Raw genomic sequence first — 143,669 nt, 5'->3', positions numbered from 1 at the left:
TGCCTCCAATAGCTGTCACCCTCTCACCCAAACTAGATGAAGTCTTTGTTTTCCATCTTTGGGCATTACAACGGCCGTTCTACGCACGCTGCTGTGCGAGATCAGTGGCAATAATAATGATTTCCCTGCAGTTTGTTTTGCAAATGTGCAGGGGACCTGGTCTCATCACCTCCTTTGAATGCATTGTTAAATGGCAACTGCTTTTAAACATGAACAATGCAAACCAGCAAACCCAACCTGCCCACCAGATGTAAGCACAAAGACTCTCAAACATCCCTACACTAACATTTGTCAGTGCTCACACACAAATGCACATCTACACACCATATCTCACAGACTTCTGCTGTTAATCTGAACAGTTTTTTTTTTTGTGGTCACTGTACTTCTTCAGTGTTCAGCCAGATAGATGAATAAGCACGTTGTTGGGATGGTGGTGAAAGAGAGGATGGTGGTGATAAAGTGAGACTGAGAGATGAGGTGGAATATGTCATGATGAAGCAGGCACGGACACAAAAAATACGTGACATGTGCGTGTGTATGTGTGTAAGCATGCCCCGAGGGAGGCCATCACTACAGTGGGTTTTGGAGCTCAGTGCATTTATGTGGAAAGTGCTGCTGTCTCCTCTTATCAGTGTAGCTGGACTGCCTTTTCACTGGGTGTCTATTCCCTCTTTTCCCCTCTTTTTTTTACATAAATATGTATAATTATGAACACAGGAGTTTCATAAATCTAATTTTCCAACTCTCCACCCTCCTTTTTTCCACCACTTTCTGTCCTCCTGCTCTCTCTTTCTCTCTTGCTCACTGTTCCCTCCTGCTCAGGACTCTTTCTCTCTCTTTTCTCTAAGGCTATTTCTGTTTAGCCGTGAGGGCCCCCACGTCGTTTACAGAAACTCATCTCTCAAGCTTTCTTTCCAGCTGAACCCACAAACACACACACACCTACACACACACACACACCTACACACACACATACACAGGGACACCAGCTCAACCACAACACACTTGAAGACACTTGGTTAAGCAGCCATGACAAAGGGCACGCCGCACACACACACACACACACACACACACACACACACACACACACACACACACACACACAAGTACATGCAGAAGACTGAACATTCCTCCCAGTGGTCTAGTGTGGGTTGAGAACAGGGTTTTCATAAGTTATTTAAGTACTCTCCATCATGCGTGTTGTGCTGCGGCAAACACTGATATGACACGGCCCATTTCCCTCGCTCAGGCTGGAAACGTGACACAAGACACGCTTGCGGTGCGCATAGAATAGAGTAGAGTGCTGCACAATCAGACATGATCTTATGTTATGTCCCAGGACATTGTCTCTTCGTGTCTTGTCTGTTCTGTTGCTCATTTGTGGCACCGGGGTTTAAAACTTTAAGACTACTGGGTCTCAGTCATTAAGTGGCAGCTAGAGTAAAGCTAAAGGGAGAGGCTGATGATGTAAGACAGTTGATGCTACATATTGCTGCAGTCTGCTCTCTACTGGGTTCATGCAATTGTGTACATGTGAACATTTATTTGATTAATGGTCACAGCTGCAATTTAAATGTTTGCTTTGACCGGAGTTATACAGAGAGAAGGAGGCAGTGTGCTTTCACACTGCATGGTGGTGCTAAAGACATTGGATGTGGGTATTTTTGAATGACATTGTATGAGAGAGAGTTGAGGAGATGTGTAATAAAATTCTAAGAAGTATTCCAATCACAAATGGACAGAAGAGGATTCCCATTGTCTCATTTTAAATATTCCAACATGCTGCAGCCCATTGAGAGCCCCTATCAGGCAGGAAACAGACTTGGAGCAGGGAGGATGTGACATCTGGGCTGACCGCAATGTGCCTCAGGCCCATGGACCCGTGAACACTTTTGGTGAACACGTCACATAAATCAGCAGTTGCTCAGGCTCAAAACAACCACACAGTCAATACAGCACTATTAGTATTGGAGGAACAAGGTAAACCTCCCTGTTTTTGTGTTGGCACAGTTATCTAATGGAGTGAGAGATGCACTGGACTATAAAGGCAAGAATATATGGTGAGGAGATTTGCACCATTATCCTCTTCATTTGTCTGCATTATTACAGCATCTATCACTCATGTGTGACTCTAGCCTTTCTCAGCATTTGACTACTTCATCACTGGCTTCTTGCCTTAATCTTGTCACACTGAGCAAAAGCTTTTAAAGATATGCCTGTTTATTTTTGTGTGTACATATGTGTCTTGGAATTACACATGCTGATGATGTGATTGTCATGAGATAAGCTGTGAGTGTGTTTTGATTGCAGCGGCGCAGCTGGACTTGGCAGACTTGTGCGCTTGGCTGCTGGCCAGTTCAATACAATTACAATCACCCACTGCGGGAGCATGGAGCACCATTGAAGATGGGGTGTGGGTGCTGGTTGGGGCACAGAGGGGGCTAATTCACAGTATCTTGCAACCCACATTTGCTTCGGAGGAGGATCAATATCTAAGCTGTTGCTTTCGCCGCTGTGGTTAACGTTTCACATTAAGAGTCTTGCATGGAGAACGCAGCAGTCAGGTTCAGCCCACAGGCAGCCATGCTACAAGAGCACAAACACTGAACACACACATGTTAAATGAGTGACAATCTGCCCATGAGAGGGTGGTTACAGCTGCCCATCCCTGTATCTCATTTTCAGAGAACAAGCAGCAGGTGGAGGAAAGAGAGTAGTGGTGCAAATACAGAATACAGCCAAGGGATGATAGGAGCAGTGTGTGCTGGGAGGTGTGGATGGAAGGTATGGGAGGATGTTGAGAGGAGGACAAGGACTCTGAACGGAGAGACGGCAGGGGTTGGAGAGAGAGATCAGAGAGTGACAGAGGAGGCATGGAGAGGAATGCCACTGCTTGCCCCCCTCCCCACCACTCCCTCTTTTTCTTCTTTTCTTTTGTCCCCCTCAGTAGGGATGGCAGGAGGGTGGGCTAACTTCGAATGACAGCGACAAGCTTGCCACCGCTTCCATGAAGCACAGCAGATGGGTGTGTGTGTGTGTGTGTGTGTGTGTGTGTGTGTGATTAAAATGCCACTGGAGACCAGGGTATACCGAGTCTCTTGGCAGCGCCATGCTTGGCAGAGCGCCACCTCACTGCCCTCTTTTTCCAGCCCAGCAGAGTGGGCGTGTGTGTGTGTGTGTGTGTGTTTGTGTGTTGAGTGAGGGGACACAGTCTCAACAAACAAATATTAATTCACAGTGTTCCCATTGTCTGTTCCATTATATCTTTTCTTCGGGGGGTTAAGTGAGCAGGATGGCCTGTGTGGCTGTTTTTTCATCCATTTATTTGAGTGATTCAGTAATGTAATGATCACAGGATTTTTGAGAAACAGAGCTCCGTTCTGCAGTATGGCGCCAGTCCTGGCGGGCATGGAGGGAATTAGTCAGGAGACAGTGGGTTTGGCACTGAGCCACGGTTATTAGCCACTCACAGGGTGGGCACGGGGTTATGCCCCGACTCAATCACTCACTGTGTTTGCATGTGTGTGCTTACTGGTTTGTTTCTGTGTGTGCGTGTGTGTTTGTGTGTGTCTCGCGTTTGAGTCAGGATTCTCCTCTGATCACACTGACCTTATTGTGCAGTCACTTCTGGTTGATTTGTACCCTTTCCAACACATTCCTCTCTCTGAAAGGCTGAGAAACAGGCCGTTAACCTCCTCTCTCCCCCTCACTCACTGTCTCACTCTCTCGTCTTCCCTCCGGATGGGTTTGATTTAGTGACTGTGGTTTTCCATCCAGAGCCTGGGAGCCAGAAAGAGTAGACTTAGGGAGAGACCTATAGATTCACAGCCAGCGGAGCACGTCATTACTTGGCCTTAGCTCATCAGCAGATACATCAGTGGGCTGGGGCGCTAATAGATGCGAGCTGTCGCTGTTCAGGAAGTAATAAACCTCTCTTCATTTCATCCCCCTAATTATTTCCTTCTCACGGACTGCACAAGTTGCACTAAATGATGACAGCAAAAAGCATCTGAGCGTTATGTTATTAAGGCTGAACATTTGGCTGCATCACACAGAATGTATGCAAACCTCAACTCTGTGCAACGTGGACCAAAGAACCCCTCCTTTGCTCTTGGAAGAAGTTATATTTAGGCCTCGGTGAGGCCACCCGATGTGAGGTTAAGGCTCAGTGTTGAGCATTGAGGTCAGGTTACAGACACATTTGAACGGTAGCCCTGAAAGAGATGACCACTTATTGAGAGACCTCCAGACTCTGACCTTTGACCTCTGTTTCACCAGGAAACAGGTGTTTGAGCAGGATTAAGCCTGACTGCCTGCATGCTCGCGCAGCTGGCAGCAGGCTGTGTTGTGTCCGTGTTTGTGTCTGTCTCTCTTTATTGACGGCACATGAACAAAAATAAGAAAATCTTACAAAGCAATACAACACCACAACACACCGTCTCAAAAGAACCATAGAGTCGAGATCAAGTGAGGGTGTTTTATACAGAGGGAAAGGTTTGAATGATGATGATAATGTTTTATCAATTCAGTTAGCTGAACAATTGAGCAATATTTGATTCATTCCTTTCCTTTTGTTTTTTCCTTATATTCATGTTTTTCACCCTCGCTTCTCCCTCCATTTTCCATTTTATCTCTTTTTCTCTCCCTCTGTTCCTGCAACCCTGTGACTTCAATCATCCCTTCCTCCCACCCAGCCTCCCTGTCTCCACCTCCAGCCTCTCTCCCTCCTTTCTTTTTGCTCTTCGATCTCTCTCTCCTTCTCTCCTTCCCTCCCTCTCCCTCACTGTCCTCCACTGTCAGGCGACTTGGCTGAGGCTAAGTGCTTTTTGCTGTCTCACTGCAGGTGGGACTGTAATAAAGCTTGTCAGTGGGAGGCATGGGTCGCACTGTCACATGCTCTTTGCCTCCTCTCTGTTAACTCCCTCCTCCATCTCCCTCCAACCACCCCCCCCCCCCCCCACACACACACACACACACTCTCGTCCAGGGTCCTCTGCTTTTATTCTTCCTCTCTCATTTGTCTGCCTTTTCTTCCCCGTTTCGTCTTGCTCTTACCCAAAACCGTGCTCCTTGACTTGTCTCTCATGTCTGTCTGTCTCTCTCTCTCTCTCTCTCTCTGGTTTCCTTGCCAACGGCAGTTTCAGGAACACGATGAAGAAGAGCAGCAACAGGAGACACCCCTCTCAACATAATAACCACACACACACACACACACACACACACACACACACACACACACACACACACACACACACACACACACACATGCTCTCACACACACAATCCATGTAAATGACTCCAGGTGAGGTTGTATTGTTTGCCCAGCTGCTCCTGCTAACCAGCCTCTCCTGTTCCATAGTAAACCAGCAGGCAGCTTGGAAATCAGCTTCCTCTACACAAAACAGTTCTCTGTTCCTCCTTGTCTTTTTATGTTTGTGCACCATGTTATGTGCTTGTATGTTTTTGTTTTTGCTTGTTACTGCACATTACACTCAAAGGGTATCTGAAGGTTAAAGCATGTAGACTATTTGCATACTTTTTTCAAGACTCATTTAAGACCATATTCTTTTGTTAGTGTGTGTGTGTGTGTGTGGCTCCTGATAATGGTTTGTACACTGTATCTTACTTGTTTGAGCCACAGGATGGCAATACTGAGCCCCTTCTTTAAAGGAACCCTTCTGCACCTCCTACAAGCCACTGTTCATTCACATGCACACTCACACACGCACACACATGCACACACAGCCCTCTTTAGTCTGAGTTAGCCCTGGCTTGTGTAAGGTGACAGAGTGCAGTGAATAATTTAGTCCTGCCCATGTTAATGGCTGACAGCGAACATGGCCTCTCTACTCCGCTGTTGGCCCATTACTCGTACATTCTGTTTCACTCTCACTCTTTGTTCGTCTCTCTGTTGTTCGCTTTTTTCCCTATATTTTCCATTCACAGTGTTTTAGTGACAGCTTATACATGCCACTTCTTTTTAATCATGATTGTATTATCGCATTTTGAAAAAGACTGGAAAACTGAACACTTATAATTGTCTCCAACAGAAATTTTAAAAAAGGATTACAGTAGATATTTAAGGGGTTATACAAAATTATCGTTGTGTCAACACAATTTTCTGGTAAAAAAAAAAAGTTAATAACACTGTGTGATAATCACTCAACTCCTTTCTGTCCTTATCGACATTTCCTTAAACCACCTTGGTGTGCAAATATTACATTTTCAAAGCAGTGATGTATATTGACTTATCCCATCCAATAGCACATTTCTGAGCTATTTAAAATCCCCCATGTGATCAGTCACTAAATGCATAAAAAATGTCCAATTACCTGACAGAAATATTTCTTAGAAATGACTTCTTTTAGCTTCCCTGACCTTATTGTTACTCCTTCCTGGTACCAGTGATCACCCAAAGCAAAGTAATTATACAGATCTTTTTATTTTGCAAGATGAAATATGAGGATTTTGTTTTTTGTGCCAAGGGCAGCAAAAACCTTTTTTTAAAATTGGCAAAACTAGAATGCAGAAATGTTAATTCACATTCACTTTTACATCTCTGCATGTTTTTGCAGTGGTAATCAGATACCTGGTTATTCTTAATAATGTCTTAACAGTATCAATTAAGCACTCGTATGATTGATTTCTTGGTAATTGTTGGTTAGTAACTAGAGAGAATCCCCCTTTTCTCTTTTTCATCTCATCTTCTTATTCCCCACCCTTCTGTCCTTGTTCTCTACATAAACTATTGAGCAGATACACAGGAAACATGGGTGTGTTTGAGAGTCTCTGTGTGTATATGTCTGTCTAGTCCCAGTCAAGCACTATTAATGTTATGATTGCCCCACTGGGCTTCAGCTCTGTGTGTGTGCGTGACGTGGGTGAAGAATATTATGACCCTAACGCTAATGCGATCACATACACTAAACAAATTATAGCCCCCCTCCTTCTTTGCCTCTCTTGCTCTTCATTTCTCTCTCTCAATTCAACCGTGAGGCTGCATGTGGTGTACGTGGTTTTCAGCTTGTACAGCCTATGTGTGTTTTCGTAGTTCCTGCCTCACTCCTGTTTTCTCTCTGATACGATCAGTGTGAGTGTATTTGGGGCAGGAGGAGCCGTGGAGCCTGGCGCGGCAGGCTGCAGCAGCACTGAGGTCTGGCCAGGCTCAGGCAGACTCACGGGGGATTGGGAATGACGTGTCCGGGGTGAAACACCCCATAGTTGGGACTCCCCACCAGCCTCTCTGGCTCCAGCCTGGCTGATAGAGTCCAGCTGGGTGTGGAGAGTAGTTGCTCCATCTATCTCCTGGCCCCGTCTCTCCTCTCATCTCTTGAGCATCTGTCTGTCACATCAAAGCGTTCATGTCTTCATTTCTGCATACCTTTTTTTTTCACCTCTGATGCTCTCACCACTTCTTGATGGTTAAACTTGATCCATTTGCTTCCTTCAGTTCTCTGCCCCACCTCTTCCTCTCCCCTCCTCTCTCTTGCTGCTTTTTTCTTTCTCTCCACTGCATATCACACATATACTTTCCCTCCTCCTCCTCCTCCTCCTCCTCCTCCTCCTCCATCTCTCTAACTCACACAAACACATCCAGAACCCTTGAAGTGGGGTCATGATTGAGGCGTGCTGTTAATTAGCCGGCAGTGGTTGTTGTAGCAAAGCGATGGTAGGGTGTAATTAATTAGGTGGCATGTGCACAGTGGGAGAAAGAGAGGGAGAGGAGAGATGGTGTGAGAGAAAAAAATACCAGCTATCAGTCCTCCTTTTATCTTCTGAGCTCAGATGAGTTCCCCTAATGAGAAAAAATGAGATGCTCCCAACCAGGGAAGAAAGCATTTTGTCCTTTACATGTTCTCTATGCCTCTCCTCTGCTTGTCGTTCTGTCACTGCCTTGTTCTCTTTTCATCTGCCTATCACATCCGGGCTATAGCTAGTGGGGTGCCAGTGAGTTGGAGTCACCAGTCATAGATCTCCCACAGTAGAATGAACACAGCCTCTGGGACACATCCAGACACACTCATACAGTACTTACAGATATATCACACAGCAGAGATGGCATATAGCAGACAAGTCACGAAATGAACAAATAAACAGCTTGCATATTATTGCACAGTGCACTAAGTAAGTCGACACTGGTGCCCTGCAGTGTGTGAGCTGTTTATTTGTTTATTTTGTGATTTGCTCACTTTCGGCTCAGCACCTGCCCTCTTTGGTTTTGATGTGCATGCGTGCTCAAGTGCCTTCACAGACTTTAACAGATACTGTGCCTATATTGTAATAGCTGCTGCTCTGCTCTTTGTGTGCTCGTAGCGGTGGTTTTGTTTATGAGGAACACGAGGGAGAAAGAGAGCGAAAGAGATAGATGGAGAGATTTCAAAAAGGCATAGGAAATGTGGGAGGGAGGCAAGAGGTGCACAAACACTCACAGCTCTATTGATCCTCTCCTCAGTTCAACACTGACTCCTTGACCTCATTCTGAAGCACCTCTGTCTGCGTGTGTGCGTGTGTGTGTCAACAGCTGTGTCTGTATAGCTGAGTGTGTGTGTGTGTGTGTGAGCGTATGTCAAAGGCCTAACCATTCTGCGATGTATCTGTTTACAATAACCGCAGAGAATCTCAACTGGTGTCAACCTGTACCCTTTAACGGACTCATGAATATTTAGAGGCACACAGCGCCCTGCCCTCGCACCGCTCTCTTCCTGCATCCTAGTAGACACACAAATACATGCAGCACACCCCCAACAACCTCTCCAACCTCCAGCATACACATTAACATACACACACTCCTCCCTTTTTGGTGTAAGCTGATAGTTTAATGGCTGCCTGGCCTGTCCTGTCCTGTGTGACTGCAACAGTCGTAGGTGACAGGTTTATGGACAGTTTGGCAATGTCAGCGGAGACGGACAGCTATTTACAGCACAGCGTTAGACACTTCGGCCACTGGCAGTTAGCATAAATCCCCTGATGGGATCAGCCACTGGATGAAACACATTGTCGAGCACGCTCTCACGTTAAATTGTCAAATATACACGTACTGTATACAGCAGGTGATCTGTCAGTCAGCCATTTGGCCCTTTTTAACCTTGTTAATACTTCGTCCAAACTCACACAAAGACATACCTCACCCGCAAACGTCACACGCGTGCTGTATATCTGTGTCTCGGTTATTTACTGCCCCCTGCCATCACGTTAACAACAGCCGGCACTGGCTTTTCCGTCCTCTGTCTCTCCCTCCCTGTCTCCCCTTCAGCTATCATTTAGCTTTACGAGGTGTCCTGAAAGAAGCCCGAGGTGTGCACCCCTCCCTCCTCCCCCTTTATGTCTGAGATATTGATATCCTCCATAAGTCAAGCATGCCTCTCTCTGTTACTGAGGAGAAATTGATGACAGTAGGGTGTGACAGGAGGGGAGTGGAGCTGGCAGGGAGTCACAGGAGTTTGGCTGCGTATGTATCAGAGTCTGTGTTTGTGCAAGCCCCCTACAAGTGTGTGCTGCATACAAACAGACTTATTCAAGGAAAGAGAGGAGTTGAGTTGGCGAGGCGGCAGGTTAAGTGAAGGAGGAGACGGCTAAACGAGAAAAAAATGAGAGACAGATCTGGACAGACAGGGAGGAAGAGGGAGGCAGATCTGTTTCTTTCTTTATGAGCTTTCCCTCTGTGTATGATACTGTTGCTATAAACAAGAGGTCAGCTGAAGAGTGGCTGTTTATAAGGTCTATCTCTCAGAGTGAGCATATCAAAAAGCCTGTGAAATCCTGACCAGCCTGTGTGTATTTCTGTTTACTTGTGCGGTTGTGTTATCCATCAGAGCCATTAAACCATCTGTCTCACACTCTAACAGGAGAATAAGGGCTGAACTCTCTTTGCATTGTGCATCATGCTGTATGAGTTAGCCTGACTACGTCCTGACGCTACGACCTGTATCTGCCGGTGAGACGTAACAACAACATAGCGTTCTCTTACTATCACAGGAACACACCTGGTCATCGCTCATCACAGAGCTTAATACTCTGTGCTCTGTGTTTTTGTACAAACTGCATTAGCATACAGTGGGTGTAGCTACTAGAGGAGATTAGAGTAATCTCACATGAAGCGATACTAAGTCACCCTCACCATGTGCTTGGTCCAAGGTTGAGTCATGCTAGCTTGCTCAGCATACCAGAATTTTGTTTCTTCAGATGTGGCTAAATGGTGTGATTAGTAAACTTGTTTACTGTGTGGGTTTTCTTTTTTGTATATTTATCTCTCTCTCTGTGTGTGTGTGTGTGTGTGTGTGTGTGTGTGTGTGTGTGTGTGTGTGTCTGTGTGTGTGTGTGTCTGTGTGTGTGGTGTGTTTGTGCGCTCTGACTGCTGGTGTTTTTCTTTGCTATTCCACAGGGGATAAAGAAAAGGTTTGTTTGATTAATTAATGCTGTTAGACATGAATGTAAATGATCAAAGGAATACATTTGCATTTTGTGTTTAATTATTCATGAGCTGCGATTGCTCATGAATTAGGACACCTGTGAGGGCTCTCTCCTCTCAAGCTCAGACATTCACTCATACACACACACACACACACACGTGCACAAGTGCACACTGAGACACACAAGCATATCCTGGGATGTGACCTGGTGTGTTTAAGCAGACCCGCTCGTCACCCCTGTCTGTGTGCAGTGCTGTGCGCAGGGATGCAGGTCACTGCAGGTTCATGTTGGTATTATTAGGTTATGTTGGCGCTCTGGCGGGGGTTCAAACGTTCTGATTAGGTTACAGCGTAGTGCTAAAGCTCAGACTGTCACCCTGACTGTATGATTCATCTCCATGGAGACAAGAGAAAAGCTCTGATCTAATTACCCATACTGCTGCCATTTCACACTTGAGGAGAGGGCTGGGTGGTGTGGGTAAGGCGAGAGGAGCAATGAGGATAGGGCAAGGGGTGGCACATAGAGGTTGTAATAAGGGCAGTAGCAGAAGAGGGGGAAAAGAAAACAAGTGCAAAGAGAAGAGCGTGATGCTAACAATAGGATAAAAGCAGGTATTACTTGTCTTCTTTCTTCCTCATCTCTCCTCTCATCATCAGCAGCATCCAACTGCTGCACAAATGGGCCCTTGTTGCCATGGATATGAGCAATGGTTCTCCCATTCTGCTCGATGGGGCTCAGTGATAAATGGCGGGATGTGGAGGAAGTTAATAATTTATCCCGGGGAGGGAGCGACCGTTCTGGGGAGCGTTACCTAGCATAATGGGTTAAGTGCAGCGATTGCTGCGTGCCGAGCAATAGACTCTCAGGAGGTGATATATAAAAAATGAATAAAGGCTGAGTGGAGCCTGCTGGGAAGGAATTGTCAAGGGACTGCGTTGGTGTGTGTGTGTGAGGTGCGGGGGGTGGGGGGGTGGCGGCGGTGGTGGGTGTTGTGTTTTGGAAGGAAGGCTTTGTCATTTCTTGAAGTCGAAGGATTGTCGGGTAAAGAACAGTAGAGACTTAATAGAGCTTCCTCCAGGCTTTCAGTAAAGATCTCCTCCCACTCTACTTTTACTAGAAATGAAAAACAGCTCAATATGCTTTGGGCTTTGAAGTGTGACAGCAGCAGTGACAGATGAAGCTGCTGCAGAACAGAAGTGCAGGGCCTAGCTGTGTATACTGCGCTGTCATTATCAATGACTCATTGACACTTATGTATACATAAAGAAAGAAATACATACATAAACCTTTTCTGTTCCTCATTATCCGACAGTACGTGCTTATTTTTATACAGCACTTGTCATTTTCCTCTTTCCTTTGTATTCCTCTAGATGAGCCAGTGATACATTGTGGGATTTGTGCTCTATTGTGACTGTGTGACATAGAGAAAGGGTACGTGGGGTAGGCCCACACCTCCTAAAGCATTAATACAGCACCTGCTTCACATCTTCTTAGCTATTTATGAGGTGCCACACTCTTTACGCTGCCTCCCTTCCCACCCCTCCATCTTACACTCCCCTCCTTCCCGTTCCCTCCCTCTTTTAGCCCTGCTATCTCTCAGATCTCGCATTCGGAGGCTGATGGTGCGTGCCCGGGGTTATGTAGGGGTCACCGTATTGTGTTAATCCTAGAGAACATATCAGATCAGCTTGATTTCATTATTGTCCCTCTGATGCCCCATATGCAGGGGCTCAAAGCTACTTAGAATGATCCGCTCCTAGTGATGGGAGAAAAGAAGCTGTTCTGCAGTCTGTTATCTGCGGTGGAGCTGGAGTCTATTGTGTTGGACACTCTGCTGCGTTGCTGGAGTGGATTTGGAGCATAACAGCCTTGTGTTAAAACATAGCAGAGCCTTGCATCTTTTCCCCGTATCGCCTCCCACTGATTATTTGATGGGTTTTTCAGTGCTCACGTCTAGTTTGAGTAGTGGAGCTTGAGTCTATGTTCCTTAGGTGTGTGCGCATGCATTGTGCGTCGCATGTGTGCACCCGGTGGAAAATACGACTTGTGGTTTCTTTTCATTTCTTCTCCATTTTGTTTCGAGTGTCTGTGTTCTCCAGGAGCCTTTTCTCTCTGCCTCCTTGTGGCTGATAAGTGATGCAGATAGCTGTGATGGATAATATTGCCTCTCTCTCTCTCTCTCTCTCTCTCTCTCTCTCTCTCTCTCTCTCTCTCTCTCTCTCACCCCTCTCTCCACTCCCTCTAATTGTGTAGTTGTGTGTGCTTTATTCTCCCAAAATGCAATGTGTGATCTCAGTGTGGATTCTCAAAACAGAAGGCCCAGCAGTGACGACAGACATCTGAAGGAGGGAGGGAGAGAGAGGAAAAGGGAAGATAGGAAGGAAAAAAAGAGACTGTGATTATTCTCTGCAGGTGAAATAAAATAACACCACCCGGAGTTCAGTAATCACAATGTTCAAGTAAACATCAGAAAGAGAAGGAAGGAACATGTTGAATTGTAATTTTCATGGTGTTTGTTTTTTAATAATACTGTTGCCTGTAGCTTTTGCAGCGGTCCTCACTCAGAAATGACAGATGAGCATCACACAGGTAGAATACAAGTTGGACTGCACATCACAGCCACACATCAGAGCAGACATTTACAGACTTGTTAAAGCAAGAAGCTGCTGCTCTTTTTTCCCCTTTTTCTCCTACCATCCTCTAGCCAATGTCGTTATCGTTTTTTTATGAGCTCTCATTGTCGTCGCCACACAGTGGGGTTGGACAGATGCTACGACGAGCTGTGACAGGGTCAGGCACATAAAAATCACCCATATTAAGCACGCATGCACAGTCCTCCTGACAACCCCCCCACACACAGCCCAGGGTTGGTGTCAGAGCACGGCAGGCACACAACTTTTGTGTCACCCTGACTGACAGCTTCATCAAACCCCCACCCTGTTGTACACATATGTGGACACATACGTGCACACTGATACCCACACACACACACATATATACACATGTACAGACTCATGGCCCCCCCAGGTTGCCATTGTTCACAGCATCTGTTTCCCTCAGTGATTAATTGCAATTAGCGAGAGGTTTGAAGGCCTGTGGAAGAACACAGCAAGAGGAAAAACATCAAGATTAATGAGGGGAGGCATTCATCAGAGAGAGAGAGAGAGAGAGAGAAAGAGAGAGAGAGAGAGAGAGAGAGAGGAAGGACAGGGAGAGGGGGAGGGGAGGATAGAGGGGTGACACGTATGAAGGGAGGGGCTGGGAGTGCAGGAGGTGGAGAAGCGAGGGATGCTCAGATGTTAATGACGTAGGAGATGGGAAGAGCAGAGCGTGACATCAAGAAAAGAGGGAGAGCGAGAGCAGCAGATAGGGGGGGGGGGCAGTTGTCAAAGCTCAGGCCACAGAGCGACACCACGGGGGACTGATTAAATATGGAAATTATAATTGCTAATTGACCTTTATTAATCAGAGCGGGGGGGGGGGTGTATTGCATTTTTGTGTCTCTGCATACGGTGTGTGTGTGTGTGTCTGTCTGTCTGCAGTGAGATTGTGTATGTATAAGCACGCCAAGCGTGTGTGTGTGAATTACACTGTGTTTGTGTATGTGTGGTTGTTTGATCCCCTCATGCAGCTCTCTCTTGTCTCAAAGAGCTCTCTCATGTTTAAACACAGCATAATGGGAGAAGCAGCTAGAATAACACACACACACACACACACACACACACACACACACACAAACTGGGTGGTAATGAGAGTGTGAGTATATTATGGAGAGCTAAATGGGGTCACTGTGGAACCTCACTCTTTGGGCTGCCAGATGTGCAATCATGAATGCATGCATGCGCTCTCATCCACATGCATGCAAGTAAGTCCGCTCTTTTCTCTCTCTTGCACTCCCCCCCACTGCCCCAACACACACACACACTTTGATGTCTTCATGCTTATTATTACATTGTAGAAAAACCCTGACACCCTGTTTCATTGTGCATCAGACACATGTAGTCAGAATTTCTCAGCCTCACCCGGCTCCATGTGGATTTATTTCCTCTTGTTATCAATATGCACTCACATCCATAATCACACATGCACACACACACACACACACAAGCACGCATGTCAGTCTTGTTACCAGATCACACAGATTTGATTAGAGACTCCCTAAATTCGTTAAACCAATGTGATTTAGCCAGCCGTCATTAGAGCCACATGTAAACTGGTCTGTAGTGGTTTGATTTGGTTTTAGCTCGTCAAATGCATCAGATTCATCCGTCCATGAGCTCTGCAGATTTAACCACTTTTAACCAACCTCTACCTGAGATATCCATTCATCACATTTTTTTAACATCTTCTTTGCTATTCCTGCAATGGCACATTTTTAACTTTTTTTCCAGTAAACACAGTCTTCCACTGTTGGCCACTGGGAGCACTTGAAGTTCAGGAAAGTGCCTTCTTAAAACGGGCCTTGGCAGCATAAAAAAAGAGTTGTGTGTGTGCTTTTCTTGCATATTCAAGATTTTCACTGCTCTTCTGAGGATTCAGAGGAAAATGGGCAGGTCTGCTATTACTCTCTCACTCCCAACTTTGAATCTGTGTCGCCAGTTGTCTGCAGCTCTAAGGGCATCTGCTGAGGCCGAGTGTCATTTCTGATCCCCAAGAGACAGAGACGGGAGGGACTCCTCCCTTCTTAGCCCTGGCTCCTCTAATCCTGTTAGCTCAGTTCAGGATCAGACTGCCATGACTGGTCCTCCACCGCAACCACACACACACACAAACACACACCCTCAGGGGCCCTGAGCCTCAAACGGGCAATTGTTGCAGGGTCCAGAGGTGGTGGTGGAGGTCAGGGGTCAGCCATCAGAGGGGAAAAGATAGGAAACACACATGCCTGGGCACACACATGCATATATGCATTGAAAATATACTCACGGTATTGAGGGAGAGGACTCACCTCCCCATCACTCACTTTCTCTCTCACACACACACAGTCACACACAGTGTTGTTATCTGAGCATAAGGTCTGTTTTTCTCATTTCCTTTATTCATTCAATTTCTCACTGGGCAGCAAAGAAGCTAGGCTGTCCTCACATCACTGCGCGCGCACACACTCACACACAGACACACACACACACACACACACTATATACTGTACACTCAATACACAGTGGACTGGTTCAGCCCCTTTTCCTGCATTATTCCTCTTTTGTGTTGTTAGTGAGGAGCCCACCTCTCCTTAGAGAGAGGATTGAGTGTCTTTGGAGGGCAACAGAGCCTATCAGCATTGACTTTGTCTGTTGCCAATTTCCTCACCAGTAACCAATTGCTGAAACAAACACCAATGGACCATAGACCCACGTGGCATACCTCATCTGTCCAGCAGAGGGCGCTTGGCACAGTGGAGCGAAGGGGTTCCTTCCTTTTGTCATGACTGCTGACTTTCCTGCTCATCTATGCAGGAATAATGGCTGAAATCAAGCAGTGTACAATGTTAATGGCATTTGAATTAGAACACTTCTAAATTAATTAGGTAAGTAAAGTATGCAACAATCAAAATGTCACTGTTGATAAAGCTATGTTCCTGTAAGCAGTGGGGGGAATCGACAGACTGATTTGTTTGGTGTTATCAATCTGGGTTAGGCTCTGATGGCTCTAGGCTTGTTTCATCAGTGTGTGTGTGTGTTTGTGTGCATATGTGTGTAAGACTCGCTTGTATGAGTGTTTGTGTGTTGCGTGTGTGTGTTTACCGTTGGTGAGGGAGACAGTTTGATTGAGCTCTGCGCCGTAAAGCTGTCTGTTTGCCAGACGGTTTGTCTCCTAGCCAAGACTCTGCAGCAGAGAAGAATACAATGATTATCCGTCACAAGACAGCAGCGTTCTTCATCAGTCTGGCTAGCGAAAGCCCTGACTGCCCTGCACAAGCCTCAGACCACACACTGAATCAGCCTCAGGACCTTTTCAACTCTAAATATACTTTATTGGTTCTTTTGTCTGTGTCACAAAATATTCTTCTACATCTTTACTTCAAGTTTGATAAAACTATTTGACTTTCTCTGTTAGACTTTAAAGGCGTACATTGATAGCTTTTCACCTTATGACAGAGTGCTGCAAACAAGTCTCTTTTATTGTTGTTTCTAGGTGTGTGTGTGTGTGTGTGTGTGTGTGTGTGTGTGTGTGTGTGTGCGCGCGCGCGCGCCCGCATGCATGCATGCATGCATGCATGCATGCATGTGTATGTGTGTGGGGGGCATGCAATAGTGTTCAGACAGACGCGTGAGAGGAATGTCAACAACCTTTAACCCCTGGACTCATTAATGTGAGGGGTGTGGGGTGATGATGTGGCAGTGGGATAATTGGTGTGTGTGCGTGTGTGTGTGTGTGTGTGTGTACGTGTGCATTCAAAATGGTGTCAGAGCAGACATGATTTATCACATATTAGTAGGCAGAGAGGAGGAGGACAGGGCTCTCAAAAGCCTGGGGTTACAAGGTTAGGTCAAAGGTCATGAAAGGTCAGAGTGCTGAGTGAATATCAAAGAGCACCCTGGGAGCTCGATATGGCCGACTGGGGCCAGATAGGCTTCCAGCAACTGACTGGCCAGACAATGGCATAGAAACACACACAGATACACACACCTCACTTGCAGGCTGGTGTAGGTGGAGTGTTAAGAGGCTAAGGTCAGTGTGGTTGTTCAGAGGTCAGAGGTCAGGGGAAATAGCTATTAGATCAGACCGTAGATTTTCTTGGTCCCTTCACCTCTCTCACTTCCACAAACATTCGCAGTAACGCTCCAACATGGGTTACCTCTTGACAGTCTGACAGCAAATATGTTCTAAAATACGCATCTAAACCAAGCATGCTGGTACACCCAAACAGACATGTACAAGCAGAAAAAGCCCCACAAAGGCAGCTAATTTCACACTGACTCTGCTGGGGCCCTGTTTGGGCACGGCTGTGAAGCACAGACAGAGAGACAGATGGTGCAGGGCTGGCAGGAGGAGTTTCTACTGTCCTCTGTGCGTGTATGCGTGTGCTGCTGTGTATAAGTACGTGTTTGACTGATTGTTTATGTGCTTTCCTGCTTGCATGTGTGCGTGCATTCTCCTGTGCCTCCGCGCATTTTCAAACATCACTTTGTACTCCACACACCAGCAGAGTCGAGGCTTCCGGCTATGCTAGCAGTGCTAGCTGCTTTCTGCTGCCAAGCTAGGTGTCAGGAAACGTTACCCCCAGCACAACCTCTATGTCTTCATAGACATTTTTCAATCCAGTCACAGTGTTTTGTACGAGTCATTTCCTTCCTAATAGACTGCAGAGTGGAGACTGTGCATATTAAGCACGAGGAGGACCTGTTTGAAGTTGAAAGTAGCTGGCAGTGAATGAAACAAGCTCTTTGTGTTTTGCTGGAGGTATTGTTTTCCATTGCGCTGTGCAAGTTTGTCTTTCTGTGCGTGTGTGGTTGCTGTAATTGAAATGACTGGTAGCCATGCTTGTTAGTGTGCTTGGCTTGGCCGAACTTGGGTTAGGAAGGGGGTAGGGGAGAAAGGAAAGGAAAGGAAAGGAAGAAGAGTTAGGGAAGGAGCAAAGGAACTGGGGTGAGGGAAGGAGAGATGGATCTGTAATACAGTGAGAGAGGTAGCAACAAAGATGGCAATGGCTGACAAAAAGGGAGACTGACTGACTGACTGACTAACTGACTAGTAGTAAGGCTGACAGACGGCCAGACGGATAGACGGATAGATGGATAGGCTGACAGCCAGCGAGCCAGCCAGGCAGACAGGGAGCCTGTGTCATCCCACACTGGGAGAACAGGAGGATCGAGAAGGGTTCATATTCCCCAGGACAGGTGGCAGAGACATGCCACTGCTGCCACCTGGCACTCACTACCCTGTGTCCTTCTCTCCCTTGTTCTTTCTCTGAGCCACAATATTTCTATCAGCTCTTGACCTGGTCTTCCTCCAGAGCCCCTGCTGTGGCAGTATAGCAGAGCCCTGTTTTTCCCAGTTTGACTTACTTCTAAGACAGAGAATCCCCTCTTCTAAAGGCTTTACCCACCCTGTAGAGGGGCGAATAGGCCAGGCAGGCAAAAAGACAGCATGTTAGCGATTAGTGATTACCATCCACCAGCCTTCCTCTGGCTCAGAGAGGCATGCAGGTAAGCCCTCTGTCCCCACCAGTCAAGGCCAGGGCTGTGTGTGTGGGTGAGCGGGTGGTGGGGGAGGGCCACTCTGGAGGCTGGACCCTGACTCCCCCAAGTAGCAGAGGCCACCTGCTCCCATTCACCGCTCCACCAGCCCTGTCTGACCACAGCCCCGCGAGCACCACGCAGGCTAATTAAACTCAGTGTGGCACATACACTCTTACTCCCACTCACACTGAGAGACACACATACGCCAGCTCACATCAACTGTGTGAATTCAATAACACAAATAGACACACACACAAAGAATAATCCGCCCACACTCTCTGGATGGGAAGCAGAAGAAGTGAGGAAATGCAAACATTTTATAACACAAGAACAGAAACAATTGTATTACGCGCTTACACACAAACACACTGACTTCTCACTGCCAACAGACTGTCCCACTTCAGAGGAGGAGTGTTCTATTTGGCGTCCACCCACAGCTCTCCTCCTCTCTCTGATCTCACTGCAGCAGTTTCTCGTTGCCCCTCAACATACCGGGGAGGACAAAGCTGTCGCTGATGTTATGAAGACAAAGCCTTCGGCGACATCATACTTATCTCCGCCTTATCTCGAATGTGTTTGCTATTGTTACCATATCATAGCAGAACTATGCAGGAAACAAATCCCATGATAGCAGGACAACACAGACACACCCCCCTGGTAGATTCTCATGGAAGGTATCCTTTGAGATAATTTTTTATATTAACTAATTGTATAATGTACGAATGTATGAATAATTGTAAAGTTTGCAGGAACAAAGAAACTCCACACTCACCTAATATGAGCTGACAATCTATAACAGTATTTAAGGCAATTTCTGCATGTTTACATGTTATGGATCCCAAAACTGCGACTTTGAGTCATCTTTTTTGCAATTGGGAAAAAAGCAAAAAGAATGACTTCTGCAGGGAGAATGAAAATATGAAATAGTGTCTGATGGATTAAGTTTGGAAACTCACTGCGACTTAAAACCTTTTGCAGAAAGCGAATGGAGAGGGGATAAATATTTTGGGGTGATGAAGAGTGTGTGTGGGTGTTTTTGTGTGTATGTGTGTGAGAAAGGCAGAGGCAGACAGACACAGAGGGGAAAAAAAGAGGAGACAGTGGTGGTGAGCGACTTTGAGAGGTGTGACTGTTCCCTAAACTGATTTGAGGCCCAGCCCTCCCAGACCCCCACAGCTTCCAACATGCCACAGGGAGTTGTCCCATAATCCGCTGTTCCAGGTAAACAGCTTTCTTCCTCCAAAAGCCCGGACCCATCTCCTGCACACACACAATCAAAAAGCTCTCCTTTGCATATGCCTTTAAACCTCCTGCTTTCTTAAAGCTGGGCCCCTTATCTGTAATGGAACTCACTGACGCACAAATGCTGCCCTGTAATTGGTGCAAATTAGCCTGATGTTTGATGATTTGCAGCTGATGAGGTGCTTAAACAAATGACAGAGTATCAGTGTTTGTCTAGTTGTTCGCTGCCTTCTATTTTCACTCAAGTTAAGGTCGTATGTGCGATGGGGAATTACAAACATATTAGTGTAAAAAGTAATACCAGATATTACCATGGAAACACAATTTAGCCACAATGCATTTCACATGTAAGCACATCCACTCTATAATGAGGTTATGCAAGGCCATGCAAGCTGTACCCTCGCTGTGTTGCCCTTGGTTGTCTGGTGTTAACATGCACAGCTGCGTGATGGGCAAAGCTGTGCTCTTCTTAGTTCTCCTCCTTCTCTGTGTTTAACAAATTCTTTCACTGCGCAGCAGAGAAACTCCTCTGTTTATACTCCATCACAGACACTTAAACACTACTCCCTCGCCTCTGCCTTCCATTCCCTCTTTAATCCCTCTCTCCTCCCTTTTCTTTTCTTTTCTCTATCCACTCCATTTAGTCATTAGGTCGGCTCTCATCTGCATAAGCTTTCGGTTGTAGCACTCGATTGCACTGGGCTCCAGCTCATGTTTATTAAATGAGCCTTCTTGTTGTGTCAGCCCCACAGCTTGCCCTGCTCTCTGCCTTGTCCCGCTATTTTCTTGCCTTGCTCTTTCTCTCCTCACCATCTCTCCCTCTCTTCTTCCCCCTCTCTGCGGTTGGCGTGCTAGCCCGCCCTCTCCCTTCCTCCCCTCTCTCTTCTTATTCCTCTGTGGTGGTATTAAAGGCTGTTTCTGTTGGCCGTCACTCTTCATAAGTGGTGTCTTGCTCAATGTGTTCGCCCTGTTCCCTGTGCGAGTGCACCTCAATGCCCTGGTGCGCGCTCTCTCTACAGGCCCCACTCAGAATGGAAATGAAGGGAGTCTGTAATGAGTTCCACTCAGCCAGGGTCCCCGACCCCACCGCCATCAGCCAGCTTAGAGGAGAGAATCAGAGAGACGGAGAGAGGGTAGAGAGACGGGGGTCAGAGATGGAGGGAAGAGGAGGCTCAAGGGAAAACACAGGGCTTTTTTTCATTTTATACCCCCTCTTTTAGTGCTTGGTTGCCAAGCTGCTACAATGTTAAGCTGGCCTTTCTTTCAGTCTATAGGGAACAGTGTGGGACCGTCACATGGAGGCAGGAGAGGACAGGAGAATGATTTTGGGGAGGGTTTGAAAGAGGTAGGAGAGAGGTGGAGGAGAAGGGCGACGGAGGAAAGCAGAGGACAGGAGAGATGATAGGATTAAAACAGGGAACAAAGGGATAAACTGTGATTTCAACACAAACATATGGGCAGTGTGAATACATGCAGCCAGAACAATGCAACAATGATGACGACAATGTCGACAACGGCAGCTTCCATAATTAGTATCATTCCTCCTCTTATCGGCTCATTCAAAGGTGCAACATTGGTTCTGCTCCACTCTCACCAGGGACGGATGCTGCTCTGAACTTAATGGAGGATGAACCTCTGAAGAAAAGTGTAAAGTTTAATGTAACTAATTGGTTGCAAATCCAGCAGCTTAGTAGCCATGCATTTTCACACCACAGCCGCTTACCCTGAAACCAAAGGAGCCATGTTGTCCTGATTGCTGAGTCACCATGGATGTGCATGGGTAGCATGGATTTGCTAATAACATTCAGCTCTGTTCTATTGAAGCCAGCATGCACAGTACCAGTACCCTGACAGTGAGATTCAGCCATCATTCATTTTATTATTTACACCTATGCTATTCCTGCTGTGTCAAAATTATTGATTATTATTAATAAATTGTGACGTAATGTAATTTATTTAAATGCTTTTAAAACAGTTCATGGAACCACAACATTCAGAAAACCTTTTCAACCAAATTAAGCCCAGTTATGAGATAGAGTCTAGATATCTTTTCACCTCCGATCTTAATTACATGGAGGGATTCTGTGTATGTCCACTAGGTGTGTATACTGTACAATGTGTGTGACATGAGAGCTAGTTGTGTGTGTCAGATCAAAAACGTTAATATGGCAGGTAAGAATGGAAAGAAATGCAATTGCTGTAAACTATAACTGAAGAATGTTCAGGGTTTAACTCAGTTTCCGTAGATTTCTCTTAAAGACGTGAGAGTGATGTGTCTGTGTGCGTGTGTATGTGTGTGCTTCAGTGAATATACTGTGGATGATTCCTTTACAAGTTGATGAGTCATATTAGATGTTATTTACACAACGTTCTTACCCTGTACACCAAATCAGTCAGCTGGAGAAGCTGGAACCCTGTCAACACAAACTGAAATGGCCTGATAAGTGGTGTGTGTGTGCGTGCGTGCGTGCGTGCGTGCGTGCGTGCGTGCGTGTGTGTGTCGAGAGAGTGAGAGTTGCATCTGTAGGGCTGTGATAGATGAGAGACAGCTGATAAGACGACCTGGGGTTGGAGCAGCAGCAACAGTGCACTGATACGGAGTGGCTCGGTCTTTCCTATCTGTTCCTGTGTGAGCGTGTTTGTCTGTGTGTGTATTTGTTGCAGGGCTATTGTACACAAGACTGTCTGTTCGGAGGCAGATGCCTCACTGGGCGTGAAGCCCAGGAATTGTGTGTCTATGTCTCGGTGAAAGAGGGTAATGGCTGACTCTACACGGCCTCTGACCCTGCTGGGCAGCACAAGTCCTCCTCTGTTTCTCCTCACACTGATTAGAGGGTCAGAGCTGCATCACACACACACACACACACACACACACATACACACACTTATAAACCTACACACACAGTGTGCCTCTTTTGACTCTGCCGTCAGCACAATAGAGAAGGAGAAAGAGGACATTCAGTGACGCTGAGAGAGAGAGAGTGAGAGAGAGAGAGAGAGAGAGAGAGAGAGAGGTGGGGTCAAACTGAGAAGACGGGAGAGAGAGTGGAGAGATGTGAAATGAAGCACATAAAGAGACCAGCGGCACAACATGGATTTGCACAGATAAGAGAGAGAAAATGGATAGCACAGGATATAGGCTTGGAGAAGACCGATATGTTCAAACAAAGATAAAAGAGAGGAGGTGGAGAGCGATATACCTGGTTATTAGAGGCAGAGGGAGCAAAGGATAAAAAACGAGGATGGGTGGAGTTAGAGTAATAGAGAATTGGGGGGTGTGGGATATGGTGGCTTTTTTTTTCTTCCTTTGTCCTTTCTTCCCTCTTGATCTTTACATGTGAATCATTCAGCATTCATTTGTTTGTCTGTTGAAGCACTACTTTACCCTCTCTACCTCTGTGCCACCTCTCTGTCTTTATATCTCTTATTCTGCCCCTCCTTCATATCTCTCTATCTGAAATGAAAAGGAGATGGCGCACAGCGTTACCACAACCACTGGATGCCACGGCTCTGAAGGCACCACATTGTCTGAGAGCAAGGTGTCTTTGTGTGTGTGCATGTGTGTGTGTGTGTGTTTGTGTGTGAGAGAGACACAGTTTTACCCCTCAAGGCAGCTTTTCTGGCATTTGACTAAAGCTCTGGATGTCTGTGGGTCACTTTGTGTATGCATACATGTATCCCTGTTTGCAGTGTCCGTGTGCTCCCGAGTGTGTCTGTGTGCATGTGCGTGTGTGTGGCACTGACCCATGTAAAGAGACGGTGTGTGTGGGGCATACATAATGGATGCTGTGCCTGCTGCACACAGCAGTGCACAGCGCCATGAGGAATTCCCAGCTTACCAAGCCTGCCTGAGTGTGTGTGTGTGTGTGTGTGTCTTAGAGAGAGAGAGAGAGTGAGAAACCTTTGCTATTTCTTTTACTTCTCTGTAAAACTCTTTCTCTATGTATCTTTCTCTCTTTTTCTCTATTTTTCCCTCTGTATCCTTGTTGTTTTCTGTGGTATGGTTTTCACTCCAAGCTCCTCCGTCCCAGCATACACACCACCGCTCCAGTCCTGTGTAACTGTGTCTTCAGCTCTTCAAACAGGCTGCGGTATATCTCCTTCTCCTCTCCCTTTGGAGTGGAAATGACATTTGTTTCCCAAACTGTTCCAGAGAAGTGCAGCCAGAGTCTTCCACCTGTTAGACACTGATAGCATGTGCGCGCAAACACACACACACACACACACACACACACACACTTGATGCAGTGGCTCGCGCGTCATCCTGACTGTGACACACACTTCCTCTGTGTGCTGCTGCTCTCCAAACACAGAGAGATTGAGAGGGAGAGGAAGACGGGTGGACACTCAGACCAGCTAAGACAGATGAAGGTGAGCAACTGAGAAATCAGCTTTCATCAGAGCTGTTTGTTTCCTTTTTCCCCCGCGGCCACAGTGACGGAGCCTGTTGCTGCACTCTGCAAGTGGAGCAGGTTCAGAGTTCATAGGTCAGGTTGCTGTGTGGCCACACTGGAATGAAAGTCTCTCCATCGTGGGCTCTTGTAAACCCCTTTCCACAATGCACTTTAAACTGTAAATATGGTAGCATCTTTCCATTTCAGAGACATATTGGGAACAGGAGTCAGAGCTGATTCTCTAGCTAAGACACTCTGGCAGTTTGATGGCTGAGGCTCCAGCAGGGTTTATAGAAATCTTCCACCATGGCTCTAGTGGAGCCATAAGTAGCAGCATGACATCATAAAGCTGGAAATGTTTATGACAGTCCTCAGAGTAACCAAAGGCAAAAACTTTTGTCAGACAGTGGGGGTTGATGGGGTTAACTGCCAGTACATGATTTGAGTCAAATACATCCGTTTATAAGGAATAATCATTATATTATAAAGTACTCCACCCTTGCAGGAACTGAAGAAATATATGCTTCTGTTAGAAGATGACCTCACATGTGACCTGTGCACAGTACAAGTACTTTTATGGATATCAGTTTTATCTTCATCTAACAAATACATACATTATTTATTGGTGCAAGACATCTGTGCTGGAAAACAGCATTGTTGGAAAAAAATACCGCCTGCTCACTGACTCCAAACCACAAATTTATTGAACAGACACTGTTTCCCATCCACGTTGTATCTTTGTTGGGTCAGTATGTTTAAAGATAGTCACAACACATTAACTAAAGATCCAGCTTTTAAATGGCAGGTGATTAAGTTTGTGAAACCCAGAAGACAACAGGCACAACCACTCTGAGCAGGGTCACATTTTTGCATTAAAGTGCAATGACATGACTGCATCCAATTGTCAGAGTCGTCCGAAGCCGCTCACCTTTTCAGCCGTGTGTCCAATCACCGGTTCTTACGTGAGCACTGCTGATATATCTGGAACTGTAATGTCATGAGGGAGCAGACTTGACCACCTCACGTGAACAAGCTGAGCACACAATAATTTGGATTTACAAGAAGAAGTGGCTTTGAACACACAAAGTGTACACGCTCTTTGCAGGAGCAGAGTGCGGCAGTCTTTTTCCACACAGCAGAATTTATCTTGGGGTTAGAGCAGGCATAAGGGCGAGGGCCAGAGACCAGAGGTGTCAAGGTGTTTGAGCCCTGCAGGCGACAAGGGGTACAACGTACAGTGGGCAGAGGAGGAGAGGAGGACAGCTCGCTAAATATTCTCAAAAGAAAGCTAAAAACGTACCTGTTCAATTTAACCTTTAGCTAGTTTTGACCTTCCTGATCCCAGCCTCGCACTTGTGCACTGTTGCACTTTTTAAAAGGTTGTGTTTTACTTGATATTATGCATTCTGTGTAACTTTATTTTATTACTTTTATTTCTTGGGTTTTATTTTCCATCTTACAGTACACTATGATTTCTCTTTATTCTATTCTTCAGCCTAATTTTTATTTTATATTTATGATTGTTATCAAGTGGCTTCATTCTCCATCTTATTTTACATTAATTTTCTATCTATGTCTTTTTATGCTTTTATGTGAAGCACTCGGTGCATGTGATTGCTTTGTTGTAAAGTACTTTGAGCTGCATTTTGTATGAAAGATGCAAAAAGTGTTTTATTGTATTATTATTATTACAATAACAGACATAGAAGTTGAAAGAATTCATCATCCTTATTCTCCTCTTTGCCTTCTGTCAACCAAAAATGAGAAGAAAGAATGAGAAAGGTGGAGGGAGATGTAGAGGAGGGGTGGCTTAATGGTTGAGTGGGAGTGATGAGGAAGAAGAGAGGGAGGTGGGGGGTGGTCTCTATTGTAATAGCTGGGTCAGAGGAATCCCTGCCATTCAGGATTGAAAAGGCTTCAATTAAATGATTTCGTAGAACAAGCTAGCTGAAACTGTGTGTGTGTGTGTGTGTGTGTGTGTGTGTGTGTGTGAGAGAGAGAGAGAGAGAGAATGTTTTCTGCATGTGTCTGTGTCTGTGTGTGTGTCTGTGTATGTGTGTATTTTCTCACACCTAAGTATGTGTGTTGCTGATGCATTTTGGAATGTAGGTCTGACAAGTGTGTGTGTGTGTGTGTTACTTTGTGTGCACACACGCGCTCACTTTTGTGGTACTGGGGGTGACGGGGTACTCGAAGTGTCGCCATGGTGCTGTAATTAGCGAGCAGGGGTGAAAGGTCGGCCACAATTCTGCCGGCCCTGGACAGGACCTCTCTCAAGAGCTGGAGGAGGCCGAGGGTGCAGGGGGGAGGCGTGGAGAAAGGAGAAGGGAGTGTTTTACACAGCAGAGACTCACCACACAGCTAAAAGAGGCTCCTGACTGAAACAGGGAAGAATAGAAAGCCATTAAGCAGTGTTAGTTTTGTAACGGTTATCCTCCCTACTCTCCCCCTGCTGGCATATGTCGACGTGTTTTTTGTCTGCGTCTGTGTGTGTGTGTGTGTGTGTGTGTGTGTGTGTGTGTGTGTGTGTGTGTGTGTGTGTGTGTGTGTGTGTGTGTGTGTGTGCTTGCATGCGAGAAATTCAGGTTGGGCACTTTGAGTGCAGGCTATGAATTTGAATGTCCGTTTCAGTTGGTTAGCTTGTGACGCTCCTTAATCCTGAAGTAGCTCTAATCTCTGGAGAAGAAAAAGAAGAAGAAAATAGATTGTGCGGGTAAAATGAAAGCAAAAACAAGCAGTGCTGAAGTAAATGCATCCAGGAGGGGATAAACTACGAGAAAGAACAAAGGAGAGAGGAGAGATGCAAGAGGTGGAGATAATAGGAGAGCAGGAGACAGAGAATGAGAGAGGAAAGTAAGGGACAGCTGCAGTTGTGAGAGATAAAGGTTTTAAAGGGCCTGTTAAACACCCTAGTAATGTAGAAACTGTCTCTCTGCTTGTTTGAATGCCCGTCTCTCTGTTTGTTCAGCTGTCTGCCTGTCTGTTGGAGTATGTCATCATGAGTCTGTAAGAACATTGTCCGTTGCAGCCATGCTTCCACTAAACATGGCACGCCGGCCTCTCCACCGTGCCGCAGCGTATCGGTGTGGAAGTAGCGCATAAATTAGTAAAGCGACAAAACAAGTTCCCTCCATCTCATAAAACCTCCTGTAGATGTCCTGTCTGATCTAGCACTGCTAAGGAATGGTATTATGACACTTTCTGTTCTGCTCTCACACAGTAAAAGCACTCTCTTTATCAAAGTATAATGTCTCCAGAGGGAGGGGAAGACAATTGTTCTTGTCAGTCTGTCAGTTTGAGTTGAATAGAAAAGTAGGCCTATTTATAATTAGAGACTCCTTGCAGTCAATAGAATTCATCGCTTTATCCCATCCTGGTTCATGTGCAACTACACGCCTGCTCTCACACACAAGTACACACATGCAAATACTTTTGTACTTAAGGCGTCACCTAAGGAGCATACAATGCGAGGATAGTGAGGTGGTTGCAAATTCGGTATACGTCCTTGCTGAGTGATTCAGAGGTGCAGTGTCTGTATGTGTAAAAACAATGGCTATAAAAGGCCTTTGTAATGTGGAGAAGATATTAGCACTCATTGGGACAGCATGATGTGTGGGTGTCTGATGTAGAGACAGTCTGTTGTTGAAGACATGAGGCCTCTCTTTTAGTTGACATATGGTGATAACACACATGCTGTAAAATCTGCCAGTGACATGTGTGAGAGGGTATGCACGTCTCTGTATGGGGTGAGATTTGTGCCACCAGACAACTGAATTTGAATGATGCGTTTTTGTTGCATTTTAGTCGCCGGGGGACCTGGACCTGAAATTTCAAGAATTATATTTGGAAATATTAGCAATAAAACTGTTTCAACATTACTGTTGAGCTATGTGTCCTTAAAATGAAAATAATAACTCCTTAAAAAGTTTTCGGATGGATTTGATTTAAATACTTAGGACAAGCAATAATCTTTAGACATGTCTGGGCAAAGCCATCTACAGTGCCATAGGATTTAGATCTATCAATGAATTTTCACCCTGTACTGCAATTTCAATATTCTAATGAATTTCAGCCACAAGAGGACATGAGTGTACCATGTGAGTATTAATTGATTCATGTTTTTTTATTGAAAATGGTAAATATGGTGGGTATGAGAAGAGGAAACTGATATATTCTTGTGTGTTTGACATTATAACTCACCATGATGGTACATTTGCCTTTGGATTATTTTGTCCAATTCTAACTCCACCTCATTTTCTTTTCTAGTCCAACCTGAACTGCTGCATAGATAATTGCACAAATGATGGGTTGAAGTAATCCTGTCGCTTTTAGTTGTGTAGCTTTAGTTTTCGACCTGGAGCTCAGAGTTGATCTGAGGTTATTTTGGCGAGGCCTTAACTCTTCAAGTGGTTTGTTTATGGGTAGAAGTACTTTAGCATGCAGTGGTGAAAGGTCCTCACAAGTACATTAAGACAAGCATGTGTGTGGGCCTGTTATCTTCATGTGTGCACTGTGCTCTACATTGAGGGAGTGCGCCTGTTAACTGTGTGCCAACTGGCACTGAGCCCTTGGCAGTGGGCTGGCGTTCGCGTGCCCGCTCAGCTCCCACCACCTGTCTGGTCCCTGGAAGAGTCACCAGGCTCCTGCAGGGAGGGCCTCCTCGGTAGGCGGGGGGTTGCGGCGTGTGCGTTGTGTGCTGTGTGTTGTGTGTGTATAATGTGCGGGGTTGGGGGGGCAGGTGCGGCCTGGGAGGAGAGGAAGCCGGGGGGAGCAGGGAGCAAGTCGGTCCGTTGGACCTCCAGATCTCTGTCACAGGAAGGGGTTGTGTTGGGAGACAGTCAGACTGGGATAGCTGAGGCCCGAGTCTGGGCACTGCTACCTCCAAGAGCCAGTGGAAATCTGCATGTCCTTCCCTCAGTCCATCTGTCTGTCTGCCTGTCCATCTGCATCCCGAATTAGTGTCTCTGTCTTTTTGCCTGTGTGTTTGCCTTTACGAGCCCAGAGGATGCCAGGAGAAGAGATGGAGGGAGGGAGGGAGACGCACGGCTCCGCCCTCTCCGTTCTTTTCAACAAATCAGTTATTGAAATATGTAACACGTCAGTTAGCTCACCCACTGCCTAATTTCTGCTGTTGTGTTTGTAAAAGTATTACTCAAGAGATCAGGAGGAGACAGAAAGATAGCAGAGAAAGGGAGCTGTTAAAGGCTGGGCACAGCGTGTCTCATAGCTGCTGTGTCTGAGTAGTGGGTTTTCAGAAAACCCTTGTTCTACCTTTCAGCAAGGGATTGTGTGAACATACACTTGCTCAATAATTTAGCCACTGCAAAGAGTGCTTCTGATTAAATAATGAAGGAGCTTGGCACTGATGATCAAGATCTTGTGTGCGAGTGAGAGTGCGTGTGCGTAAGTGCGTTTGCAGCGCCGGTGACACGGTTTATCCATTCACATGCTCGCTTGTAGAGGGCAGCCCAGCCCATAACAACTAAAATAAGGGCCAAGCTCACACATCCTCAGGACAAGAAAAGTGCTAAAAATCATTTCTGAGTTAACCGTTTGATAATCTACAGCGACACAGCAGAGAACTCCTCTGCATCCGTACACACTCACCGGGAGCACACAGATGCAATCAGTGTGAACAATCAGGGGAGCGAGAAACACCTCATTTTCCTTAAGTGTTTATTATTCCTGGCTCCAAAATAAAATGTGATTCAATGGTAAAAAAGGCCTGTTGATAGCTCAGATTGATGCACCTCATGCAATATGCAAGCCTGCATCACACGCCGGCCTTGTGCCTCTGCTGCCACTTCTCAGCCTTGATGCCTCTGTTGTCTATCTCCTTCTGTAGCTCCTCAAAACGCAAATCTTCACAAATATCATAAAAGAAACTGTCAGAACGAGGAGAACTTTTCACAGGTTTTAGTGACCTCTGGCTTTATCTCTGTTCAGAGTGCCTTTGGCAGTCCCGGATTGTGTTCATGTTGCTCATGGTTCAGGTGCAGGGCAGGGTTTCCATGCCAGTGGGGTGAAGGGTCAGAGGCTATTAAAGCCTGTTGCTGTCTCTGGGTTGTAGATAGTAATGGATGGCTTCAGACCACATGCTCAGTGGCTTTAGAGGCTTCAGCTTGACCTTTGAACTGTATTGACGTGAAGGGTCCAGGCAAAAGACCACATGCAGTCGCCAGAGCGAGACCTCTGGCCTCAGATCAGCATGGGGCAGAGGTCAAAGGTAATGCTTATTGGATGATGGCTGTGTGGTCATGCTGATGCACTGTTTTTTTCTTGAATAATGTAATATTCATGATCAGTAAATTTGCCTTGATTTTGACGCTGGATGTTGCTCTGAATTTGCATCCAAGCCCTCTTAACGTTGAACACTGAAGCTGATCGGCTTCCTGCCCGTCATTTGCATTTCTTCATATATCGCAGCTGTATACTTAAGTAGAAAAAACAATTTACACACATCATGTATGAGAGCTGAATAGTTAATAGTGCATTAATAGAAGACGGTCTACCAGTAAGCTCTAATAAGGATAATATGGGCTTTAATAGCTAATAAGAATTGTTGGGCCATTTTCACCTACAACCCTGATCCACACAAACCTAGTGGTGCACAGTTTCCTCTGTTATAAAACAAATTCACATGATGACAAGCCTTGGACAAACCTAGTGTGTGTGTGCATGTTGATATCAGTGAGGAGAGTTTGCATGTGCGTGTGCGTAATTCAGTGAAGCTGTTTTTCCTGTAATGTAGGCTATCCTTCATATGTTATCTGAGCCTGCTAATGTCTGGGGCCGGTGGAGGCTGGAGTTTGCGATTCATGGCCTAGACCTTGGCTTTGTGAGAGCACACATCAATAACCTCCCCCCGCCCGGCTCTCCCTGCAGCACCACCAGCATCCATATGCCTCATGGATTGTTTCTGTGTGTGTGTGTGAGAGAGAGAGAGAGAGAGAGAGAGAGAGAGAGAGGGAGTACTGAGATCAAAGGTTCAAGTAAGCTCGGTGACAATGATTCAGGAAGGATAAAAGAAGTGAGAGGAGGGAGGTCGGGAATACATGACACACAGCAGTGATCTTTAACCCTGACCTGCTCTGACTCATCACCTTTACACTGATGTGACATTAATGAACACAGTCTGGATCGTCTTTCTCAAGCACACCTTGCTCTTGAATATAACAAATGGTTAAATTCAATCATGCAAAATAAAGGCAAGACAAAGCATGAATCTCTTTTTGTAAAATCTTTGATAATATTGCTTCATCTTATGACTCGGTTTAGTTTAATGGATTCCTAAAATGATTTTCCTGGCAGAGGGTGACATCAATGGCGAAAATTCAGGCTTGTTTTAAGTTGATGATGTGTGACGAGGTCTACATCAAAATAAAAGCCATGAAAAAAAAAACCTTGGCTCCAGTCAACTACCTCCCAAACACTATATCTCAACTCTTGCAGCTGTTTACATGTAAAAGCTGTAATAAATTCTCTTTGCAGTAGTGCTTCTATCTGAAGCACTTACAGGAAGTGTTGGGTTTGCATTAACAGCATGCTAACATAAGACAGTTTTCTCAAAATGATGACGTTATTGACCAAGCAAAACTAAATGTGGTCAAATATATTGATAACACAGTGGTTTGAATTATTATTCTACAAAAATAAATACATAAAAGTGCTGAATGTCAGATACATTCTGTTTGAATTTAATGTTGAAAAAACATTTTATTGCGAAGCCTGTACAGAATACCTGTTGCTCAGCGGTCTCACAGCTAATACAGCATTCTCTGTATATGTGGATGTACTGTAGTTACAAACACACGCTCAAAGAAAAACGAGACGTCCAGGCTCAGCTGGTAACGGTGGTATTCTGCAAACCGAATTTGTCATGCTGACTTGTTCATTATTCTCTGTGCCTGGTCTGACCAATCAAATGTGTGCACAACTAGAACCAAAACAAAAACACGACACCTTGTAGTTTGGGCGTGTGTGTCCATGTCCAAATGGAGTACAAATGACCAGGTACGGTGCAGAGAGAAGGCAGGAAAAATTTTAGCGTGACACCTGGTGAGAGTGTTTCAGTCTGGTACGGATAGTAAAGGAATATAACAAAGGCGGGAAGAAGATAGAGTTGGGAAGCAGAAAATAAGATGAATTACATAGAAGTGAAAATCAAGTAGCGATGAGAGACTTGGAATCCGTAGCTAATGATTGTTTAGAAAGAATTTTCTTGGTCTCTCAGCTTGGGTTCTGCGTTGCCTGTAATCTAACATTGACTACATACAGTATGATGTTCCATATTCTTGTTTGCTGTCGCTTGCATTTTCCATTTCTTTGAGGACACGCATAGCAAAATGGAACAAGAGTTTAAAGTGGGGTGATAAAAACATGACAAATTGTAGGACAGATTTGGGGATGAAAACATAAAATATGTGGCATTAGTGGTTTTGTACTGAACAAAAATACTATGATAAATGCATCGTGGAGCTGGTTGTTTGAAGCTCAGATGGTGTGTACACACCAGTATATTGGTACCACAGTGCATTCAGTGTTGACCTTGGTGTAAATTCAGTAAGAAAATATCAAAGAGTTAAGATGGAATCTTCACTTCAAGTCAAACTATGAAGAAAGTGACCTCCAGCATTCACTGAAGTTTATTAAGTGTTAATATGACTGTTTCTGTGGCTTCTTTAGATTATCCAAATTGTCCAAATTTGAAAGCCACTTTAATGGATTTTTTTTTTTTACTAATAAGTGAAAGAAAAAAATCCTCACAGAAACTACTTCATCACATGCTTCTAGCTTCTGTTAAATAAGTACCGTCTTTCACATCCAGTGGACAGAGTGAATCTCCCTCCCACATGAGTTTTCTTTCTTAACACTTGTTAAATGTTTACTGCTGTTTTAGCTCTAGTTTTGGTCTACACCAACTCCCCAAAAATCTGAAATATCTGGGTCTCTGAACAACTTAGCAAACAGTCAATATGCTTAAGCTTGAGTGCAGACTTGATAAAAACTGTTGCCAGTCAACCGTATGGAACAGCAAATCAAAACATTGAGGAGTAGTCGCTAAAAAAAACAGAGATGAGTTGATTCTGAGTATGATCTGCCGTACTAACAAACCTTTACAGGGAGCAATTTGACTCAGGGTCAATAAAGCCTTTACTCTCTAAAAGTATCTCCACATGAACTTTTCCTATGATCACTAATTGTTTGATCAGACACTAAATGTTTAAAGGATTTTATAGCTAGACGGTATTGAATTATCTTTCCATATGTCAAGACAACAACTGGATTTTACACTTTAAATTTGCAGTAGTTTAAAAAATGTCTGATATGCATTATTTTCCGAATCACAGAAAAAAGATACTAATGGTTCATCTTAAGGTAGTTTGGATATAATAGAGAGAAATGAGTCTCGGTGTCGAAATGCCCTCGTCCTGACTGACCCACACATCTTGTACTCTCTGAGTGTAAATACGTTAGGCATCATGTTTCTCGGGTGGCAGAGAGAAAGTCAGGCTGGCCTTTCAGCTCTGATATTAAGGTGACATTTCACTCAGCATAGTGTCTGGATAAGAGCCTTGCTTTTTGCTCTCCTACAGCTACAGTACATCTGTTTTCCTCCCAGCCGTTCTCTGATTCTCTCTCTCTCTCTCTCTCTCTCTCTCTCTCTCTCTCTCTCTCTCTCTCTCCTACTGCTTCTTTCTACAATTTGCTGTCATCAGCTTCAAGCTTGCTCTCCTCTCCTATGTGAATGTTATTGACTGGATGAACCCGGCAATGAGAGACACGTAACCTGGCAACTCACACTTTGTGAGCCAGCAGGGAGGTAGAAACAGAGCGCTCTATTTCCTCTTGTATTAGCCAAGTACGGCTTTCCTCAGAGACGGCGCAAACCTTGAAATGCCTTTATTTTTCCAAATGCAGTCTACTATAGATGAGTAGAGATGGAGATACCCTGACTCATCGATAGGTATGATTTAACTAATACAATGGTAGGTATCAATATCTTCCATGTGCTGCTACCAAAGAGTAGTTAGGCTAGAATTTTAGTTAATAACATTTATTTAATGGTTTCCAGATGTGCAGGAGCTTGTGAATCCACATTCATTCACTTACTCACTCATTAATTGATTTAAAGAGTTTAGGTTTGCTTGTCTGCCTCTAGTGGCTCAGAGGCAGCATTGCAGTTTCTGCAATGCTGCTGAAAAAGATTCAAGATTCAAGATTCTTTATTGTCATTGAGCATGACATATCAATGAAATTTGCATTGCAACCCCCATGTTAGAGACAAGATAATAAGAAAGAAAGGAAAGATTAGAAATAATAAAATTAAGATAACTACAATAAAATAAACCAACATGCAATAAAAATATTCGTAAATGCAATAAAAAATATGCCAGAATGAAAATATATACCACATTTCATTTGAAAACAACAAGAAAAGCACTAATCACTAATTTCATAATAATACATCACGATATAAAATTATTCTAACAATATTGTGTAAAATGTGTCTGTCTGTCTTGGTGAGACTTGGACAGGGAAATGTCTAGTTGACTATTTTATTAACTTACTCCTTAGCATCTCTGTCTTCTAGTCTTTTTTCCTGCTACTAAGCAGAAAAAAAGTCAATTTATCCTTCTGTTTCTTTCACACTCCTGCCTTTTCTTACACCATGTCCTGTTTTCTCCATGTAGTTATCCATGTGTGCAAGAGACAAAGAGAAGGAGTTGTCGCAGTTGAGCAGTACTCAACCCTCTGCCCCATTAATTAGCTCAGTAAATGCTGTTGAGATTACAGCAGAGGAAGTGAAGCATGTAAGTCAGTGAGGGATAAAGAGAGGAGCGAATGGGAGAAACACAACGGAGAGGGAGAGAGAAAGAAAACAAATCTGAGGACATATCCATGTTCACAGTAGTCTGTGTTGAACACTGACACACTCTTTTTATGTTTCTAGGACATAGTCCAGATACCTTCTGATTAGAGGCTTTGTGCTGGAGAGGGCAGTTAGAGGAAGAAACTGATGACCTGATGAGGAAGGAGAAAAGTAGGAGCTGAGCAGAGAAAACACCAACATCTTGTTTCTTTCCTGTCTCTCTCTTCTTCTCCCTACTCTCTGTATCTCTTCATATTTTCTCTTCCCCCTGCAGTTGTGCCACCTACTTATTAGATACATTAAAAATGTCAAGAAGAAATAGTGAGGCAGACACTTAGACCACATGGTGACAAAGGATTATATTTGTTCTGTAGACTAGACTTTTTCTAGAGTAAAGCAGCAGGGGAGCTGTCTGGTAAAAACTCAACACTGTGAATAGGAATATTATTTTAATATCATGATATAAGCCTAGAAATCATTGGGGATTTGTGTAACGCTGTGTTTGAGTGTTTGCAAGCGACACAGTTTTCTGAGCTTTCGAAGTTCGTTGTTCAGCAGCGAAATGAACGATGGTCAACATAATCTCACTATTAAAGACTTCCAGTCTGCACCAACAATAATCAGCAGAAAGAGTCACGTTACACCGCTGATCTCAACGTGGTCATAAATGTCATGCTGGACACGTGTGCACGTGCAACGCTGTTTAAATTTTTGTTGTTTTTTGAGCAGGGCATGTATCTGCCCTGCTCCCCCCTCTACTTTCATCCCTCTCCCCACGACCTGCCATTCTATCTAGGCAAGGTGTCTCTAATGGCCCGTGGCTCTCCTTTCCTCCACCTCTCCCCTTTCATTTTCTCATAACAAGCCCCCTGCCCTCTCTCACTGGAGCTCAGACAAGATTATCCCTCCGTTATTCCACCTTCCGCTCCGTCCCACACTTCCTGGCGGTGCTCAGGCATGACCCCGTGGCGACAGGAAATGGGCATTTGCTACGGTCATTTCTCTCTCCTGCCCTCACTCTTGCTCCATTCCTCTCTCGCACACTGTGACTCTCGCCCCCACTCCCCCCTCTAAGCGCACACACTCAGAACAGGTCACAGATCATTTCAAGCACCTTGAGTGCGGTGAGGCAATTACTCTCCCCTCTGGTCACCTCCAGCGCCCCTGCCACCGCTCACTGCTCCACTCCGAGTGGGCCTTACTCCGTTATCCCCATTCCTCACACAGTGGGAGTCATCACTCTGCGAGTGGTGTCAGACCCACGACTCACATCTCTACTGCTGCCGGTGTGCGACAGCCTATCAGCTGAGGAATCATCTTTTTGCTGCTGGTCCGCAGTGGTACTATCGGCACATCAAGGTGCCATAGTGTTAGTTATCTGTCGCAGCAGAGGAGACAGGAAGATGGAGGCCGAGACCGAGGAGCGTATTGCCTAAGTGTATGTTCATCTCCGACTGGCTCGTTGAATGAGAGGAGCCATCCGTCATCCGTCTCCACGCTCTGTTTGTTTCCCCCTCATCACAGTCCCTCTCCGCTCTGCTCCTCATCATAAGCCCAACACGAACAGGCAGTGACGTGTGTGTCTCTGAGTGTATTCGTCTGTGCGCATGCATGCGTGTGTGTGTGTGTGTGTGTGTGTGTGTCTGATTTATGGTGACTATGGTGTTAAGCAAGAGCCAGTAATAAATTCAGTGACATCACGGCAAGAGGGGAAATCGAAGTGTTGCAGCGCTTACTCATAACCTCTTCATCCTACTATTTTGTGCAGTAGTTATTATCGTGCACACACACTCACACACAAGCACACACACTATTCTGCAGGTTTAATTGAGGGTGTGATCGTTAAGAGTGCTGTAAATCCTGCTGCAGTGGTCACTACTAAAAGTGCCTGTCGTCCTATGACAGATTCAGCCTGTCTGTTGACAGGAAATCAATCATACACACATCCATACACACACGCACATATATGCGTGTACACACACAAACACACACACACAAACACACACACACCCCCCCCATACACTATATGCTCCATGCAAAGAAATATCATGTAAACCACACACTGTGGGACCATAGTGGAGATGGTATTATTTGTAGCTGTTGAAACAGCAGGGTCACACACACACACACGCACACACATATAAACACAAACACACACACAGACAGATTAGGTCTGAGAATAAAACTAGGTCTTGCCAGTGCAGTCAGCGAGATTGATGAAGCTAATTTTGCAGTAACAATGTCCTAAAACAGAAGAGTCTCTGTTTCATCATGCTCTCCCTCTCCAAAAAATCTTTGGAAAACTCTGCTCATCATCTGTATCTAATAGGAGATGTGCCTGCGAGGAGACACAAGCTGTTTCCATCCAACTGTCAAGCAGGATTTACACACACTTTGGAGATGCTGCCAAGAAAAGTAAAATAGATGCATTTCCATCTTGTGGGTTGAAGTGTTAATCAGCTCTTGGAAGAGAATATCGTAAGAACTGATTAATATTGGATAAGTTGTTATTTTTACTAATGTTAGGTGATATGAACACATTTCATTAATAAAGAGCACGTAAGAAGGTTGACTATAGTACTGAAGCAATTGTATGAGCCATTTAAATCATTTATCAAGCAAATATACCAAACATGTCATTAAATCTGTGTAAATTTGTGGATCTTCTACTTTTTCTCTCGTTATAACTATTGTTATCTTTTTTTACTATCCATCAGATAAGGTAACAGAGAAGACGTATGTTTATCTTACACTGTATTTGATAAGTAATTATTCAAAAAGGAGATCAATAGGTTATGCATGACAAAGATAATTGTTAGTCTGCAAATTGTACTAATTAACTGTTTGATCCTTTTATCAGATGAAAAAAGCATGAAAAAATCAAGCTTATAAAAATGTGAGTATTTAGAAAATATTATTGTCTTACGAACATTGAGGGGTTTAGACTGTAGGTCTGACGAGATAAGCAAGTTCAGGACATTTTTCATTATGTTTCTACATTTTCTTGACTAACTGATTGATCATTCTAAAAAGGAACCGCTGAAATAAGGGATAATGAAAATAGCTGTGTCACAGTTGTCATGCTGCTGATTGTTTAGTGAACATTGGACTCATATGTTATGGACAGCATTACAAAGAGTCTAAGGCCTCCTATTAGCTGCGGTACTCTTAGACTGATGGGTTGAAGTCTACACTGTTCATTCAGTATGTACTTGTTTATCTCTGTTTATTATCTATTTGTCATTGCTTATGTTTTGTTATTGCATATGAAGGGATTATTAGCTCTTAATGTGATAAACCACAGAGTTTTGTTTGGATGAATAGTGAATTGCAACAGGGGGGGACTCAGGGAGGGAGCCCACCACCCCTCCATTACAGAAAAGCTTCTCCCCTTCCTCAACGTTGTGGAAGGTCCGTTCCCACGGTGACCAAGCTCAGCAGCACCATGGTTACAGCAAGACCCTTTGAAGCCATCTCAAGGCCCCCTCCAATGTTTTTTCTTTCCCTTGTTCTCCTCCCCTGAGCCCCCCCTCAACCCCCCCCCCCCATGTTTTAGTGAAGGAGAGAGTTGTTTTGACCTCAGCCATAAATGATCATGACACCTTAACAAGCAGCACAACGAAGACAACTTACACTTGCTCGCTGTGTAATGTAAACCTACACTCCCAATGTTATCTCACACACACAGCACAAAAAGCACACGTCGTTCGTGCTCTTGCTTCTTGCTCCAGCTAAACGCAGTGTGTGCAGCCTGAGGTCAGTTTGGGCTGTTTAAAGAGAGGTCTACCAAGGTTTATCTCCTTTTTGTGTCATACATAAATGATCCACATAGAGCATTTCTCCACAGTGTGCACAGAGATTTATATGTCTGCTGGACAGTTTAATCTGTGGAAAAAGACAGAGAGGAGAGAGAGGAGGGATTCTTGGAAGGCCTTTCCTCTTCATGCTGGTGGAGGACCAAACAGCTCTCTGCTCCCTGCAGGATGAATAGCTGTGATGTCAGGTGGTTGCCTCTCTCCGTTTTCAGCGGGTTGCCATTTTTTCTCCTGCTATGATTTTCAGCAGACAAAACATCCTTAAATAACCATAGCTGCGACAATTGGTTTGTTCAAAAACAAAAACAAAACTACTTTCAGATCTAGTGTGTGTGTGTGCTGTGCATATTTAGTTCTCATATGAAAATAAAGCAAAGAAGAAATGGCAAGGGGACAAGTAGGGGAGGAGAAGAAAGACGGAGGAATTAGGGAGGCAGGGAAGTGGTCAGATTAGACCGGTGATGTGATCGGAGGATTATAGAGAGACAACCATTTTCGGCCATGGAAGGAGGAAATAACAGGGGAGGGAACAGAGTCAAGGAGGGATAAGACGTGGAGAAAACAAAAAGAGAAAGATTTATAAGAGAGAGAGGAGGAGATGCGTGTCTGGTCATTATTATTGCAAATGCAAACGAGATGCATTTAGATCAAGTGGTTTGTGCTTCAGGTCAGGGAACAAATGATGTCCCAGCTACTTTATCAAACTGCCTCTGCCTTTGCCTCCCCTCATCCCCCCGACCTCACCCCTCACCACTCTGACTCACCCTTGTTCTCAACCCAGTTTTTGCATTCCAAACGCTGGAGCATCACACAGAGGAGCCACCGTCTAAATAGCTTTAACGCTAACAACACCAGCATGAGACAGTAATTTGCTTTTATCTCTGCAGCAGCAGAAAAGGCAGAGTGAGAGCGAAACAGAGCCACAGAGAGAGAGAGAGGCAGACATAAGGACTGGATGAGGCATTTAAAATCTAACCACAGATAACTCCACCCAGACAGCCCCTTGTATGTGTGTGTGTATGCGTGTGTGTGTGTTTGTGCATGTGTGTAGTATGTGCGTGTGCTTGTTTGCATATATGCATGTGCATGTGTGTGTTTGAATGTATAAAGAAGCATCCTTCTGCTTTGGCAGAGGATCACAGAGTGTTAATTCAGTTGTTATCCATGTTTGAAAATGGAGTTGGCTCCAGCGTTTGTATGAGCTGTGGTTCCCCGAGTGAGTGTGTGTGTGTGTGTGCGCGGGTGTTTGGCACCAGACTGGAGGGTTGCTCTGGGTCCACGCTGGCGTAGTTGGGGCTGGAATGTGATTGGTGGGGACAGCGGGCCAAAGGCCGCCCAGGCTAGCGACTGCCACTTGGTAGAGTGCCCCAACTAAACGCAGGCCAAATCTGCAGAGATTCACCCTCATTTCTCTCTGCTCTCCTCACATTTTGGCAGCTCTGGTTCACGCGTTTCATAGAAAGAAAGAAATGACAGAACATACATGTGCGCGTCTCCGGTCGCGGTTTCCTCCTCAACTTCTCACATGTGATTAGATTCCGTGTTGTAGTCATGATCAGCCGTTATCAGAGGCAGCGTTTTCGCTTTCATCGAGGAGGGGCACACCACTTAAGCACTATAATGTTAAAATGTACCACGACAGCAAAGCAGTTACGAGCTATTTGATTCTCCTTTTAATTAGGCGTTTACTTTTTACCTTTGAAGCGCTCTCGTAAACTGGCAGCCTGTTATATGCGTTATCCAACAAGGGAGCGTCAACAGCGCCATCTCGTCACCAGGGAGAAACAACAAAATCTGTGTGTTATTGAGCTTTGAAGGGAAGTCGGGAAAGGCAGAAGGACAGAAGAGAAACAGAAGGGGACTGGAAACAAAGAGGGACAGCTAGAGAAAGGGGGGAAAAGGAGAGGGAGAGATGATTAATCCAATCAAGCTTCTTTTTGTTTCATCAATAGGCATTGTTCTAAGATGGCTGCCTCTCCCCAGCTCAGGCTGTGGGCTGCGGCTAGGCTAACACACGAGCTAATCCCAGAATAATATGGAGATGAGGGCAATGCTGAGGACAGGGGCTGTGCCAGCAGATTAGTAATAGCAAAGGATTCGCTCACACAAACTCGCGCGCACACACACACACACACACACACATCGGGCATGGGATACAGAGACAGTCACAGATTGAGTGAGGTGCCTATTGGATTGTGCGGCTTATAGTTTTATCCCGTGTGAATGTGTGTTGCTGGTGCTGTTGTGGAGTGTGGTGGAGCTGAACTGAGCTGCTGACGATTCACAGACTATAGCTGTCTGAAGCCGGAGAGGTCATGTGTGTATGTTTGTCTGTGCTCTTTGGTGCATGTGTCTGTGAGCGTTTGATACGTCATACATGAGTCGCTCTTTGTCATGAAAACAAGGGCTCATTGGACGACAGTAATTTGCAAACAGGGTGTGTTGTCTCCAACAGCACGAAGGTGTTGAAAAATGACGTATGTTTAAGACATGTTGCCGTTGAAGTGCTATTTTCAAACCACTAACTAGCTCAGGAATGGCACAGCTTGTGTTTATTTAACACATACTAAGAGCACAACATTCCCCCTGCCTCATTTTCCTATTCCCTCAACATTTTCCTTTTTATTCCGCTTCCCGTGTTATCTAGCTCCCCCTGTCCCCCTGTCGATCTCCCTCCCTGTCCTCCCCCCCTCCTCCTTGCAGCATTTTCTGGGATGACAGGAGGGTGTTTTTCCTTTGTTGGAGAGCTGCTTGCACATTCTCTCCTCTGTTGACAGGTAAAAGACATTAAAGATACTAAAAGACTGAGCATGATGGAATCCTCTGGGGAGCAAGGAGGAGGAGAGGCAGAGGGAGAGGGAGAGGACTGATAGCGAAGTGGGGGAGTGGGAGTGAGGGGCAAAAGGAAACTGAAAGATAGCTTGGATGAAGGTAAAGTATTTAGTGAGAGAGAAGGAAGGATTGAGTCACAGAGGAGGTAGGGGGAGGAGGAGAGGGGGGAGGAGGGTTTGACAGTCTGTGACCTCGGGTGAGTCTCTTCGACTGTGTGCTGATGCGTGAAACCTGAGCACACGCAGTATTAGCACGCCTCACTTACTGAACACAGCAGAGGTCTGACACAGGGCAAGGCAGCCTCCTTATACGCGCGCGCACACACACACACACACACACACACACACACACACACACACACACACACACAAACACTTACACAAAGCTTTCCCCCATACATACATCACAGGCACACATGTTAGCACATCTGATGATGCACTCACACCCACAGTTACAATACTCGCACACACACACACACTCCAAGCCGCAGCCTTGTTGTAGGATAGTCTGTTAAATCCAGAAGCACACTGGTGAGTGGAGAAGGTCAGCTCAGGCCCTCCAACAGGCCCCAAGGTGCTGGTGCTCCGCTGCCCCTTCAGCTGCTCTTTGCTGACCGCATACGTGTACGACTTGTGTGTTTTCCTGGCGTCCGACCAGGCCAGTCTGTGTTTGTTGCCTCATACAGTTGTGTGATTCACAACACGCCTGAGGCTGGCCGAACCATAATCCAGCTCTCTCTCTCTCTCTGTCTATCTTGCCGTTCCTCTCTCTCTCTCTCACTCTCCTTTCCTCCTCCCTGTGTGTAAGTTAATGGGTTAACCATCTCTGTCCAATAAGCAGGGATAATTGAGACAAACAAGCCAATGAGGAAATGTCACAGGAGAGCACAAGTCAAGCGAAAAACACACAGCCAGCAGCTCTTTGTGTGTGCTTGTAGTGTGTGTGGGTGCAGTCCTGTGTGTGTGTGCATACACTCAATTAAATATTAAATCAAGTACGTTGGATCGTGCGTGCTGTTCTTATATGTGCGCATGTACGTAAGTGCATGTAAGATTTTGTGTGTGTGTGTGAGAGATCCCACCCTCGAGTCAGCTTCTTTGTGGTGTGTTGCTGTAAAGCAGGATTCTCCTGCTGCGTCTGCTCTCTAGGTTCCCTCAGCTGCGTTTGCATACCATACACTTGCCCCTGGGCGATTTTCACAGACACACACCCACATAATGCCCTGTGTGTACACACACACACACACACACACACACACACACACACACACACACACACACACACACACTGCCAAGTGCAGCACACATGTGCACGCATATTTGTTAATCAAATGAGCAGCGCTTTTAAAGACCCCCCCCCCTCCTCCTCCTCCTTCTCTGGTTCACTACTTCGTCTGCGGTGCTCTGCTCTTCTGTCTAATAACAACGGGACTCGCTGAGAGGCAGCAGATCTGATGTGTCTGATATGGAGATAGATGAAGGGTTGGAGGATGCAGGTAAGAGAGCTGAGTGACTATAAAAAGCCTCATCAGAGCAGAGACGTGTGGCGACGCATTCCCTCGGCTGGGAACAGGGACGCTTCTGTTGTCGGTGCTAGAAAGCAGGTGTGCCACAAGGCATTGTGGGAGGGATATGATATGACGGCACATCAGGCTGTCAGCTCTGGCCAGCTCCCCCCCACCTGGCTCCCTCGAGTGTGTGCCTGTGTGTGTGAGTGTTGGCCGCAATAAGGGCTCGCAGCAATTTAAAAGGGAAATCCATTTTGAATCAGGAGTGACAATATTCTGGTGAACATGAGGAGTGAAGGCTTGAATCGTGAATATTAAGATGTGACTCTCAAAGTAAAAAAAAAAAAAAAGGCTCCTGAAGATGTCATCAAGAGGCATTGCAGAGAATGTTCATAGGGCTACCCACTCCACATCCATTTTAACGAGTAACTTCATCTACAATCAAGTGTTAAAATGTGTTTTTTTCTCCTCAAAGGAAGAGCAAAAAATTGCCCAATTGAGTGAGATGATTTAGTTTCTGTCAGATTCAGATCACTTTAGCTCTTCAGTAAAGCGTCTTTATCTTAGTGGAGTGCGTCTTGCGCAGACACACTGCTTAAAACACGGGGCATGTAGAGAATTTGAAACATCAGTTTTCTAGAGAACGGCAGCACTGCTGTGGACTAACCAGCTGGTTTTGTTCCGGCAGTGCATGGCAGCAGTATTCACTTGATAACAGTGACAAGGAGGTCACCACAGCTAGATAGCTTGAAAGAAAAGCCGACAGGAATATGCGTATACAGTGGCTGTGCTGATGCACAAGCTCTTCTTTGTTCTAGATGAAATGCAACTTGATTAAACCCTGTGTGGACAGCTTCGTTGCAAATCACTGAATCAATATAGTGAGAGTAACTCACATTTATCTGGCATCAGTAGCTTTGCAGCTAGCTACAGTTTTCATGCAAATTGTGTTCCTCTCAACACAAATCAAACCAGATGTGCCGTGTGTAAAAGTCAGTCAGTGCTGCCTTTGGCTCAGGGAGCTCGTGTACACTTTGACAAGAATTTCTCCAGACCTCCGCTATCCTCGCTGGAAGTGTTAGGTTACACATGGAGCGATTTGCTTTATTTTGCCAAAGTAAATTGTCAAAATAGACTCTCTCTTGCTGTGTTGCCAGCAGGGTCTCCAGTTCATGAATCTGTTAACTTGAGACTCCAGTGTTTATCTTCACTGTCTCTTATAAACAGAGGTAGGCAGGATTAGCAGCACCAAAGCCTCATCAGTGGTTGGACAGTGGCCTGAGATTACAAAACATCCCTTCTTCCTTTTTAACCTCAGTTCCTCTTTTGGGTTTCTTTGTCATGTCAGGTCATTTATTTGTTTGTCTGCCTGCAGTACATGATCACAGGGAAGACATGAATATTTTTGAATACCTTTTTTTAAAAAACATTTGTATTTGGCTCTGTTCAAAAACTGTACTCAGTTTCAAGCCTTTTGTCTCGTGTTCACCAGCTGTCCGTTGTTTGACAGCTCTTGTTTGATTTCAAGGTTGAGCTGGTTCAGCTCTTGGAAAAGACAGACACATTATGCGTGTGCATGTGCACACCTGTGCTGTCACCCCAAGGTGCAACCGTGTGACAGGTGTGTGACATGCTTTAGATGAGTGTGTGGAGCAATGATAAGTGGATTTTTAGGGCAGGTGGTTTACATGCAGCGACTGAGCAAACATTTAGTTTTACTTTAACCCTTGCGTTGCCTTTAACTTTGAAATACAGGAAGGATCCAAAAAAGCCTTTTTTGAAGTAATGACTGAAAAACTCACCCAGCATTTTATTGTTGCTGCTTTTTCTCCCCCTATGTGAGCTCTAGTGGCAAACTGTGTCATTCCTCGACCTGCAGAGTAAAGAGACACCCATCAAAGGGTCATAGCACATGGTTCACATATTCTTTATTGTCTTCAAACTAATCAGTGACCCCTGGTTCTTTGTATAGAAGCATGAAGTATCTGCAAACATGTCTGACCGAGATAAAAAAAAGTTTGCTAACTTATTATTGTTATTGTTATTATTGTTAACTTAATATATATATATATATATATATATATATATATATATATATATATATATATATATATATATATATATAACCTATGTATTCTCAAAGCTTTGTGGTTTTCTCTTTTCCATGTCAACAATCCTCCTCCTCATGGACATGCACTTTACCTCTGATCGTGACCCCTCACTTCACAGGTAAGTGTTCAAGATCACAACACACACACACACACACACACACACACACACACACACACAAACACACACACACTGCTCAGTTACTGTGCCTGTGATCTGAACGCATTCAGGCGAGGCCACACTCCTGGATAATGTTGCTAAGAAACAGGAGTGTGTGAAAGTGCTCAGCTGACCTTGGTTGCTGTCCTGTTGACACTGAGGTGAGGAGCTGTGATTAAACTGTAAACATGCTGAATATCATTTGGATACAAATACAATGTGTGTTTTTCTCTGTGTGGTAAAGCAGCATTTAGCATCTTTATAGCAGAGCGTTTTTGTTCGGTGCTGTGGAAGCTGCGTGTGTGTGTGTGCGCACATGTGAGCGTGCCGGTATACATTTGCCTGCATGCGTGTGTCGTGCTCAGCTGGCCAGGCGAGAGTTGTGTAATTGCAGGGTTATTGCTGCTGAGCCTGATGGGTAATGACACATTTGCAAATTAATTCTCAGTGCTAGGCTGTGATTAGCATACGGAGAGAAGTATCTCACACACAAAGACAGATACGCACACATGCTCACACACACTTCACAGGCTTCTAATCACCAGCGAGAGGTCAGGTTAAATGGGTGTGTGTAATGGTGGAGCGGGCGCGGGTCTTTGCAAATAGGGGTGAGTGAAGGGTGACGAGATATCATTCCTCGTCAGATTTGATATGAGACGACGCAGTTAAGTCCAGCTTTTTTTTTTTTTTTGTCAAATCTCTCAAACTCTCAGCTCTCCTGCACACTTCCTTCCAAAACCTTGCTTTTCCTTTTCCTGCTTGCTGTGAGACCATGCAATGTGATTGGTCTCATACATATATATAATTATATATGTACCTACAGAACAGGTGGTTCATAAAGTTTTGATGCCTGAGTGCAGATGATTTGGTGAAGTAGTAAGAGTTGATTTTTTCCTGAAACCTCCTCTCTGCTCAACCATACAGCATTTTCTTCCACGATGACTTATACATCTCACTTCCACATTAAACTTCAAAACTGACCACCGAAATCGCTAATTTCAGCCTCAAGCATTACCATCAATGACGGAACGTGATTCCCGCCACACTTGAGAGGTGCCACTGGTTGCCATGCAACCAGTAGCTTTATACAAGTTGTCATTCTTAACCTGACAGTCACTTGTTAGGGGACACAGTTTGACGCAGTGGTTGAGGAGTTTATTAAATCCAGGCTATTCAAAGTGAAAGCATTGTAAGAGGCCGTGGGTTGATTGAACGCATGCATCACATATCAAATTCAGAGGCCGCACAAAATGTTTCTGAGGGCTGCACTGGACAGAGGATGTCCAGTATTTACTGTTAAACGTGCGGTTCTGACACTGTGGCTTTGTCTGCGATCCCAATAAAAAACTAAATGACTTTTCATCTCAATGATGTAATGTTTATTTTGATGCTGTCTTAAAAGTGTTAACATCCAGTTCCACTTAAAATAACTTAATATACATACACACATTTGAGGTTGGGACTGTCCATTTGGATCTGTGTTTTTTGGGATTGCACATCTGCTCTCATGATGTTTGCAACACACACCCCATTTCTCTCCGTCTTTCTCTATGACAATCCCACAACTGCTCTAAAGAACTGACCTGTTTTTTTGCAATCGTGTCAGAGTGCAGCAAAGGAGTTTACAGCATGTGTATGTGTGTGTGTGTGTGTGTGTGTTTGTGTGTGTCAGAGAGTCTGTGTGCACCTCCAGAGGCTGTGTGTGGTAGGGAAAGATTATAGTAATGCCTTATCTTTGCTTCCCCTGCTGTGGAAGACGACAGACCATCTTTCAACCTATTCCAACACACACACGTGCACGAAGTCTCTCTCACACACCCACCCACACACACACACACACACACTCACACACACACACACACACGCTCACGCAATCAGACACGCGCTCACACACACAAAACGATTGAGAAAGTGATTATTTTTTGCAAAGGGGGGTTGTAGGAAAGACAATTCTGTGGTGGGTTGACAGGAAGTAGGCATGGCAGGTTTGTGTGTGTGAGAGAGATCACTCTTGATTTCTCTCTCTCTCTCTCTGTCTCTCTGTCTCTCCCTCTCTTTCTCCCTCTCTCTCACTCTCTCCACTCTTCATCCCTGTCTTTGTCAGATGAGTGTTGTACCCTTGGTCCCATCCCATTTTCATCTTCCTTTTTCCTTTTTTTTCTAACACCCCCTTTTCACTTGTTTTGTTCTTTCCCTCTTCCCTTCTCCCTGTTACTTCTTGATCACAGTGTGTTCAGTCACACACACACTGCCTCGTTCCCCAGGGAGCTTTTATAGCCTTTCAGAGAATGTGTGTGTGTTTGTGTGTGTGTGTTTGTGTGTGTGTGTGTGCATGTGTGCATGCCTGCTTCTGCAGCGCACTTGTCAAATGTGACTCATTACACTACCTTAAATAACAGAGGACGATAGCTATTCTCTAGCATTGCCCGTCCCTTAATGAGCAGCAAAATGAAAAAAGGCAAACGGTTCATTCTTTTCCATTTCCTGCCAACGTCCCCTTCCGTCATAGAACTGTGTAAGGATCATGGTTTCATTTTAAGGCAGTATCCTGTGACATTTTCTTTGAAATAATGTGATCTACTCTTTGTCTCACCTACTGATATAAAACAATGGAGGTTAAATCACTATTTGTTCCGCAAACTCGTGGTTTTTCATGTCTCTGTTTGGAAAAACCGTTTGTTGTATGGAAATGTGTTTTGTGTGTCCAGAAGTGTGTTTGGAATAGGTAGATAAATAACTCAGCTGTTCCAATGAGCAGCAATGAACAAAAGGCCCTCATAATATAAAACATAGCAGATAGTTTATGGAGTGATGTTCAATAGTTAGCGTAACGCAAAAGCTGCACAGCAATAAGAGTTTGGCAGCTAACAGGTAACCTGAAAAAAACCAAAACAAACAGAATTCAAGGATCTGGGACAACCTGTTTCTTTTTAAAACACTTTGAATGGCGCTGTTCTAGAAGCTGAGAGGCAGGAAACAAATTCAAAGATGTAATTGCAGTAATTTTTTTTTTTTTTTGGATAACATGCACCCAGCCTGTAGTGTGTGGAAAACAAATGGATCTTCTCGCCCTCGTCTTCGTCTTGTCCACCTCACGGAAACTGGATGCTGTATTTATAGTTCTCTGTCTGTCTCTGTCTGTCAGTGTGTCATCAGGCTTGTTGGTGTAGCACCTCAGGGGGACACCTCTCAACCTGTCTCGCAAGGTGCGAGACACTTCAACACCTACCTCACACACGCACCTGCGCAAAACAGCACAGAAGCACGCACAGGCCTTCCAGCGATGATAATGTGTATTGTTTGCACACATTCAGCACTGTACGTACTGTAATATAGCATGAAGGGAGTGTTAATGTAAACATGGTGTACAATCTCACTTATCAGTCCTTATGTTGTGGAGTAGACACCTACACAGCGTTGACACGTACTTGTCTTGATTAAACATTTACTGATTTTCTGCCTTTGTATAAATAAGAAGGGCTTTGTTCCCAGAATAACTCCCCCTCCCCCTTCCCCTCTGCCTCCCTCCATGTCTCAATATATGGACTCCCCTCCCCTTCTACACTTTCTGTCTGTCTCTCCTTCTTCCTTCACTCATCAGTCCCTATTAGTGATTATTTGCCCTATTTGCCTGTGAGCATGCCTTTCGCGCTCCCACTCATTCTCACCGTGCTTGCTGTGCTTGTGGATGAGTGTTGGGAAGTTTTTTTTTTTTTTTTTTGCCTGTCCTCTGAGTCCTCCTGAAGGCGTAGGACCCCTCAGTCTGCCTCTTCCCTTTCCTTACTAAACTCGTGCCAATCCCCCCTCACTTTCTCCCCCACTGTGAGTTTCGTGGAATGGGTTCGAGAGCAAGTCAGCCCTCAGGGCAAACTGTCTTCTTAGACTATTTCCCCATCATTTCTCCTCTTCTCTGTCTTTCTCTCTCTCTCTCTCTCTCTCTCTCTCATGCCTCCTCTCCTGCTGTTTTTGTGGTTTGGCATGGCTGCTTCCCAGCAGATAGTTAACTCCTCACCCGTACTGCCACTGTCTCAGTCAGGTTTGTGTGCAGAGCAGGCGGGTGGCTGCATAACACAGGGTGTTTGTGTTTGTGTGTTTATTCTTGTGTGTGTGTGTGTGTGTGTGTGTGTGTGTGTGTGTAAGATGAAGAGAGTGAGAAGGGGGAAAGTCTGCTGTCAGCGCAGCATGGTGAGCAGTCTGTGGCGCTAGGCTGCACAAGCCAAGTTTCCTCGACGGACACACAAACGCACCCACACACTCACAGACAGAGACGAGGACTCTTATTTTCTGAGAAGAGAATGGAGGCGGGGGATCTTTTATATTTTCCTCTTCCAAACACGTAGCTGTTCTATTGTGAGCCGCCCTTGAAGACCCACAGCACTCTCTCTGCACTCTCCATTGGTTGATGCGCTCCTACTGTCTGATACAGTGTGAACAGATGCTCCCTTGATAGTCGTTGGCCTCTCGCTGTCACTGGGGCTGTCCAATCAGCTGCCACCCTGACTCCGAATTGGACTGTGACCACTCTGCTCCTCGGGTGAAGCATCAGGACTGGCCGGTATTTCCCTCTCATCTGTACCCTCGCCTCCTCTGTCTCTTTTCGCTCCAGCACCACCACCCCACTCACTCACTCACACACACACACACACTTTCTCGCTATCTGGCTGTGTTGTTGCCTGGAGGGAGTTCATTCTGCCCTCCTCCTCTCCTCCTCTCCTCCACCTCCTTCTCTCCGTATCAGCCGTGAAAGAGAGGGAGAAAAAAGGGAGGGTGAGAAAATGAGAGAGCAAGAGAGAGAGAGAGAGAGAGAGAGAGAGGCAGCAGTAGCAGAGGAAGCAAAGCCGTCTCTCGTCTGATCATCTTTCTTGGATAGAGGGATAAAAGACTGTCCCAGGAATCAGTCTCTGCTCTTGACTGCAGGATTTACCAAGCCTGTATTTTATACTCCCTCCTGCCTCTTTTCACCTCTTCTTGGCACTGGACAGCCAGCTTTTTTCTCCGGCTGTCCCGACTCCCTGGGTGTGTGTTTGTGTGTGTGTGCACGTAAGAAAGAGCTAGAGAAAGCGTGTCTCCTGCCGCTGCTTGGAAACGGACAGCGAGCGTGTGACCCTTTGCCCAGGGGATCAGCGGCAAGAGCGAGGGGGTCGAGAGTGGGGCTGTGCTCAGGGGTTGACCCTTGAACCGTTCTGTCTGTGTGTATCTGTGTGACTGTCTGTGTGTTTGCGTATGTGTGTGTGTGCTAGCCGGCTGGGCGGTCCCAGCCTCACGCTTGGTTAGCGAAGACCAGAGAGCGGGGATGACAGGCTGAGTCCCAGCCCAGCCTCCCCACACACCGAGCCCCGTTTCTGGGTGGCTGCGAGGGCACAGCCCCTCTCTCGCTCAGTCATCCAGGACAGGACGGCTGCCTGCGCGTTTGAAACAAGTTGCTCTCTCTTCATGTCACTTAAACAGTAACCATGTTTGGACTAAAAGCGCCACTTTACTACTTGCCAGGTAAGCTAATGGCAATTGTGTGTGATATGGAAATTATAATGTTTGTGTGTCTTTACGCACATATGCTTGCATGCACGGTGTATTGGCAGCATGTTCATGTGTGTGTTTGTGTGCTCTGAAAAAGTGCACAGGAGGTTAGCTCTGGAGTGCATCTAAGGAGACGCTTGTCTTTGTGCTGCTGGTCCTGAGGTTGGAACCTGAGATCCGAGGCTGGTAATGCTGTGTGACAGCAGCTCTCACTCTATTTCACTGAGCTCTCAGCCCTTTATCAGCATGGAAGTCAGCAGGTAAACAGGACACTAAGTGGCAGCGTGTGTTTTATTCAACACAACCACACAATTCAAGAAGAGGGGGTAACCAAATGTATGGTTTTGTATGTGTGATCTGTCTGTCCATGTCTGCCTATGTGTGTATCTGTCTGTCTTTGTGTCTTGTTTGTGGTTTTGTGTGTGTGTGTGTGTGTATGTGTTTTTAAAAAAGAGTGAGTACAAGGGCGGCGTGAGGTTACCGCCGGTCGGTGCTTAAGTGCGTCTCACGGCTCACTGGGCACTGATTGTGGAGAGGACAGCCAAGAGAGGGCAGTGAGAGGGGGAGAGAGAATGACAGACAGAGGTACAAAGGGAGAGTGAAAGAGAAGGGAACTTAGGAAAAGGCAATATTTTTCTCTCTGTGCCTTGTTATTGGGCCCATTCAACCATATTTCTTTTATTTGTCTGTGTATTTGGAATTTTGTCCATAAATGTATTAGTGTTTTCCCTGCTCCTTGGTTATTTAATATGCACACTGTGCACTTTAACACCTGTGAAGGAGAAAAAAATATGTGCACTATGCTGCGTACAATGTATGCAGTCCCAGCTGTTCGCTCTCTCTATCAAGACTGATCTGAAAGATGCATATTGCTGTTTACATAGTCTGTTTATTATTGGAATCTACATCTATCCAAAGGTGCTCGTCTTCTCAGTATGTGTTTTCATCTGTGCGTGACTGTTGTCTCCCTCTCCAGCAGAAGTGGGTACACTTCATTGACACTTAGCAGAGATCAATTATTTATGTGCTTTGGTCAGCAGGTAGAGTGTACAATTAAACCAGAAACAACACTATTTTAGTCCCCCCCACAAACGCATTTCACTCTACAACCCCAGGGCCAGTTCTAATAGACCTCTCCACCTGGCAGCCTCACTTCAGTTTAGATATTTCTTTGAGTGATAATTTTGCTACCGAAGCTCAGTTGACCAAATGAAACAATTAGCCATGTGTTTGCCGTTTTTTTCTACATGCTTTCATGCTGCATCATGCTTTTCTTTTATGTTTCATGCACATTGTTGCAGTCCAGGTAGCTTGAAAACACGAAGCACCCCGACTTTAGCAGTTGTAGCAGGTAGTGCCGCTGTCAGGTTGTTTAGCAAGAATATATCGTCATTGTGATTTTCCTGTAAGCGATGAAACAACTAATCCAAGAGAAACCAAAATACACAGATTGTGTTTCATACCCGTAACAACATCTGTACGGGTACAATGCAGCACTTGAACAATGAAAAGCAGATTTTTACCTTTCTCTGTTGAATGAATTCTTATTGCAGTGTCATCACATCTTTAGGACTATAAGTATTAGATGATTGAATACACTAAGCTGCAAATCTGTGTTGGGTGTGCCATCACATCAGCTTGTGGCTGGTTGTCACCACAGTCCAAATAAGCATATTAAAGTCAACTGTTGTCATTTGCATGCATTTGTAGCATTTGTACTTCAGATAGGCAACGTGTAACAGCTTTTATATCTGCTGCACTCCACTACTTTCTTTTGTTCGTTCTTTCTCTTCAGCAACTCTCAAATCTTCACCATGTCTTCTGTGTCTTGCAAGCTTACGTCTCTCGTTCAGAAGGAGGGTTTTGAAATGGAGATCTGCTGGTGAAGGCCACAGAGCACCTGCTGTGTGAGAAATAAAGACAGAAAGAAACACAGAGGTGTGTGTGTGTGTGTGTGTGTGTGTGTGTGTGTGTGTGTGTTTGAGGGGAGTCATATAGTGGGAGGAAGAACTCAGTGCAGTACTTTTCTCCATGTGCCTGAGCCTCTGACCACAGTGTACTCCTTAAACTCAAGGTGACGGTTGGATAAAACGGAGAGATGCAAGAAATGACAAGAACAGGGAGAGAGGGGGCAATACACAAAGGAAATTAGAGAGGAAATAGGAAGGATTAGGAGAAGCACAATCCGGAGAGAGATAAGAGAAGAGAGGGATTCAGTTGCTGGCTTTTACCTCCTATATCTGCTCACCTTCCCCCTCTGTCTCCTCTGGGCTTTCTCTGTCTGGCTCCCTGACTCCCCTCCACCACCCACCCATCTCCTTCATCTTCCTCCTCATCCTTCCTCTCTTACTCTTCTTCCCTCATTTGCCCCATGGTACCTATGACCCTCTCCTCTTTCCCCAGTCTGTGTGTCTGTTTGTGTGTGTTTGTGTGTGTGTGGTGTGTGTTTGTGTGTGTGTGTGTGTTTGTGTGTGTGTGTGTCTGTCCGTGTGTGTGTCTGTGTGTGTGTGCACTGGCCTTTGTGACCCCTAAACTTCACACACCAACCTCGCCCATAGCGGGAGAGTCACACAGATTAGAGACACAGAGAGAAGGTCTTGGTTGTGACAGTGGCCAACACTGCTGAGGTTGATGTGTGTGTGTGTGCGTGTGTGTGTGTGTGTGTGTGTGTGTGTGTGTGTGTCCAGCACTGTGGGTTGCTTCGTCTCTTCCCCCTTCCTTCATTCAGCCACTGAATGAGCCCCTGCCTGCCTTCCCGTCTTAACCACCGTTGCCTTGGAGACCATGTCAGACACATGCTAGTTCTCCGTGATTATTTGACAACAAAAAAGGTTGAGTTAAATAAAAAGGAGCGGGTTAGGGCGGGGGTGTGTGATGGTAAGGGCGCAGAGAAAGTGGAGAAAGAAATGAATAGATTAACAGCAAGGGACGTAGAGACAAAGGTGGAGAGAAAAAGCACTTGAACTTGGGTTGCATTTACATCACAGTCGAGGTGGAGCAGAGTCAGGGAGCAACCACTTCAAAATGGAGGATGGCTCATGGTCACTCTTCCCCCATATGCCTCCTCCACACTTCTACACTCATCCTATTTTTATTCTTCTTATTATCTGTCCCTCCCTTCACCTTTCTGTATCCTTCCTCCCTCTATGTATCCTCCTCCATACCTCCCTCCTTTATTCTCTAAGGTGATGTCAGAGATAAAACCTTGTTTAAACCTCTTATGGTGCTGTGTGTGTTTTGTTTGTTATGCTGATGTGCATTTTTCTGCTTTCTGGTGTTTGTGTGTGTGTGTGTGTGTGTGTGTGTGTGGGCTTGTATTCGTGCTTGTAACTTGTTCAAGTTCACTACCATGCTCAGGTCTGCGGGATCGCCTTCTGCTGTTGCTCTTTTCCCCCAAAACTGTCTGAGCCTGTAGCCTGAGGGTAAAGCGGTGAGAGAAAGAAGAAGAGGAGGAGAGAAAGTGGGATGGACAGACAGAGAGGCAGAGAACAGGAGAGTGAAACAGACACACACACACACACAAAAAAAACTTGAAGTGATGCCGAAACCGCAAACCACAGTGGCGAGCAGGAGAAAAGGGAAGTGAGGTTAAAGAGCAAGAATGGCTGGTGTTTAGTGACAGGCCACAGCCTGACAAGGTTTTGGTGTTGAGAGCTTAGCCTGCCAGACGTGGTTCAGAGCAGATTGCACATACTGAGGAGCACCAGGTATTGCTCTCTGTTTCCCTCTGCTCAAACTTGAAAGATTCATTCAGACAACCAATTTGTAATCCAGTCCACTAGAACTGGATACAGGCGAGATTTAAATAAGAGGGTAACTGAATATCTTAACTGGCATTTATGCCAGTGTGTCCTTTTTTATAATGAGAGACAAGCGAGAGTAACACATCAACAGATTCGGGACTAAAAACAGCCTGATTGTTGTGGTCTTCTCTCTTCCTGTCTCCCTGACTGTCTCTGAAAATCAATTCCTAGAGAACACAGCGACATGGACAAAAAGCTCTTGTCTTTACACACAGACACACACACAAGGTAATCAATATGTGTGTGAGCCATGCTTGGTTCTGAGCCCTGATTCAAAGTGTGTATTAATCACTGGTGATTACTGAGCACTGGTTTGGACCAAAGACGAGTGTGTGTGTGTGTGTGTGTGTGTGTGTGTGTGTGTGTGTGTGTGTGTCTGTATTTTTTTCTGATAAATGTACATATTGTGCATCTGCTTGTGTCTGTGCAGAACCATCACACATCGGTGACCTTAACCATGCGAGAGCACTCATTGATAAAAACCAGCAAGAGAGTCCATACGGTGTCAGAAGATTATCTGTGCAGCAGTGTAATCATTATATCCAATTAACTACAATATCGTTCTGCTTCCTTCTCTCCATTCTCTCCTGAAGCCATCTTCCCCGATCAATTCCTACAAATATTCCCTGCTGCATCTACTACTCTCTTTATGCTTGCATCTACTCAAGTGTCACCCATCTCTCTCCATCTTTCACCTCCTCCCTCTGTGCTTTTATCCCTCGGTTCACTCTATCATTGTATCCATTTATCTATTTTACTCCCCCACTGAACCTCGGTCCTTCCATCCCTCCATCCCTCCCTCTCCGTGTGCTCTGACAGCTCTGTCATTAGATGGCAGTAGCGGCAGTAAAGCAGTCACAATGATGGAGTACTACCTCCCTCACCCTTTCTCTCTCCCCACTCTCTCCCTCACTCTGCCCTTGCTATAAAAGCTCTGACCTATTCTCGGTGTGGCATCTGTTCCACGCCAGTCCGCAGGTGGCACTGCCCCGGTCATGGCCGTAAAGGTCGATGGCGGCGCGTCTCACCGGCTGCCCCGTTAGCCTCCTCGTAAACCCTGGGCCGTTAAACCCTGACCCTGCACACCTGTGGCCTCTGCTCCTGTCTGGATACAAGCCACCACCAGCAACAGTGACGGGGGAGTTCCAGAAATACGCACACACATACACACACACTGTATATGCATTAGCACACTTGTGAGAGCTTTTATTGAGTACATATCCTAAATACGCAACCTCGGCCAAATCATTATTCAAATGCTGTCACTTAAAGGAATAGTTCAGCATTTCCCCCTGCCTCTAGTCTTAATGTACAGGTAAGCTAAACATGTCCCGACTCCTGACCGGCCAGCAGACAATTAGCTTAGCTTAGCATAAAGACTGGGAGCAGGGGTAAACAGCTAGCCTGGCTCCTTCTAAAGGTAAAGTAAACTGCATGCCAGCACCTCTAAAGCTCACTAAATAGCACGTTTTCTATTGTTTTTTTAATCCATACAAAAACTGTGTAAAAACGGCAGGTTGTGGTTTTATGGGAAAGAAAGACAGCCAATAATCATGTTTTCCAAAATGTTGACCTGTTCCTTTAAATAAAGTAGTGAAAACGTGACTTTTCTAGCTCATTTTCTCTGTCAGGTCATTTGGTTAACCAGCACTGAAATTCAGTAACACACACACACACACACACACAAAACTCACAATGACACACTATTCCAGCAGACATTCTGTGAGCTAACAGGTGCAGGGGTGTAATGGGGGCTTTGCTGGTATCACAGTAGCATACAACTATGATTTATGGACCGCAGTCAGTTCTCTCTCACCCTTTCTGCTCCCTCAGGTAGTCTTGTCAGTTTGGCACTGGGGAGACGCAGTGCTGTTTGTGTAGTGCATTGTGTTGTATGTGGGTTTGTTTGTTCTGCTCCTCTGTGGCTGTGGACAACGCACATACGTACAGTCCACGCATACCGAGGCAGCGCTGGGATGGTAAACCGTTTCTTCGCAGCTGTGTGTGCGTGTGTGTGAGTGTGTGTGTGTTTGTGTGTGTGTGTGTGTGTGTGTGTGTGTGCAGGAATATCAGCTGACAGGTCTTGTGTGTCACACTCAGCGTGCTTGTCAAACACTCGGATATCATGACGGACGCTCACCTCTGCTCTTTTGCGTTAAGTCGCTGTGAACTTACATGAACCCCATTGGGAATGAGAGCAATGAGCATGTGGGCTCACTTATATTTTGTGGTTGAAGGTGTGTGTGTGGTTGTGCTTGTGTGTGTGTGTATGTTGTCACCTCTTTCCTGAAACATTATTCCAGCAGCAGAAATAGTAGAGCTCTAATTGCCTTCATCTTCCTTTGCTTCCACTAATCAAATTAGACTACAGAGAATTCTAATTAAACCCTGCCTTCATCTGATGGTGCTGGGTTCAAACACACACACACACACACACAGGCTCACAGAAACATTGACACATATGCACGCAGCCAGTATTATTTTTCACTTATGTGCACTCAAATGAGTAGCTATTTAACATTAGAGAGCATAGTAGTGCCTGGTTTGTAAGCTTCCCACCAGTTAACAGCCAGAAAGACTAAAGTGCATTTTCAATGGGTGTAAAGTAATGCTGCACTCTTTGAGGTGGTTTGTGCCATTGATGTACTGTGATGTAGTAATGCAATGATAAAGATGCTCGGAGGAAGCAATGATCAACTGGTATGGTCAACTGAGTCGTTTTCTTATGTCCTTAAGGGGAAGAGAAATGTATAGAAAGTCAGGCATGAAGATACAGAGAAAATGTAGGCAAGGCAGGTGGCAGAGTTTATGTGGTCTGTTTAAGGTGAAAGCCATTTATTGATTTTGGTCCACGGTACAGACATGACTCTTTTCACAGAAACTTTGCTGGGCTGTTGACACAACATGTACCATGACACCATGATGGACACAGTGTTGTGCTCAACATGATGCGTTTCCACAATTAAATCCCTCTTGAATGAATGGTAAGCATTTTGTGACCCCTTGGAGGTACAGATGTTAATCTTTTAAAGTTCTGGCCAAGTTTTTCCACAAAACTTTTGTGTGGACTTACACAAGGAAAGACTGTGTGGTGAAACAAAAAAATGATGATAGAGTTAAAGGTAGAAACCAGGAATCTGTATTTGAAAAGTTTGTAAAACCATAAAAGCAGACGTGCTACAGAAAGACGTTAATGTCCATGCCTTCACACTCACAGACATGCAGAGACAGACAGTGGGCAGTATCTGCTGCCAGATGACTCTCTTTTGCAGGGCAGCAGAGGTTCCGTTATTTTTTGTCTACTTCCTTCCTGGCAGAGCACCTGCTGGCTAGACCAGCAGGCTTCAGTGTTCAGCCGATTAATCAGGTCCTCACACTTAACAGTTATGATATACATGTACACCCTTCAACACACCCACACACACACACACAGAGAAACACTCACAGACATACACACACTCGAAAACTGGCATATTTCATTGATCTCATGTTTCCTGCCCTTTTAATGGCACCATAAATGCACAGTTAGTAGAGAAATGAGAACAAATAAGGAGATAGATGAGGTTAGAGGGAGAAGCAGGGTAATCCTCCCTCACTTCCCTGGGTAATTAGGAGTGTTTGAGGCTAAGAATTATGAGGAAGAGGAGTGGAAAACGGAGAACTGTACCACCCAGAGAGAGGGTAATAGGGATTTGGAAACTGCACTTTTTCTACTCTGGAAGTCTGTATTAGACTGAGTGTTTGTGTGTACGTTTTTTGTAGTGGGAGGGGCGGCCTTTTAAGCTGACAGCTTTCCAATCACTAGTCAATGGGATTTCAGAGCTTTGCCATCAAAGCAACCCCTTCACTTAACACAAGAAATAAAGAAATTGCAGTTCGCCTGTGTTCAGCCCTTTCTCCTCCTCTTTGGTCAATATGTTAAGCATTTGTCCTTTTTATATCGCCAAGTAGCAACTATCTCTGTATACAGTTTGTGATAGAATTAAAGGTGCAATGTCTGCGAATGTGATATGATTTACATGTATGAATGACTTTGCACTGTCAATGTGTGAATGGATTGTACTCTTGCTTGTAAAATCCCAAAGGAGCTGACGTTTATGTGTGCTCTTGAGTGCCTCTCTTCTGCTCTTCTACAGCACCAACAGTGTGCAACGATAGCTAATGTTAGCAACAGAGAGTCCAATACGAAAGCTAACATTGCGACAAGGCATGAGAAATATATTGTGATATTGTGGTTGTAATTGGTAATTTTAGCTTGCTTGCTAATGTGGATGAATTGCTAGCTTGCTAGCATAGCAAAATACTGTCCTGAGTGGATAATGTCAGCTAATTCCAGTTGATCTGGCTGGTAAATTGGCTAGCTTGCCATTTGCAAATCATTTTATCTGCTAAAGTTATTAACTAACCAACACCAGATCCATGCAGCGTAGCTAAGTTACAACTAGTTGGTTAACCTTAGCATGCTATGTACAAAAGACTATCTTAGTGAATATGTTAGTTGGCTAGCTCGCCAAATTACTTCACCAGCTAACGTGATGCAGGACACTAACTTATGTATTATGACAAACTATGTTGATTTTTGCCCACGATAAACAATGTACCTGTACAAAGCAAGGATGTATAACTAATGATTGCATCCTAGCCAGGAGTGATGCAAGGCAGGGGCAGCTAATAGCTAACTGATGCTGAAGCTAAGCATGTATATGTAGCCATGCTCAGTAACCTTCCTCCTGGCCTGGTGGAGTGGCAGGGTCCCTCTCACCACCACCGGCCAGTCTCCCATGGGTCCGGAGAGTGCTGCTGCAGTGTTTTTAGATGAGGTTGTAAATACCTGTGTTGCCAGGGGGCTTCTCTATGCTCAGTGTGTATGTTGGAGGGGTTAAGGATGAGCGGCCAGTGGCCTCAGGGTGTTGGGGGGAGGTGCAATTGGTGGGGTAGCAGGTCCTGGGTTGTCAGTTGTCTTCCAGACCAGGGATGAATGACCCGGGTCAGAGATTACACCACATTCAATGGTGTAATGAATGAGTAAACACAGTTCTCTACTTTATTTGCAAAGGTTCTTGCTTTGTAGTGTGTGTGTGTGTGTGTGTGTGTGTGTGTTTCTGTGTATGTGTGTGTGTGTGTGTCTTGTTTGTGTGTGTGTCTTGTTTGTGTGTGTGTCTTGTTTGTGTGTTTCAGTGTGGCTGATTGGTGCCGAGCTGCCAGCCTCTCGGCACACAGGAAATGGAAATGAATCATGGGAGACAGATTAAGAGAATGGCGAGAGCTCATCACATCCTGTTAAAGACTGGAGATGACTCGAGGCAAGGTCCCTCTTTCTCTCTTTCTCTCTCTCTCTTTCGCCATCCTTTTTCTTCCTCTCTCTCTCTATCCGACTCCTGCCCTTGTCCATATCTTTGCTCACTCGCTTACTCTCCCCTTTGCTGTCTGTCGTTCTCAGACCACAGTTTGGCATGGGGCGAGTGATCAGTGACTGGGTCTAAAACATCCTATTAAAATTAGTGTCACACACTGAATTTGTGTGTGAGTGAGTGAGTGTGAGACGGGTAGAGACTCAATGATGGATGATAGATGATGGCTGTGACCTGAATAGATGGCTCCGGGCCGGTCAGATGACTTCCTCAGGAGGAGGAGTAATGAGGAAAGGGCGCAGGATTACTGCTCCATCACTCAGTGTTTATGGAAGCCTTACAGCAACCACAAAACAAATAGCATGGTGGCTATAGCTGGATATAAATCTCACACGCTGTGTTTGTGTTTGTCGATGCGCGTGTACAAGATGTGCTCAAGAAACAGCGCCTATCTCTTTTTTTTCTGGACAAAACAAAAAGGGGCAGAGGGTTTGGTGATATAGCTCGTCCTTGCTCACATCCAGCCCTGTGGGCGATGTGTTTGTGTGTTTATGTGTTTACTTGTGTTTATTTGGCTGCTTGGTGTCAGAGTGTAGCCTCGATAGGGGTGGTTTCACACCCGTAGGGAAAACTGTATGAGCTGAGAGGTCAGACAAGGTTACATCAGCAGCTCTAAGTGAGTGGACACACATAAACACACTTCCTCTCCCACACTCACACTATGCGTGATGCTCTGATCCCTATAGAGACAAGAGTAACTTGCTGGTGGTAAAACACGCTCTATACCACTGACGGGTTTCCCTATAAATCCCAGAGTAAAACCGGTTGAAGGATGGTGCATCGATCTGACACGCAGTCGTCCTACACTCCGGTGCTGATTGATGTGGCCTGGCTCCTGGCTCTGTGAGTGTCTGCTCCGGTCTCTCGGCATCATGTCAAGGGAGGCCTCAGAAAAGAGCTGGACAACTGGGATGATGCTTAGGAGGAACAGCAGATGAAGGTCAGAGGAATGCAGAGTGTAAGGTGAGGAAAGGGCACAAGGGGGAGGATGAAGTGCACGGAAAAAGATAAGACGAGTGGATGCGAGTTGGCTGGCCAAAGTGCCTCACCGCTTTGTGTGAGACAGGAGGAAGAACTGGCACAAGAGGGATGAGGTTAGGGGTGTGTATGGGAGAAGAAAGGCTAGGGGTGGATACTGATGAGTGTGGGGGAGGATGGGTCGGGGGGAGCAGGAACAGATTTGGGGAGGGCCGGCCAGCTGAATCCTGGTGGGGAGTGGCAGGAGTAAGCTGGCACTGCGGAGGCGGGCATATGGAGGGCAGGTTGGCACTTTGGCTGCCACCGGAGCGTGCACCTGCCGACAGGGGGAGACTCTGCCAAGAGGAAGGGAGGGAGTAGAGAGAGGGAGACGGATTGTGTTTGTGGTATGTGGCAGCGAGGCAGATTTTTTCGGGGCTCCTGGAAACGGTCTCTGAAGATTTTGGATATTAATGAGGAGTCTAAGTATATCAGACAACTGTGTGCCCTCTTCCAATGGAGACATGCACATGCACTCACACAGGTGGATACATGCAAACACACATGCTCGCTCATTCCCCAAAAGCCAAACCACAAACAGACACAAACGCACTCATACACGCTCAGACACACTAGTATTTAACTAAACTTCAGCTAAATAAACACCCTCGCCCTGTTTTTTAAATCTAGCACTCAGATGCACTAAGTGTGTCTCCTGGTAGAGAACAAATAAACAGCCCTTCCCTACATACATTACTACACACCCTCTAATTGGACTCAACTGTTTTGTTGCTAACTAGCTGCTAATTAGATCAGTGAATTCCTCTCACTCCCTCTCTCTTTTCCTGTCATTATTTGCTTTGAACAAAACACTTCCAAGTGTTTTACTGATGAGTGCAGAGTCTTCCTACGTGTAGTGGGAAGCACAGAGATGATTTTTGTCATTATAATGGATGTGGGATGGGTTCAGTGAAGATAAATGATATACTGGACTGAATACATGTGCATGGATGTACATTTTACATACATTTACGCTTTCAGTAATCGGTGTGTTTGTGTGTTTTGGCCGCTCAACACCGACACAGATGCAGGAGCCAAAGGCCAGTGCCCTCGTTAAGCCGCTGTCAGAAAGGGTTTGTAACAGCCCACTGGAGCCCATCTGTATCCTAACACAGACGTACACATGCACACTCAAACAGATCAGTTCCTCTGCATGTTGGTGCGAACATGCAGTATTTCATCATTTGCATAAACATAAATGATGTGGATATCACATATGTCGGTGTCTGTGCACGCGTTTGCCTGTACGTGTGTCCAAACATCTGTGCTGTAGGTGAATGGTGAAGGGCAGTGACTTTGTGCTCTGGTTTTAGCCTTGGCTGTGGATACAAGTCTTTTGGCTGCCATGTTTTCCTCTGATCTGCCTCCCCTTTTCATCACGAAAACCACAGAGAGCAAGGCAGAGGGAGACGGCGAGGTTTAAAGGCTGGCAGCAGCACCATGGCCTTGAGGTGTTATCTCTGCCCCTCACTGTGTTGGAGAGACAGGGTGGAGGGGGTGAGGAGGGAGAAAGGGCCTGTTGGAGTGATTGCAGCGTAGCCCACCTCTCGTTTTTTTTTTTCTTCCTCTGTGGAACAGGATGGTTAGCAGATGGTCTTGTTACCAGCAAAATGAAAATGAACGCAGTAAAATTTGCCTGTGTTAATTTCTCGTCCCCCAGGTGAGGCCTCGAGCACTCGCATACACAGACAAGCACGCTCATACATTTATACACATATCGCACATACACACGCACGCATGCCCACTGACACGCATGGCCTTGCCCTGCTGGCTTTAAACACGCACCATCTGCGTGCAGAGAAAGTGTGTCGGAGGAGTGTGAAGCGTGTGCTTGGCTTAAGGGAAGTGTTTCTAATGTTCATAGCCATAGCTTATGTTGCTTTGGAATGTAAAGAGTGTTACCAAATGCTTCTCATGTCATCAGTGCTCAGTAACCCAGTTGTCCAGAGACGGTGGGTGTTTTAGGGCAGGCTGACAGAGCTGAAAAGAGGGCTGAATTGGCAATTAGAGGTAAAGGGAAGCAAGGGAATCTGTGCTAACAGGGAGGAGGAGATGGCATGTTCATCCGCAGATGAAGACTAAATCCTTTCATTCTCTCCTCATCTTCCCTCCCTCCTTCCCCGGCTTGCTTAGCGGTGAGACGAGAGCTTCTGCTTTGTAGCGTCTGCTTCTTCGTGTTTGTGTGTTTCGAGGATCCGGACTAGTCCATAGCTTATCCCTCTGAGTGTGTGTGTTCTGCAGGGATAGAAGCGCCTTAGCCTCCGTTATCGTCTTACAGTAGGGTGCCCTCTATTACTGTTTGAACCCGCAGAAAGAAAGAAAGTAATGGGGGGTGAGGGGAGGAAAACATACCTATATGGGGTGTGTAAAGTATCATAATCTTTACTTTTATTTGCAGTGATTCAAAAAGACCTGAACCACACCTGTTTTTCTTGTAAGCGCGCTGTCATAGCTGGCTGTGCAGCAGTGGGCGATGGTGATTGATGTCACAGTCGAGTCTGTTCGTAAAGCACAATAGGCCAGTGACATCAATATACTGTAGCTTTTTTGAATTGTAGACCTTTTTATCAGCCAAGTTAATTGTCTCACAGGCAGAAGAAAGAGAGCTGGCAGATGTTAGAGATACCGCATGCTGCACTGACAGGCGCTAGTTGCTCCACAGCTCCATAGCCAGCATTCAATGAAATGAAACGAGGGATGGAAAAGGAGGGAGGTAAAGAGGAAGTGAAAGGAATAGGCTTAAAGAAACTGCGTTGAATGTTTTTTTTTTCCAACTGCCTTTGACCATCACCTTCTGAAACTGCTGACAAAAGGCTGTGTTAGAAAGAAACCTGTAAACCACTCAAATGACATATTCAGTGGATGATCCCTGACACCATTCATTGCTCTCTCCCTGCCTTTGTGAAAAGGACAACCTTTTCATGAATGCAGAAGCGCTTACCTTGGAGCTCTGTGTACAGCATGGTGCTGAAGTTGCTACGTTTCCAGGTTTGATCCCCACAGGGAGTGGCAATACTGAAATGTGTGGGCGCCAATGGTACTGCAGCACGCTTTGGATAAACCTAAATGGCATATGTAACACTCATATGTATGTATAACACACATACTTGCACACACTGATGTCTCTGTGGTGCTAATACCAAGTCACTATACCGCCCACGGAGCCCTTGGATGTGAATGAACTGAGTCATATGAGAGGACGCTCTTCACAAACACAGCACACAGAGCACATATGTTCCCCTTGAACATACGAAGCGAACAACCTCCTGCCCTGTTTCAGTGTTAACCCACATGCAACAATAAGAGAAAAAGTTCACTATATGCACTCCACACACATGGAGATCTACCACATCTGTTGCTCTCTAACTAGTGTGGTAGGTTGCAGGTCTCGGCAGAGTCCTTGATGTGTGCAGAGGAGTGATGATGAGCTTAATGCAGTCTGTCTGTGTCCTGGACGTGACCACCACATTAATATAGCACTAATACAACGCTCTATCTGCTGCATGCTAATCACTGCCACACTCTTTCTCACGCCCCCTCTCTCATGTAGTCTATTGTTGAGAGACACGTGAGACAGACGGGCAAGAGAAGACAGACTTCTAAAGGCTGATTGGCTTCAACCTGTTGACTGGCATAGCACCACCGCAACAGCAGATGGATGTTGTGTGCATTAGCAGATAGTGCTGTGCATAGTTTGCTGCAGCCACAGGATTTGCATAGGGAATGCTTTGTTAGACCAGAAAATTCGGATTTGTCTTGCATTAGTGAAAAGTACCTACACAAAGCAGCCCAAACAGTCAGTTCTTGCAGTCATCGCACACGTAACAGACATTGCCTCAACTTTTTAAGGAGGTGCTTCTCAGCTGCGATGGGAGCCTCTGCAAAAGTCCAGAGCACCTTGAATGAAAAGCATAATTTGGCCTTAACACTTGTGAGACCTTGACATTTGGTCCACCTAAACAAAGCCCTCCCACCCCTCGCTCACCACACACAACCACATCTTAGGCTAGTTGGATTCACTTCAAAGCAGCTCAGTGGCCATGCCAACAGGCCTTAGAGGAGGAGAGGGAGGGAGGAACTGCAATACTGGAATGAATCAGGAGAGAGGAGGGTGGAGCAATGTGTAAGCGTGACTGCTATTAATGGCCTAATAATGTATTTGGCTGTTTTGGCAGTTGTGAAAAGGGTGAAGGGGGGCAGAGGGTAGAGGAAAGGGGTTGACAGCATGTCACGGCTGGTTAAAAGCAAGCTGGGAGAAGAGAAAAAGGCCTTGTTTGTTGGGCTAAATGCTGTAAATAACATCAGAGGAGTGCAGCTAAATGGAAATCAATGCAATTACCCCATTAGCATGGGCTTGAACTCACACTGGCGGCTGCTGCAGCTCCCTCTCCCTCCCTCTCTCCATTTCCTGTACATGTACCACTCTGTGCACGATGATATACATTTGTGCACATAGACAGCCAGAGAAGTAGGAAAACATAGCAGGGTGTGTGTGTTAGGAATGTTCATTGTGGACCAGTCGAGTGGGCACACGGGGTTGTCCCTGTTAACTCCACTTCAAGCATAATGATTTTGTTTAGATTCGCACAACCCTCTTAATGACCCCTATTTTAATACCTAACAATTGCAGGGGGAGATTATGCTGTTAAGTGGTAAGTCATAATTAGGTAAATAATTGGTTTGGCTATCATCGTCCCTGTGCCATCTGTTTGAGGGTCTGCATGTGTGGGGGGTGGGTGGGTGAGAGGATAGGGGAGTGAGTGTGTGGGATAGGGCGGGGATAGTGGAAACGATCCAGGGTTTCTGTGGGTTATGTTTTGATTTAAAAAAGTGATACACAAGTCACAAAAAGATTGTAGTTTTACGTAACACTCCCACTCATCTTGGTCATTCCAGTGGATCCCTCTCATATACTGTATAAAACTCTGTGCTGTGTTTAACTCCAGAAACACTGAAAACAAGGGCTATCAAAGCTTACTCAATGACACATCAGAGTCCTTGTTTACAATAAGGTATTCTGGGCTGAGAGCTGTTTCATCTGTTTAATTGCATTATTTGCTGCCAAATGGTTGTTTTGCAACCTACAGTGCTATAGCACCCGTGATTGTCGCGCTGTGTTAGAATGCGTTTGCACGAATGTTCAGGTTTTTGTATCTGTAAAAACAACTCAGACACCACAACTCTTTGCTGTGTACGCCCCCCATCTCACAGGTTTATTTTTTTCCCTCCATCCTATATAGAAACATGCAGGCTCATCTGCTGTTGATTGTCGTGAATCTACATGTCTCCATCTGTAGTGGTCCCATCTCTTTCCTCGCTGCCTTTCTCTGCACCCTTTCCCCTCCCTTTATACTTGCCATTTCTGCTATAACCATGACAGTAAAACAGTAATTTCTGTAACCTCCCATTGTATCTCCTCCTCTCTCTTCATCTTGCTTTTTCTCTTTGTCAGGGAGTAAAATAGTTATTCTGGTGCCTCTCTCTGCTGCTGTATTGAGGGAAACAGGCAGTGGGACATGTTCTCTACAGTGAGAGAGAGGAGAGAACAATTTGATCTAATTAGCAGCTGAGATTGTCCATGAGGATTCAACTCTTAACTAACTGCTGCAGTACCTGCATGGTCAAAGTAAGAATTAGGCTCAGATACAAAAAGTATTGCAGCATGTATGCATGCAGCTGTATGAGTTTATATCTATGGTGTACTTGTCTTTGTGCTTGCACATGGGCAACGTGCATAGAGGGTTAAGGGTGGCTATGTGCTTTGAACATTCACACTGACGGTTAACAATTAGCTTCTGCCAGCGTGGCTAATAGAGGAGTGTACATTGTTAATTATGTCACAGCAGAAAGGTGGGAAGGTGGAATACATTTGAATAATGGGAGGGATGATGTAACAGCAGGCTTTTAAATTCCTTGGCCCTTTTGTATGCGTAATGAAGGGTGTCTACGGATGCGTGTGTCCACCCAGACCCAAGGGCCTGTCTAACATTCAGAAAGATAAAACACACGAGAGCACACAGGCTGTTGCACATGTAGAAACACACACGTTTACCATCCCCCTTCCACACCCACGGCTGTCTCTGTCTAGCACGCACACACACACACACACACACACACACACACACACGCATACACACATACACGGTAACACTGAGAGGGGTGAGAGACGGAGGGTATGTCTAAGTAGTGCGCTCGTGCCTGGTTTTCCAGATCAATGATGTGTGGCTGGGTGATCGATGTGAGGGCTTAGCGGAGTGGAGAGAGCTAATGGGCAGGTCAGTGGCTCAGACACATCCTGGCTCCCCCTGCCTATTACCACTATGTCTGTTAATAGGCTTCACCACACTCCCCTGTTGCTCACACATACATACACACACACTTGGATAGTAGGAGGATAGCGAGGAGGGAACAAAGCCAAGCATGCTCAATCTACAGACCCACTCCTTAGTCTCTGTTTTAACCCATGTCTCTTCCACACATCTCCTTTTCCCCCTTAATTTTTATTTCCTTGTTTGGTTCTGTGGTCTGTTTTCGACCTGTTTTTACAGAGAAGCTTTGGAGCCACACCATATGGTGCTGCATGTGTATGTATGTAAATAAGGGGAGGGGCAGATAAGCAGCATATTTACAGCCATGTAAAGTAAATATGAAAGAGATTACTGCACAACCCACATCTAATCTCCTCAAAGTCTACTCGATCACACACAGGCCTGAAGACAGCCCATCCCCTGCATTTCTAATTGGCTGAAGGATACATGTGTCTTGTGATTGGTCTTGTGTGGCTGTCAGTCAGAAGGTGGTATTTGGCTGTGAGGCCAGGTCTGGGTTAAAGGGTGAGGAAAGCAAGAAAAAAAAAAAACAACAACACTGCATGGTGTGCTTCACCAATTAGGCTGTAATTAGGGGTGCTTTGTTCCTTTTTAAGTCATTGTTTAATGCAAACATGTAGGCCAGGATTTTACGTGTATATTCAATATTCAGTGAGAATATTTTACATATTTGAAAAATGATGCATTCAAGAACCCTGTGGGAATGGCGGATTGGTTGGTCTTCTCTTTCAAGTATTGTATTTTGGTGTTATACTTGGGGGACTCAGCTATGGGTTTAGTTGTTCATCACTGAAAATGAGGAACATACAACATTTAAAGCGTCAAAGATAATATTTGTTTCAATTGTGCCTAATAAACTAGTAAATTAGTACATTTTATATTTTTGCTTCATTATTTCTTCTTCTGTCTTCTGTCTGAATCCATCCCTCTATCTCTTTCTTGCTTAACCTGTCACTTTGCATATCCCCTCTTCTGTCTTCCATGTAGCATTTGATCTGCATGTTAATTACCTCCATCGCTTAAATTTAATATCTGCTTGGGAAGAATGTGGAACGTGCACCCCAGAGGTATAGCATATGCCCTCTAGCCCTTGCTCTCACATGCACATGTGTACATATGCTTGTGCTGTACATGCACAGACATACACAAAGCCTTGTGATTTTCTTCTGCTTTTTTTGTGCTTGCTTGGGTGTTGGAGGTGTGGGTGATGGAGGTAGGAAGCAAAGCCGAGGATAGTCCGGATAGTGGGCTCACAGCAAAAGGGGGCCCAGGCAGGATGTCCACATGGGGGGCTGAAGTCTTTTCTAACCCATCCTCTGTGAGTGTGTCTCCCTATGGCGAAGGCTAAAAGCGCTGCCACTTGTCGTCCACATAATGGAGGCTGGACAGGACGCAGGGGGGAGTTTCTGCTGTTTGTCTTTGAGAGGAGCGAGGGAGTTCAAAAACGAGGTGAAAGAGCCATTCTTTTTAGATGCCGAGGGGGAGGAACGTTTGCATGCTTTCACAGTGCTGGGCAATTCATCCACCACACGCCCCTCTCCGCCACCAATGTGCATACAGGCGTGTACAGGATGCATATGCTGACACACACACATGATATAGACACTCTCGCCCACTGTACAGCCAACACTGCATAACACAGCTTTTCACTTGGTAGAGCAGGAGTGACTTGTGAGTTCGCAAGGTGTGTGATTCCATCATAGCTCTAATAATTAGAACCATTTTTATTATAACCTCCCCAGCATACACACACAGCTACACGCACATACACACTCTCTCGCTCTCTTTTTCAACCATGCAACAAGGCTGTGTCTCCAGTGGCTGATAGATTGTAATGAATGTAACAGCAGTCAGATCCTTCAAAAGCCTCTCAAAAGCTTAAGCCCCTTTATTAAATTAAGCTAACGATGCCTAAGGCCAGGTCCGCTGCTGAGAGAGAGAGAGAGGGAGGGAGAGAGAAAGAGAGAGAGGGAGAGAAAGATGGGGGGGCTAGAGAGAGGGAGAGGTGGTGCATAGGGAAGTAAAGGCTGCAGAGATAAGGTAGAGGAGGAGGAGGAGGCGGCAATGTTAGGGCCGAGGATGTGAAATGGAAAGTCGTCCAATCAGTGAGGGATGGTGGGGGGGGGGGGCGTTTAGTATCAAAGAAAGAAGGTGGAGGAGGTAAAGGAGGGCTGGTGAAAGAGAACAGGAGGAGAAGAGGAATACCCTGCAGCCTCTTAGAGATGTACAGTAGAGCACCTGTGGTTGAGAGGAGGAATAGTAATTAAGCAAAGGCTCATTGTGGGAGATTCACAGCGCAAATGTGTATTTATTATTTTAGCATGTGTGTGTGCAAGAAACCGCCAATGAAAACATATTTTTAACCAGTTTGTATAGTTTTGAGTGCTGTTTTTTTTTTTTTTTATCTCTTTAGGTCATATGTTAATTACATTGTGTGATGAAAGATGCTTTTTTTATTTGTTATTTGCAGTGGGTAGGAAAGTGGCACAATGAGAGCACCATTTTTGAGCATATGTGTTGATATACAATCATGTCTCTTTGAGCACGTTTACCTGTACTGCACATAATACTGTGCGTGTGTGTGTGTCTGTAGTAGGGCTGCCCTTGGCTTAATAAAATATTAAGCGACTAAGAATGACAGCATTTTCTTTTGTTGATTTTAATTCAAAGATAATGTTTTTTTTCTCCAGTAATTCTGTCCCTCCACAGATGAATGCAGCCGTGTTGAGGGATCTGATGTTTAATAAAGACCAAACTACATTTGTGAATATTATTGTGGTGACGTATCCCTATTAGCAATGACTAATCACCATGAATAGCTTAAGACTAATAGCTCATTAGTGATTAGTGATAAAGACTGCATAAAAAATGACTAATTGAGTAAAAAAAAATTGCAACTAAGACTTTTAATACCCAAATGACTGATTATTTGAGTAATGGAACAGAAGGGGGCCCCCTTGGTGTCTAGAGAGCTGTCCTGGGGGTAGCATGTGTACAGACAGCAGGCAGATCAAAGGCTGAGGTCTCGGTGCTGCATCGTTAGTCAGGATACGTTGTCTACCTGCTCTCTGTCGCAGGTCAAGCAGAGGTGAGGGATACACTATTACTTGGATGAAAGACAAGACACGCAGCCATTACCACGCACTGCACAAATGCATACACACATATACTATATTCACTTACGTACAAGACAGAGGAGAACGCTGTGTGCGTGTGTGTGTGTTGGGTAGTGTTTCTTTTCTCTGCTCTGCCTTCTGTTAGCACGGAGAAGTGGGCTGTGGCAGGAGACACACAATACATAATTAGGCTTGCATTTGATCCAGTGCATCACAGCAATTAGCAATTTACAGCACAATGTGAAAGGGGCCTCATCCCACTTCCTCCCCAGCCATCACCTGCTTAATCCTTATTTTCATCCTTGGCTTTTGGAGAACACCCTGTCTTTACTGCTTACAAGTGTGGCTTTGATTTCACAGCCTGTGCAGTCGCTGGTATCTAATCCACAGTAAAACCATTGATAAGCCAGACAGGGGTAGAGGTTGTCAGCTGAGGCTTCTCTGTGCTTTTGGTGGGTGGCTGTCCCCTTGTGGACGCTTAGTGGAATTACTCTCTCCTTTTTATTCCTACTGTGTACTGTATGGTCATGGATTATTATTAGCTAGCAAAACAAAAGGGGTTTTATTCCTTAATATCTGTTGCTTAAATCTTAAAATTTAAGATATTTTACAGTATGAACTGCTAATTAGGTCATATGACTGTTTGGAGCTACTAATATCATATCTGATCTACTGGCTGAATAATAGATGGATTGATTTTTTGTTTGTATTGTTGGGGAAATACAGTAGGCTACTGTACAGCATGGTTAGCATAAACACACCATTGAGGACAAAGACACAAGGCCTTCAGAAGAGTTTCTTTATGGAGTGACTATAGTAAGATGTAAAAAGCCTTGTATTTTGCTTGGTAGTATTACAAATCTGCAGAAAATGTGTTTATTAATCAGTGCGTTCACTTTTCATTGTATGAAAAGACAATCCATGTTAAAATGAATGAAACCAACATCAATAATTATACTAGGCTTTGCTGCCTGTAAAAGCACAACTTCAACATAATTGTTATTTTTAGTAAGTTAGAATTAAACGGTTATTTATTTATTCATTTGCTATGTTGAACTTATAGATATTTAGTTAGTTGAGATTTGTGGCCATTTTTGAAGAACAGGAAGTGATTCTCTTTATCCTGGTTGGGGCGTACGGGGCATTCTTTATCCTATTCGGGGGACAATGCGGGGTCAACCCTGTGGACTGGAGGCGTGACGGGGGGGGGAGCAGGTGCTTCTACCCTCCCCTTTAGGCTTGTCTGTGTGTCTGTCTGTCCGGCCCCCGCCGGAGAGGAAGCCCCACCTCCCGGCTCCCTGCAGCCGGCCGCCTCTCTCGTCCTCTCCCCAGCGCTCAGCTCGGCTCAGCTCCGTCCCTGTGGCCTCGCTCGGCGTTGGAGCTTCCTGCGTGACAACAAAAGTGCGGAGTCTCTGTTCTCGACGGAGGGATGGATCCGCGCTTTCACCGATAACGGAGGGAGAAATATACTAATTTATAAACACTGGATTAGTCCATACTTGTTTGCGGTGAGTGAGTGTGTGAATATTTGCAGTTACGCTTTCAAACCCGGAGGTTGTTGGTGTAAACGAGCGAGCATACGGCGAGGGTTTTGTTGAGGAAGTCATTACGATATCGAGGAAGCGGATGATAGTTTTTTTGTTTTTTCTTTTCCGAAGGTCGGTGCCGAGCCCTTGTGTATGCACGCGGGAGTGTGCGCGTGCTTTTCTGCGTGTGCGAGTGTCAAAGAGAGACAAGAACGACAAGAAATAGTGCTGGAGAAAGAAAGAAAGCCACTCCGGTGCGTTCAGGTGGCGATTTTTAGCTTTCTTTTGTCTGTCAGTGTTTACATGCCGTTTTGTTAAGGGTTTTCAGACAATCGTGTTTTAAAATTAAGATTAGTCTAAAAGACTGAGAGGAATAGCGGACGACCCCCACCCCCTCAAATTAACTTCTTGTAACATTGTTACCGGTGCGCTGTTGTGATTATTATGTAAAGCACAGCCCAGAGGGTTTCTGCGTAAGCCATTTACGCTCACTGTAGGCCCTTTTATGTGAAATAGTATTAGTGGCTTTACTTGGTCGTAATACGTCGTCTCCAGTCATACTGGCTCCGTTTGAAATTATTGGAGAGCGTCTGGTGAGGGCTGCTCCTCCTGAGCAGGAGAGCCCGTTTCTGAAAGCGGCATTTTCTCCGTACGGATGTGACTGTGACTGCCACAGGGACACATGTTGACCATTTGGTGCTCTCGGGTGAAGGATCTGACCCCGTGTGTCATTTTGTGCGTGTGGACGCACGCGTGCGCGTGGCAGGTGGACCGTGTTGAATCACTTCCCACGCGCTCTTTCATTTCTCTTGAACTGCAGGCGCGTACAACAGCTGCTTCTGTGACACACACACACACACACACACACACACACACACACACACTACTCATCACACACCTCACGGGTTTAAAACGCGGTCTCCAAACACAGCCGTGAAGCAACAGGCTTTACCGAACACTGTGCTGTGGGGTTGAGTTTATCTGCAGCCAGAAGGAGCCTTGTTGTGTGTTTTAGCTGCAGCTGATAAGGTTAGCCATAACTGCAAGAGCAGGGAATTAGAGCCTCCAGGTTTTTTGTTTTTTTGTTTTTTTCTAGTGAGGCTGTCCTTCTGAGGTCTTAAACAGCTACTGACTGGTGCTGGAGATGGGTCATTCATTACATAGGCATCTGTCTGCCATGTAACATAGTATTGTGTTGTCATTTTTGGCATAATTTGGCACATTAGTGGTGTATAATCCATTATTTCTTACTGTTACTTACATGGGTTGCAGCCTGGTTTCTCACACAAGACCCAGAAATGGCTCACAGCAGGGCCAGGCTCAGAAAAGTACACTACAGGGACACTTGGAATTAATGAGGGGACACATTTATTTTCATCAGTTCACACTGAAAGACATTGGGAGATGTTCTCTTACACTGATTACTAGCAGTATATGTAGCGTTTTACCTACTCTTTTAGGACAAACATTTTGAACATGTCTATGGACATTTTTTGATGATTATTTACTTTAGTATAAAATGTAATGAATTTCACATAGTTTTGACAGAAATTATCTTCCAGAGGAGGCTGTGACCAAGTGTCTATTTGTAAGGTACCAGATGTCAAAGCATATTCGGAATTTGAATGACAAAAAAAAGTATCCTGCAAACAGCTGTTTTGGTGTGGAATTTGAGCATGTGTGCTGTTTTTCTTGTAAACAACTGGGCTGAATGAATGAAACACATACAGTGTATACTGCACTGAATGTCATGTGGTTGTCAATAACCATATACTGTATGTTTTTATGAAGATCTTGATCCAGATTAAGTCGTGGTGGATGTATGTGCTCTCAGAGCTTTCTAGTTGCATTAGTGATTTATTTTCTGTTGTGGTCAATGTGAGACTTGAACTATCACCCTTACCACTGATGGCAGCCAGCGTCACCACTGCGCTATAATGTCTTTCATACAGGAAAACCCACATATGAACACACTCATCCTGGCATTTGACATTCACGATAGACTGACATCTCTGGTTAATCTCTGATTTCTGCCTTTCAGCATTATGTGGGTTAGGGTTCAAATATTGTTTTGTTTTTTTAAGCAAACAAACCTGATGTAAACAATCTTTTTTGCATCTTCAGAAAGCATTAATAGCATAGGTGTTGTCACGTGTTGCTGTTTTTTCCTTATACAACACCAGCCAGTCAGTTGGAGAGTGACAGCAGTGTCTGATCTTGGGTTTAATTACGGAGGCCCTTTGTTTTTTCATTGGGATTACAATTTGTGTGTTTAAAATAGAGCTCCCAGTAGTGACATTACACTTTCACTATTGGAGGTTTTATTTTTATTGCTTGGGACCTCTTCCTGCAAGAGAAATGCCAGTGCCTTAACAGTTTAAAGTTTTCCCAGAAAAGGATTGGCCAAATGTGTTTCTGTAATGACTAACAACATTTAACTAAGTCTGTGGAGCAGAACAGTGAGCATGTCGGGGAGGTGTTAGATTAGGATCAGTCATTGCTACAAGATATGGTAGCTACAAGTGATTTTGACTCATCTGAAACTGCATAGAAGTCAGTGTGTTCATGCAGACATGTGTGAGCTACAGATGCACACTCTGGACACGTCTGAAATTTTAGGTTTTTTCACGAGCCAAGAAGAAAATGCTGAGCAAATTTTAAATGGAGGCAGTGTGATGAAGTCTGTTGTTTTTACCACAATTACGTAATTTTGATGGCTCTGTTGTTAGTCCGCCCTTTGTCATTTCTGAGTCAATCGTTGAGCAGATTCAACATCATAACATGCACATCTAAAAAGCTGATAATGTGGCCACTGTTAAACATTTTGGGCATTAATGTGTTTTCCGTTTTGGCCTTCCTATCTGCCTGCTTTGCTGTGCACACTGTATGCATGGTCATATGCAATACTGTCAAGTAGCAAGAAGTAGTGAATCATATGCTTAATGTGAACCACAACACAATTTCTGTATGCAGTTCAGTTTCTTCCCCCCACCTGGCAGACACCCAGTTCTTGATCTGTGTGTGTGTGTGTGTCATAGTAATGGCAAAAGTCATCAAATTGTCCAGTGGCAGACATCTCAGATCTACATTACTTCAGAAAAGAAGAAGTTTTCATAATGTCAAATTTCATGAAAATGAAGTTTTTTTCAGGTCCCATTTGCAGAGAGACAAACTAAGTAATGGGAACAAACACAACCTCCTCGACAGAAAAAAACGAAGTTAGCTTACTCTAGGTGGATTTATCCTTCCTTGTCACAGACTTACATGTGTCTGATGGTTCAGCTCATGATAAGAGTGTACAATTACTTATGCAAATCTTGCTCCGAGAAGCAGAATTTCTTGCTTGCGATCTGCCATTTCCAAGTTGTTGAACCCTTCTACGAGGTTGGCATATTTTCAGGTGTCGTCGTGCTGTTTGTCATGCTGTGGTAGCCTGCAGTGCTGTGAGTGTCTGGGGGCTAGACAGCAGCTGTGTTGAGCAGAGTGTTGGTGACAGTTTGTCTGTGGCAACAGCACCTGGCTCTGTTTAGAGAGTGATTAGGAGAGTCCCAAGCAGCTCCCCATACTGTTTACACAAGGAGCCTGGAGTTAAAGGTGACCCACTTTGCATTTCCTTATCAACAGCCCCCATTGATAGCTTTGAATAGCACAGACTGTAGAGAGGCCTTTGCATGGGTTTACATAGTTCCCTATTAGAGAGAATGGGATGTGTTTGACTGGGCGAGGCTTGGATTTGACTAGCTTTACAACAATGTCCTGAGGTGGTATGAAAATGGGGGCGCTCACACCGCTCTCTTTATGTGCAGGGCAGGGTTGCTGTGTGGTCTGCCTGGGTGATGGAAGAGAAACCACTGTAAGATGTTTGGGAAAGAGGTTTTCCTCGACCAACATGTCTTTAGCTCTTCTCCCACCTCGCTCTCTTCGCCTCTGCCTGATTCTCTCTTTCCCTCCCATTGATCTGGAGCTCTCCAGGTACATCTGTTAGATTTTTGCTATGGTATGCCCTGTGTCACGGCTTTTCCGTTTTGGGGTGGAGAGAGTAAGCGTGTGTGAGATTGTTCGTGTCTAAACATCCCCCACTGGGTGTAAAACTGGGTGGTAAAGGTAAGCTGTAAATGTGAAGACAGCTGAACAAACAGGCCATAAAGTATTTTTCTGAAGGCAAGACAGACAGACAGAAAGTTGGATGGACATGCAGACAGATTGACAGCGAGAGGAAGAAGTTGTGATGATGACAGCCAGCGAACCAAACACTTCCTTTGGTTCATGACTTTTGTTCTCATGCCTACTGCTTTTTGTCTTCGCATTTCACAGATAGAGCTGCTTATCACTTTATGTGTGTGTTGTGTTTACTCTGTGTGTGTGAGAGCAAGCCTAACCTGCTCTGTAAGCTGGGCCTGTGTAGAGACGCATGACTCTGTGTCACCCCACATTGCTGTTAAACAATAGTTTTTCACCACCTGGTATTGTGTGTGTGTGTATGTGTTTGCGTGTGTGTGCGTGCACATGTCAGGGCAAGGTTGATCAGTGCTTTCAAAGATATTAAGGGTGTGGTGCTCATTTGCTTGTCACACCACCTGAACACATTCACACACCTAATGGCATGTAAATTTATAGCTAGACAATTAATCCTACAAGCAATTGAACTTGCTTGAGATCATGCCAAGCAATGGCCTGATCTCTTCTGGTAAAGTAAATAAGGGCTGGTCCCCAGTAACAGCTGCAGTAAAACTTGTACAGTTATATGTCAGTTCCTGTACACCTGCTGTCGATGATGAGTAGATGCTGCCTTTGTGCGAATAGAGTTTAACTGAGAATCTAGGCTCAATTTATGGAGTTAAGCATTTGTGTAATAAGGGTTGCCCCTCTTTGCATACTCACTCTGTCTTGTCACAATGCTTCAAAATCCTTTAACTTGTCTCCTTCTCTTTGTGTAAAGTGGTCAGTATAGTCCATGGAACGTGTGAATGCACTGTAGGTTTCTTCTTGTTTGCGGGTGCATTTGAGTATGACGGGCAGATGTTAACAGGTGTCTAGTCACCTGATTTGCCCCATTGCTCCTCCAGATCAAGGTAATTGATGTGCCACTAATCCTCTCATAGGATACACAAATGGAAGAAAGTAGGAGTTTTTGTTATTTTCTTCTTTAGTTAAACATTTGTTTTACTCTACTTAACATCTCATCTTTCAACCTTCTCTCGACTCAGCCTGGTTGCGTCTTTGTTTGTGTTGTTGTTTCCGCTTCTTGTTACTATAATCACTTTTTTCTGTATTTGTATTTGCCAAACTTGAGCCTTGTGCTTCCGTGCCATTAAAGTGAATCCAAATGCACGGCAGTTGATTTAGGCAGAGTCACGCTGCTCTCTGTTTGTGGTTGTGAATCCCATGCTTCAAGACCCATTCTCTGAACTGCATTGGACACATGCTGCTTCCATATCCAGTGTGATTTCATTTAGACAGCGCCACCCAGCACAGTGCTCAGCAGTAGAGTAATTACCAGCAACCTTTTCACAATGTTAACTTTGTTTGTATTCTCAATCTTCAGCTTGGATTAAATTCTCGGAGGGGAACCGGTGGGAGGGGGCAAGAAAACGCTTTCATTCACACACAAAAAGTCAGCCTTGCTACATTCACCAGACCAAACCACATTCTAGATATCTTAAGATTATGTGTGCGCCCATGTTTGTGTAGCTGATGTTTGCTGCTGTCGTTGTCATACCTCAAGGCCCGATAAGCACTGGCCAAACAAACACAACACAAGCAACATGAGAGCAGTAGATAAGCCAATCGTGCACACACTCAATACTGACCATACTATTGCCCTCACCAAATGGGGCCTCTTTCATTCAGTATTTTTTGATGTGTGCGTGCGCGTTCGCCTCTGCACATATCATACAGCCTGTGTGTCTGTGTCTATCCATCTTGTCTCTGTGCTTTTCCGGTCACACTCTCACAGGATAACCCAGTATTGTGCTAAAGGCTACTCTTCAACAAAGGCCTTTTCTGTTGCTATCACATCATCATCTCTCTTTTTTTCTATCTGTGTCTGCTTCTATCTCTCTGCAACATGTCTGTCTGCTTGCCTCTATCTCTCTCTCCTTCTCTCTCCCTCTCCCCCTTTCTCTCTCCCCTGCTCCTCCCTCTCTTTCTCTCTCTCTCTCTCTCTCTCTCTCTCTCTCTCTCTCTCTCTCTCTCTCTCTCTCTCTCTCTCTCTCTCTCGCTCCGTCCCCAAGATATCTGCTATATCAGCTGACTGTCATATTCTGCGTGTCTGTTTGTTACCGTGCCTCCTTGTGCATGCAAGCAAGGTCAGACATGTGCCTGAAGAAGTGAAGTGGGTTTTGTGGCCAAGTGTTTTAATCAGTTCATGGACAGAGTTGCATGCCTGTGTTGGTGTAGGGCGCAGTTGCTGTGTTAAACGTGCTCTCACAGAAGCCCGAGTTGCCAGCTAGACTTGTTTTATCTGGCTGGTATTTGCATTACTAAAGGGCATCCGTTTTGGACAGAGTTCTTTTTTAAACGTTTTCTGTTTATATCGCATTTCACATCTTCCATATGCGTCGTTTCTTATCTCGGTTTCACAACGACCATATGTGTTTCCCCCTTGTACTGCAGCTGACTGTCAAAATGTACCATAGCTCAGTAAATAGATGAAATAAATGCACAGGAAAGCTTTTGCATGACTTTCACATAGAATTGCATAAAAAAATCTTTTTTTTGTTTTGGAAATGACTCTTATGATGTTCATTGGGGGTGCATCTGCACCAGAATACTGGCCTCTCTTAAGTTGGGCTGCAAACGAAAAGATACTGTCTTTATCAAGTCATCTTCTGTTAATTGTCAAAATGCCTTCAAAGGTCTGTTTTTGTTTTTTGTTTTTTTTGAAGAGAAGCAGGAAATCCTTCCATTTAAGAAGTTGAAACTTGAGAAATCATTGCATGTTTTTCATTGTTTTTGCTTGATAAATGACTGAAAGGATAAATCGAAAATAGTTCCAGGTTATCTTTCTGCTGATTAATAGACGCATCGTTTCAGCTCTACCTGAAGCCAAGGCCATGTTGAAGCTGTATGGTAGTATCTCTGAACTTTTGATTCACAGATATTTCCTGTGTAGACTGGGAAAGTCATGAGGATTTGTGTCTTTCAAAAGAATGGGTCATTCAGCTGTCAGCACAGAGCACATTGTTTGTAGGCCTGATTTTGAAAGGTTGCACACATTCCACTGGTCCAGCAAATGGCAAACAGTACCAGTGCTAAAATTGATTGTAGTCCTATAAAAAAAATCGATTTCCAGAAAGACAAGATCCATTAAGAATAATGGTTGCCAATGTTGCCAAGTAATAAAACTTTTCGATGAGTTTCTATTCTTTAAATAACTCGACAGATAACTTGAGGGATGAGGGACACCAGGGGTCTCAGCTCTATAGCCAATAGAAACCTCATCTTTATGGCTTCTTACTGAGATGTGTGACCATGGCCACGGCGGGTTGTCTCCTGCTTGCCGAGAGGAAAGAGGTTCACTCATCAGACCATACAACATCCACACATTCACACACACACACACACACACATGTACAAACAGGAACACACACCAATTATACCAATTACAAGATTACAGCAGGGCAACTCTCAGCCACCAGACCCTGCTATGGAAAGTCAAGTGGGTGCTGTGTATGTGTGTGTGTGTGTGTCTGTGTCTGTGTGTGTGTCTGTGTCTGTGTGTGTGTGCATGCATGCTCGGTGGAGCCGCTTGGGAGTCAAGGCCCATGCAGAGCACTTGGAGTGCTAATTAGGCAACCACAACCCAGCAGAGTACATCACAGAGAGAAAGAGAATGGAGGGGAGAGAGAGGTTGAACAGAGGATGAAGTGAGGAGTGTGTGTAGGGGAGCCAGCAAAAACAACACTCATCTCCCGAGGAGGCTTGTGTGGAGCGAGAGAGAGAGAGTGAGAGATGAAGAGAGGAGGAGAGAGAAAAATGACTATAACTGAGAGCTTACCAGTACAGAACAATGCAATTTATCCAGGTCTGCAAGACATGTGGGCTGTCTGTGCATGTGAGTGTTTGCATGCGTGTGTGGCTACAATTGCACTGAACAGGATCACAGGTGCAGAAACCACGATAAGCTCCTTGGCAGGTCCTTCTTTGTATGTTTTCTTCTACTTGTGTTTTGGGTTCATGTGAGGTCTGCAACATCTGTCATATCTCCCTGACTTACTGGGGAGAGCGGCACTGCCACCTTTCACCGTCTCTCTGTAGCAGGTGAGGTTGATTAAAAGAGAGAGATGACAGGGCCTGGTGATGATGATGATGATGGTGAGTCAGAGCTGACTCCCTACCTCCTCTCTCGTCTGAACAGCTGGGCTGGGGCTGGAGCTGGCCCTCTCATCAGGGGAGCAGCAGGGCTATGTCCCCCCTCAGCAAGAGGCTGCAGAGGGCACAGCCACACAGACAGCAGCTTGACTCCTGGGGCATGGACCACAAAGAGCCAGAGACACAGACAGAAGGCCCTTATGTGTGTTTGTGTGACTGAGTGTGTGTGTGTGTGTGTGTGTGTGTGTTCACACTCTCTAAGCAGCGTTGTGAAGCGTAACCAGACTGTTCTGTCATACGCCCACGCTGGTGTCTCAGAGAACACAGCCACACACTCCTCAGATGACATGCACACACACACACACACACACACACAGCCCCAGCAACCCCTACCGCAGCCGCTATGTAATTAACAGACAGAGGAAATGGCGCTGTTGGGGTGGGTGAGTTGGATGCAGGGAGGAGGAGAGGAGAGAAAATCATCTCAGCTCGTGCCTACCCTCAAGACACAATCTGTTTCTGTGTGGCTGTGTGTGTTGGAGAATAAAAGAGAGGAAGGTGAAGAGAGGGAGAGAGATGCCGGCTGGTCTTTTGAAATCTCTGTGTTTTTGTTGCAAGCTGCTGGCAGGCAGTTTGGGTTGGGGGGGGGGGGGGGGAATACAGAGCGAGTGGCAGGGAGGAAGAGAAGTAGGAGGTGAGGCATGAATAATAAGGTGTACGTACACATGCACACTCACATACACAGCCGTATCATTTAAAGCCACACAAGGTAAAAGACAGGAAGACTGCTCTCTTTGCGCTATGCACAGAGGTGTGTGCATGTGTGTGTTCAAGGCAGTGACAGCAAGCCAGGTCAGAGGGAGCTGTACTCTGTTCTCTGCTGTAGCTCCATAATGGAGGCCTGCTGTATAATGACAGCTCAGACACAGCCAGTACTCCCTGTCTCTCTTATGGCTTCTTGATTGATCTCTTGCCCCCCCCCCCCCAGCCTGTTTCTCTTTGTCTCCCTTTTCTTTCCCCCTCCTTTCTTCTTTTCTGTCTCTTGTTCTCCAGTGGAATTGTCGCCTTTGATTCTGCTGCTCTGCAGCCACAGTGCTGCTGTTTCAGGATTTCTCTGATATTAGGGTTTTCTCTTTGGTATTGAGTTAAAGAGATGGCACGCATGCGCACAGACCTGCACTCACAGGTGTGTGTGCATGTGCAAATACATGCACACACACACATATACACTTCCATTCTATAGTGCCTGAGGGTAGATTGCTCTGACATCTCATCTCAGAAGTCAAACAAACCTGGAACTACCAGAGCAGGTTTATCCTGCTGTGCTGCACTCTGGTGTGTGTGTGGATGTGTGTGCGTGCTTGTGTGCTTGCTTGTGTGTGTGCGTGTGTGTTCAAGACAGAGATCATGACACACATCTATTTGTACAGTTTATGTTAAAGCCCTGATAATCATGTTTTAGTTTTAGCATTGCCAGCCACTCTTGAGTTTGGGGTCTTGCTCTCTCATTCGACCTGCATGTGCTACCTTTGCTTTGTGTTTTTGGAATGCCAACCAGTCCAGCTTGAAGATCATCCTTTGTTTTGTTTTGTTTTTTAACACAACTTCAAAAGCTGCTTATGGGGACGCTACGTGAGTGCTATTTATAAACAGCATGTCGCTAAGTGTTGATTTTGTCAGTCACAGAGTTGTTTCCTGCTGTCATTCACTCAGTTATACAGTTCTACTTTAAGCTCACTTTAGGCTGAAGCACTCGACAGTGTGGCTGTGGTAGTGGCTATTATGCCCATATTACATCCTGTTTTGCTAGGTTGCTTTTATCCACATTGCTGCCTCACTCGTATTTTAGGCACCCTCATTTTTTCATTTCTGTCTGTCTTTAGTCAGAAGTTTCCTTCATGCTGAACTTCTTACATACCCTCCTCCCATCCTTTTCATCCCACTGTCAGCACATCTTCAGCCAGCTAGCAAGTCAGTCAACCATTCGTGATGACTTGTACTCATCAAGCCAACTCTAAATGCCTCCTGTATCACTGGCTGAGCAGCTCACTCATTTCAGCAGGGTGGATGGTTGAATCTGAGTCCTCTGGTTGAAGTATGATTTCGCACTGAGTGATGCCTCAGTTTTTTTCAATACCTGCGCTGTGCAGTCGTGAACAGAGTTTATAATCTGAGCAGTGAGGGGGTTTCCACTTATCTATGACAAGATTGCATGGGAAAAGGTGTTGCTTATCTTGAAGAGGTGTTGGAGGTTTACTGGTCTGCAAAAACTTCTGTAAAATCATGTCACCTGCAACTCTTCACCAAACCAGTTCACTGTGACGCATCTTGTTTATTATTTCTCCCTGCAGCATTTAAAACTGATGTGCTGACAAAAAACCATGGTGAACTCCAGTCTAATGTAAAGCAGCCGTAAATGTTTGTTCTGTGTTTGTAAATAGAGCTCTGATAGTGTGGCAAAGAAGGGATTAGCAGAAAACAGTGAGGGTGCTATTTGTCAGAGGAAAGTAAGAACAGGAATGTAGGAGTGGAACAAAACACCAAACCACAGAGGCTGTGTTACACCGGAGCTTCAAAAGTATTCAAAGCCGAGCACAGCGCGGCTTTAAGACATGGCGCTTTAGTCGCCTGCCTGACCACACAAGTTGAGCCAACCAGTTTATTGCAATGACATCTTTATTGCTCATTTGAGGGCAGACACTGACCGGTTTGGCTCTGTTCCTATGAGCAGGACTACAGTATTGTGGCATGGGTAAAACTGTGCTATATCAAGCCACTGGAAAAAGAGGCATCTGCTGCCCCAGTGAAGTAAAGCATGGATACACGGATGGTTGTAGGCAGCACAGTCCCAGTCCATGCTGCGTTGGACTTGGCCAAGCCAGGTTTGTGGCTGGATCAGATAGATGGGCCAGCAGCACTGCCCTGCTAGTTTTAACAAGCTGATAGGCAAATCCCTTCCTGGTTAAAGATTAACCACTCGCTAGAGCTGCCACTGCATTATCTCCCCACTGGCCGGGGCATACAGGAGCCAAGAGGATTTACTTTATATGCGTGTGCGAGAGAGAGAGAGCGAGAAAGCGTAATCTGCATTCCAACCAGCAAAAGGGTGGAACTGTGTGTGTGTCAGTGTGTTTGTTTGACTATGGGAGTTAGTGATCGGCTTTTCTCCCAGTGGGGTGTTAAAACTGTGTGTTTACTGTATGTCATTTAGCAGTCAATCTGCTGTGTGTGTATGCTTGTGTGTATGTGTCTATGGGCGGGATCATGTTTGTGTGTGGTTTGTTGTTATCTACATTCCTTCTTTTTCATGGCTTTGTTTTGTTTTCCCTTAGGGTGTAACAGCATGCAAAGGGTTAATTGCATCAGGAAGCTTGGTGTGTAACAGACTCATTTAACCCTTAGAGTGTCAGTAAAAAATGTTAAACTTGCACTACAGTGCCAACAGATCTAATTTGTTCACATCTCCTAAGCTCTGCATCAACGTTCTAAACAATACAAGTGGATGCATCCTTTGTCCTTTTCATAATCTACAGCAATATCATTTAAAATCTATTTTCTTTTGTGTATCACTGGATTAAAGGACTGTGACATATGCTGTTTCATTTACTGAGGACTCCCTCTGATTAACTGGGAGACAATGCCATCTGCTGGATGTTTGAGGAATGTAAGAGCCAGCGACTGCCTGAAACACTGAGCAAGTGTGTTGTAATAGAGTGATGTTAATAGGTGGAGACAGGCTCACTTGTCTGGAAATTTATAAGACATTAGTCATCCTGGGTTGCTTAGATCATGCGAATCATCATTACCTATTCTGAAAAGAGAGCCTTGACTTTCATGGCTTCTGTTTTTCCGGAGTCGAAAGAAGAAGTGGAAACACAGAGTAGAGAAAGCTCTGTCTTGTTATACCATGTACACTCACATCACACACCTTAATACCATCGTTGATTTCCACTTAATTCTATTTTGAATACGTGCCAATCTTTTCAGCTATTGGTATAGAGTATAGGGAGTGTAGGGTCTCGAAGATTTTTCATAAAGTTTCACCTCTTGTTGTTTTTTGGGGGCATTTTTGCCTTTATTGGACATGAGACAACAGAAAGTTGACAAGAAAATGAGGGCAGAGACATATGGGATGACACGCAACAAAGCCAACGCAACCCAGGAGAGCTGATCAACCCATAGGCCACCAGGAAGCCACGTGAGCTACATTTACCAGCAGAGGGAGGCTGAACAAGCATCATTTTTGGGAGAACTATGTCAGCACCTGCAACTCCCCTAGCCCCCTACCCTGCTGTGATGTGTGATCTGATACCGTGGTTCTCTAGTTCAAGCTCCTTCAGACAGACAACATCAATGCAGAGAGGAAAGAAACACTCTTCTCCGAAACCAGGAGGGTGATCTTCATGATGCTAGACAGGAAAGGGGTGTAAGAGAGAGAGACAAAAGACAGGAGAGTTTGGCGGCGCTCTGTTCCTCAGGGGAGTCAGACCGTGGCCGGAGGAACAGAAAGGAGCTTTGTCGGGAGGTGGCCTTCGGCAAAATGCTGGCCACCGTGCAGCTTTACCCCAAAGATAATCTCTCTCCCGTCATCACTCTCGCTCCCTCGCTGTTCTGAGAAAAGTAGCGAGTGACGGAAGGAGGAAATGACTAAAGAAACGACTCATTCACACCCCTGCAATGACAGCAGGATGGACAGAGGGGAAGTGAAGCCCACGCTTTTACTCTTATCCTGAGTCCTCCACCCTCGACCACTATTACACATTAGTCTTCTCCACCCTTATGTCAATTCCTCTTTCTAATTGTAGCGTGTCTGTCCGTGTTTGGCCTCTATGTATGTGTGTGTGTCTGTGCGCTGTAAAGGTCTGATGGCACAACCTCGTTTTTGACCTTACTTCCTTGTTTGTGTGAAATAGCACAGGCTGATTTAGAGATAATGGCTTTTCGTTACTTTGCTTGTTCCCTTTCATTTTTCCTGATGAGCATTCTCAGTTGTTACAGAACAATTATGCTAATAAAGCAAATTGAATTGAATTGAAGCGGCTATTCGAATACAAAAGGTTTTCTCTGTTGCGCTGTAGGGCTTGACACAGGCCAGAACTTGTCTTCTTTCTTTCTCTTTCCTTCTCTCTCTGTTTCTGTCTCTCTTTCTCAAGAAGGGAAGGGCGCCTCACATATTTAACCCCCCCTCCCCATCTATATACATACATACACACTGCCTGTCGCTCCCCAGCAATGGGGTCAGATGTGGTGACCGGCTGAGCACTCTCCCCTCCTCCTCTTCAGTGCCTCTCCTCCTCTCCGCTCCCCTCCCCCTCCTCCAGCTCGCCTTGGCAGGGCATGCATGCCTGTGTCTGTTATCTACAAATGGCTGAGGAATTATAGGTTGAGAGGGGAGGAGGAGGAGGAGTGAGGGAGAGTGTGAGAAGGGAGGGAAGGGGGAGGGAAGGGGGGTGAGGTCATGTGACATCGCAGCAGCTGCTAGGTTAAGAATTTCTGTTTTCTCACTTAGAGAGAGAGAGAGAGCTAGAGCAAGGAGGGGAGAGATAGGCAGCGTGTGTGGTGTGTTGCTTTGTTAGATAAGCTCTTAACGGTCTTTGTGAGCGGCAGCGCGAGAGACAGGAAGGCAGGCAGGCAGGGAGGGAGGGAGAGCGAGAAAAAGCGGACGGGCAGGAGGAGATAGATAGACGGAGAAAGAGAAAGGGGAGCAGGAAGATGGTGTGTGTCCTGTCGGTGGCTGCCGGTGTGTGCTGGGCTGGGCTCAACGCGAAGATGCAGCCATGGGGGATCCAGGCGGCTCCACTCCTTTGTGCAGTAAGGAGCTTCGGCCACGCTTTTAATCTATGAGGAGGGTTATGAACCGCTGCCAGACCTCTGGCAATGTGCCTGTGTGTGTGTTTGTCAAGATGTGTGCTTGTCTGTCTCTTCTTTAACTGTTACTCGCGTCTTTGGCTGTTTGCGCTGTGGTTTTGTTTGTGCGGTTGAGTCTGCCTGAAGATACAGTGTGCTCTATCTCTGTAGTATGTTAGTTTTGCAACAAAAAAAGTTCTGTGTGTATTTCTTTTACTCCCGTCTCTTGACTTCGTCTGGCTGTCTCTAAAGAGGGAGGGTGGAGTGGTACTCCTGTGCCTTGACAAAGTCACGTTACTGCACGAGGCAGTCGGTGTGTGTTTTTGCGTGTTTGCTCATCTCTCAATGGCCCCGTGTGTGTTGCTCAGACAGTAGTCATTGTTGATTCCATTATTAATTGTGTGCTGGGTTCATTCGGAGTGCACTGGGTAACTGGGAGGTTACAGGCAGGACAACTCGAGAGGTGTTGGGAATGGTATTCACTCTCTCATGCCTGACTTGCTGCTGTGTATGTCCACTCAAACACACACACACACACACACACACACACACACACACACACACACACACACACAGGGTGCTGTGCCCCTGCTGTCCTCTCAGGAGGAAACATGATCTTTTTATAGCCCTCTCAGTCTCTGGGGCAAACCCAGATATAACTCCAATTTATCTAATTGTGCTATTGATATACTGTGAGTAAGCAGCTTGTATTTCAGAGTATGTCTTGTCTTACAGTTTTCGCTGAAAGTTTACTTTGAATGTTGATTTAAGGACAATTCTAAACAATCCCCAGCGTATGTGTGTGTGTATATGTGCGTGCGTGCGTGCGTGCGTGCGTGCGTGCGTGTGTGTGTGTAACAGGTAATACCTCTGCCACACACAATCTACTCTAGGCTGAACATAACACTGTTGTCTGAGCCAGCCTTCATTTGTGTGTGTATGTGTGTTTCGGCCAAGCACGTAAAGCTATCACACGCCGTTCTGGCATTTAGGGATTCCACTGACTGAGGGGCTGTCAACAGGGTGTCATCTTTCAACACACACACACACACACACACAAACACACACAGGAAGGAAAGGGACAGCCGTGTCAACCCGCCTCACCTTCTCTCCAGCCACCACATAGCTCTTAAAAATCTGAGGCGAGAAAGAGACATGACACAAAAAAAATCACCCTGTTCACTGTTGACGCTGGGTGTTGACTTCGTCTTTTTTCTGTGTAACAGTAACTTTTCTTTTTGGGTTGAACTGTAAGCTCTGTAAGTCTCAGAAAACCTAACTCAAGAAATACGAAAATTCATCAAAAACGTGGCTAAATTCAGAAATATCCAGGTAGCAGTTTTTGAAACATTGCTGTCTATTTCCTCTTACAGTGCTGGACAAAGGTCTTCGTAGTGCCTCCCTGGCAGCATTAATTGGATCAAGCACGATGTGAATGGGACTTTTTCTTAAGTGATAGTTGTGTGAAGGAGCCAGTGTGCCCCTAATTTGTTAATGCTGGATGTGTTAATGCAGAATTTGTTAACATTTATACAAAAATATACTGCCAACAAAACATATAGACACGGCGTAGTTTCGGAGCATGCTCGGTAGAGGTGTCGCGTAAACTGTGACCATGGACCTCCAGCAGACACACAGCCAGACGGCAGCTCTTTCAGTAAGGGAATGATGACCTGCCCTCCTAACCTCTCACCTCTGCCCCTAAGCCATACAACCAAAGCCCCTCTGCCCCTCACGCCACCAATCCCCATCCGCCCCAGCTGTCACAAACAGATACCCAGCACCACGCTCTACCCTCCTTGCTATGCGCCTGACTCTGTTCATATATGTTTGTCTGCACTGGTCTGTGCGTATTTCTTGAGTGTATTTGTAGAGTCTCATGTCCTCATGACTCAAGTTTTTTTCTTGATTCTTTCACCATAATGCAGTATTGATTATTAATCCTTTCCCATTCTCCTCCCTTTTGTCCACTGGTAGGCATGAGCCATGAGCCAAAGTCACCATCGTTAGGAATGATCTCCACAGCGACCCGTACCACGGCGACGGTCAGCCCACTCACCCCGTCGCCCCTCAACGGCTCCATCGTAGCCAATGGAAGCCCGGCTACCCAGTCTGCTCACTCTGGATTTGCTGCAGCCCTCCGTAAACTGGCGAAACAGGCCGAAGAACCTAGAGGTAAAGCCACACAGCCTGTGACGCGACACTCACGACACTGTCAGGTTTAAGTCTGCTGGATGGCAGCAATTTGCCTGTAGAAGTAATGAAGAAAATGGTCAAAGTCCTTCTGAGTCTATAGACAGATGGAATTAAGTGTTGTTGTTTTTTTTTATTTTAACCGGTATTAAGACGTGTTAGGTCTTTTTGTGTGTGTGGCAGTCATATAGGTGTGTGGGCCATGTTCCCTGGCCCGTTTGTGTAGCTGAGCCCAGAACTGCTAATAGCATTGGGGTGATATCCACACAGGATTGAATTAGTTGTTCTCCCTCGAGATACTGGGATGTAGAGGAGCCACTCCAGCTGACCCACTTAATGTGCCCTGTGTGTGTGCATGTACCCTCAGGTGTGCTTGTCAATGTGTGTATGATGTTGTTATAATTCCCGTTCATACTTTCATCCACACACATATACACACGACAGATAGAAGGCCATAGAATTCCCATCTCTGAACTGAAATAAGCATCAGGTGGTTAAATTACTGGCTATTAACTCATGTCACCTTATTTCAGAAATTCTTTCCCTTTAAGGCTGAAACATTCTTGTTTCAAATGCAAATGTTTCGATGTAGCTGCTCGGGTTGGGGTTTTCTGGTTTCTTTTTTGTTTCCTGTGTGTTTGATAAATGCAAATAATATGTACATGCAAGTATTTCCCAAACCCCAAAGTCTCTTAATTACACATACATAAACAGGCAAACACAGCAGAATCTACTCAGATGAGCCTCAGTAGTAAGACTCTCATCATGGAGTTTATTAAGGGTGTATACATTTATGTGTGTGCATATGTATGTGTGGCTCTTTGCCTTGGCTTCGGAGAGGCTCAGCTACCCCAGCTGTCCACCCTTGCTCTGGGTCTTAAATCAGATGGTCCCCTGCTCCCTGGCTGTCCCTGGACACCTTGCCCCCCAGTCGACTGCAGCCTGGGACCCAGAACCCTGCAAATGATTTATGACCCACACACAGAGTGAGAGGGAGAGAGAGGGAGCGCTCGGCTTAAACCTCTCCTCACCTCCCTCTCAGTCCTTCATGTCTCTTCACTCCCTCAGCCCTTCATGCCAGCCCTACTGCTGTCTCTCACAAAAAAAATCCACTCCCAGAGTTCAGTCCTGCCTTTTCATTTTATCGTTGACTTTTTTCATTGGAATTTTTTTTTTACTTGTTACCTTTGTTGCTTGTGCCCCTTTTTGCCAGTTGTGTTCTCTTAGTCATATTTTTTTAATCTCCTCTTAATAACTTCTGCTTTTTTTATTGTGTTGGGAGGTCAGAATAAGTGTGTGCTGTTCTATTTGCAATTCACAATCTACTAAGGCAGAGAGCTCCTGTCTGTGTCTTTGTCATACAAACAGACACCAGATCCTGTCTGATTAAGCCCTACTACCTTTTTATTAAAAGCACGAAAAAGCCCCTTTGTTATTTTTGAGTCCTGCTGACTGTGCTGCCTGGCTGGTGTAGGCAGTGATGTGTGGGTGAGTCAGCCGTCAGGCACAAGGGGCAACTCTGCCCGTGTTAGGAGCACCAGCTCCAGGGTGGGCAGGGAGGCATGTAGCCCCTGGAGCTCCAGTCACCTCTCTGTCTGCAGAGCCTGTATTTATAGGCAACACACACACACACACCCAAACGCCCCCACACATGAAACAGTTGTCTTTGCAACTGTGTAAGCCTCGTGATTTCTTAGCATGCTGCAGCCTGCTGTCCTTTCATTAGGTACTTTGACTCAACCTCTCCTTCTCTCTGTGTGTCTCGCTCACCCTCTGGTTGATGCTGTGAGGTGAGTAGTGCAGTATGCATGAGGTGCCATGACTCAGTGTCCTAAGGCCTAGAGGAATTAGTTAGGTTTGAGAACTAGTATTACTGCCACTGGCTGGTGAACTGATTTAAGACCCTGAGCACGGCTGCTGTTTATACACACACCCACACACCCATACGCACACACAGACACACAGACACATACGTCGTCACTTGTCTGTCGCGAGTATAATGAATAGCTCTGTGTACCGAGTGCTGCGCTGAAGAGGGGAGGTGATGGATAATGAGTATCAGAGCAGCATAAAGGACACACTCATCCTGTGTACACTGGCATGAATGCACACACACACAACACACACAGACCCAGATAACACACTGCCACAAAAAGGCAGGCCTGCTGATATCTGATTAATTAGGCAGACCTGGGTTTAATCCTCTCAGTTGTTTCTTCTTACACACTTAGACACATACACACCAGCAGAATTTCATGACAGCCAGCGTTCACCCCAACTGTAGCACTCTGCCTGGAGAGAGCATGAAGAGAGGCAGAATGAAGGTGTACAAGATAGATGGAATGAATTGGCAAGAAAAAAGAGGAATTGGAAGCAATTAGTGGATTTGTGAAAACCTGAGGTGTTTGTCACATTGTACCGTGTGTGTTTGTGCTTGCTGTGTGGCCCGAGGCTCCCCTTGTTTCTGGGAGCCCAGAGCATGCTGGGACAGGGGGGCAGTGTGTCTCTGACCTCTCCATCTGGAGCCTGCCTGGAGCTCTCACAGCCTTGCTTTGCTCAGTGTGTGTGTGTGTGTGTGTGTGTTTCTTGAAGGCAAAACCCTTCAGGCTGTGACTGTCCCTGAAACACTCACAAACAAGCTCAATTGCTTTCCCTTCCTCTCTCTCTCTTTCTCTGTCCATGCAAAACAACCTTACACCACTCATGACTCTGTTCAGTAGCAACGCAACACAGCATTTAAGCATAATGTACAGTTTGTACAGTCAGCAGAAGGCACAGAGGATTGCTCCTCTTATTTTCATCCGCCATCTTGTACTGTCTTTCTTTCCCTCACTGGCACAGCAACACACACAGTGCTCTTCTCCCCTCCCCCCACTCAGTGATGCAGATTACAGGCTTTGTGTTGTCAGTGCGTGGCCAAGACTGTAGTAGCAGGTGTGTGCGGTGTTTGTGTGCATCACCGGTTATTGTGTGTCTAAGTGTGGGGATGTTTGTGTGTGTTAGAGTGCACGTGTTAAGGCTTGAGCTAGTGCGTGCTGGTGGGGTGGCATATGGATGCAGGGTTGGCTGGGCACTGCTATGCACACCAGGTGTGAAATGGACTGTTTAATTAAGTGCTGATGTTGTTGTAATGCATGCTGGGAGGGAGGTGGGTGAAGGAGGAGGGGTGGGGTGGGTGCGTTGGCGGGGTGGAGAAGAGCACCTTCTGCCTGGCAGGGCTGGTGGCTGGCTATGCTTGGCTGTTTGGCAGAGGCGGCATTGGAGGTGGTGGTGGCAGAGAATTGGTAGGGGCCATTTTTGTGTAGTGTTCCTATCAAGGCTTAGTGATCCAGTGGGATTCATTGCTGTGGCTGATGACCCCCCTCCCCATCTAAATGAAAGAGCCTGCTGAAGAGCTGTGGTGACATTTTTTGGCTTTTTGATTGGGTCAGTGGCTGAAGTAAAAGGTGCCGTCTATGCAGCTACACTTTGCCACAGCCTCTGACCAGAGCTTGGTTTGTTTGTTTGTTGCTGCTGTTGGTTGCATCTTTTGTGTGTGTGTGCGCGCATGTGTGGCTCAGCTTGAGCGGTCAAGTGTGGAGGCAGTCTGGGAGAGTGGGACTGGTAATAGAGGAGGCGATAGAGAAAGGAGCTTCACATTAATCACACACAGCTTGGGACTGAGACAGCGCTTGATTTCTTTCTCTCTTTTCCTTGCTCTTTCCCTCTGTCTCTACCTCTTCTGTCCCTCCTCTTGCTCTCCCCCAAACCCATCACCACACCACACCACACACATCGCTACACACCAAGCAAGTGACAATCAGTACAGCTAATGAAGTGCAGGTTGAGAGCTGATGAGCCTATTTTCGACTCTGGGGACGAAGGCTGTGCTTCACTCCTCCTCCTTCTCTGCCTTCTCCAGCTCCCTACAGGGCCAGCATGTATGGCCATCTTCTCTCTGTATAGATGTAAGGGGAGGAGCATATGGCAGTAATGACACCAGCTTGGTGCCAGTAACATGCCTTATATATGATTTTTCTCTTATCAGATGGCACCATGGTGTGAGGGAGGGGCAGAGGAAGGGATTGGTATGGAAACTGGAGCAGGAGGTTTGAAAATGGACAAGAGGAAATCTTGGAGGAGGGATGCAGGCTTGATGAGGAGGCTTATGGATACGTGACTTTCTGTGGTTTTAACAGGAAGATAAAGGGCAGCATATATAGATGCACACACGCAAACATGTAACCACTCTGTCAGACATTTCCCTGAGCCCTTGCCGGCTGTAAGTGTTGTAAATGTGTTTATGTAAATTGTGCGTTGAGTCTGACAGATCTACGTCTGGTTGGCAGGCACTGTGTTTGAAGAACAGAAGGAAAAGGAATTGGGGTGTATGAAGAGGTGGTGGGTGGGTGGTAGTTGCATGGGGTGTTGCTAGAGAAGAGGAGTAGGGAAGGAAAGAAGAATAATAGCTGTTTGTGTGTGTATACGTGTCGAGGAAGCACGCCTAGAAGTGTACACAGATTCTGCAAGCTGCAAGAAGACAATGAGTCTGTAGACGGTCCTTGTCTCTTTTATTTCCTTCCTCCTCTCACCTGCTCCTCTTCATGCTCTCTTAATTATTTAGTCTTCCCTGCCTCTTCTCCTGTCTGCCTTGCCTCTACATGTAAAAGGAGGAGGAATAGGAGGAGATGGGAGTGGGGTGGGAGTGGGTGGGAAGGGGGTGAGAGAAATAGATGGAGTAGAGGTCTGTTGCTTAGCAGTTCAGAATCACTGTGATAACCCCCACTCCACTACTCTTTACCTCACCTCCTCCCTCCCTCCAGCCTTATTTGTTCCCCATCCTTGCTTATGCATGTTGTGTGTGTGTGTGTGTGTGTGTGTGTGTGTGTGTGTGTGTGTGTGTGTGTGTGTGTGTGTGTGTGTGTGTGTGTGTGTGTGTGTGTGTGTGTGTTGAGTGAATAGGCTGTGACACTAGAGCTGTATGAAGTGTAGCTCCATTCCCCAGGCTGAGTGGGCTGCTATTGATTGGCCTAGTCTTGCACAGGAGAGTAATGGCTCTCCGAGGTGAGGCGGGGGGCGGATTAGGCCACTAATTGCCATTGTGCAGACAAGATATGCCCCCCCCCCAATATTCCCCCACCGTGTCCTCGCCACCCACTCACCCATCTTCACCCGTTATCTCTCAGCTTTCCTCTCAGCTCCATCTCTCACCTCACCTCACATCTCTTTTGTACTCTCCGTTGCAGTTCCCCAATCACTCCCCACGTCCTATCATTTTTCATTTTCATGTCTCACCTCACATGTATCATCGCCATCTTTTCCACACGAATCTTTATCTTCTTGAACCCCCCCCCCCGGCGCCGCTGCTCTGACCACCGCTCACAGATAGATTTTCAGGTTCACCCCACTACCATTATTGATTCTTTCCATTATTTACTGGTATTAGTTAAAATGAGGTGTTTAAAGTCAGTCAATATCCTGACCGCACCTACCATAAGCTAACGTTGTCTGTTAGGTTATGTTGCCATGGAAACCAGAGCAGAGAAGAAATGGCAGTTGGGTAGAGATCTGTGGTTTTTGTTTTTATGGTGATAATTGGAAAGGAAGTAGACCTGAAAGTGGCCTGAGGTTTCAGCTGCCTTTTCTTTTACACGGCTGCATGTAAGCACATCGAGGCACAAAAGCACACTACCTGCACACGCACAAGTAAACACACACATCCCCTGCTGTCCTTGCTGCAGCACCAAAGTGTGTGTCCCATTGAGAGGGTTGTGACCCAGTTTGACTGTGTAATGCTGCGCTCGCTCTGAGCGGAAGAGACGTACAGCACACTGTACTGTCAGGAGGAGAGGCTGAGGCTGGGAGAATAAGGAAGGAAATGAGAGAAAACTCAGAGACAACACACAGGTTAAAACAAGGAGAGAGCAAATTAGAAATTAAGAAAAGAAGGGAAGACAGAAGGATGAGAGAGTCAGTAGACACAACTGAGAGGGACAGAGGGTGTAGCCTGTGTGTGTGTGTGTGTGTGTGTGTGGGGGGGGGGGGGGGGGGGGGGGGGGGGGGGGGGGGGGTGACGATGCATGGCTGGAAAGATGAAGACGCAGTGATATCCGTATGCGAATGGGAGCAACACATCACATGAGAGCTTTGGAACTAAAGTGAGAGAAAAGGAGACGTGTGGAAAGCGACGCATGTGACCAGACCGTGACCCTGCGCTACAGGGTTTCCCTGGAGGGCTTTGTTAATGTGGCACAGCTACAGCGCAGCAGAGAAGCTCATTGGGCCAGCTTTTCACCACCTGCTGTGTGTGTGTGTGTGGAGTTCTGTGTGTGGCTGCAAGCACCACTGACTGTATATACATTCAGTATGGCCATTCACTTCCAAACTGTGTGTGTGCGTGCGTGCGTGCGTGCGTGTGTGTGTGTGTGTGTGTGTCAAGGCTGTGTGACTCTCACAGGGCTGCTCATCCTGATCACTGTCACTTCATAATAGGGGCCTAGGGCCATCCATCTGGCCCTCTGTGTGAGCGCATGTTATTGGTTGCCATTGTAGTGTTGCTGCCTCCTTTTATTCCCTACTGAAGAATCATACAGTACTGTTGTTACATTTGCCTTTTTATTAATAGAGCAAAACACAGACTATAGTTTATCTTAAGTTCTTTCTTTCACTGTACTCATGTACTCTGTCTCTGTCTTTCTCCAGCTGCATCCTCCATCAGCAGTGAGTCCTCTCCTGTGTCCTCCCCAGCCACCAACCACAGCTCTCCAGTCACTACACCCAAGAGGGGTCCCCTCGGTCCAGGGCCTGTCCTGGTTCCCCCAGCAGGCCACAGCGTGCCAAATACTCCACCTGTAGTCACCATTGCTCCAACAAAGACAAGCAACGGCCTGTGGAGGAACGAGGGACGCCAGGTAAAACCAAATTCAAACGCCCCTCACGCTGACCTTGAGCCTGCTCTCTTCCTTTCTCGTGCTTCCCTTCTTTTCTTTCAGCTTCAGCTTCAGCACAAACATGCACACAGAGCGGCTCTCAAGGGATTATGGATTTTGTAGATGGCCTGTAACCCACAGAGTGGTAGTACGCCTTTGACATATGTACATGTGACATAGCTGGTAGGTCTATGAATGTCTGCTTCCTCTAAAACCTCCCCTCACCACCCCCCGTCCTCATGGCTCCAATGCGTTAAACAATGCCAGCTGCCAGTGGGACTTCGAGGTGACAGCCTCAACGGCAGCTAACATCTGTGCCCCAGCCCCCCTCCCACTTAGCCCTCTTGCCCCCAGCCCCTCCCAATTCCACAGCCTTTAGCCTCCTAACCCCCCACCTCCAGCCTCGACCTCCTCACTCAAGCAGTCAAGTGCATCCTCCGCCTCGTCACCCCGGACACCCGCTCTCTGCTACGTGGTGGGGGAGAGAGAACGAGGGAGGAAGAGGGAGAGCTGCTTGCTTTGATAAGGAGTGGATTATGGATTATGGCCTTGCTTTAAGCCTTCTTATCTCAGCTCAGGGCTAATAGTTGAGGCCAAGCGCACGGTTATGAACAGCACTCGGCAACATGCGGAAACTCTCCGAGACACTTTGACGGTTCCCCGGAGACAGAGAGAAGGGGGATAGCGAAGGGTGAGTGAGGAGGTCAGCCAGCCAGCAGTGTGTGGTAGCATTCAGGCCATTGTCCTCTCCCCTGGACAACCCCCCCGACCCTCACCCCCTATAGCTATAGCTTTTACAAAATGACCCTTCTGTAGTTCAAGGGTCAACCAAAGCTGGGAGATGCCTGAGAGACAGGGGAGCTCTCGCAATTATATCACCCTTTACGCCATTCCTTCAGCGTAGTGAGTTTCAAAGAGCGGAAGAAGAAATAAAGGGACAGAAGCACCCGTATATTCTAGCTAATCCTGTGTGTATGTTTGTGTGCATCTGCTTGTGTGCTTTTGCATGCCGTTTGTGGATGTGTGTGTGTGCAAGAGGTCAAGCTCAAATTGAAAAGGTCATGTCAGTGGGTTTGCGGTGCCCCCAGCAGCTCGGGGCCACCCAGCCAAAGAATGAGGAGGTTAAGGGAGGTTGGGATGAGGGGGTAGAGGTTGAGGGGACAGCAGCAGGGATGCATCACGAAAGTCGGCGTCATAGCATCTCCCCTACTTCGGCGGTGCCGCTTCAGCGGGCACATATCACCCTGTGATTAGTCACAAAGAGCCACGGGGACGTAAAGGACACACATACAATACAGGAGTGCCACCAAAATGTCCCTGTTAAACAAAGATGATATTGTCTGGAGCTGCCATTGCTAATCGCTGATCAGGGAGGAGAAGAAGGGCACTTTTACCTTCCCCTTTGCCCTTCTCTTCGTCTCTTACCCTCCATGTCCACTATTATCCTTGACGTTTTATGCTGAATCTCCTCTCGGGTAAAATACCTGTCTACCATGTCATTACCAACCTGTGTTTTTCCATATGCTACTAATGGCGTGGTGTTGTTGAAATCAAGTGTTGGGCGCAGTGACAAGGGGACACAAACAGCCAGAAATGAAGATGTAAAGACAAAAGGAGAGTCTGATAGAGGGAGGAGAAATACAGGGAAAATAGTTACATACAGTGGCAGCAGTCTGCTCTCTGGATCGCCTTTAAAGCATCCATGAAAAGCTTGTTTGCGGCTGTGTATATATGTGTGTGTCCTGCTTTCTCTGTGTTAGAAGGGTTGATTAGTGTCTCTCTGGCTGAGATATGAGTCTGTCTTTCAGAGGGGGGTGATAGGCAAGGCTGCGAAGGAGGGAGGGCTTGGTGCGTTGGCATTTTGCTTTAATGACTGCAGGAGTCTGCTCCCGCTGCTGCCTGTAATTGCTTTTTAATTGGCAATTTGGATTCATGGCTCCATCTGAGAGGCGTAAACGAGCGCTCTACAATGCGCGGGGTCTCCCACCCTCGCTGGGGGTTACAGGGGCCTGGCTGACACACAGGAAGATGGCTGTTAATGGATGTGTCTTTGAGTCTGAGTGCTTGTATTTGTGCTCTGTGCTGTGTATGTGGCATGCTGCTGGTGAATAGTGTGTGTTTGAGAATAGAAGGCTGTTTTTTGGTAGTGTGAAAGGTCAAAATGGGATGGCTGGTTGGTGGTTGGTTGGTAGGTGCCTGAGTGACTAAGGTCCCTCTCTAATGGGGATGGAGGCTTCTGTCTTTGTGGTGTGTGTGTTTTTTCGAGGTGCTGACCTGTTACACCTACACCTTTTGCATGTTTTTCTACAGGCGTGCATCCACACATGCATTCTCAGGAGGACATAAACAGGGACTAAGCTCAGCCAAAAAAGATGTGCATCCTCCATGACAGCCATGTGTACAGATTCTCTTTTCTTTTTTTTTCATTTGACATGTAAGAGGAACTCACTGGTTTTCAGTGACAACAGTAATTGTAAAAAGAGGAAACAGAAGCCGGTCAGTTGCAGAATTGCAGCAGCACTACCATGCTTTGTTGTTTTACAGGCGTCTTGGCTCCATCCTCTCATGATGGGATTTCTGTGAAATTTGTTATAAAGGAACAGTTGATTCAATTTTAGTGGTATCTCTGTCTGGCAGTTGCATCAATTGACAGTTATTGAGTCATATCTGTGATTATGAAACCATGCTGCGTCACATACAAACTGTACATGACACAGGATATTGAACACAGATTCAACCCACATTTGATTCAACTACTGGTCACCAGATAAATACCAGGCAACCACTGTCCAACACTTACAATTAGATTATAATATACCAATTATATGTTAGAATTGTTGCTTTTGTTTTATTTAGATGTTTATGTTGACCAATCCTTGTTCCGCTGGTTGTCCTAGACTTTAGCTGTTTGTCAGTTTTCTAAATTGTTCTTGGAACTGTGTGTTAGTGCTGTACAATGGGCCTCATTCACCAACTGTTCTGAAGAGGAAATTTCTTTGTAAAACCTACTTCTTTTTTAGGAATTATTTTCTTTATTTAACAAAGCATAAAAAAATAAGCATTAAGAAGAGTAAATGCTTAAAAAATTGAGGCCACCTGTGTAAGTATTGGGGTAATTCTCTCTTGGTTGTCTGAGAGCAGATGTGGGGCAGTTGAACAGGATCTGGGTGCATGCATGGTGGTACTGCTGCAGGATGGCACTGGCTGGAAGGTGCCGCATCAGGCTATGGTTGCCTCAGGGGAAGTTCATCAGTAAATAAACGTTAAAAATGAAACTGTTGTAGTGACCTTTTATTTAGCAGGGTTTCAGTTACACAATGTTTGGTTTACACTTCAAAAGCAAATGTTTAAGTTTTTATTACAAACTCAGCAGTTAGGTAACACTTTTTAAACACATGGACTTGCAGAAGAGGAGAATACTTATTGACAGACATAATCACTGTCTGTCAAATGTGTGACATGTTCCAAGGCTTTACCACAGAATTTTTTAGGTAAAATGTTCTGTAGTAATTCTGAGAACCCAGCTTCTGATTTTGAAATATATGGCCTATGACATGAAACCGCTGACAGGTCTATGTCCAAAATTCTCAGCTGATGGCACACAGTAATGGCCCCAATGTGCTGGTTCAGCTCGGATAGCTCTGGGCAAGCCTTTCCTCCTGCAGCAGTCAGCATCTCTGTTTTGTGTTAGGCAATATATCTGAGTTAAGATTTAGCTTTTTTTTTTTTTACCTAATCAGTTGAGTGTATCCCCAGAAACAAGTACACTGAAACACTGAACAAGTAATAGCATCCCATGCATCTCTCTATTTTCTTTTTTTTTTTTTTGTTATTTTATATCCATTACTGATGTTACTTAATATGATGTTTGCTGTGCACTTCCCTGCAGCAGTACCTCCACTTCAGAAAGACTGAGGTTTGGAGTCAGGTGCTCCACTGTCTTTATATGTTCGTTTCAACATTCTTGACTCCTCTTTCAGCTTTTCTTTTCAGTCTCTGCGTGAGATCTGTGTGTATCCACACAGCCCTGCAGTCTCATGGCCTTTATGGGGATTGGTGGTGCGTTTACCTAGACTAATCAGGAGCAACTGGCATGCACTCTCAGTTTACAAAGACAATGAGATTCATCATTATTCGAACACAGGTGCAAACAATTCTGAGGTTTGGGAACGTGTCATGAATTTGACATCGACCTTTTTCAAGACCAAATAATAAAAAAAAAGATAATGGTGGCTGAGGACCATTGAGAGAAATGAAAATAGTCCATACGTTAGTCAAATTCCTTGTACTGTGTGTACATGCTGGTCCAATAAAGCTGATTCATGATTTCTCATGTTGTTAAGTCATCAAACGCGGTCAGTGGAGTGTTTTTTTGGTTTGACTGTAGCATTCATCTTATTCACTTTCTGATGCAGCATCATAATCAGTGGTTAAGTTGGGGCACAGACGGAGGCAAAGGTGCTACTTGGACATGTTATATCAGGGTGCAGTGGTGGAAAAAGTATTCAGATCCTATTATCACCAAAATGTACTCAAAAATATCAAAAGTAAAAGTTTTCATTATGCAGTAAAATGGTCACTGCCAGTGTTTTATGGTTATAATGCAGAGGCATTAACGCCGCTGCTGTAGAAGTTTACGGTTGAGCCCGTTTTAAATGCTTTATATACTGTTGGGTAGTTTAATCTACAGCAATACACCATATTTTATAAGATCATAATATGTTTGTAGCATTGCTGTCCTGTGACAACCACGCATCTCTAAAAAGTCAGCTTTCATGGACACAGACAAACAGCCCTAACAAGTACGATTATTTGCCTCTGAGATATTGTGGAGTAGAAGTATAAAGTTGCACCAAGTGGTAAGATTGTCAAACTTGTATTTGTAAATGCATCCACCTGCAGCATCAGTGATGTACATCAAGCAATGATGACAGCTTTGCCGAACACTGATCACTTGGTTAGCAAAATGTCATTACAGTTTTTAATAGCAATTGATTAACTGACAGATCATGTGATAGAAAGCAGCTCCTCCTGCTTTTACTGGCGTAGTACCGGAGAGGCATTTCTCTGCAGTAACGTGTACCTGCAACAGTATGTCCTCATGATGCTCAGGAGGGGAGGGACCGGACAGATACACACATTATGTGAGTGCATGACTCTATTCTGCACTTCATGTTCATGTGAGTTAAGGAAAGAAATTTGAGTAAATAAGAGTCTGCTTGCCTGCCACAAATATCATGAGCGCTTTTACTTAGACTTCCAGACAGTCACCCATCAGCTCTTGCCTGTGTTTGACAATGAGGCAGAAAAAGGAAAATGGGGCAGATAAAGGAAAAGAGAAGGAGAAGGAGCAAAGAGAAAGCAGAGAGCCGGCATCTTGCAGCTCCAGAGCCGCTATCTGATATTGACTTCTTTTGACATATATGAACCTCTTTTCCACTTGGCTGCTGATTGGGAGGGAACGTCCATCTTCTCCCTGTGCTCAGAAGCTTGGAAAGGATGAAAGTGGGGTGGGGGGTTTACAGGGACAGGAGGTTTGAGTAGAGTGCCTTAGTGTTTAGTGAAGCGCAACAAACAGCAAGGAGCAAACAGTAACATTAAACTACTGGAAAGTGGGGGTGTCTAAGAACCAAAGGGGGGGTGTGGGGAGTCTAAACATTAGAGGCATTTAAGATTGGATGTTAGCGCATCAGTGTCAGCCTGGGTCAGTGGCTGCAGAGCAGGACGTGGAGGTAATGGCTCCCTAAATTGGATTTATTTTATCCGAGGCAGTCGTGAGGGAGAGGACAGTGCTGCTGTAGGGTCTCTCTCTTATTCCAGGGAGCCAAGAGGTTAATTTAGTGAGGCAAGAGCTGCCTTATTCACTCCTCTATGTCTTCATCTCTATATTTCCTTTCCTTCCAGTCGTTCCCTCGCCAATTTCAACTTGAAGCCTCATTTTGCAGGAGATAACTGTTCCACCATAGCTGTGAAAATCCTCCTTGACTGTATCTTTCTCCATAAACAATTTCCTTGTACAACTTACAAGGGTTGTAAGTTCCTCTGTTCTGATAGCATTTGTAGGCAGAGGGAAACCAAAGCTTCAGAAAATGCACTCCCACTCCCACAGCAGGATGTCTTTGTAGCTCTGAAACGGTGTATGTGCCTGCCAAGTGCGTATGTGTGTTTGTTGTGGGATTGGATAAGTGAGACCAGGCTTGCTGCCAAAGGGAGAGGGAGAGAGGGAGGTGAAAGAGAAGAGGAAAAAAAGGGAGAGAGGAACAGAGGCAGAGGGATGTTACTTTTTGGACTCTTCCCTGTAGATGTTGCACTGTGTAAGTTATGTGCACACATGCACACACACTTCACCAAGATCAAAGTCTTCATCTCTCTAGGAGGACTGCTGTTGCACATCTACCATTACCACATCCTCATCGATCATAAGGATGACATCTCTTGTTTACAATTAGAGAAAAGCAGTGAGGTGTTTTTTTTGTTTTTTTTTACCACTCTCTGCCTGCTTCCTTCGTTTCAACATGTATTCCCCTCAGAGAAATGTTGTTTCGTCTATTTTTACAGGGCGCTGGTTTGTGTAAGAAAGACGATAAAAGTGCCTGAGGTAGGAAGAGAGAGTGAGGGAAGCTGCTGCACCACAAACAGGCCTTTTCTTCCCCCTGTCTCTCCCCTCATGGGATGGACTCCATGAGCATTGACAACCGTGACGGTCACAGGTCCCCTCGAACAATGACTAAGACTCTCTGTATCTCTCTCCAGGCTGACTCGGGGCCTCGTGGGGCCAGCAGGGAACGTCTAGGTGCAGAGGGGACCCTCCCCCAGGAAAAGGGTGGCCCCTCAGTCCCTGCCCACCTCCTGGGAAACCCCTATGCCTTTGGTCTCACCCCCGGTGCTGTCATGCAGGATTCACGTTTCCAGCCCCTCAAGTGAGTCACACGCTTCTCTGCCTGTTTCTCTGGATTAGTGGAGTTTATATGTTTTCAATTTAAGAGGAACTAACTACACACAAACGTGTATGATCAATAAGTCATGGGTCTGTTGAACTCAGCAGAATAAGCAGCTGCAACAAATATGCAAACACTGGCCACGTTGGTATTGGTGCAGAGAAACAATTAGGATTTGTAAAGTTTCTTTCTGAAAATTGGCCATTTTGCACAAATGTTGTATGCGTGAACAGTAAACATATACAAATCAGATAAACCATGACTTTTCTCTGTTGCTGCTTCTTCAGTCTGCCCAGACAGTTGCCTAATGCAGTGCCCCCTGGTCCAGTACCAGAAGAGTACCTCCGTGGTTTCCGTCCCTATGCCACGACTGAGGATGCCCTTCGCATGCCCTCTTTGCCCTTGGGCCTGGACCCTGCCACTGCAGCTGCCGCAGCTGCCTACTACCATCCCAGCTACCTGCCCCACCCTTCCTTCACACCATACAGGTAAGCCTCTCCATTAATTTGTTTTGTTGACTCGGCACCCTTGTCCTCTGAGAGCAAATTGTGCAAACCAGTGCATATGACTAAACTAAGTATTGGGACTGCTCAGCAGTAAACACATTAGTGTATAGCTGACCTTGATTTCATGTTCCCAGAGGGAGAATATTTTGTTGACGTTCTTGTATATTTATTTAACTGGGGGAGAGATTTCATTGAGTTGAAGAGAGATGTGACTAAGACAGATTGCAGTACAAATTTAAAAAATCAGGTTCCAGGTCAACAAAATGCAAAGTAACAGAATGCTTTTAAGAGATTGATTTAAGAATAGATATCACTCTTTCACTTTTTATTGCCAAAGGCTACAATAATGTCATTTACAACCTTCAGAGCTGATGTAATGGTCCCTTAGTGGCTGCTAAATTGCAATGCAGTTCTTCTTAAAACAAGCACTACACATATTTAACAGTTTTCCAAAATGTCTGTGTGTCCTCAATGTTTTTTGCAGTATGAGACAAACAAAGCTCTGTGTCGGGTATTCTCTGTAACCCTGCATTATTAATGAAGGGGTTGTATTAATTTTGAAGCTTCCTCAACCAAGCCAGTTAATAGATGCATTTTCCCTGTCTAACCCAAGCTAGGTTATACCTATAGATTAAATATGGACATACAAAAGAGCCATGGCTGGTTTTGCCACTTAACTCTATAAAGGATATATATATATCTGGAAATTACAAATTAAATTTAAGATGTATCCTGCTCACCACTGTGGTTTTGTTTACGATATTACGGTGTTCTTAACAGCCATGACTGCCTGTGTGACTGTGATCATACAGAGAAAACACCAGCAGCACAAAATCTATGTGCGGTATTTGTTTTAAGATAGGTTACTTCTAAATGTACACTACCTAGGATTTTGTGGACTGTGTGTGTTGAGAGGACCCTGCTTGCTTTGGGATATCACACAGGCTGCGTGCCCCTGGTCTGTCAACCCAGCAAGATCAGAGGACTGCAGCAGCCATCACACACTGCGCTGTAATGGATTTAATGAGGGGATGAGCAGTGGATGTCACACACACACAAAAAAAGACGCACAGTTGTGCATCAACACACGGCACAGTCTCTTGCTTGTTGTGTGGTGATTGAGGTTAGCTGACAGAGACTGCTACTTTCATGAAAGATAGAAGACCCTGTGATGTCGCTTCTTCGGGAGGCACACAGGTTAATGAAAGTGAATGCCGCACTGTCACATGGGGAAACTGACTCCTTCTCTTTCTCTCTTTTCTTTTTCTTATTGCAATCCTCATTTCCCAGGATGGATGACCCGTTCTGCCTTTCTGCTTTGAGGTCACCTTTCTATTCATTGCCAGCAGGGGGAGCTTTACCCCCCATCCATCCCTCTGCTGTTCACATGCACCTACAAGGGGTCCGCTACCCTGGAGATTTCACACACCCTTCACTGTCAGCACTGCAGTCTGAGAGGTAAAGTCTCCTAATTCGCCCATAGGCACAGCCACAAGTTACATATGCACGTGATTAGGGATCGTCCTTTCCAATATCACTGACCTTTCCTCTTCTGTTTCCCCGTCCACTTTGCTTTTTAGGCTTCAGCTGGAGGATGAGCTGCGGCAGAGAGAGAGGGAGCGCGAAAGAGAACGCGAGCGCGAAAAGGAGAGAGAGCGGGAGGTGGAGAGAGAGAAAGAGCGGGAGAGGGAACGAGAGCGGGAGAGAGAGCGGGAGAAGGAGTTGGAGAGGGAGAGAGAGAGGGAGCGTGAGCGCGAGAGAGAGCGCGAGAGGGAACGGGAGAAGGAGAGAGAAAGAGAGAAGGAGCTGGAGAGGCAGAAGGAGAGAGCACTGAGGGAGAAGGAACTGCAGGCTTCCAAGGCCATGGAGAGCCACTACCTGGCCGAGCTCCATGCCATGAGGGGGCAGGAGGACCGAACCAAGCATGAGAGACTCACCCCTAATCGGGCTGGTATGTGTCCGTGCCGCACCTGGTGCTTTCTTCAGCTACAGTCATACTACGTGTCCCTATAATCACTTCATAGAGGTTAAAGAAGGAGTCAAACTGTATCAGCCACAATTGATGATAATCAGTTTTTTTTTTTTTTTTTAACTGTTTTCTTGCAGCTTCTCAGATGTAGACATTTGCTGGTTACTTACTCTTCTATGTTAGTAAACTAAATATTTATGGCTTTTGGACATCGCTGAGAAAATAATTGTAAAATTAAACTAATGACTACTTGCAACCATTACATATAAATGTTTATGCTGACCTTTCTCCCTCAGCAGATAAAACCAAAGAGCCCGCTCCTCCAGCTCCCAAACCAGTCCCGCCAGGACTCCACTCTTCAATGGTCCAATCACATCATCCTGTCCCTGGTCTAATCTCAGGCCACGGCCTCTACATGGGGCCGGGTGCCGTAGGGCCGGGGCTGTCTGCCTCAATGATGGCTCAGAGGACCAATGAGGAGGAGAGGTGGTTGGCACGGCAACGCAAGCTGCGGCAGGAGAAAGAGGATCGTCAGTACCAGGTGTCTGAATTCCGCCAGCAGGTTCTGGAGCAGCACCTGGACTTGGGCCGGCCAGGTGACGCGCCAGATCACAGGGCAGACTCGCACAGGTGAGACGACACTCACGAGGCTAAACTCACTGCAGTCCGGCCAACATGTGCAGAAACGTCTTGAATGATTTAACCACATGCCATGGCAGTATTTATTTCCACATGACTTGTTTCGCCCATGTTATCTGATAGAGACAAGGGGTTCAGGGGTCTCTGTGGCACCAAAACACATGCATGAAAACACTATTTTGGGGGTGTTTGACTGTCTATCTCTGCTAGCCTGATAGGGACAGTCGTGCCTGTGTTTTGATGCCTCAGAAGTTGGCAGGCTTTAGAAGTTTGTTTTCAGGCAGAACTGGAAAAAAAGATAAACCCTGTCAGAAACATCACATCTACTCTATTTCTGTCCACGCTTCCTTCCAGGGCTGACATGTAGGCAAACAGGCAGCTATGTTTAGGTGTCGATGTAGGGCGTAAAGTGGGGTCCCACTGACTGCTATTTCATGAGTAATGGGTTGGGGTTTCAAACAGGCAGCGAGAGGGACGGCTAAGATACACAAAGGCTAATTCTCGGCTAATCCTCTCAACCTTGCACAGCATAAGCCCCCTACTTACCCTCCTTTGTTATTGTGCCTGTGTTTGTGTTGTTGTGTTGAATTCGGAAGTGAGGTTGTGGTTAATGCTGAACTGGTAGGACAGGATAGATACACACGTCTGCTATCAGTAACCCTACGGTATAATCGCAGAATCACAGCTCACAGGCTGCAGATTGCAGATAACGCACACACATTTACTCACTCACACACATACAAATGCAAACACAAACAGGAGGCATAGATAATTTGACTGGTCATGCAGGTTGCACTCCCGCCAGGTTTGATTTGGAAAGACGATCGAGACACTGTCCATCAGCCAGCTGCCTTTCTTTCTTCTCCACTGTCTGCCATTTCTTTTCCACCATTTTATACCATTATTCCTTTTCAAATCTCTCTTTTTTGCCCTTGTTCCCTCTTTACATATATAATCTTCTCCTCTCTCACATCATTGAGTATGATTTCCTTTGTAACAATCCATCCTTTACCATCCCTATGCCAGTAATTCTCTCCTCTGTCTGCCTGTCTGTCAGGAGAACATTTCTCCTGGCCTCCTCTTCAGCAGACCACTCTCTGAACTAGCTCTCCCTCTGTGCATGTGCATGTGCATGTGTGTGCATGTGTGTGTGAGTGTGTGTGTGTGCATCTGTGTGTGTGCCACACTGCAAAGACCTAACAGATCAAAAACAGGCCTGTATATCTGGAGGACATTGTGTGCCTTGGCCACATCCTCTCTCTGCTCTGGGCTACTCTGTCTGGGCTTGATAACACTGTTTTGCACAGATACCCAAACTCACAGACATACTGACAGGGATGAAGGGAAATAGGCAAGGCATGTAAGCACTGTGGTGTGTCTCTGCATCACATGTACCATAGGACAACACTGTTAATCAATTTTAGAAGCGATACGAACATTGTACTGTATTTTTAACAGATGAGCATGACCCTGTTCCATTGTATCTCTACAGATCCATACCAAATCACCATGAACCAGGAAACCGGGACCTCCACCCTCACTTAGGCGCCCCTCCACCACTCATCTCCCCCAAACCTCCGCAGCCACCACGTGAACACCACCCTCCGCCTCCCACCACCCTGTGGAACCCTGCATCTCTTATAGAAACAACGTCAGACTCCAGACGTAGCCACGAGCCCTCAGGGATGGGACACTATGAGCTCAGTCGGCTGCCGCCAGGGCCCTCGAAATACGAGGACGGAGCACGAAGGAGAGAAGGGGGAGTAATGGAGAAGTATCCCCCACTGAGAGGTCCTCCAGGCCTGCCGGAGCCCAGCACATTCCTCGCCGATCTGGAGAAATCCACCCAGTCCTTCTTCAGCCAGCAGAGGGCATCACTGTCCCTGTCAAGCCAGTATGAATTGGAGGGAGTCATGAAAAGCAATGCTGGGCTAAAGAGCCTCCAGGGACACCCAGGGCACAGTAGACATGGACAAGGGCTAGGAATGGTCACTGGGCCAGGGATGGGACAAGTAGCCGCACTGGGGATGGGTCCAGACACAATGCTGATCTATGACGAGTTCCTTCAGCAGCACCGAAGGCCTGTCAGCAAGCTAGACCTGGAGGAGAAGAGGAGAAGGGAGGCCAGGGAGAAAGGTACTCCTACATGCTTTCAAAAATCATTTGCTATCTTATTTTATGTAACAGCACCTTTTTAATTGGAGCATTTAAAAAGTGGGGTGTCAGTAGTGACCTTTTTGTTTGCTGCAGGTTACTACTATGAGCTGGATGACTCATATGATGAGAGTGATGAGGAGGAGGTGAGAGCCCATCTCAGGAGAGTAGCAGAGCAGCCCCCACTCAAATTGGATGACTCCACTGAGGTAAAACACCTGCCAACACATACGCTGTCTGTGCTTTCCTTGATGAAGGCACGCTCAAGCACTCATGAGCGAACGCTGCACAAAGATTTTATTCATTTATTTTGGCTCTTTGCACAGAAATTGGACTTTCTGGGAGTGTTCGGCCTGACCACAGTGGGCCGGCGAGATGAGCTGGTGCAGCAGAAGAGAAGGAAGAGGAGGAGGATGCTCAGGGAGCGCAGCCCCTCACCACCTGTCTCGCAGTCGAAACGCACTCCTCCTCCTCCTCCCCAACTCAGCACGCGCTTCACCCCTGAAGAGATGGACCGAGCGCCAGAGCTGGAGGATAAGAAGCGTTTCCTCACTATGTTCAGGCTGTCCCATGTCACTCTACAGCAGAGGAGAGGTAGGAGAGATTATAGTTATACACAGATTAAGCCCCGTCTATACTTAGTCATGTTTAAAAACATTCTAAAAACCCTGTTAAATGTAGGCTTTAGAACAATTGTGCTGTTTAATTGTGTTTTGAGAACAACATTAGTTAGTTGAAGACTTAACTGTGCAAAACAATGCCTCTTAGCTATTCTTAATTAAATAAGCCGTGGCTCCTTTATTGTTTAAGTAGAGAATCGGTGTGGGCAGGAAGCTAACGCCTTTGCCTTTAATGACAAAATATCAGAATAACATCAGTGAAGGAAATAGTTTTTACTGACATTGATAAATACTTGAACATTATCAGTGTGCTTCAGGAAGCTGCTTAGAAACCACTGCATCGCAGAAGTGACCCAGTTCCCTTTACATGGCATACAAAAACATCCCCATCCATTACTCATATCATGTCTCTCCTCTCTGACATCTCATTTCAGCAGAGTAAAGAAGAAGACTGATTGCATGCTCGTTTAGCTTTTAGAAAGTAGTAGTCATTCCCAGTCGGCTCTACAGCTTGCTGACGCTTCACTTCAGCTGAGCTGTGCCTGCTTTACATGCGCTGTGTTCTCATTAACATGTTGACTCAAGCCTTGAATGAAATCATAAAGAGGTCAAGCAATGAACATGTCAACCTCAAACCCCTGTATTATATGCAGCATATATTAAGCAGGGTATGCATAATGAAATGCTTTACATCGCCCTAGTTAGAAAGGTGGACTTGTGTCAAGGTTCTGTTAGTAGGCACTTGCAGTTATACACACACACGCACACACACACACACACACACACACACTCGTACTGACGAGGAATTGGGAGTGGCAGCAGTGGGCTTACAGTGATCCTCGTCTAATCCTCTTGATTTACTGTTTGCTGCCTACAGATGGCAGCGCACAGCCTCCCACGCTGTCAGGCCACGCTCAGCCTCCTTTTACACACACACACACACACACTCACACAGGGAGACATGGGTTCTTATGAAATTTGAATAAGATAGATACAGACAGGACTGAGGCTACAAAGAAACAAAGATTCAACACATGATGTTTTTTTCTCTGTCTATTAGATAATGAAAGGGTGGTGGAGTTGCTTCAGGCCATTAAAGAAAAGAGCGTAACCTTGGATACCATCAGACATGCCCCTCATCCGCTATGTAAGAGCCCTCCAGCACAGATCTCTGGTGAGACACATGCTAATGCAGATGAACATACGGACTTTCTCATTCCTGAAGTATTGTGTTTGAGTGTTACTTCTTCATTTATAGAATATTTCTGGATGAAAGATACATCTAAACTTTTGAATGCAGCAGTCCATCTGTAGTAACGTGGATTTCGACCACATGACTAACAAATGTTCAAATGATTGCAGATTCTGCATTTGCCCAGCCTCCATCTGAATCAGAAGACCACCACAGTGTCAGATCACATAGCCCCCCCTCACATTGCCCAGCGTCCCCCAGTGGCAATCCAAAACCCCTTGGGGACACATTAAGACCAAAGGAACCCCCTTCTCCAGCTGTCTTCCCAGACAAGGCCCGGGGGCCCAGTGAGGGACCGATCCCTAAGAGGAGCTCCAGCCTGCTGAACAGTTTGCGGCCCCCGCTCCCCCTGCAGGCTAAAGAGGGCCCTCACAGCGTCAATGGACGTACCAAACCCTGGGACAGTTTCACCCCAGAGGAATTTGCCCAGCAGTTCCACGAATCTGTGCTTCAGTCCACTCAGAAGGCTCTGCAGAAAAACAAAGGTAAGCCACACCAGTCACACTGATGGAGATTTCTCTTTGATGCCGATGGGCAGCGGGACGCCTTCCCACGCTCTTGTTCTTGTTGTATTAGTGAGTGCCATTTGAGTGACGACTACAATGCTAATACTCAACATACTGCCACCTGCTGTGCCGGAGGGAATGTAGCAACACATTTTTCTGTCTTAGAAAGGTTTAAGATACAGGAGATTTATGGGAAATTATTTAAATGAGAGGACAGTAGGAGAGAAGAGTAAAACACGGGAGAATCCCAGGAACAACAGGAGGGTTGACAGCTCTGTCCATCTTGTCCTTCAGGTGGAGCCACGGGGATGTCAGAGTCGTCCCACCTCCAGGAGGCGTCTGTTCACTACAACATTCCAGAGCTTCAGAGCACCCCTGGCCGGCCGCCACAGCCGCTTTCACAATCTCACTCAAATGCACATTCATTTCCACATCCGCTCTCACACCCTCACCCTCAGCCCAACGGGCAGCACTCTGCACCCCTACACCGGGAGGCCTCAGGGACGAGGGAGGACCTGTCTGGTCCAGATGACTCTGAGGAGGAGGAGGATGAGGAGGAAGAGGAGGCTCCTGTGTCCAAGTGGCAGGGGATTGAATCTATATTTGAAGCTTATCAGGAATATGTTGAAGGTAAGCGGCCACAGCAAACATGCAGTGATTATACTGCTGCTGTTTTTATGGCTCCTCTACCCCATGTTATATGTGGGTTTCATAAACCTAACCTCTTTAAAAGCCATCAGTATCTCACTGGATGGGCTCATAACATAGTGTTTGTCTTTATCCCTGTAAAAATTTGATGTGTTAATTCTTATTATGACATAAAATGCCTTCATCTTAAGCAGGACTGTGCAGTCGCATATTGTTTGGTGGCTGAAGTCAATACAAATGACTGGTTTGGATTTTTGACAGTTGTTGTAGCGTTCTCCCGCCACTAGATGGTGGTATTCACTCCTCTACACAATTCATATGTCATAAAGAAAAATGTGTGTAATCAGGAGTTGTAACAGCCATCTGATCAATCCAAGAAACAAGAAGAAACATTTCGTGTCTTTGCTAGTGAATTAGCCTTGTGGCAGCTGCTCTTCAGAAAGCACATGGTGTGGATTCTGCAAAACGGCTTATTTTTTTTCCTCTAACCCCCAACTCTTGTTTTTTGTTCCCCTTTTTCTCTCATTCGACGTTTTCCTCTAGAGCAAAGCTTGGAGCGACAAGTATTGCAGAGCCAGTGTCGAAGACTAGAAGCTCAGAACTACAACCTCAGTCTGGCCGCTGAGCAGCTGTCTCATAGCATGGGGGTAAGAGGCGCATACGCTGCCACTGTTACTGTGCCTTCGAACACACCTTGTGTCATCGCTACGCCCAAATCCATCAATACCTGCCTCCTACATGTTTTCCCTCCACCTCTGCACATACTTATTTTATTGTCCCTCATAATATGCACAGTATATACACAGAGTGGATAAAATTGCATAAAAACCACAGTATACAATCCTAAGTAAATGGACCATTATGAAACAGGCAGCTATATTGGCAGATTTGAATTAATTTCAATGCTGATTTGCATTGCTGGTTTTCAAAGCAACTGGAGGAAACTAGCAGTTGAAAGATGCTGGATTTTCAGTGCAAGCCAAAACTGCAAAAGCAAGAGAATCAGTTTTGAAAATCATGTAAACACAAAGTATCCAAAACGCAAAGAGAGTCACTGTGTTCTTTATTATTGTCACATGTGGTTTCTCCTTTATTTTTTCCCACCGCTGTATTGATGTCCTGTAACTGAAATCACATCTTGGTCGTTGTGATGTTGTGTTGACTTTATATTTCTTGTCGTCCCTCTCTGCTACCCTGGACGTGTAGGAGCTGATGTCCCAGAGGCAGAAGCTGGCAGTGGAAAGGGAGAAGCTACAAGCAGAGCTGGAGCACTTCAGGAAGTGTTTGACGCTGCCACAGACACACTGGCCAAGAGGCGGCCATTACAAGGGTTACCCTCCCAGGTGACCCCAGCACGCCGACCTGATGGCCCACGGCCGCCTCCCCTTACAGACTGTCACCCAGAGTTTATTTTTCATGGCCTGGTCCACATAGCTCCATGGAGGAGAATATGGCAGGCTATAGAAACTGAATGAATGAATGAATGAATGAATGGATACATGGATGATACAGGACCATACAGTGAAGGACAGGCAGCCTTTGGATTGTGGCCAGCCAGGGACTGTGCCACAACCCACTAATGCGTGCCAATGTAGCCAACCCCCGAGATCAGCGAGAGTATGGGGCAGGAGTACCTGAAGATCAACACAAACACACACAAATACACACACACACACACACGCACGCACCTACGCACCTGCTCTTCACGTAGTCTTCAGCCCCTGCTGCTCTATCGTTCAGTCCCTGCATCCCTCGCCGCCACAGCTACACAGACAATCCTGCCAATGAGGGAGCAGCTACCCCAGGAGGGGTGTCGTCAAAGAGACTTGAACACTCCAAAGGCTTCTGGCCAGTCGGGACTGATTTTTATCACAGTGGCCATGAGCTTTTGAACTGGAAATGCACTTAAGAAGAAAAGCTGAAGAACTACCAGGTGGTACTGTGTTACAGCAAAGAACTGTTCAAATTAGGGAAGAACTTAGAAAATGCACATTTTTGGAAAGAATTAAGGAAATGTTTTATTTCGAAATAGAAATTTGAGAATAAGAATTTTAAAAGGTGCTTCAGCCTTGTATTGTATATATAATATGAAGACTTAAAAGAATTTTGTATGTTTTTATTACTTTAATCATTGTTCTTTTAAAAGAAAAAGCCTGCCATTTTTATATGTTTATGCTTTTTTTGGGTTGGAAAAGAAAGCCTTGCTTTTAGTGTTTGTACTGCTGCTGGCCAGAACAGCTCATTTTGAGACATTTAACAGAGTGAGGGAGAACAGGATCCACTCCTCCTACTCTCTCTCCCAGCACTGCGCAGCTGAGGCCCAGCCACAGCCACCTCATCTGGCGTCTGAGCTCAGCAGAGCTTACTTAGCGGTCCTGAGACATGGCTCCTGCCCTCTCATCCCCCTTCCTTCACAGCAACACGTGTCTCTCTGTTTTAATGCCCCTTTCAACAACTCCTCTGGTCAGCTTCACCGCTGCTGGCATGACTAGTTAGCTTGTGATAGTCTCATACAGAAACCAGTTGAGATCCACACTGACTTTTTTTTTTCTTTTGCTTTGGTCACTTGACATACTTCATTTTTTTTTTTTAAGACATGAAGAGTCTCTTAAGCCGCCAGCTGATGGAACTGGTTCTTGATGCTTTATCCTACCATTGGACCTTTCACTTCACCTATATGGCATTGGACTCAAACAATATGACGGTTTGCATAATGTTATGCCTTACAAGATCAAGCCCTTATTAGCAGCCATGAGAGGACCTAGTGCCAAAATGAAAAACGGTAGCATTTTGGATTCTTAATTTTAAATCGAGTTGCAGTTAGGTAGCCAAACATTCAAACCAGAATGGCCATCTTCCACTGCTTGAATACATTTGACCCCACTCGTCGTCTTCCTGCATTTACCCGTTTTTAGGACTAGCCAAAGTTGCCAACACACTATAAAAAAATAAATCACACACAAAAGTAGATTCAAACTGGGCATTTCCTGCTCTGTATAAAATCAGAAAGGTTTGATTTACCTGGCCTCATACATGTTTACAACCTCTGCCTGCCCTTCATCCTCCTCGTCAGCTCTGCACTGAGATTCGAGTTTAACTCCCGACTTTCCACCCTGTAACTCGTGTTGCCTCAGCCTTATGGTCGCATGTGCAATTGGAGACCATCTTTGAGGTGTATAAATTCCAGAGGCTTCAACCCAGCTGCACAAGTTATGGTGGGATGGCTGGTGTAAAAAGAGTGGGGGGTGTCAGGATTTTGAAAAATGTAGTAAACTTTGAAAATGTGCATAAAGTTCATTCATTGAAAAGAGAAAAAAAAAAAGCACAACAACCCCCTACACACCATATATTTATTACAAGTGCCTCAAAAATTTGGGAGCATGTGAATGAGTTGCAGTACACACGATGGGACATTCTACACACATCAGTGATCAGGGATTTTTACATTGAAGCGTCTACTATATGTCTCACACCTTTCAAATATGTGCATGTCAAGAACCAACACCAAATTTCTTTATCTAAATCCATGTGATCATGAGACCATTTTATAAGTGAGGCCCAAGCCAGTTCAGAGGATCAAGACTACGCATGCTGAGGTAAGCTGCCAATGACCTGGGGAGGAAGGTGCAGTACGGTGAGCCCCTTACCCAGCCTCCCTGTGTCTCCAACCCACGCACGCCCATGCAATAGCCCCATTACTCAGTGGAGGATGTCTAGATGCTGTGAAATCCTGTTTTTAAAATGTACTTGTTTGAATTCATTGTAATGTAATATATTCTTTGTTGAATGTAGTAATTAGGTATTTATGAATATATGGCTGTGATTTCAGACAAAAAAGAAAATAAAATATTTCAAAAATGTTAAATATCAACCCTTGTCTGTTTGTGGGTGCCGGTAGGTGGGCAGTTAGTAAAATCGTGTTATTTAAAAAGAAAGGACTGATAATCCTGAGCTCTTCCTGGCAAAGATTCTTCGTAGAGCTGGTGATTTATTAGTTTAACATCATGACTTCAATCAATATTAACGTCACTTGCTTTCGATGAGTATTTGAGCTTCTTTCCACTCCACAAGACCAACATTTCAAGTTTGAAAAGTAGTTCTGCTGTTGCCCTCAACTCAAGCATTGACCTCGTCCAGTTAAATTCAGACTAAAGTAGCCAAGTGGAAACAACCACACTGAAGCTGAAACCATTTTTTGCTTCAAGAGTTGGTCAACTAATCACTTATCTTTATAACTATATAACACTTATGCCTCCTGTGTGCATGCATGATGCTAGAAAAAGGTTTGCATTTCCTTTCTTCTACCACAGTTTTGCAGGCAAACCTGCAAAACACCACTCAACTAGAGCGCTCTGAAATATGCAGAGGAAGTATTACACACAGAGGAAACAAACAAAGTTGATCATTCAGCACAATGATACAAAATCTGTACTTGTAGGGTAAACAAAAAAAAAGTACACTTTGATACAAATATATTTATTTTGTCACTTATTGACATGTACAAAACTTGTGGCAGTTTTAAACTACAGTGAGCATCCTAAATTAAATATGCATATATTTCGAAGAGCAGATACATGTACAGCCTACGTGCTTTTAATGTGTGAGCATTAATGCATGTCGCTCTAAAAAAATAATACAACCCCTTAAAAAGTCTGAGTAAAACTCAATCCGCTTCAGACATTGACGTAAATCTCAGATTCGATTTCTGAGAAAACAGTCTTTTGGGAAATGAAGGGCCTGGTGAGTACCTACTCACCTCAGTCCAAGCCTTTAACCCCAGCCTTCGCAAATTCTCGGGACAAGATCGTCTGGATCTTGTGGATCAATAGTCCGTGAACTGTCCCTTGCTTGAGCCAGGCTGCAGATTGGACCGTAGTTTGTACATGCAGTTGAGAGAGTCAAGAAGGAACGCTCGTATGGTGTTAATCTCCATCAGAGTCAGGTTGTCCAGCTACAGAGGGAGGGAGGCAGAGTGAGACAGGAGACATGCTCCGGTTTAAACACGTCAGAATAACGGCTTTCTCTAATGACTGCGCTGGATTTAAGCTCGTATCTGCTGGATCTTAATGCGACAGTAAAACAGGAAACAGCAGAGCCACGAGATGAGGGGATAACTGGATAATCCCAATTAAGAAGAAAAATACAACAAAAATAATTCCAAGGCGCTTACGTTTTTCTTCACTTCAACACAACCTCCAGCAGCCATTTGAAATAATTGACCAATGAATTATGTGACTAATGGCCACGTGGCATTCTGGCAGCAACACGGTTTTGTTCCTTTTTTGTGTTGCCTGACAGATTTTGGTGATTTGCCAAGATTTTTTTGGAACTGGACATTTTCCTTTACGTTTATGCCTCTACATGGTTAAGTAGGCTACGTAGTTAAATGCTTTATTTAGTTTACTGTTAATATACGATCGGGAATCGGCTCTACGGTATTCTTTAACACCTTGTGGAAACCAGATGCTCAGTGTGTGACTTTTGTCCATCAGTGTTACCTTGGCATGAGCCTCCATCTGACTGATGAAGCTGTCGGCGGAGAGGCGGAGTTTGGCAACACGTGTGTCCCAGATGTCTTTGACCAGCGTGCGGATCTCATCTGCTTTAGGGATGTTGTCAGACGCACTACAGAGACACACACACAAACCAGCATGTAAGGTACAATGACACATAGAGACTACAAGGCAGCATTTTCACTAATGTTTAATTAGTACAAACACCATGAGCTAAATAAGACAGAAGGCCGTAGATTTCTGCATGGGGACAACTTCAGTGTATATGACTTACTAGTTCAGTAGCAGTTTGGTCAGCTCCATGTAGTAAGGACTGGGAACAGGTGTAAAGGCATCCTCTTTCCTCTCCAGGTCTCGCATCTCCTCCAGTTTGTCTGCAGAGTATCAACAGCAGGCCAGTCGGAGCAGTAATTTAATGAACCACATTACCAGATGGAAGAAATCAGCATTAATGTCAGTATATCTGAGACATGCCAGTTCCAATCATGAAGGTTTAATCTCTTGAAACTCTGTCAGACCACAGATGAGTGACATAAAGACATGCTGAAAGTTTCCAGTGATGCCAGATATATTAGGCTGAATTTCGTTGAAACGCGTTAAAGTGATGCACAAGACTTTGTCAAGAATTTAAGTTCTACAACAACTATTCAACTATTCCGGCATCTTGAAAACATGTCAGAGACCTGCATGCACTGTCTCTCTCACCAACATCCATCCATGCAGGAGGAACAATTCTGCATTTCTGTCTCTGTTTGAGGTTGAGGGCCAGCCACACGGGGACATCAACAGGCAGTCCGGGGTTGAAGGGACCCAGGTCACCCTGAGGACAGACAGATTTATCAGGGAGGACAGTCACGGTACGCTAACGCTACTGAGCCATGCAGAATACAGTACAAACGAAAACTTGAATTCTCAATGGATGACAATCACCCTGTACGGTTTGGCATACGCTAACGTCAACTACTGAGCTAACGTGGCTAACGTTATGCGAGTTATCAGTATGTGGTCAAAAGTTAACCGTTTAACCGTGTAAAGTAACGTCTTGATACGTACAACTGACTTAACGTTACTTACCCCGATCAAATAGACCTTGTCCAGACTGAAATTTGGTATTATCTTCACCATCTCTTTCTCGGCGAGGAACTCCACCTCCGAGGGATCCATAGTCGTGTGTTTAGGAGATTTTTTTTTACAAAAATGTTACCCTCACATCTACGCTGCTCACTTTTCCCGCGCTGCGCGCTGCATGAACATCCGTGGACCACGCGGGATAAGTCAATCTCGTCATCAAAAGAAGACGTAATGTCGCGCGGTGAGCACTTGGTGTCTGTGTGTTGACTTTAAAAGCGTCTGTGTGTTTGTCTGTAATCCCCTGCTCTTGTCGTTACTTAGTCTTTAGAGAAATTGTATTTTTAACCCTGTTTGCAGACTTCCGAAGTGGCTTGGCCGTGACGACACGGACCAATCCTAACTTTTTTGCTTTGTTGGCTCGGTACTTCCGGGCCGGAAGGAAGAAGTGGGTCATGTGACAGCGACAACAGTTGTAATTAAGCGCCACTCGGTGGCAGTATTCACCAAGTTATAAACAGGAGGCCGCTCATACTCTAAATATAAACGCTAGCCATGTGAGTGTTTTTTCTGGCATTCCTGTACTCGTGACATCTGCTTTAATCGCGCTTGCGGCATTAATTATAAGTATGACTTTGATAGGGTTTGAAAAACGCCATGTATTATGTAGTTGTTAAAGTATTCAGAATGTTTCATTAAGTAGAAGTCACCACACACTCAAAAAAAAAAAACTTTATTATTACAAAGTCCTGCATTCACAATTTAACTTAAGGCACAAGTATTATCATCAAAATCTATTTATAATGTCATATATCATTAACACTATTTTGTGATGTTTCATTGAAGAAATTTAATTTGGAAATAATCTGCAATGAAAATAATCACAAGAAGAAGCCTTGATTATATAGAAACAATTGGTACTCTTATAAGGACTCTAATAATTCTATTTCTGTAAGTGCCTGGTAGCAGTGCGCGTGGCCGTGGCTGAAAAATGAGCGCATCACTTCCTGCCAGTTCTGTGGTCATGACTGGGTGATACAACCGTTTGCTTAATATATGATAGGAGCCAAAGTGTCTGTTTTCAGAGGTGCAGAAAGCCTACTGCATATGATGATAAGATCATACTGTAGGTGTGAAGGATTTTCATCTAGGAGATAAAACACAGTGAGGCAAGTTGGAAAGAAGCATGTGAAATTTTTCAGGGCAAAGTCTAAAACAGATTAGAGGTGATGGCCCATATGATAAACTAAAGGCACACAAGGAAGGTCCAGAAGGCCAGCCAAGTTTTAGTGAGGAAAGGTCACCATAGTTTCTTGGATATTTCAACAACATGCACTGTGATTCATCACTTCTCTGTAAGGGCATGGCAGAACATGACATCTAGAACACTGAATTCTGTCAGGAAGTGGATAAATCTCATTAGTCAGTAAATTCCATTATGTAGAGGAGATTAACTTTAAATTCCCCCTCCACTCACACACATTTTTCTTTCTGTCAGTCCTGATCCAGTAGTCAACTTAAACAGATGATATGTGGAAACTTGAAGCCTCTACTGCATATACACAGATTTGTGTGTCCAACAGTTTTTGGAAATTAAAAATAATTACATATTCATAGACTCTGGAGTTTTAAATGAGAGGAAGAAGATAATTAACAGGATCATATACCTTTTTTGTGGAAAAATCAGATCAGAGACAAATTATTAGTCAAAGTACAGTATTTTATATACATCTTACACCATGTCTGGAGGGGACGTTTAAAGTACGCGCAATTGCTGTGACTGCAGTAATGATGCAATTTCCTCATAGAATTAATAAAGTACTGTATTTCCCTATTGCCATTCTTTTTCCATATTTTATGTCACCATGTTAGTTACATACATGTTTTATTAGAAACTCTGTCAGGCAAACTGACATAAAAAAAGCTGCAGCCCTGAAGCTGATAAGTGGCAAACTTTCAGCAACCTTTTCTAACCTGCCTCGGCAGTGGTGTAACACCTGGCAAAATAATTTACCAAATGAACAGTCTGACAAAGACTTGGATATTTTCAAAAGTCGGGTTCATTGTACATTCAGTTCATAAAATTTCTGTAAAAAATGTTCTGTCCACACAATTGCTTAAGTAACTAGCTCTTACATTAATTCTAATCTCAAATAAAAAGGTAGATCTATATCTTCACATTAAGAATTTAAATTTTTTAACATGGCTTATTCAATAGTAGGATTTAGAGTGGTCATTTCAGTATAAATACATGCTATTAATTCTTAAAACAGATATCCAACATAAAACAAAATTCACACGTTCCTGTGATTTGATTCAGTGATTCAATCGTATTTCTAAATAAATCTTAGAGCAGCAATCCAAAGCCAATACGCCAACATGTACATCATCCAGAAAGACATTCTGAAGCACACCAGTGACAATAACAGCACATGTGCATCATAGAAATGTTTGTGTTAGCGTGAATTATTCAAAAGTCGAAGTTCTTGAGTCGATCATCTCATTGTCATTGCTGGTGCATCCACAGAAAGACTCAAGTTGGCTGTGCCACATGCCAAATGCTCTTTTTAGTGTCTTTCAATAAAACTGCCCACAAACATCCTCTGACAACAGTTCTATGTGTAAATTTTGTTTAAGGGTTTATAGGATAACTTTCGTTTTTTACAACCTGGACCTTATTTCTAGCATTAAATACGACCATTTACTCACCCAGACAACTTTGGTGGCATTTGGAGTCGTTTTGAAGAAATTAGCCCCAGAGGAGCGGCGCGTATATCCGTATAATGCGAGTACTCGGGGCATCCATGCGCAGCCTCTATATAACGCATAATCTGCGGCGAAACTCGTTCATATTCCAATATTTTGTTATGATATTCTGGTGCTATTTCCCTCTGAGCCGGCGGTCGGTTAGTTTAGCTGTAGTTTGGCACAGCTATGGTTCGTTATTCGTAGCCGACCGCCGCAAAGTTTGCCGTGTTGTGGCTCGCTGCTCGCAGCTCCCGGCGTTCGGTAATGCCATCATCCATGTCAGAGGTAGTTGTCTAGAGACGCCGGATGTTGATAACATGCCACTGCCGGCATGTTGTCTGGGTGAGTAAATAGTCATATTTAATGCTACAAATAAGGTCCAGGTTGTAAAAAACGAAAGTTATCCTTTAAGAAAAATTAGAAATTTAATAAAGAACATATATATTTTTTAATATCTCAGTGGTACAATCATCACCTCAAAGTTGTAATAACTTAGGGCATGATCTGTGTATGGCTACTGGCCATAAAATGTAAGAGCAAAAATAGATCAAATACTCTAGAATTTAACTTAATACAAACAACTAGGAACAAACACAAACCACTGCAGAGAAAAAACATTTAAGTCGAATTCAAAAGCATAATTGCCTTCATCACTTCAGCATCACCTTGTAAAGGTGGACACATGCCAACAGTGCACCTAAGGCGCTTGCCCTTAACAGATTTTGGCCTAACTGGTCAGTGGTCCACAAGTTCCCGTCGGTATGGGGGCCTTTTGATGGAACAAAGACTATGCCTTCAGCACTATTGTACTCCTGTGTTACATGAAGAGTAGCATCATGCATGCTGAAATGGCAGCAATATTCATGTGCGTGTCCAGGGTACTCCTGACTGAGGGTCTTAGCACAGATCCAGGACGGACTTGTTGATCACAGGGTTGGTCCAGTCATTCCTTAGATCATCCAAGTGATTGTCAAAGTCAATCAAGTTCTCGTAGGACCTGCCCTCTAGCAGAGCAGATGTTATCTTCTGTGCTTCGCTCCAGTCCTCGAAACAGTCACTGAAGACAGACAAAAACATCAGTTTGGCAATAAACACTGAAAACATACCTAGACAACATTCTTTTTTTTTGTTTTTAAGCTTGTACACAAGAGACTGTGGTTGAGGCTCACACCCAGTCCACACAAGTCTTGCAGTAAAACAGTTAACACAGAGACACTTACGAAGTTACTTCTCTGCTTTTCCACTTGTTTTCATGATGATCATAGATGAGCACAATGGGCTCAAAACAGCTCATTGTTAATCTACTGTTGTCCACCTGAAGGGAAAAAAAACACAAATTCCAACAGCATTAGTGGCAGCTATGATGTTGTTGAGATTTGAGGTGATTACGACACACCTGTGAAGTATGGCTTCACAGGACCACACCAGTGTTTTACATGCTTTAGGGAAATCACTTCCACTTCTATATACTTAACAATGCTGCAAACCATTTTTGAAGCTTACTGTAACATTTAAGATTAATTGTTTCTTTTACCTTTCAGGCAGCCAATTGCATCAATTCTGTCTCTAGATGATAAACATATAAGTTTGCAGAAACAAGCTTTATGTATGATCTTTATGCTGTACTGAATTAAAACCAATGGCTGCCTGGAAGGTACGATGAACATACTTGTTCAACTAAAAATGCACCACATGATTTGGAAATTAAGAAAGTCAGCAGTGTATTCATATTTATTTCAAACGAGATGTAAATGCACAAAACCACCAGTAAAGTCCATTCAAGCCATCCCAAATGATTAACGATTACCATAACAATTGCTGCTTCACTGAAGTTCTCAGAAATCCTGGCAGCCACCTTTTCTGCAACTTGATTAGGTCTGCAAGAGAAAGGACCAAAAATGTAGTGCATGAGAGTCCACACTGGTTGTTCTCCTGAAACAGCAGGGTGTCACTGTCCATTCAGCTGTCTGTACCTTGAATCCTTTGTGCGTTCGTTGGCTTGATAATAAGCGGCAATGACATAATTATTTTCTTTACACCAAGTATCGATCTGAGACAGGAACAGCAGTCATGGAGCCAACATGAAAGGACACAAGGACAGATTATAGATATTTAGATTGCAATCGATTAAGATCACATAGTTAAAATATATGTAACATAGAAATGGCCTGCAAAAACCCCTATGTTCATAAGGTGGAGGCACAGATTTAGCTGAAACTGCTTTAGACAGCTGTTGATTAAACTATGATTTCTTACTTCGTTATGCTTCTAACATTTAGGCTACCATCATTCATTTAAACATGGACACAATATTAAAAACATTGTTAGAGTAACGCAATACAGTTCAACAGCACCACAAACTGCAATCTATTAAACCATGACGTTGAATGAATGAGCAATATCAGCTACAACTAAGCTTGTCTTGCATTAGTTTAAGGTAGTTGTGCCCAATAAACTGAGCCCATATGTTTCTTGACGTCTACTTACCAGCGTTAAAGCCACTTCTAGCATCGGTGCCAGAGCCAGAGTGCCGTGAAACAGCGGCACGCAGTCCACACACAGGACCGTTTCACTGTGGCTGTCTTTCTTTCTCTCCTTCGCTTTTTCTGCCACCAGCAATCCATTCACGGCGAAGTGAGGGTACTTGGCAGCATGTAAAAGCATTTTACAGTAAGCCTGGCTTGTAAGCTGAATAGGCATGTTTATAAGGAAACCGGCAAAGAAAGAGCCTGTCAGACAAGTTGTTGCGTGCTACACGATGAGGGGGGACTGCTGCCTGCTACCGAGAGCTAACGTTGGCATATAATGCACGGACAAAAGTAGATATCAACCTGAGCAGTCACCTTACTGCCAGAATATGTGGTTGACGCTGCGCCGTACATGTACGCTTTACGATTAGCAAAAAGCACAAGTCTTTTTATGCTAGGTCAATGACTCAGTGTCACGGAATCTAGCCGGGGGAGCTAATCTTACTTGCACCTTCCACTCGTTCCTGTAGCACCGGTGGTGCCGTACATCAGAATGAAAATGTCGTAATACGAGACCATCCGTCATCCATTTTTAACGTACGTACTTCCGTTCACAAGCTTACTTCCTTTTACAACATCGGCGGACGGGAGCGTGAAAAAGACAGTAGGTTGTATTCTTTTATCAACAACATCTTTATAATCACATAGAAATGCACCACACTGTACCGTTTATTCGAGCTGTCACATTATACATATTCAAAGCATATGTAACGGCTCAAAATGAATTGGTAATTTTAACCGAAAAAAGCAATTGTGTAGAAGTGACTTTGTCAGAGCGGATCGGAGCCAGGACGTGCTAACGTACCGGTTAGCTGTCGTTAGCTTCTAGCATCGGATCCGTGGAGGCAGATGTGTTGCGTAGACAGTTAATGTTACGCTGATCTGCCATGGATTCATATAAATACAGTCTCAGTCAATGCGCAAATACTGAATTCGACAGTATTGTCTCAAAGAGACTGGTATTTCCGTGATTGTTTTTTTCCAGGGCGCTATGACCTTGTGTTTGCAGCTAAGGCTAATATTAGCTTATCAGGAAGGTGTAAGTTAGCCAACGTTAGACCTTTTGGTTTGGACACAGTTTCAACAACAAGTCAACGCACATGCACTATAGTATAATATATATACACTATGAATAAATAGTGCAAGGTTTTTTTTATATACAAGCTGCTCTACCTAGTGTAAACGCAACTAAGGACATGAAGCATAAAAGCAACTGCCCAATGTTGGAACTCGTATTGTTTTATAAACTTGCGACGTCTTAAGTGTCCCTTAAGTAATCTTAAATACATCCTCTGAAGAAACAGAATACTTTTTTCATGGTGACATTAAAAACGCCCGTTGAAAGAATTGTAAGAAGAATCTGTTAACATACTGCCGTATGTAAATGTGTTTAGCAAGTTTGTTAATGTCTCTCAATATGATGTTTTCTACAGAATGCTGGCCACCAGAGCCCTTAGCCTTGTTGGCAAACGTGCCATCTCAACATCTGTCTGTGTACGTGGGGGACATGGTGAGTGTGACCTGAAATGTCATTGAGTGTTTTCTATTTTTGGCAGGTGGGATAACAATTTAGTAGACTGACTTGATGCCTCCTATACCCGTCATTTTTACTTTTGAGACTTCTACATTGATTGTTACGCTAAAGTCACTGAGCAACAGCATGTATTTTTCTGAAAGCTAAATTTCCAGTGACCTGTCAAAGGCCCCCATGGTTTGCTTATCTCAGAATGCAAAATTTAAAAAAAATCAAAAAGTTGTTGAATGTATTTAAGAGTACATCAAAGTCATTCAGTACATATTCTTGAAGTGAGACTAGAATTCAGAGATAATGATTTTCTCCCCAAATTATTACATGTTCATGATACCATGTGTATTTAACACAACCACTCTGAAATGTGAGTCTGGCTGGTGTAAAGGATGTGCTTTATTTCACGTGTCTCATTACTACCCGACACCTTAGCACTTCACATAAGCTAGATCAAAGAATTGCCACCTTGTAGACATGTTATTCAGCCTCAAGAAAATCATTTGACTGAATGCACTGCTTTTTAAAAGTTGGTATGGCTTGTGCCAATTTACTACAAGAACAAGTACTTTGAGCTGGACTGGCACTCATTCGGGTGTTACAGATGGCCTTCAAGAAGTTGAAATTTATTTAACTAATAAGTGAGTGCCAGGCACCTATTCAGTGATACATGTACCTTAATATATGGAGAAATATGAAGTGGCATACTGAATGTTATGTGTATATTAAATACAAGGTCAGGAACAGAAATTAAGGTTCCATGGAGGACTTTTGTACAATTTTCACCACACCAGCCATGTTCATGGCTTAGCACATCCTCAACCAAATCCAAACCATGTTTGTTTGTGTTCTTTGTTAAATTTCATTAGCTAATGAAATCATTCATAACTAACCTCTGATGTGGTTTTACATTACAGACTAATTTAACCAGAGAGGACGTTCTTTTTGTGCAACAAAACATCTATATTTTATGGGAATTTTTACAAATATTCTAATCATGTCACAATATTTTCATTACGATTTAGTCTTAAGCTAAAAGAGCAAGCTGCTTTAGAAGCATAGAAAAACTGAACGTGACATGGAGCAAGATTCAAATGACAAAGGACACAGCAGTGCAGTGCTCACAGCAGTCAACGCAGTGCATTCTCTGTCAGTGTTTAACAGCATAGTCTTGCAAAGAAGTAAAACGAACATTTTAGTCGTAGAATACTCATGACTTTTTACAGAAGGCATTGGGCATTAGCAAAACTTATCTGATGAGTTGTCCTGTGTCATCCTTTGCAGGTGTTGCTAAGGTGGAGGACTACACTCTCCCTGCCTACTTTGACAGGCGGGAGAATCCCCTCCCGGATATCTCCTATGTGCAGAGCCTGAGTCCAGAGCAGAAGTCCCTGAAGCAGAAGGAGATGGGCTCTTGGGCTGCACTCTCTAATGAGGAGAAGATTGCATGTAGGACATAACTGCACTGCACTCTGCTTTTTATGAGATGCTCTAATGTCAAAATCTGTTGGAACTGATTTTGTTATCAGCAAGTATTGTATTAATTAATGTTTTAATGTTTAAGTTATTTATTAACACAAATTTAATCATCTGGACTTTGTGTTTTTCCAATGTTCAGTATATCGCATCAGCTTCAAACAGAGCTTTGCTGAGATGAACCAGGCATCATCAGAGTGGAAGTCTGTGGTTGGAGGGATGTTATTCTTCATTGGCTTCACTGGTCTGGTTGTGCTCTGGCAGAGGAAGTTTGGTATGTCTTCCAAAAAAAAAAAATAATGACAAGATTGAAGATGTTGTGCCTGCAAATCTGTGCAATGTTTGATGCAGTGACGTTTTTTGCTTTCCATATATGATCAAATCAAGCACTGCTACACAAGTCTAATTAATACTTGAATTACTTGAGATATTTGGTATTGTCTCTTTGCAGTATATGGGCCCGTCCCACACACATTTGAAGCTGAGTACAAAGAGAAGGAACTCCAGAGGATGTTGGACATGAGAATCAACCCAGTGCAGGGCCTCTCGTCCAAGTGGGACTACGAAAACAAGCAGTGGAAAAAGTAAAGGACCCAGAGGACCATAACACATACTTGAAAATAAAGGCAGACCAACTCAAAAATACAAGAACACCTATATTTCTGTATTTAACATTTGTCCCCATTACCTCAGTCTGTGTATTTTGGAAGACCTCTTCCTCTTAAGGTCATTATGTAATATAGAAATAAAAATAAACATTGTTGACAACAAATCTTCTCAAGTTTTAATTATGTTAACTTTGTGACTCTTAATGCTTTTAGATTAAATGACTGGTTCATATCGAAAATGGAGGACGGAAGGAAAAGACCTCAAATTTAAAGAGGTGATTTTAATTGAAATGTTGATGCTTTAGTGGTTTTTGACTAATTACATCTGATCTGTTGCATACACTCAGTGGTGGGTCTTACAAGATATGATGTTTTGCTATGAATTAAACTACCCAACAGTTTGTACAAGTACAGCTGAAACCATCAGTTGCTCAGTCAACAGGAAGATAATTTTATTGGTACATGTTTTGAAAATGTCATGATTCAAGCTTCACAGAGGCTGAGAATTGCTCTTAATTCTAATTATTTAAATTATTATTTTTAATGTTTAGGTTTGGACTGTTGGTTGAACAAAACAAGCATTGTGAAGTTGTCCCTTTTGGCTCTGCGTAATTGTGACGTTTCTCGCTACTTTCAGAATTTTCACCAACAGTCAATTCATGGAGAAAATAATCATCTGATTAATCCTGAATGAAAATAACTATTAGTTGCTCTTTTATGTAAAAGTTTAAGTACATTATACTTACATACTGAAGTAACCTTTTCAATTCAGGATGTTTACTAGTAACAGTATTTTTACAGTGTGGTATTAGTACTTTCACTTAGGAATCTGAAAACTTCCTACACCACTGCAGACACTATCTTGTAGGACATTTATCCCCAACTGTTTTCTTTTAAAAGGGGAAACAATACTACAATAGATAATAAGATAATACTATAAGATACTTTGCAATTATTTACAGTTGCGGCTAAAATTGTTGTCCTTTCAAGGTGCTACATGAAAAACTATTTAAAGTAGGATAGATGTTTCTTTTTGTTATGCTACCACTATTATTGAAAGCACAATAGCTAATTTCATCATAACATGCTACCTGTTTGATTTGTTTAGATTTACATTGATGCAGGAAAGTCTGCTCTATATAATACCATGTATAATACATCAATTTTAATACACATTCTCTGTTATAAACAACATAATATCCTGGTATTGATGTTGTTGAAGTACAAGTTGTGGTCCTAATGAATGCTTGAATTGATCTGTTTGTTGACAGTGATAAAAATCAATTGTAACTGGCATGTTAAACAATGTGACACTCGTAACAAGCATGTTGTGGGTGGTGTGGGTATATAGGAATTACAAGAAGGATTACATACTTGCCCATTTTATGGATGAACTGGGCAGGTGTGGACAGGGGAAAATGGCACTGAGCATACAGGGCCTGCATGTGAGGAGGGCCCTCAAAGATACTCGAATGAATAGCTGCTGATGTAGTGGGGAGGGCCCGTAGAGTATGCCTCTGTACTGGCTCCAGAATTTTGTGACACGACCTTTAACGAACTGCTTCATCTGTATGTTTCTGAATGGATGATGCAAAACAGATTCCTGATATATCCTATGTATGGTTTTCGTCCCTGACAGTATGTCTGTGGTCTAAATGTATAAGCAGTTCAGTCATCCCCCTGAAGGTGAACGCGGTGAAAAGTAGTTGACGGCAACATGCTGTGATGTCACTTACCGGATTATTTTTTCCCCAGCCATATTCCGTGAACATCCATCCCTACTCTGGCTCTGATTGGCTTTGATCCTGACATTTTTGTTTCGTTCAAACATCTAACCAACCATGTAACTCTAACCGAAACCAAGCGGCGAACACCAGCCAATCAGAGGCAGACTAGGGCGGGTCTTCGAAAGTGGCGAAAAAAAATCAAGCCTGTGGTTGTTTCACGTCTAAACAATCCGGAAGATGATACGGCATGACGGAACTACTGTTGTAGCTGGGACGCAGTTAGGGCTAAATTAATAACATTACTGTTTAAGCTATGGTAGCGCAACTCAATAATGTGGAATAGAAAAGAAACATAACGCACGCGAAGGCGGTTTTATGAGTTGGAAGTCAGACAGTCCAGCCGTTTTGAATTCAAAGTCCATGGTAACGCATCGTAGCAGTGACAGATACTGAAGTCATTTAGCTCATCGCAGGCTGGTTCAAAGTCATCATGGGCAATGGAATGAATAAGGTAGCGTTTGATTTTGCTTAATGTCCAGATGTTATGTTGTTATCCGTGGCTGTTTTGTGTTAAAACTCTACAAAGTGTAAGTTAGCTGGCAGACGTGTGCATCTCCTGCTTAACGCTAATCAGTCACGTCACGTATCAGTAATGTGGAATAGAAAAGAAACGTATCAGTGTTCCACACTGATATGATAGACAGTGTAATTAAACCAGAAACTGCACAGTGGATATCGAGTAAAGAAGCTTAAAGTGCAGCAGAGAGTTCGCTTCAGTGTTTGTGAACAGCTACTTAGGCTGCCTCTGGGTTGAGATCTGATTACATTTAAAAGCATCTGTTGGTTTCAGAAGGTCGCAACGTCTTATGTTACATGGTCAGCAATCACAATGCCATGGGTTTCTTTTTTTTTTTTTTTTTTTGATGTGTGATCAGTTCTTTCAGGTGTGTTATGGTAGATGAAAATGACTATACTCCACACAGCAGGTCGCTACGATAGGTTGGGAGACTGGCCCTGAACAGGAAGGCTTGGTTTTACTCTCCTGAGACACTCTGGCTTCATGCTCAAGTTTCCAAAAGCAAGGCACTGAATCCAAGCCAGGGCTGCGATGGCTGACCCTGACATCTGACCTTCTGATGAAGGGCTGATGCTACTTTGCTCTGAGGCTCAAATTAATAGATTACATTATTACTCCATCGCCAAAAAAAAAACAACAAACAAACAAACTGTAAAATGTAACTTACAAAGACAGTATGTTTAAACCTTCAGTGCAGAGCTTTTGTCTCCCCCCTCTGGAAGCGAGAGGAATTAGGCTTACGGTGTCTGCGTGCTTAAGTACATTCATCCTCTGCCAGTCTTCTTGCTGTAGCCTAGTCAATAGCTGTGGCTGTTCTCCTCCTTCAGCTCTGGCAAACCAGTCATCCCTAGTTGACTTAAAATGCATCACTTCCTGTGTGCCAGTTTGGGGATGTCGCCACAGACCAAGATTTAAAAACTCTGGTTGACTGAAATACAGAGAGACTTACCTGGCGATGATTGGCTTAATCAGCATTGTGTGAACTCATTTGGCAAGGTCTTGAATGTAAGAGACAGTCATTATATGTAAAAGTCCTGATAACCTTTATTGTTCTTTGTTACTACACAGTCATTCTGAAGCCTGCCACACATTCCAAAAAAGTTGGGACAAAGGCCTGTTTACCACCCAGTCAGCATTTGGGCATTGAGGACACAAATTGTTAAAGTTTTGAGAGTGAAATTCTTCAGTCGCTCAACAGTCTGGGGTCTCCATTGTTGTCATGCACCACACATTTTCAATGGGAGACAGGTCTGGACTGCAGGCAGGCCAGCCTAGTATCTACACTCTTTGACTACAAAGCCATGCTGTTGTAACATGTGTAGAATGTGGCTTGGCATTGTCTTGCTGGAATAAGCAGGGACATCTCGAGAAAAGATGCCAGGATGGCAGCATATGTTGCTTCAAAACCTGTATTTACCTTTCAGCATTAATGGTGCCATCACTGATGTGCAGGTTTCCCAGGCCCTGGGCACTAACACACCCTCATACCAACAGAGATGCTGGCTCTTGAGCTTAGCAGTGGTAATAACCTGGATGGTCCTTTTCTCTTTAGCCCCACGGACACAACGTCCTTGATTTCCAAAAACAGTTTGAAATGTGGACTCATTAGACCATTGCACACTTTTCAACTTTACGTCAGTCCATCTCAGATGAGTTCGGCCTCAGAGGAGTCACCAGGATTTCTGGATGTGGTTGATATTTGGTTTTTGCTTTGCATGCTTAAATCTTAACTTGCATTTGCAGATGCAGTGATGAACATCATGTACCGACAATGGCTCCCGAGCCTATATAGAAAAATCTTTTATACAATCATGTCATTGCATTGTCACCTGAGGGATTGAAGGTCACAGCCATCCATTATTGGTTTTCAGCCTTGCCCCTTACGTGCAGAGATTTCTCTGGATTCTCTGAATCTTTTGATAATGTAATGGATTGTAGATGGTGAAGTTAGTTAGTTAAATTGTACACCGCATACCAGCTTTTTTTGGAATTGGGTTGTACTTTTATTTCAAGTTTGCCCAACATTTGTATCACTTATGATAACTGTGACATTCCTGTCTTTTTTAAATGATGACGAAAAGTTTACTGCTAACAAAAAAAAATGACATTGATGGCAATTATATTAGGTAGTCAATAGAGAGTGAAAATACAGTTTAACAACCAAAGTTTAGCAAAATGTCTCTTTGAAACCTGAGTCACTAAAGTAATACAAGTTAATTTTTTTGTTTGTCTTAGTCTCTATAAGCAGATAAATTGGTCATCGGTAATTCCATTCTTTATTGCCACATCAATATGCAGAATGAGTTAGTCATATATTTTATTAGTGTGGATCCAACATGTAATTATCTTTAGACAACTGCTACTTTATGGTACTAATAGTTGTACGGCAACACTCAGTGGTTGCTTGCCACTCATCACTTGGTCCTGATAATCACGCATCGTTGCTTCAGGCCTTGTATGGCTGCAGGGAATGTTTCCTTTGCTGATACTTCCTAAGCCCTAAGCTTTAAATCCAATCTGGCTCAACCCGAGACATTTGCTCCTTTCAAGTGAAGTTTTTGAAGCTGGATTGTAATGAATGTCTAACCTGAATGCAACATGTCCGTGAATGCTGCCTCACAGGTCGTCGATGGGCTCTACCTTGGGAACATAAGAGGTGAGACAAACATGATGAACTGATTTGATGTTTGTAAATTTGATACATGCAGTGCAGCTGGGTCGGTTCAGGCTTTTAGCACCAAAGGCAGAAGGCTTCCATTAAAGGCTATAAATGCATATAGGAAGGAGTGGTGGGGGGAGTGATCACACTTTATCATTAGTATTCTTAAGCATGTTGCTTTATTTTATTGGCATTTTCACGCAACATGCTGTATTCTTCCAAATAATATAGACAAAAAACTAGCATTTTGTGAATGGTTTTCTGTGTAAGTGCTGTGCCTTATACAGTTTAACATAAGATTTTAACTGTCAGGCATCAGATTTTGTAGCTGAAAGTTGTTGTTCTGTCAAACATAGATTTCTGAGTAAAAAGATGTAAATGCCTTGTTGACAATACAGAAGAAGGTAGACGGTGCTGCTTTGCATAAAATAAGAGTTGACAATTGTTAACGTGTCACTCCCTGGCCTTTAACAACCCCTTCCCAGTTAATGTGGCATTTACAGCGTTCTAACTTTAGCTGCTGCTGAATGCGGCTCCACATGATGGCACAAGCATATTGCCTAAAATTAGTTCAAGTGACAAGACATTACCTCAGGCCTGTGTTGCAGGACAGTAAACAGCTCACAGCCCTGCCTCTGCAGCAGCTCTGAGTATAACAGATCAGAGATATTTGTATGAAATACTGTGGTGAGATCTATTCCTCTCTCTCTTTGTCCCAGATGCAGAAAACAAAGAAAGTCTGTCTAAGAATGGCATCACCCACATCCTGTCTGTGTACAACAATGCTAAGCCCGTGTTTGAGGTTAGTGGAAAATCCACGTCGACTGGGTAAAACTATTTGTACTTCCTGTGGAAATTTTACCTGGGAAGTTTGGGTAGGGTGGTGCATATAATAATGTGATGCGTGCTGTCAGCCAGCTGGGGGTGGTGATGAGTTGTGGTTGGAGCGAGAGAGTTTTGTGCCTAAGATGAACAGTTTGCATGCTGAGTGTGTGTGTGTTTAAGGACAGGAGCTAATAAAATCAGAAACCATGCGAAGCTTCGTCAGCTGCTGAACTTTGATGGGAATTGCCAGGCAATAATTAAAGTGTGAGATGCTGAATTTAGGGAGGGTAAAATGCATTACAATTAAATATGACAATTTTAGTCATTAATGTAAATATAGTTGAAGATTTACAGGTAAAATACAGACGTGACATGCATGGCCTACAGTATAGTCTTGAATTTTGTTTCAGTAGTCATACAGTTTTTCACGTATGTTTTACAGGACATGACATACCTTTGTATTCATGCAGCTGATGCTTCCAGCCAGAACCTGTGAGTAAACACACACACACACACACACACACACACACACACACACACACACACAGTGACAAATACCAGTGTCTGTACATCAGATTTTAAATGTAATTGTCCATCTAAATTTCTCAAGCACAGTTGAGTCATGCAGTCTTATTTCAACACTATCAACTACCAACCAGATTGTGCTCCAAGGGTGTGACAGTCCAGTGCAAACCATTTTGAATCGCATGATTTCCTTTTTGGACATTTACTACTAGCAATGGCATGTTTAATTTATGTTGTTGAGTGCCTAAATGTAAGCAGTACCATAGAGGGCAAAGTGACCAGTAGTTCTTAGTTTATTTAAATAATTTATCAGTTTATCTCATGACTTGTAGATATACAACCCCAATTCCAAAAAGGTTGGGATGCTGTGTAAAATGTAAATTAAAACAGAATGCAATTGCAATTCCAAATACACACACACACACACACACACACACACACACACACACACACATGATTGAATACAGTACAAACATATTTTAGTGTTCAAACTAATAAACGTAATTGCAAATACACTCTCATTCTGAATTTGATGCCTGCAGCATGTTCCAAAAAAGTTGGGACAAAGGCCTGTTTACCACCCAATCTGCATTTGGGAACTGAGGACAAAAGTGAAAAAGTGAAATGAATGAATTAAGTGGAATTGTTGCTTGATATATGACTTCAGCTGCTCAACAGGCCCGGGTCTCCATTGTTGTATTTTGCACTTATAATGCACCTCACATTTTCAGTGGGAAACAGGTCTGGACTGTACGCAGCCAGTCTAGTACTCCGACCCTTTGACTACAAAGGGTTTTACTTTTGCATTGTAAAATTTTACCTAGCATTTTCAGGAGCAGCAATGAACTGTGTTCATGTATAACAATTTTCCGAAGTGTCCCTGAGCCTGTGTCGTAATGTCATTTATTTAAACACTTCGGCTTTTAATGCAGTGCCACCTGAGAGATTGAAGGTCACAGCATTCAGTGTTGGTTTTTTCGGCCTTGACCCTTATGTGCAGATATTTCTCCTATTCTCTGAATCTTTTGAAGATATTGAGGATCGTAGATGGTGAAATACCTAAATCCTTCCAATTGTGCACTAAAAGACATTTTTAAAGTTTTAATGACTATTTGGCTATGCAGTTTTTCACAAAGTGGCCAACCTCGCCCCTTTGAGCCTTTTGAGGATGCCCCTTTCATACCCAATCATAATGCTATCACCTGTTATCAATCAACCTGTTTACCTGTGGAATGTTCCAAACAGGTGTTTTTGGAGCATTACACTACTTTCCCAGTTTTTGTTGCTCCTGTCCCAACTTGTTTGAAACGTGTTGCTGCATCAAATTCAGAATAAGCAGATATTTACAACAATCAATAAAGTTGATGAGGTCAAACATTAAATATATTGTCTTTTCTATTGTGAGTGTTTGTCATAAAGGATGAATAAATAATCGCATTGCTTTCAATTCAGTTTAGCAGTTTGATTCTGTATTTATTTCACACAACGTTCTAACTTTTTGCCATTGGGGTTGTATGAAGTCAAGTAGACCCTGCGGTTAATTCTGTAATGTTTCCAAAGACTGAGCACAAGACAAGTAACAAGAGTTTTTATTTTCGGTGTGTGTGTGTGAGAGAGAGGGGGAGAGATGGAGTAAGTGTGTTCAATGTGTCATTGTTCATCAGGAGGCAGACTCAGTGTTGAAAGAGGCATGAGCTGTCCCTCCGCCCTTGCTGCACTTGCTAAAACAGTGCATTAGTCATTGTATTTATTTGTTATTATGTACGGTCTTGACCTCATGCAACGCAAGCTGCATTACTTCTGGATTAAACGCTGGACACAGGCTGAGGGCATAAAGCAGAGGCTTCAGTCATGGCCTGCAGATTCAGCACTGATGCAAAGGAGCAGTCTCATGTCTTGCGACCCCTGTAGATGACCCACTGAATTCAGTATTGGAGCTGTTGTTGCTGCACTGGCGCCTTCTACTGGTTGGTCAGGGTTCCTGCACAGGAGGAATGGGTTGCATGAATCTGCAATGCATTATGCCATCCATGTGAAGCTCCTACACCATCCACAGGTCAGCAGCGGAGCCTGCAGTGACAAGCAGCTTAGCAGTGACAGAACTGTGTGACTAAAATGTGGAGAGAGCCGAGAGAAGAGCAGGGGGACGTTTTCAAGTGGAATGAGTAATTCGTTTACTGACAACATGGTAAACAGAGTCTGGTTGAATGCAGACTGAACACTGGTCAGAGGTGGCAAAGGGGTCTAGAATCCTGTGAATACACTGAAAAAGTTTGGGACTGGGAGAGTTAACCCTGTTTGTTCCCAGAAATGTGAGTGTGACTTTGAGTTGGGCTGCCGTTTACGTTGTCTGGGAGTTTGAAGAGGAACCCTAGTTACCTTGTAAGAAAAAAGAAAGAAAGAGAAAGAAAGAATAGAACTGGTTAACATGCAACCTAATGAGAACTGAGGTTTCATGTTTGGTTGGATGTTGCTGATTGGGTTGGGTTGGAGGTGTCTGACCTCCACTGTCGCAATCAAGTAGCCCTCCCTCAGGCAGCAGAGGAAGGAAACCTTAGTGTGACATCTGGCTGTTGGCCTCAACCACCCAGAGCTTTAATAAACCCCCTCTGTCACAATCACTGCTATGACTGACGGGAGTGGTGAGGCCAACTGACTCCCCACAATGCTCACCACCAACTAGGGAGCCCCTTTGGCCAGGTCTGATAGCCCCTCCCATGTGTAAGGTCTAAAGCAGGGATCTTTCTCACGTAGACTCTGACATTTTTATTTGTGGAGCAACTGTAGCGGTTTTGAAGCCGTGTGAAAAACCTTCAACTTCCTTAAAGCTCTTGGGATGGATGTCAGGAAAGTCAGGTTCATTTGTACAGCCTCAAATCCCAGTTAGTGTCTCAACAGACTTCACCGTGTAAATGAAAGGACAGAAGAAGAAGATAAATAAAATGACAGCCAACCTTTGACCCTTACAAGAGCGAGGAAAAACTTTCACAAAACCTTATTAGATGAAACAAAAGTTACAAATCTTGGTCAGGGCCTCAGGAACGTCCATTTCTATGATTGTCAGGCATGGAGCAGGTTAAACATCAGTAACAACAAGCTGGGACATGAAGGCTGGCACAGTCGCCATTGTCATGATGTTGTCAAGGTTATTGTAGAATTGACGCTCAGTGTGGTGATGTGATGTCTGCACCTTCTGAATGAACTCAAAATGTTTCCCTGAAACAACCTTAAATTTTGGTTTATATGCTAACATGCACATGTAGTACATGCTTGTACAGGGCCAGGTTTTCCCCTTTTTTGCGAACAGTCTCATGCTATGGCTTTAATGCACAGTGTGCACTGACCATGAAGGTGTAAACTAATTTGCATCAAACATGTCCAAAATGAGATGTGCAGTTGTGCGAGGACTCTTCATGTCCACCATGATGCACTTTATACTGTGACATATTTTTAGTTTTAAAAATGACTTCTTATACGTACTAACACTGTAATTATATTAAATTTCACCATACAAACAATTGCAGATGCTCTTTTTCGGAGCAGCTTCTATTTTTGTTTCAGTGTTCAGTATTCTCTGGATTCAGCTGGTTAAAACCTCAAATCTTTGTCACAAGGTAATTTTCTGCATATTAAACAAGACGCCCGGAAACCTCTGTGCTAGGAAGTGCTGAGGAGACATCTTTTGAAAAGGAGTTTGGATCTCAGGAAGGAGGAAAACAGAAAAGTGGCAGTCAATCTATTTTAGCTCCAGTCTGTTATTCTGTCTGCTGTTGAGTAACCAGCATCTGCTCCTCAGGAGACAGTGCTATCAGCCATGCACTTCTTGATTATGCAAAACACCATCAGTGTTTCCTGACAGTGAACAAGTAGGATGTTTGAGGAGCAGTTGCTCTACATTGTGCTGCTTAGTGTTCATTTCTATTCAAGAGAAAACTCACAGTCAGAGGATTTCTGTTAACTTATAGAATAAGCAGCTATTTTGGGGTTTTTTGGGTTTGGGCGCAATAGAATTTTAATTATGTTCTTAGTATTTCATTTCAAACATGTAATCATGAGTGGTCCACCATTAGGCAGGAGGTTATTTGCTGTGTTGTTGTTGTAGAATTAAAAGTAAGTTCCCTTGATCATTTTTAAACACAGAATAAATGAATGCTGGTAACTGATGTAATTTTGCAGATAGACAAAAATGAGGACAGTTACTTCCCTTGTCTGTCCCTGCTGTCTGTGTTCTGGTCTACCACAGACTCAGTTTTAGCCGACCTGATCTTTTTGTCACATGACGAGTTGGAGTAGGTGAAAGAAAATCACTACTCTTCGACATGTCTGTTACTTAGAACTGACAAAACTCTTATCAAAACCACATGCCTGATTGACTTTGCACTGTATTTGAGAGTTACCTGCAATTTCTACAGTCATAATCAGAGCAGTAAGAGGTTATCAGAGTTTCAGCAACCACAAAGTTAGGGCCTCGATACAGGAGTTTCAGTTCAAGGCGTCCTTTCTCATATCCTATAATGTGTAACCTTTTTTTGGCTTTACAACCATTATACCACTCTACCTTAGCTAAGGTACGATGGTTTCCTGATTTGATAAACAATATTACTAATGTTATTCTTATATATTCTAAAAGATTTCTTTATATATTTTGTACTGAATACCACAGAAAAATGTGTGCTGTATATCAGGTTTGCCTACCTTTAAAAATAGTTAGTGACATAATTAGTTCTGTCGTTTTTTTCTTCCAGAAAACAGCATTTTAAAGAGTGCATCAGCTTCATCCATGAATGTCGCCTGAATGGTGGATCTTGTCTCGTTCACTGGTAGGTCTAAAGCTGCAACCAGCTCCTTCTTGGCATCTACAGCAAAGTGCCTCAGAGGACAGACAACATACAAGCCAGAAAAGAGCGAATCAGCAGGCAGTTTAAGACACACCATTTACCCCATACAATACCTGAAGGAGCAGTTTGAAAACTGTTCAGTGCCCACTCTGTTATTTACCTGCTGCCAGTAAGAAATACACATCCAGTTGCTTTATGCGTGCTTTGCTTTGCGGCAGCCTTGCAGGTGTGTCCCGCAGCACAACCATAGTGGTGGCCTACCTGATGACTGTCACCCACTACAGCTGGGAGGAGTGTCTGTCTGCGGTCAAGGCTGTTCGCTCCTTTGTCGGCCCAAACTATGGCTTCCAGCAGCAGCTGCAGGAGTACCAGACGACTCAAGTCTCAGGGGTAAACACGTGAAGGAACACACACACCATACTTTATCATTTTTCCTTCAGGGGCATTTTTCTAGCAGCAGCTCTGCCATATATTCTGTTCATTCTCTTGTGTGTCGTGCGCTGCTGTTGGTGATTCAAGCCCACTTTGACAGGCGCAGGAACTCACAGGATATGACGCATGCAACCATCACACTGCTCATGCAGTCGGTGGTAAACCTATCAACCGTTAATTGTGGCTCAATTGTTGTCATGGAACATGATATGTGTGACAGCTGCTGTGGACTGTCTTGTGTGATTATTCCTGTTTAAGGTCTCTATAATTATCTGTAAATTTGTTATTCCTGTAGAGGCCAAGAAGCAGCCACTGTTTGTTTCATAGTAAATCATCAACTCAACTGGCTAAACTGGCATAGCCGAGATTCTCTGTTACAGCCAGAAGCCAACAGCAGCCCAGTGCAGCAAATAAACAAATATGCTCATCTGGCTGTTTAAGATGACTGAAAAATATATATTCTATAAATATATAGTAGCATAGTTATGAATCAGCTATTTAATCTGTAAAATATTGTGCACAATAACAGATTTGTGAATCTTACTTTATTTATGTAAGGCTCCTGTTATTCAATGTTTAATGAATATGTCATAATTTATTCAGACTATTCTTATATTATCAGAATTTAGAGTGTGTACATTAAAAGGTGTGTCTGATGTCTGTCTAATATGAGAACATATTATGTAAAAGAAATTTCTGTTACTGATCCTGCACTCTTGGAGACAAAGACCTGCCCTATAATGCATCACTTATAGAAAAGATTGTATAGTTATATAAATAGTTATATATAGTTTAATTTCCTGGTTTTATGTCCACTCTGGTTTGAAGCATGAAAACACTGTCAGTAGCTGTTCACAGCCTTTAGCTTTTTGCAGCATTTTAGTGAGTTGAAGGCACCCAGTGTGTGATGCCATTACAATGGCACTGACCCAGCCATTGAGTGGAGAAGGGGAACTGCAGGGGGTTTGCTGGGATTGCATTAGCTTGGTACTGCTCATCACGTGTTTAGCATTACTGTCAGCATCTTGCAACACAACACAAGTGGAAAAAAAAAGCTCACTGTTTGTAGCTCTTGCACTGATTTCGAGGATTTAAGGGGAAATGGGATTTCTGTAGTTGTGCTTTTCCCACATCTGCCTCAGATAGAAAGTGAGGAATCCTGAAGACGGCAGTGTAGTTGTGTCACTAATGCAGCTGTAACAACATTGTTTACTGCCACAACATCACAGTAACAAGGCAGTGTGAACCACGCTTATATGCCCGTGTTCTATAACTGTTGTCCACAAATTTAGTGAAAGAAAAATACTTTTCACTTTCACCTCGCTTGCCTTAAATGTATTACATTCTACTTGTTTTCAATCTGTTGAAAGATGTTTGCTCTGAAGCAATTAGGCTATGAAGAAGAGCCTTCCCACAGTTAACTACTGGCATCAGGTGCACCTTTTCTTTGGTTTAGCTTGAACAGAAGAGCTTCACCTGGTAATCATGCCATCTCATTTTGACTTTTGATACAAGTTTCATTTTCTTTTTCAAGATGACACAATGACAGTAATCAGACTCTTGCGCGACACCTCAAATCAGTCCGTATATTGATGTTATCTTTTGTACTGTACCTTTGATTCTTTACTCATTTTTACAGCTGTGTTGATGTCATGAGTCAGTGCTGTACTGTTTTGGTTTTTGAGTTGAGGTTGAGAATGCTAATTTAAGGAAGATGAATGTATTACATTCGGAGTGACTTTCACTTCATTGTATTTCGTAAAGAATAAGGTATTGCACAAAATAACTTACAATTCCTGCACATCATTTGTGAAAAATTGCAATTCATTGAAAATTTTTCATGGAAAGGAAAGGGGCTAGAGCATGCAACATGATATTAACCTTAAGTCTTCACACTTCTCTGTGACCTGACCTAGGGATTATTAAATTTGTGGGAGCCTTCACCTTTAAATTATCACCCGAAACCTTCTCACGTTTTGTGCTCTAAACCTGGAAATGCACCGAAATGCTTCCACACATACGACCATCTAAATTCCTTACAACCGTACGATAAAGAATACCAGCAGCTCACATGTCATTTAATAGATTTTTAACATTTCATTCACTAGATTGAAGCTAGCCAGGTGTCGCAAGGTGCGCTCCCGTCACTTTAACTGTTACGTCGTCATCAGCAGACGGTCCAGCCATCCATTCAGGATACTTGGACATATCCCAACATGTCCTCTAATCATGAGGGAAAGCAGGTCTTAAAGATACTAGATTTGGCTCATGTTGATGCATATATATTCATATGTAATGTTCCATGAATTTCCACGATGATAGACTTAGAATTACAGTAACTCAAAAAGTGGAGGTGTGAGGGGAGTAATGAGGAAATCCTGACTCTCAGGTGACTTTGTGAGCAGGAATGTCTGGAGCCAACTGTTCCTGAGAAAGGTTTAATCACAGCCCGTCTGTCCCGCCCTCTCCTCCAGTCAGTCCAGGCCCCCTTCCATTTATCTCAAAACTGAATGTGTGGCTTATTATTTCGTGGCATACATTTTATATTGTGTGTTCAATTAATGAATCAAGTTCAGTCCAAACTATGAAATCAATTTTGTGATCACAGCTGTATTTTTGGATGCTAAAAAAAAGCAGGCTTCTTTATAAAAAAAAAGAGAGATGAATTGAAGAATGCTAATAATAACCAAAATGAAGTTAAATCTAATGTGGTTAGGTTATTTCAAAGATCCCAAAAGCTAAGATATGTGACTTCATGGCAGATTACATTATTTAACAATTAAACAGCGACAAAAAGCTACAATATTTATGCCCACAATGCTGCTGATATTAGACAATTTGTAAATTGAATGTGACTTACTGTTATAATACATTTGTTGAGTTAGGTTTTTAATCAGCCCTCTTGTCCCCAGTACCGAACTTGGTTGCAGTCCCGTTTCCGTCCCAGTCCATTTAATGACCTGGAGCAGGTGGGCGCCCTGCTGAGCCAGTACACGGAGCAGCAGGAGAGCCAGAGAAGAGGAGCAGACCAGCGCTGGATAAATCAAGGTGTCTGCGCTCTGCCGTCCAACCCTGACGATCCTGAAGGCAGCAGCTGAAACTGCAGCTCGTGCCAAAGTCCTGCCCAATGCTGTCTGTTATTGGCAGCTGTCATTACTCTGTACTCAATTCCAAATCAACCCCAAGTTTATGTGTGTTAAGTGTATCCAACTTTAAAGCCTTTGTATCACAAAGCATAGGATGAAATAAAAGCCCCCTTTTAAGTGATTTATACTTTTATTTGCACCTGTTCAGTCATTTTTAAGCAATGGAGGTTGATTTAGAATTGGGCTACAGACTCTTCTCCACTACTAGTACCGCCCATGCTCCTTTTACTGAGTACAGCCACAACATGGGTATCGGTGCTCACAGACGCCTTACTTTAAACACCTCAGCACCTTAGCCATGATGAATAAACTATACTTCCATGTGGACTCTTTTACACCAGCTCAGTAGCCTTAAAGACGTGACTAATTAACGGCCTTGAAGGAACATTTTGTCTCGGATTTTTGGATGCCTAGTGTGAACTAGTGGACCATCAAGTCCACAACTTATCAGCCAATTTGATGCCAGTTATTCTGACATGTACCAGTTTGCAGTCAAATCCTGGGTCGTAATGGTCAACGCTGGAGCTGGGGAAGTTAGCATCATTGGCAGGCTGACAGCATAAAATTTGTTATTATGCACAACCTATTGAAAGCAAGTGCCACTGCTTGCCTGTTAAATGTGTAAAAGCTATTGAGAGTGCATGTACCAGTAAAATACACAATAAGCATACAATGGTCATGGTGTCGTTAGCAGATTCGTTAGCCACTTACAGATGTTACAACAACAATAAATGTATCAGTGTTGCACATCACTGCCCATGGAGTAAACATTAGTTCACACTCAGTTGGACACTGTTCTTTCATATAAGCCGTCTGCACACGGTATGTCGAGATATTAATGAATACTGGTGGGTCGCAGGGGAAGAAAAGCTGTGAGTTTGCTCTGTCAGTTCCCAGAAACTCTGCCCACGCCAACCAAACTGTTGACTGACTTATCTGTTATCAGGCAAAAGACAACAGCCAAACCCCTCTGTAGTCCCTCCACCATCAACTGATCTGAGATAAGCCAGGGGTAGGGTTAGTTAGGTAACTAGGTTGTTTCACTTCACTACAGAGTTGTACAGAACACTGGTTCATACCATGACCATTTGCATGTAGGAGTAACATATAGAGTACATTTCAAAACGGGCAAAATGTTCCTTTAACACCTTTAAGCTACATAAAGTATAGCTGAGTAAAACTATAACCGCACATGAAGGATCTCTGCAGTCCAAATGCTTAAGTCTTCCTGATTTTACTGAAGCTCTGATTTACCTTTTTATTGTGACAAAGCTGATTTTTAGGTAATTTGTGTTATGAAGTCATGGCGACACTTAATTGTTTTGATTGCATATTTATGGTGGGGTTTTTTGTTTGTGTTTTATAATAAAATGCCTTGATTGACAAAAATGTGAAAACACTAATAAATCTGTCCTATCAACATTATGGTGTGTGTCAGTGTGTAAGTAAACCAAAATGACTACATACAGCACATGGTTAGTATTGTAAGTACACAGCTCGCCTTTCCTCAGCTGCTTGTCTCATGAAGAAGTTTGATAACCGCACTGAAACCCCAGAACAGCTTCTCTTGAATATCAGTCTATGTTCAAGATTTGAGATGTTTCTGGTTTCAGCTTGTAATGCTGCTTTACACCACAAGTCCCAGAGTGAGCAGCTTCATGAAAATACCCAGAGAGCAGTATGTCTGTGAGGGACAGAAAACAGGACAGTAAATGTGTGTGCTTATAAAAGTTTAGTCCAGTTTGTGGTCGAATTCCATGAGGGAAAGTCTTACTTTACAAAGGCGTAGTGGTCCAGTGTGTCTCATAATGTCACTGTCACAAAGAAACCTGTACATCATGCTATAAGAAACTGTTGCTGTGTGTGAGACATGACAACAAACAAGTGTATTAGGAATTATATAAATATCATAGATTTATATAGATCAGAGATTTAATTTGACAGTGTATACAAAAGTATAATAAGACTTCAATCAAACTAAAGTTTTAACATTATTTGATAAAAAAAATGATCACAGATTACTGGAGAAGTTTACTGTAAAGGTACTGTTGGCAGATGGAGGCTCACCTGTTGTGTATTAAGGAAAGATGACTATTACAGCGTACTTTAATAGCTCTTAATCACAGGTACTTTCAAGCCATATTCACCTAAACATTACTGTGGGCCTACCTACCTACTTTTATACCCCACACATTTCTGAATATTTGCCCTATAATCATGATTCCAAATCAGTCCTTGCCCGGAGCTAAAGTGACACTGAAAATGATCAGAAATGCTTCCTCAAATGTTTTCATTTTTTCTAGTAAATACACTAATAATCACTTGTTTCTAGGAATTCATTTCTGTGACGAGGCCAGTCGGGTTGCAGCACTGTGATGTTTTTGGCTTAGAAATTGCAGTTACCTTAAATTGAAATGTAGCTTATTGGCCTACATGTGTCTATTTTGACCTTTCATGGCCTCAAAGAGTGACTGTGACTAGGCTTGGCTCTGTGTGTATGGTCAGGTGTAGGCAGTTTCAGTGTAAGCTATTGCAGGAATGTTATGACATTTTAATATGGACAGTATAAAGGAGAGGTCAAAACAATAGGTTGACCTTGATAGCATGACATTTAGCCCAAAGGCTTCTATTAAATAACCAGTAGGTTGAAGATAACAGATCCACTGTGAATCCCCTTTTGACCCTAATATCAGACATTATTTGACACCTGGAACTCTCCTAATCATCCTCCCACCATCATA

General features: G+C 44.5%; 5 protein-coding genes across 8 annotated transcripts; 3 read left to right on the top strand and 2 right to left on the bottom strand.

Moving 5' to 3' along the window:
* Positions 1 to 72,056: 72,056 nt before the first annotated feature.
* gse1b (Gse1 coiled-coil protein b) lies at positions 72,057 to 114,115 on the top strand. 3 transcript variants are annotated; one of them, XM_041933653.1, is made up of 16 exons: positions 72,057 to 72,222; positions 88,378 to 88,575; positions 95,275 to 95,483; positions 102,255 to 102,421; positions 102,727 to 102,927; positions 104,236 to 104,403; positions 104,526 to 104,896; positions 105,211 to 105,544; positions 107,046 to 107,689; positions 107,804 to 107,916; positions 108,034 to 108,301; positions 109,388 to 109,501; positions 109,690 to 110,064; positions 110,380 to 110,715; positions 111,277 to 111,380; positions 111,940 to 114,115. In XM_041933653.1, exons 2-16 carry the CDS (start codon positions 88,380 to 88,382, stop codon positions 112,078 to 112,080), a joined length of 3,741 nt encoding a protein of 1,246 aa, XP_041789587.1. In that variant the 5' UTR covers positions 72,057 to 72,222; positions 88,378 to 88,379; the 3' UTR covers positions 112,081 to 114,115. The 3 variants fall into 3 exon arrangements, with proteins under 3 accessions (XP_041789587.1, XP_041789578.1, XP_041789570.1); XM_041933644.1 differs by lacking the exon at positions 72,057 to 72,222 and adding an exon at positions 86,175 to 86,364 and having other exon boundaries at positions 105,214 to 105,544; XM_041933636.1 differs by lacking the exon at positions 72,057 to 72,222 and adding an exon at positions 86,175 to 86,364.
* Positions 114,116 to 114,130: 15 nt separating this feature from the next.
* Positions 114,131 to 117,728, bottom strand: gins2 (GINS complex subunit 2). The gene is made up of 5 exons (XM_041933665.1): positions 117,321 to 117,728; positions 116,952 to 117,066; positions 116,521 to 116,620; positions 116,232 to 116,358; positions 114,131 to 115,684 (listed from the first exon to the last, which is right to left on the bottom strand). Exons 1-5 carry the CDS (start codon positions 117,408 to 117,410, stop codon positions 115,556 to 115,558), a joined length of 561 nt encoding a protein of 186 aa, XP_041789599.1. The 5' UTR covers positions 117,411 to 117,728; the 3' UTR covers positions 114,131 to 115,555.
* Positions 117,729 to 120,165: 2,437 nt separating this feature from the next.
* Positions 120,166 to 123,051, bottom strand: emc8 (ER membrane protein complex subunit 8). The gene is made up of 5 exons (XM_041940502.1): positions 122,550 to 123,051; positions 122,036 to 122,112; positions 121,870 to 121,939; positions 121,283 to 121,377; positions 120,166 to 121,119 (listed from the first exon to the last, which is right to left on the bottom strand). Exons 1-5 carry the CDS (start codon positions 122,760 to 122,762, stop codon positions 120,960 to 120,962), a joined length of 615 nt encoding a protein of 204 aa, XP_041796436.1. The 5' UTR covers positions 122,763 to 123,051; the 3' UTR covers positions 120,166 to 120,959.
* A 70-nt stretch (positions 123,052 to 123,121) lies between these two features.
* Positions 123,122 to 126,363, top strand: LOC121604707. 2 transcript variants are annotated; one of them, XM_041934294.1, is made up of 5 exons: positions 123,122 to 123,194; positions 124,024 to 124,100; positions 125,400 to 125,564; positions 125,734 to 125,865; positions 126,043 to 126,363. In XM_041934294.1, the coding sequence occupies exons 2-5, from the start codon at positions 124,025 to 124,027 to the stop codon at positions 126,177 to 126,179; spliced, it is 510 nt and encodes a 169-aa protein (XP_041790228.1). In that variant the 5' UTR covers positions 123,122 to 123,194; position 124,024; the 3' UTR covers positions 126,180 to 126,363. The 2 variants fall into 2 exon arrangements, with proteins under 2 accessions (XP_041790228.1, XP_041790220.1); XM_041934286.1 differs by having other exon boundaries at positions 123,144 to 123,198.
* Positions 126,364 to 128,164: 1,801 nt separating this feature from the next.
* Positions 128,165 to 142,348, top strand: dusp22a (dual specificity phosphatase 22a). Its single transcript, XM_041935842.1, has 7 exons — positions 128,165 to 128,437; positions 131,126 to 131,159; positions 131,882 to 131,964; positions 132,430 to 132,479; positions 137,258 to 137,332; positions 137,569 to 137,740; positions 140,695 to 142,348. The coding sequence occupies exons 1-7, from the start codon at positions 128,417 to 128,419 to the stop codon at positions 140,878 to 140,880; spliced, it is 621 nt and encodes a 206-aa protein (XP_041791776.1). The 5' UTR covers positions 128,165 to 128,416; the 3' UTR covers positions 140,881 to 142,348.
* The last annotated feature ends 1,321 nt before the right edge of the window (positions 142,349 to 143,669 follow it).

Source organism: Chelmon rostratus, chromosome 1 (assembly GCF_017976325.1).
Source record: "Chelmon rostratus isolate fCheRos1 chromosome 1, fCheRos1.pri, whole genome shotgun sequence".
Classification (NCBI taxonomy): Eukaryota; Metazoa; Chordata; class Actinopteri; order Chaetodontiformes; family Chaetodontidae; genus Chelmon; species Chelmon rostratus.
This window is presented reverse-complemented; position numbering and strand designations above follow the sequence as displayed.

Coding starts and splice junctions, on each gene's coding strand:
- gse1b (XM_041933636.1), top strand. CDS start 86,331: ATGGGGGATCCAGGCGGCTCCACTCCTTTGTGCA. Junction 105,545..107,045: donor CACAGGGCAGACTCGCACAG/GTGAGACGACAC, acceptor GTATCTCTACAG/ATCCATACCAAATCACCATG. Junction 107,917..108,033: donor AATTGGATGACTCCACTGAG/GTAAAACACCTG, acceptor CTCTTTGCACAG/AAATTGGACTTTCTGGGAGT.
- gins2 (XM_041933665.1), bottom strand. CDS start 117,410: ATGGATCCCTCGGAGGTGGAGTTCCTCGCCGAGAAAGAGATGGTGAAG. Junction 117,067..117,320: donor ACAAGGTCTATTTGATCGGG/GTAAGTAACGTT, acceptor GTCTGTCCTCAG/GGTGACCTGGGTCCCTTCAA. Junction 115,685..116,231: donor AGATGGAGGCTCATGCCAAG/GTAACACTGATG, acceptor CTCCCTCTGTAG/CTGGACAACCTGACTCTGAT.
- emc8 (XM_041940502.1), bottom strand. CDS start 122,762: ATGCCTATTCAGCTTACAAGCCAGGCTTACTGTAAAATGCTTTTACAT. Junction 121,940..122,035: donor GAACGCACAAAGGATTCAAG/GTACAGACAGCT, acceptor TTTCTCTTGCAG/ACCTAATCAAGTTGCAGAAA. Junction 121,378..121,869: donor GTGAAGCAGCAATTGTTATG/GTAATCGTTAAT, acceptor TTTTCCCTTCAG/GTGGACAACAGTAGATTAAC.
- LOC121604707 (XM_041934294.1), top strand. CDS start 124,025: ATGCTGGCCACCAGAGCCCTTAGCCTTGTTGGCAAACGTGCCATCTCA. Junction 124,101..125,399: donor CTGTGTACGTGGGGGACATG/GTGAGTGTGACC, acceptor CATCCTTTGCAG/GTGTTGCTAAGGTGGAGGAC. Junction 125,866..126,042: donor GCTCTGGCAGAGGAAGTTTG/GTATGTCTTCCA, acceptor GTCTCTTTGCAG/TATATGGGCCCGTCCCACAC.
- dusp22a (XM_041935842.1), top strand. CDS start 128,417: ATGGGCAATGGAATGAATAAG. Junction 131,965..132,429: donor ATGCTAAGCCCGTGTTTGAG/GTTAGTGGAAAA, acceptor TATGTTTTACAG/GACATGACATACCTTTGTAT. Junction 137,741..140,694: donor AGACGACTCAAGTCTCAGGG/GTAAACACGTGA, acceptor TCTTGTCCCCAG/TACCGAACTTGGTTGCAGTC.